This window comes from Podarcis muralis, chromosome 16 (genome assembly GCF_964188315.1).
Source record: "Podarcis muralis chromosome 16, rPodMur119.hap1.1, whole genome shotgun sequence".
Lineage (NCBI taxonomy): Eukaryota > Metazoa > Chordata > Lepidosauria > Squamata > Lacertidae > Podarcis > Podarcis muralis.
The window spans coordinates 27,999,187-28,142,150 of NC_135670.1; the positions used below are offsets into that span (position 1 = coordinate 27,999,187).

Genomic DNA, 142,964 nt, shown 5'->3' on the forward strand with positions numbered 1-142,964 from the left:
TGGTACCTCAGGTTACATATGCTTCAGGTTACATATGGTTCAGGTTACAGACTCTGCTAACCCAGAAATAGTGCTTCAGGTTAAGAACTTTGCTTCAGGATGAGAACAGAAATCGTGCTCCGGTGGCGCAGCGGCAGCGGGAGGCCCCATTAGCTAAAGTGATGCTTCAGGTTAAGCACAGTTTCAGGTTAAGAACGGACCTCCAGAATGAATTAAGTACTTAACCCGAGGTACCAATGTATATCATTGTAACAGTTTTCCAAAACAGTTTCTCATAAAATTAACTTACTCCTTAACATATTTGTCTCTTTTCATCTTAACTTTAAGCATGTTGTTTTGTAATTTCACATATTTAAATCCTTAGCCTATCTGTTATTTTGCGAGTGTTTCTATTTAATTTCTCTTAGCATATTTAGATAAATAGTTTTTGAATTTCTTCCATTCTTCCTGATGGTCCTCCTCCTTCTGGTCACAGATTCTTCCGGTCAGGTCGGCTAGCTCTGAAAAGTCCATCATCTTCATCTGCCATTCCTCCACTGTTGGTATTTCTTGTGTTTTCCAATTTTTGGCTAATAAAATTTGAGCTGCAGTAGTGGCATACAAAAACAGTCTAAAATCTTTTTTGGGCAATTCCAAACCTGTTATTCCAAGAAGAAAGGCCTCTGGTTTCTTAACAAATGTGTATTTCAACATTTTTTCCAACTCATTATACATCTTCTCCCATAAGTCTTTCACCTTGGGACAGGTCCACCACATATGATAGAAGGTACCCTCCTTTTCTTTACATTTCCAGCATAGATTGTCACTATTGTGATAAATCTTTGCTAACTTTACAGGGGTCAAGTACCATCTATACATCATTTTCATTATATTTTCCTTTAACATTGTACATGCAGTGAACTTGACCCCTTTCCTCCACAACCTTTCCCAATCTTCAAACATTATGTTATGTCCCGCATCTCTTGCCCAATCTATCATCACGGATTTAACTTGTTCATCCTTTGTATGCCACTTCAACAATAAATTATACATTTTAGACCAATTTTTAACTTTAGAATCTAACCACTCCGTTTCCAATTTAGTTTTTTCAAAACCATTTTTCTTATCTATTTTGTACAATTCGTTAATCTGGTGATAATGTAACCAATTTATTTTATCTTTGATTTGGTCAAATGGTTTTAATTTATATCCTCCTACCTTGGAGGTTTTTGAGGAGAGGTTGGATGGCCATCTGTCATGGATGCTTTAGTTGAGATTCCTGCATTGCAGGGGATTGGACCAGATGACCCCACGGGGTCCCTTCCAACAATACAGTTCAATTATCCTATCCCCAGGTAGAATCTGAAGCCCTGTAGAGATGGGGCCAGTCAGTGGAGACGTCACTGAGCTGAATGGATCAATGGTCAGACTCCATATAAAACAACTTCCTTTTAAGTGGGACGTTCTTGAGATTTCTAATTAGGAGGGCCCTGAAATTTCCTTTTGGGGCTTGCCCTTCAGTTTCAAAATTCTTTTTAAACTGAGAAATCCATTTCCCCCTTCTTTAACCTCTTAAGCAACATTGCCTTCAGGACGCCACGTTCGGGGTTGGTCCTACCATGTATCTGTCATTTGAGGAGAATCATGTTGATATCTTCTGACAGAATCGAGAAAGAATTGCCATTATTCCCCTCCCCATTTAATAAAGGTAAAGGTAAAGGTACCCCTGCCCGTACGGGCCAGTCTTGACAGACTCTAGGGTTGTGCGCCCATCTCACTTAAGAGGCCGGGGGCCAGCGCTGTCCGGAGACACTTCCGGGTCACGTGGCCAGCGTGACATCGCTGCTCTGGCGAGCCAGAGCCGCACACGGAAACGCCGTTTACCTTCCCGCTAGTAAGCGGTCCCTATTTATCTACTTGCACCCGGGGGTGCTTTCGAACTGCTAGGTTGGCAGGCGCTGGGACCGAGCAGCGGGAGCGCACCCCGCCGCGGGGATTCGAACCGCCGACCTTTCGATCGGCAAGCCCTAGGTGCTGAGGCTTTTACCCACAGCGCCACCCGTGTCCCCCCCCCCATTTAATACACACACACAAATAAGCACATATAGACACAAACATATATATGCAAATATAACCAAAAGAAATTTCAGCTCAGATTAACAACAAGAATATATCAGTCCTGATTCAAACATACACCTTCATATAAGCAGTACATCTTTCCCAACAGATATCAAAACAAGATCAATGGTTATAAGATATCCCACAGCCACAAAAGAAAGTTTGTTCCCCTGAAATTGACCGTTGGTTTTCTCCCCTCTCTTTTCGCTTCTGGTGGCCCAAATTTTGAATCACAACTTAGATAAATCCAATTCTCGGTTTAGTCACACACACATTAGGCGCACGCATTCTGAAAGCCAGGAATATAACTGATCGATCAATCCAAGATGTGAATTTTATTTCTGTTGGTTAAGGGCTTTCTCTCTGTTTTTTTTCCTGTTGATCTTGGCTTTATATAGCTTTTTGTTTTGTTTTGTTTTGTTTTTTAAGAGAAAATCAATGAGAGGTTTGTCATTCACAGGATGTGGATTGCACCTTTGGAGACGGACGAATAGCAGTGATCATGGGTGTAAGCCAGGATTTTTGTTGGGTGGGGCAGAACCGACATGATTGGTCAGCTAGTTTAGTATTTCTATTGTTTTACTTCAGGCATAGGCAAACTCCGGCCCTCCAGATGTTTGGGACTACAATTCCCATCATCCCTAGCTAACAGGACCAGTGGTGAGGGACGATGGGAATTGTAGTCCCAAAACATATGGAGGGCTGGAGTTTACCTACACCTGTTTTACTTGATCTGGGAGGGCAGCTGCCCTTTCCTGCCCCCCCCCCCCACCTTGGCTACACTTTGAAATCTGCAGCAGTCAAAATGAGACTTGAAGTCATGTGGAGCTCCAGACCCAAGCCAAATTCTCTAGCCAGGGGTCCACGCTGACATCTCCTTCTCTGCTCACCGTTAAACTGACTGGGAAATCAGAGCATCTCTCCTTTTTAAGACAACCCTGAAAAGGGAAAGAGAGAGAGAATATTTTGGCAATTTGGCAAGTCAAGACAGGCTGCCTCTAGCTCTCTTGTGCATCACAGAAATTCGGGGAGCCTGCCTGGGCTCTGCAGGGCCGGATCTTTGCAAATGAGGACATTCACTGGTTTGGCACAAAGTTTCCCATCCCTAATGTGATTGCCTTTGAAGAGGCTCCTGGCTGACGCAGCCTGAGCCGATATTAAATGCAGCATTGGCAGCGAGGTTCATGCATCTCCTTGAAGAGTGACTCAGGTACAAGACGGGGGGGGGGGACGTCTGGCCCGGAGGACACAATAATCGTGCCCAGAATTTATGTGTTTCACCTTCCTGCCCTCTTATGCCTGGAGCACACCCCTGGCTGCAATAAAAAGAGAGTTACCTGCATGATCTCAACTCTCCTTTTTTGCTCTTGCTTATATGTGCCTGTACCTCAATGGTAGATCAGTTGTTTTGCATGCAGAACATCCCAGGTTTGATCTCCAAGCAGCGCTGGAGAAATGAAATTCCTGAGAGTTGCTGCTCTTCAGTGGAGACAATACTACGCTATATGAACCAATGGTCTGACTCAGTGCAGAGGCCACTTCCCATGTCCTCAAAACCCACCAGTGGCAGACCTTGGCGTCTCAAATTTCAGTGGTGCCTTGCACAAAGCCAAAATATGGTGTCCCCTCAGCCCTGCATCTCGCCTTCCATTGTATGGCATAGTTGCGGCACCTGCTATAGCACCCAGTGGCATAACGTGGGTTGTCAGTGCCCGGGGTGGTGGGAACGAGGGAAACGGATGGAGTACGCATGCACATTCAACCGCCTCATGACGTCCACAGAGATAAGAAAAGAAGAGCCATTGCGTTTTCTGGAGAGGTAGTTTCCTGGTTTGCATGGAGAAGCCATTTTCAAGAGCCCAACAGCAGAAGCACACAGCTGTATCAAAGTAGCACCGGGTGTTTCGAGCCTCCAAACAATTTTGCACCAGGGGAAACCGCCCCGGCAGCAGCAGCATCCCCAAATGCTAAGCTCCTGGCAGCTCCATACCTGGCACGACCAAACCGGTCACACTCCCCTCGATCTGCCTTTACACTCACCTTTTGAAGAGAGTCATTCTAAAGGTAAAGGGACCCCTGACCATTAGGTCCAGTCGTGACCGACTCTGGGGTTGCGGCGCGCTCATCTCGCTTTACTGGCCGAGGGAGCCGGCGTATAGCTTCCGGGTCATGTGGCCAGCATGACTAAGCCACGTCTGGCGAACCAGAGCAGTGCATGGAAACGCTGTTTACCTTCCCACTGGAGTGGTACCTATTTATCTACTTCCACTTTGACGTGCTTTCGAACTGCTAGGTTGGCAGGAGCAGGGACCGAGCAACGGGAGCTCACCCCGTCGTGGGGATTCGAACCGCCGACCTTCTGATCGGCAAGTCCTAGGCTCTGTGGTTTAACCCACAGCGCCACCCGCGTCCCATGACCCGCATCATTCTACAGCCTTCTAAATGTGATTGTGGGGGTGGGGTTGTTCTTTTAACCGTTTCCTTGTGTTTTCACCTGGTGTTTTCATCCTGTGAACTGCCCCAAGATCTTGCGGTGAAGGGCAGTATATAAATCGAATAAAGAAAAATAACAGCATTCTGCAGCACACATTGGGTGGTGTGGGGTCAGGTTTCCTTCCCCATTAGTGAGATATTTTAAAATCTCCCATAGACTTCCGGGGCTTCTGCAAATCTCAGGGTCTCCCTGAGTCTGCGTACATTTCCCTCTTACCTATCTGTGGGGGTGACTTGTGTAACCAAAAGAGAATGGCACTCAGAACTAAACGCTGCATTTGGGGGGGGGCAGGAGGAGAGTGAGGTATTTTCTACCCACCTTGCAATTTCCAAAGCAACAATGCATGCATATATGTATGTGTGCAAAAATTAGTGCATTAAGGGAATGTTCATAAAAATGCACATCTTAGTGAAAATATATAAAGTGCATTTCCTTGCAATAATGGGGGGCACAGATTGCAATTCAAAAATATTTGGAGAAATTTGTGCTGAAAGGCTAACAAATTTTCATGAAGACTTTCTGATTTAAAAAAAAATAATCACAAAGTGATGCAGAAATGAGGAGAACTCGGCGCAAGCCTGGATTATTGGAAATTTGCAACAACAACAAAATATGCTGGTGAAATTCCACGGGGCCTTCAGATAAATAAATTGCAGGCTGATGCACAATTATGTAGATCTGAAGACTAGAAAATGAGAATTGGAGAGGGGAAAAGGGACAACTTTGTCCATCCCTACTCTGCCTAAACTGAGCCATTGGGCCATCGCTAGTCACAAGTTAGTAAATACACATAGGTATGAATATATAGTGGGACACGGGTGGCGCTGTGGGTTAAACTACAGAGCCTACGACTTGCCGATCAGAAGGTCGGTGGTTCGAATCCCTGTGACAGGTTGAGCTCCCATTGCTCGGTTCCTGCTCCTGCCAGCCTAGCAGTTCGAAAGCACGTCAAAGTGCAAGTAGATAAATAGGTACCGCTCCGGCGGGAAAGTAAACGGCGTCTCCGTGCGCTGCTCTGGTTCACCAGAAGCGGCTTAGTCATGCTGGCCACATGACCCGGAAGCTGTATGCTGGCATTGAAATTAAGTGGTTGTTTGCTGTAACCATTCTGTAAATATGGAAAGAAAGCTAAAAATTTTAATAAGAGATTATGGGAAGGATTTGTTGAAAAAAATTAACTTGAGATTGGAGTGCAGTAAGGGGAGGTATGAGGAGGTCGGGAAAGTAAGGTCTAGGAACATAAAGGGCGAAATTATACATGTGTTTTTCTTTTTTGTCTTTTTTCTGGGGGGTTTTTGTATGCTTTTTTGTTTATGTTTTTTCTTTTTTGTGAGATATTGTTTTTGTTATTTTGCTGAAATGCCAATAAATATTATTTTTTTTTTTTTAAAAAAGGAAGCTGTATGCTGGCCAATAAAGCGAGATGAGCGCCGCAACCCCAGAGTCGGCCACGACTGGACCTAATGGTCAGGGGTCCCTTTACCTTTATGAATATATAAATAAAGACCTTTCTGTCTCTGTTATGGCAGCAATGCAAAAACATCAGAATGATGTCTGGTGGTGGCGGCGGCTGTAAAGAAATGTGCCCACTTGCATCAAATCCCTAGCCTTACACACACAAGCAAATGCACGCACCTTCTTGTGAAAATGCGATTCAGTTCTGTGCTTGTGGACGCACAGCCAACTTTGTCTGAAAGGTGTTGCCTGGCCCTGGCGGAGAACACAGGTTTGGGGGGGGGGGAATCCCCCGCCAAACCCACAACAGAACAGTTGGAGTAACAGAAAGTGCCAGAAGCTCCCCCTACTATTTTTTTCTGACAAAACACACAGACGAGCTTTGAAGGCAGCAGATGATGATGGAAAAGCAGCCTGCAGGAGCTGCTTTGGCATCACTGCTGTTATTTAACTTCCTCGCCCAATGTGCGTGGCAGTTTTCAACAAATCAAAATGATGGGGGCCTCTGCCCTGAGGAGCTTACAAATTCAAACAGAATAGAGCGGAGGAAAAAGAAAGAGGGAGGGAGGTGGATGTGAACAAGGGAGGGCGGGTTCTTCAGTTTCATGTAAGCCTTGAGCAGGACCCACCTGTCATCAGTAAAATAATATTTCTAAGGCATTTTTTAAAAAGAAAAAGGATAACCACTTGAACACAAGCCAAGAAGTATTGGCATGAGATCCCTGCATATGCAAGCCAGGTGCATTGTGGGAATATCTCTGAGCCTTTCTTAAGCACAGAATTAGCCAGTCTGTTTAAGCATGTGACGGCAGACCCATCCAAGCCATCTGAGCTGTACAGAAAGGGGATTATTGGTGATGCTTAGCCAACTCCAAGCGAGACACAATTGAAGCTGAGCTCTGAGAGAAAGGAGATGAAGCACAGGTTGCTTTCCACCAGTTCAGACCACTGGACCATCTGGATGAGACTTATGAAAAGATTGCTCCATCGAGCTCAAGATGCCCTACACTGACAGGCAGCAGCTGTCTATGGTTTCAGACTTCGGTTTTTCCCTTCAGGAGGGAGGCTGCGGCTCAGAAGTGTGTGGGGAGAGCCGAGCCACATGTGTCTCCCTTGTTCATCTCCCCAAAGAATTGACAGCATGTGAGATGTGCCTATTCTGGGATGTGGAAGCAACAATTGCATTACTCTAAGCAGCCGGGATGCGGGTGGCGCTGTGGGTTAAACCACAGAGCCTAGGACTTGCCAATCAGAAGGTTGACGGTTTGAATCCCCGCGACGGGGTGAGCTCCCATTGCTCAGTCCCTGCTCCTGCCAACCTAGCAGTTCGAAAGCACGTGAAAGTGCAAGTAGATAAATAGGTACCATTCCGGCGGGAAGGTAAATGGCATTTCTGTGCGCTGCTCTGGCTCACCAGAAGCAGCTTAGTCATGCTGGCCACATGACCCGGAAGCTGTACGTCGGCTCCCTCGGCCAATAAAGTGCCGCAACCCCAGAGTTGGCCACAACTGGACCTAATGGTCAGGGGTACCTTTACCTTTAGGCAGCAGAAAACAGCAACAGAAGGAGGGGTTGGAACAAAATTAGAGCATTTCATATTTGAAAAACTTTCAAAGGAGCCAGTGTGGTGCAGTGGATAAGAGCAGTAGACTCGTAATCTGGGGAACCGGGTTCGCGTCTCCGCTCCTCCACATGAAGCTGCTGGGTGACCTTGGGCCAGTCACACTCTTTGAAGTCTCTCAGCCCCACTCACCTCACAGAGTGTTTGTTGTGGGGGAGGAAGGGAAAAAAGATTGTTAGCCGCTTTGAGACTCCTTAAAGGGAGTGAAAGGCGGGATATCAAATCCAAACTCTTCTTCTTCTTCTTCTTCAAAGCAAAGTGCCAACAGTAGGGGGCGTTTTTTTTTGGGGGGGGGAGCAGATCTCCTATGAAACTAATAAAGCTTAAGCTCCAGGGCCCCTAATCCTGAAAGGCCTCAAGAAGCAATTTCAGTACACGTTGCTTGAAAAAATTGGGTCTGGTAGACCCAATTTGAGTCCCACAACTCAAATGGATCATTTTTTTGCTGTACGTATTTCAACATTCTCAGAGTTTGAGAGTCAGTGGCTTGTACATTGTGAAGGTTGCTGTAAATTGAAGAAGATAACAAGGGTTACCCAGACCTCGTTGCTGGTTGCAAAGGGAACCCAACAGCTCAAGCTTCAGGGTCCCCAAAACGTAGATCTGCCACTGGACGGGATGCTGGCATCACAAAATCCAAACACAGAACAGCAGCCTATAAAACCAACCTTGAAAATGTTATTCTTCTGATTCAGGATGCTGGACCAGAGAGGCCATTGGCCTAATCCAGATGTTCCAGTGGGCTGTGGACCTGATCCAGCAATTGCTCCCTGGTGTTCTAATGATGTGATGCTCTTTGGGGATGTACAAAAACCCCTGGAAGAGTCCCCCCCCCCCAAGACGGAACCTAGTAAAGGTAAAGGTACCCCTGCCCGTACGGACCAGTCTTGACAGACTCTAGGGTTGTGCGCCCATCTCACTCTATAGGCCGGGGGCCAGCGCTGTCCAAAGACACTTCCGGGTCACGTGGCCAGCGTGACAAGCTGCATCTGGCGAGCCAGCGCAGCACACGGAACGCCGTTTACCTTCCTGCTAGTAAGCGGTCCCTATTTATCTACTTGCACCCGGGGGTGCTTTCGAACTGCTAGGTTGGCAGGCGCTGGGACCGAGCAACAGGAGCGCACCCCGCCGCGGGGATTCGAACCGCCGACCTTTCGATCGGCAAGTCCTAGGCGCTGAGGCTTTTACCCACAGCGCCACCCGCGTCCCAAGACAGAACCTACGCAGAGGCATTTTGGCAAACTCCCCAAAGAACCATATTCATCTGCGTCAGAATGCAAATGGTGAGCATCACACACACACAAGCCTCTGTGTTAACTGCAGAGACAGGATGGAGCTAGCAGCTGCCTTCGAACCCAGCGATTCATAGGAGCGCTTTGCTCTGCCAGCTGGCCACAATGACATCTCTGGATTCCTGCAAGACAGCGTGATGATATCAGCCAGAGCAGCTCAGAGCAGCAGCAGAAAGGCTCCTGCTGAAGGAACTGTTTTGTCCTGGGATTTTGGATTTGTTTACAGGGCCGCTCATCATCTCAATTGCAGTTGGCTTTGATTGTTCAGTTCTTTTAAAAGGGGGGGGGGGAGACGAGCAGGCTGCTTTTAATTGTTTATTTGGAAAGATTTAACAGTTCCTCCCGATCAAGGCGGATTGCGATCAAACAATAACCTCTACTGCTTTATATGCATAGTTCACCTACAGAACTCACTGCCACAGGAGGCAGTGATGCCCACCCGCTTGGATGGCTTTAAGAGAGGATGAGGCAGTCATGGAGGATAAAGCTATCACTGGCTACTAGTCCATGGTCAGAGGCAGCAATGCTTCTGGGTACCAACTGATGGAAATTAAGGAAAAGGAGTGCTGCCTAGTGCTCAAATCCTGCTTGCTGGTTTCCCACAGGCATCTGGTCGGCCACTGGGAGAACAGGATCCTGGACTAGGTGAGCCACTGGCTTGGTGCAGCAGGCTCTTACAGGAAAACCCCAAACCCACAAGACCCGGGTACCCTAAGTGCAGAGACTGATGCAAGAGGCCAGAGAGCGATTCCTTTCTGCTCCGCAGAAATTGAAGTCAGAGTAATAATAATAATAATAATAATAATAATAATAATAATAATAATAATAATAATAATAATTTATTTGTACCCCGCCCATCTGGCTGGGTCTCCCCAGCCACTCTGGGCGGCTTCCACAAATACCAAAAATACACTAATATGTCATACATTAAAAACTTCCCTGAACAGGGCTGCCTTCAGATGTCTTCTGAATGTCAGATAGTTGTTTATCTCTTTGACATCTGGTGGGAGGGTGTTCCACAGGGTGGGTGCCACCACCAAGAAGGCCCTCTGCCTGGTTCCCTGTAGCTTTGCTTCTCGCAGCGAGGGAACCACCAGAAGGCCCTCGGCGCTGGACCTCAGCATCCGGGCAGAACGATGGGGGTGGAGACGCTCCTTCAGGTATACTGGGCTGAGGCTGTTTAGGGCTTTAAAGGTCAACACCAACACTTTGAATTGTGCTCGGAAATGTACTGGGAGCCAATGTAGATCTTTCAAGACCGGTGTTATGTGGTCTCGGCGGCCGCCCCCAGTCACCAGTCTAGCTGCCGCATTCTGGATTACCGTATTTTTCCCTCTATAACACGCAGATTTTTTCTCCTAAAAAGGAAGGGGAAATGTCTGTGCGTGTTATAGAGCGAATGTGTGGTCCCTGGAGCCAAAAAATCAAGCAAAAGTCAAATCACGAGTCACGGAGAAGGGAAACCTGAAAAGAGGAAGTGGTTGCTTTCCTGCATTCTGCCTCAGGGTCTTACTGCCCACCCTTCTCTGTTTCGTTGCTGTGATTGCTGAAACGGAACAAAGAGCAGGGAAAGCCCCTCCCCTCCAGGCAAGCAGAGTGTCGTTCTTTCTAATTTCTCTCTGTGCTCCGGTGCTGCTGGGGGAGAGGGAGAGAGAGTGGGGGAGGGAGAGGGAGAGGGGGGGAGGGAGAGGGAGAGAGAGGGGAGGGAGGGAGGGAGAGAGAGAGAGAGAGAGAGAGAGAGAGAGAGAGAGAGAGAGAGATGGCTGGCTTGGGGGGAACTTTTGCCTTTCTTTCCTCCCACCCGTTAAATCCCTCTCCAGCATTCTTAGCCAGCTGCTTCTCTGCACACCCCTCTCATGTCCCTTCTTTGTTTTTCCTTCGCTCCCCACTTAAAATGTGGTTACAAAGCATAGATCAACATGGATCCTCAGGATCTTTGCATTGGGTCACCCCAAATTCACCATCAGATCACATAGCATGTCCATGGCTGCAGCCTGCACCAAAAAAAGCACGCACCCACTGTTGCCTGGGGCTGCAATGGTGCAAAAACTTGGTTAAAAAGCATGGATCCACATGGATCCTCAGGATCTTTGCATTGGGTCACCCCAAATTCACCATCAGATCACATAGCATGTCCATGGCTACAGCCTGCACCAAAAAAAGCACGCACCCACTGTTGCCTGGGGCTGCAATGGTGCAAAAATGTGGTTACAAAGCATGGATCCACAGGGATTCTCAGGATCTTTGCATTGGGTCACCCCAAATTCACCATCAGATCACATAGCATGTCCATGGCTACAGCCTGCACCCAAAAAATCACGCACCCACTGTTGCCTGGGGCTGCAATGGTGCAAAATCGTGGTTACAAAGCATGGATCCACAGGAATTCTCAGGATTTTTGCATTGGGTCACCCCAAATTCACCGTCAGATCACATGCCTGTGGCCACAGCATGAAGCACAAAAATGATACATCCACTGTTTCATTCAGAATGTTTTTTCCCTTGTTTTCCTCCAAAAAACGATGTGCGTGTTATGGTCAGGTGCGTGTTATAGAGCGAAAAATACGGTAGTTGTAGTTTCCGGGTCACCTTCAAAGGTAGCCCCTGTGTTCCCTGACACACAGACACCCAAGAAGTGAAAGCAAGCTCCCTGCTGCTGCTCCTTCTGTGGCCAATGGAATTGGGCCCAGCTGGTCTTCTCCTTGCCATGTTCTTCCAAAGGCACCGGGAGAACAGCCGCCTTAGCCTCTTAAACTGGATGGGGCCAGAGCGTGCAACACCACATGAGCTCTGCAATCCCGGAGCAATTGGAGCTGAGATTTCTCTCTTGCAAGAAAGGTGGAGAGGGAAGCGCCTTGCTGCTGTTCTTTCTCTGGCTGGTGACTGTGGCCAAGCTAACCTTCCTCCTGCTGCGATGTTCTTTCCTGGTAAATCTCTCAGCATCTTTTGCTGCAGCAGCTGATGAATGGGGACCAGAGTCTGTTTCCTTTCTGCTCTGAATATCCAGGTCAACTGATTGCATTTTTATTTACAAATACTTTCATCTTGGCCTTTTTCTGTTTCATGCAAATGTGCCTTCTCTGAACCATGTGTAAACAAAGCACTGTAACCCCCAGCTTTTGCCAGTCAGATGAACTACAGAAATCCTGAAATCCAGAACAGACGGGACAAAGATTGCATTGGCTCTACAATCTGAAGCAGATCGGGCGATTTATGCCTCCACAAACATCCAAAATAAAAACAAATGTTTGTGATGGCGTGGAGAAAACCAGCCCCGTCTGTGTGCAGAACTGCAACATGTGAACATTTGGTATGGAGTCCACAGATCATGGCAGAGTTCTGCATGAGAAAGCCTGGAGTTCAAAACATGTTTTGAACTCTGGTCCCGTTTGCTGGCTTCCCAGAGGCATCTATCTGGTGGTGGACCATAGTGAGAACAGGATACTGGACCAGATGGGCCATTGGCCTGATCCAGCCAGGCTCTCCTTATGTTTTTAGGTTGGCAAAGGTTGATTTACACGCACAAGTTATTTCTTATTAGGCCAGTGAAACCTATGAGGGTTTTGGACTGTCCACTTCACTGCAGCACAAAACCTGGAGCCTGGTAGCCGCTAAGAGATGTCGTATTTATTTAACGAAATATAGTAGGGACGCGGGTGGCGCTGAGGGTTAAACCAGAGCCTAGGACTTGGCGATCAGAAGGTTGGCGGTTCAAATCCCCACGGCGGGGTGAGCTCCCGTTGCTCGGTCCCTGCTCCTGCCAACCTAGCAGTTCAAAAGCATGAAGTGCAAGTAGATAAATAGGTACCGCTCGGGCAGGAAGGTAAACTGTGTTTCCGTGCGCTGCTCTGGTTCGCCAGAAGCGGCTTAGTCCTGCTGGCCACATGACCCAGAAGCTATACGCCGGCTCCCTCGGCCAGTAAAGCGAGATGAGCGCCGCAACCCCAGAGTCGGCCATGACTGGACCTAATGGTCAGGGGTACCTTTACCTTTACCTATATACTGCTTAACTGTACTATATCCAAAATATATTTTAAATTACCGTATTTTTCGCCCTATAGGACGCACTTTTTCCCCTCCAAAAATGAGGGGGAAATGTGTGTGCATCCTGTGCGGCGAATGCAGGCCCCTCTCGCTCTCCAGCCTTCAGGAAGCTATCCGCAAGCCTTGGGAGCCCGCGGGAGTTCCCGCCGGGTTCCCACGGCTTGCGGAGAGCTGCCTGCACTCCGAAGCCTGGGCGCGCTGAGCAGTCGCGCCCAGGCTTTGGGTAGCTCTGCGCAAGCCAGAGGGTTCCCACGGCTTACAGAGAGCAGCCTGTTCTGGGGGCTGGGGTCGGGGGAAGCCCGACCAGCCCCGCGCCTGGGGGGGGGGGGATAAATTATTTTTTCTTTATTTCGCCCCAAAAAAAACTAGGTGCGCCCTATGGGGCGAAAAATACGGTAATAAACTAAAAACCGATTCAAACATGTCAACATTCTACCTAGGTGTATCCCCCCCCCCAAAAAAAAATTCAGCAGCAGTAGCTGGAAAAGATATAGCAAAGAAACTTGTGTCAAGAAGCAGGGAGTTCCAAAGAGTACATGTGCCATCCTACTAAAATATTTTTATTATACTATGAATATTAATAAATAAAAATAAATTCATACCTGGCCCATCATGCTGGGTTTCCCCAGCCACTTTTACAGATGCAGAACAGGTATTCTGTGGCACCTGTAATAATGCCAGTTCTACATGTAACCAACTCTATTTAGTCAATAAAATGAATGGCTCCAAGTCATCTCAATGGGTCTACTCTGAATAGCTTTAAAAAGAAATACAACCCTCTGTTTTCAGTCAAAATTGTTCCCTGCCCCCACATAACCGGAATACAATTTCAGGGTTATGTGATATTACTTATCCACTAAATATCTCCAGTTTTATCTAAGATATCTTTGCCAGGCTTTTAATGGATAACGTTATTGCAACCATCTCTTATTTCATTGGGGCTTTTACTTCTGTTTTTAGCTGGCGGTGCAAAAAAAAATAAAATGTTCATCAATTTTTATGTCAATTGCTAGAGTCCACGTCTTTTGTTAAGGTGGCCACATTGAAGGCTTCATCTGAAAGGCAGTCTTTTTAAAATCTTCCTTCAAAATAAAATAAAAATTGTCCTTTAGAGAAAAGCAAGGCAGGCACTTATGTGCAACGATAAAAACCCAGAATGCAAATTATTCTGCAGCTAACTAACTAGTTCACAAGGGCTTTAAACATTGTTCAATTTAATTGCATGGCTTTTCTGCCATCTGAAAACCAGTATCATCCTAGTGGTTTAAGACATTGTGTCTGAATAGCTTTATGCTCTTAGTTGGGGATAGGAACAACTTTGCTTGCAGCTACTGCCCTCTGCAGGAGAGGAAAGGGTACTGAGGGAACTCTCCATGGTAGCAAAATTGAACCATACAATCAAATCTTTAGGAAACACAGCAGAAAGATGGAAATACCCAGCTGGTAACAATTCTGCTTCCCTCCAGACATCGTTGGTTATATGGCACAGGTTTTTTTGGCAGTTGGGATGCAGGGAATCCAAGAATGTGCCTTTTGCTTTTTCCAACGCGTCCTAAGAGTAAGAATGAATAGTTAAGGTTTTCTAATTCCCCCTTTGATCAGTTCATCATGGGCAAATCTTCAAACCCTATTAATCTTGCTGCTGCTCCTGTCTGGTGCATGTACACTTTTTTTGTGTGTCCGGTGATGCAAATGCTAAGAGCTCAGTTGGATCGGGCCCAAAGGTAAAAGGTAAAGGACCCCTGGACAGTTAAGTCCAGTGAAAGGCGACTATGGGGTCGCGGCACTCATCTCGCTTTCAGGCCGAGGGAGCCGGCATTTGTCCACAGACAGTTTTCTGGGTCACGTGGCCAGCATGACTAAACCACTTCTGGGACACCGTGATGGAAACCAGAATGCACGGAAACACCGTTTACCTTCCCGCCGCGGCAGTACCTATTTATCTACTTGCACAGGTGTGTTTTTTGGGGGGGTTTGCACTGGTGTGTTTGTTTTTTTTGTTTTTGTTTTGTTTGTTTGTTTTGCACTGGCAGGCTTCTGAACTACTAGGTTGGCAGGAGCTGGGACAGATCAACGGGAACTCACCCCGTCGTAAGGATTCGACCGTCAACCTTCTGATCGGCAAGCCCAAGAGGCTCAGTGTTTTAGACCACAGCGCCACCAAGGCTCACCTAGTCCAGCATCCCATCCCCACAGCAGCCAACCAGATGCCTGCAAGAAGCCTGCCAGGACACGAGTACAACGGCACTCTCCGCTCCTGCCGTTTCTGGCAACTGTTACTCAGAGGCACACTTCCTTTGACTGCGGAGGTTGTTGGCATCCATCTTGCCTCAAGAAATGGAGAGCGCCTCCAGGGGTAAAGTCAAACTGCTGCATTAGCTGCAGTGAAGCCACCTCCCTGGGTGCATACCTGGGCAGCGTGTCTGGAGGTCCTGAGCTGCCCAGACAAGGGAACCCCCCCCCCCCCCAGCCTTGCTGATGTGATCCAAAGCAGAGCGATACATTTGGCACCAGCTTGACTGCAGGAGTTGCTGGGATGAAGGAATACAAGGTGCCATCCATCAGTCTTAGGACTCCACTCTGGATGTGTGTAGGCTTTACTGCTTAGTCTTTTCTTCTCCAACAAGGCAGCATAGGCTGAGGATCAGTGTCCGTCCGTCCCCCGTCCCCCCACCCAAAAAACAGAGTCCTTTTCATTGGGGATAATTCAGATGGAAATTCCACGATGTTGGAAAAGGTTATTTATGTATGCCACTACTGCGGTCCATGTTTTATTAGCCCAAAAATGGAAAAAGAGCGAAGTCCAGACTAAAGAAGATTGGCAATTTAAACCGATGGAATATGCGCAGCTTGCAGACTTAACATACAGAATAAGAGAAGAAGAACGTAGGTTTAAAGAAGGATGGAAAATGTTTATTGAGTATATGGAGGAAAACTGTGCTTATTTGAAAACGTGGGCAGGGTTAAGATAAATTCAACAGCGTAATTAAGTTTTGATGGATGTAATAATGGCATACTGAATGGTTTGGTTTATATAAGATATGCAGGGGTTTATGTTGAGCAAAATGAACCATGGAAAGAGAGGAAGGGAAGTCATTGATATCTTAAGGTTGTTTAAGTGAATATTATAAACAAGCCTCATATTATTACTTGGTGTAATAATCTCACTGCTGCTTTAGCAGGCTTGGGAGAGGTCAGTGGCCTGATGGGAATGCAGGGTTCGCCATTGTGAATTTCATGATGGATGAAATGCAAGATAGATAGATAGATAGATAGATAGATAGATAGATAGATGATATAGATAGATGATAGATAGATAGATATAGATAGATAGATAGATAGATAGATAGATAGATAGATAGATATAGATGGATGATAGATAGATCACTGTTACTCAACAGCGCCCACAGCAGGGTTTGCAGCGCCTCACTAGAATCCTGGATTTCCATTTAGTCAGAGACAGGGAGAGAAGGCAGGTTTTATAACGGTGGTTTTAAAGAACAGCAATGATGGACAGAGAGCAGCTGTGAGGATGGTGGGCCTTCAAGGAACCAGGCAGGGACGGGGTGTAAAGGGATGGGGTGAGGTTAAAGCAAGCGGGAGCAGGAACCACTGGCAAATATGATCTTTAAAAATATCCCACAACCACAATGGGAAGCCCAAAAAGTTAGGGAGGTCCACTGCCTCCCTTTAGAGGAGAGAGAAGCACACACACACAAACACAGAGACAGGGCCCTCTTTACAGAACACGATTTATTTGGCATTTGGATGAAATGTCTCTCACAGCATCTTGAGAAAAATAAAAGATTAGTGTCATCCCATCCCACCCTCTTTTTCTCCTAAAAAATAAAATAATAATAATAAATCAAAACATTAAAACTTAAAAAAAATGTCACAGGGACCGAACTATTACAGTATCAAATTTCTTTTCTACATAGTATTTTCATGGAATATCAAAATCTTTTTTTTTAATTATTTAACACGCACACGCACGCACGCACAGCCACAGTGACATCCAATCACAAATCAACAACACGGGGTGGGGGGAGTCCTGCAGACACACAGCCTTGGCTAAAAGTGATTTTCCAAGAAGCTAATAAGCAAGTGTCTCATTTGTTGCCTTGTACGCATGTCCCAAGCAAACAGCAAGTCTAGCATCCAGCCGTCAGAAAAAGAAGCGTGACAATTAAGAGATTCGAACACAGAAAGCTGCCTTGTGCTGCGTCAAATCATTGGTCCTTCTGGCTCACAAATTGTCTACACTGGGGGAGGTGGAGAGGGAGAAGAGGACCTGAGGATCTCCAGATGTTCGTGGAGCCCAACTCCTGTTGAGACCACAGGATTCCCACCTGCGGTCTACACTGGCTGGCAGAAGCTCTTTGGAGTCTTCCATAAGACAACCTGGAGCTGTCAGGGGATGAGTCTTGGATCTTTCACAAGAAACCTTGGGTCTACCCAGAGTTAGAGACCTCCCCCTTGGTGTTTCCCCATCATAAAAAGATGAGAGGGGCTGGAATTCAGCCAGTGCGAACTGGCTCCTTGTGCCTACGAGGAGAAATCCCCTTAAAACTGGGGAACGGAATCCACCTCTGAACACATCTGCTGCTGCTGGCTTGCCTTCACTTTTTCACGTTAGCTGAGGTTTAATTTGGCCAGGGGCACGCAGTCTATTAAGTGCTCTTTCCTGCCTCTCTTCCCCATCTCCACAACCGCATGCCGGCCTGTTGAAATTGACACTGTGCGGCAAAGGTTTCCGGGAGGCTGCCTTCCCTGCTCGCTGAATCGGGAGCGGCATGTACAGAAAGCCAACACAATCGTCCCTTTCAAACACAAGACCCACATCTGGGGGTGGGAGGAGACATGAACTGGAAGTCAACCAAGCCTATGTCCAAACATGCAATGTTTGAAGAACGGCGTCTGGGTCCCCAGAACCGATGAGAAGTTTCTTCCCTCCAGACCAAAGTAAGACTATTGTTTTGTGTACGATGAATTGGGGGGGGGGGGGGGGAGACACACACACAAAAATACCTTCGTGCACAAACCGCACGCCCAAGAGGGTTTGCAAAGGGAAGCTTGTAAGCAGAGGGATGTGTCATTTCAATAGCAAAAAACAAAACAAAACAAAACCCCCAAATAGACTTTGTTTTAATAAACTGAAATTCATAGCAGAGGCCTATTTGTCTCAAATTAAGAGTTTGGCTTTTAAAAGGTTTGTTGTCGGTGTGTTTGTTTCTGCTCTCCATCCTGCACCACTCCCAAGCAACTGGTCAACAGGGAACCTGTGGCTACAAGATTAACCGCTAAAGACATTTATGCTCTGATATCCGAGTTAAAGATCAATAGCCTCAACCAGACATTTGTGGCAAGATATGCAGAACCTTTACTGCTGACATCGGCTTTTTTAAAAAAAATGGGGCAAAACAGTATTAAAAATAGACAAAGAAAAGAGAGGAAAAAACAATTGGGCTATTTGCAAGATGCAGAAGCCTGTAGTACCGGGGGGGGCATGTACTACTGATGAGCATTGCAGATTGGTTCTGCAGTTAACTATGGTACCTGCATTACGCCTTATAGAACTGCAGTTGGAAGGTACCCCAAGGGTCATCTAGTCCAACCCCCTGCAATGCAGGAATCACAGCTAAAGAATCCCTCCAACCTCTGCTTCATCTCCCAAGGCAGACTGTTCCACTGTCAGATCTCATCCTTAGAAAGTTCCTCCTAACGTTCCGCCGGAATCTCCTTTCCTGCCATTTGAATCCATCAGTTCGAGTCTTCCTCTACGGAGAGGCAGAAAAACAAGCTCACTCCATCTTCCATGTGCCAGCCCTTCAGATATTTGAAGGTGGCTCTCATCACACCCTCTCAGTCTTCTGCTCTCCAGGCTAGTCTTTCTGGCAATGCCCGGAGAAGCAACGCAGGAAGAAAATTAAAAGATCTCCACAGGCTAATAGAACAAATAAACACCGGCGCTTGGGAAAGGGACAGAAGCCTTCAAAGGGACACTCTTAATAGCTTTGTGTACAGTGGTACCTCTGGATGCGAACGAAATCCGTTCCGGAGCCCCATTTGCATCCTGAGTAGAATGTAACACGCGACTGCGCGTGGGTGGGTCGCGTTTCGCTGCTTCTGCGTGACGTCATTTTGAGCGTCTGCGAATGCGGCGAAACCCGGAAGTAACACATTCCATTACTTCCAGGTCACCACGGAGCATAACCTGAAAACACTCAACCTGAAGCATATTTAACCCGAGGTATGACTGTACAGCATTACCTTCCACTGACCCGCTGCAAAGCATGGGCAGTTCCGAGCAATAACACACTGAGGACTGGCTGCATGTGGCGATCAGTTCAAACGCTTGGGTTAACCGAGCTGAGCTCTGATATTGAAGGACTTCAGGGACTGGGCATCTTACTCCGCTCTTAGGCCCAGACCCACCTGCTGCAGAACGAATCCAAGGGCCAGCTCTGCAGCCTGGGGAGAACCAGTTCCTATCTCATGCTACTCTGCTCTGCTTTGCTTAAGATCGCAAGCGGCAGCACATGCAGGTATACTCAGCACCCTGAACACTCACTCTCACACACGTACAAAACTCAAGAAGCCAGTACATACAATGTATAAAACTTATGAGTGTGCTAAAAAACACACGAAACCCGCTTTTATTTCTCATACTTCAGAAACGCTCAGCACCATCCAACTCAGAACACGTACCTGTGGCCACAGCAGTCCAGCTACACCCGGACTCGCAGCTGAGAGGCAGAAGGAGCTGCAAGTCCTCTCAGTAAAGGAGGACTCCCTCTTGTCCTGCACTACATCCTGGGTATGTGGGTGCAAGAAATCCAGGAACCAGATTTTCCTCGGCTGCAACTTATGCAACCATTCGGAGGACTTCACATTTGAAGCCATGCCTTGCAGTAGCCATCGGGTCTGGCTCGGCCACCACAGGGAGGAGAGGGGGGACCCGTTCCGCCAACCTATCAATGCTTGTTACACAAAATCCTATTACAAGACGGGTTTCCTTGCAGTTTCACCCCCCGGGCAACTCCACAGAGCACTTCTGTGCTCTGAAGGAGGGTAACTGTATGAGCCTATCCTATGCCGCCAGAAGGGCTGTGTCTGCAACGCTCCTCGAGGAAAGGGGATCCTCTTATCAATGATTATCTAACATGCTTGGACAGGACGGTGATTGCCGCGCTGCAAATTGTCTTCCATCGGCTTTTGCTGATTGTTTTCAGGGGCTCTTCGCAGCTGCCCTATACAGACTCGGGCAAACGGCTTGCCGGGTGGGTACCATCGGCTCCCGACGGGCAAGCAGCTCTCCGGGGATTCAGAGAGGGCTCCTTTCCCCCAGCCCTACCCGGAGATGTCGGGGATTGGGACCTTCTGCGTAATGAAGCCTGCCCTCTTCCTTTAAACACAGCCCACGTGGTGGTTACTATCACAAATCCTCGTGTAGAAAAATAGAAAAGACCCCTGCAAAATATTGCATATGGGAATACACCAAATGCAATGCAGGCGAAATGGAAAGGCACCCTGACAAGTTGGGGCCTGAACTAGCCTGGTCAGCAAGTGGGAAAGTAGCGCTCTCTCTCTCTCTCTCTCTCTCTCTCTCTCTCTCTCACACACACACACACACACACACACACTCCATGTTCCTTTCCTGTCCCTCTAGGCTTCCTGCCTTTCATAAGGTAAGAGGAACACATCAGTGAAAAGATGGAGATTACCACCTCCTCGCCTGGCCAGCCTCTCCAAAAGGAAACCAGCTAGCGATGAGAGGCGTCCTCTCGGCTCAATTCGGAAACCTCCTCGCTATTTACAAGCTCTCTGGAACGCAACGCACCTTGCCTTTCAAACTGGAGACAAAACTTCACAGGGGAGAATAACACCCTGAGCGTCATGACCTAAACTGTACAAAACGCATCTTCCGACCCGGGTTCGTCATGAATTCCAGCAACGTTCACTGGCGGCGGCTTTTGTCAAGCGCCGGGGACCAAAGAGGACGGTGGGGAGGGGAAAAAGGAGAGAAGAAACCCAGCCACCTGCCTAGTGACTCTTTCAATCCCAATCCCACTTACGACAACAGTGGCTATTGCTCGGACGCAATATTCATTGCTGTGCTAAACTCCACCCTCACCCAAAAAGCCTGCGATCGTTCTCTAGGGTTGCCTAATTTTTAAATGATACCTTAAGGCTTCAATGATCAACCCCCCAGTGGTGTAAAATTAATATCGATCTAAGTAATTCTAATGAAAACCCAGAATTAAATAAGAGTGGAAAGGGGGGGGGGGGGCGCGAAACCTGATGACACTGGACCAATTCATTGAAGCTTTATGGAGTTACCGGCACCATTTCATCCCCCAAACCCAGAACCTTAAAAATGCACAATGCCTGTTAGAAGCCATTGCATTGCGGGTCACAGAGTTTAAAAGAGCCGCTGTACAGGACTTGCAGTTTCACAGAGAAGGAAGTGTTTGCAAACCCTCCCCTTTGCCCCCCCCCCCAAACATTTGGATCTCACTGCGCTACGTTGAGGAAATAGCCAAGTAAGTATCCATCAAACCCTTTTTTTAAACCTCGCAGTCTCTCCTCCAAGGCAGTGTTGAAAGGAACATGACAATCAAAAGCTGCACGTCCACGTCTACCTGCCTCTCTTTTCTTTGGCTCATGTTTCTATCTGCCAGGAGGGTGGTGGGGTTGTGGTTCTGCCTTCTGTTCAAAGGGACACCAAACAAGCAGCACCAAAATCCAATCTTCTGTGCTCAAGGAGGAAAGGTCTGAGTTGCGGCCGGGGAGCGTTTCAGGGCGACAAAAGAGATTCTCCAGCAGGCAGGCTCTCTGTAACCGCTTCTGAGTTTCCAAGCTCCTGTAGCCCTGTCCCCACAAAATTCAAGAAACGTCTCCATGCAACGTACAGCTCGCGGTTTCCTTTCCCGTGATTCACGAGGGAGGTGGAAAGAGGCCAGGCGACAAAAAGCTATCCGTGCTTTTTCTTCCTCCTTGCGAACAAAGAGTTGGGATGCTGTTGTTCAAGAAAGATAAAAAAGAACATCCTCTGCATTCTTCCCACCATTAGTGAGAAAGGTGCAGCTTCCATAATCCTTTTTTTTTTAAAAAACAAAAATAAAATTTAAAGAGGGCAACCCAACCAGGCTAGAAAATGACAGCAACAGCCAAGACGCATGATTTCCTAGAACGTAAAAGTAGTGTCCTAAATAAGAGAAAAAGAAAGAAAAGAGAAACAAGGAGCGGAGCTTATTTCTGAAGTTCGGTCCATTAGTGTCCGTCTGTACATCTGGTGTGCAAACAGTTGCTCAAAAATTTATTTCTGACCGGCAGTAAGATTTCCTTTTTTCCAATCCCCTCCCGCCCCCCAATTTTTCCTTTATACAATGGTATTCAGAGAACAGTGACTGTGGAGGCTGCCTGAAAGTGTCTCTGCCGGCGGGCTTTCACTTAAGGGCGTGTCGGGAGGTACGAGGAGGGTGCTGCTGTCAACAGAGTCTTCCAGCTCTGCTGGAGAAGGGCCGACCGAAGGAGGAAGAGATTCCTCTGTCAGCGGCGGAGATGCGTCGCCGTTTCCGAGGGACAGCTGGTTGCTCTGGCCTGTCTGGGAATGGATTCCACCTGGAAAATGGAAAAAGCAAGGAGGAATCGACAAGTCAGAGGCAGCACTCTTGAGTATGTTTCCGAGCACAATTCGAAGTGTCGGAGCTGACCTTTGAAGCCCCAAACGGGCTCAGCCCAGTATACCTGAAGGAGCATCTCCACCCCCAACACAGCCCGGACACTGAGGTCCAACTCAGAGGGCTTTCTGACAGTTCCCTCCCTGTGAGAAGTGCAGGTACAGGGAACCAGGCAGAGGGCCTTTTCAGTAGTGGTGCCCACCCTGTGGAACGCCCTCCCATCAGATGTCAAGGAGATAAGCAACTATATCATCTTTAAAAGACATCTGAAGTCAGCCATGAATAGGGAAGTTTTTAATGTTTTGTGTTTTATTATGTTTCTGTATATGCTAGAAACAGCCCAGAGTGGCTGGGAGATGGGAGTGATACAAATATTACTACTACTACTACAGTGGTACCTCAGGTTAAGAACTTAATTCGTTCCGGAGGTCCGTTCTTAACCTGAAACTGTTCTTAACCTGAAGCACCACTTTAGCTAATGGGGCCTCCTGCTGCTGCTGCGCCGCCAAAGCACGATTTTTGTTCTCATCCTGAAGCAAAGTTCTTAACCCGAGGTACTATTTCTGGGTTAGCGGAGTCTGTAACCTGAAGCGTATGTAACCTGAAGCGTAGGTAACCCGAGGTACCACTGTACTACTACTACTACTACTACTACTACTACTATTAGCAGCAGCAGCAGCAGCAGAAGCAGCATAATCATCAGCTACTTGGACATGGCCACCACCAATTCTTTGGAGCAGAATTCCACTGGCCATGCTACCTGAAGCTGATAGGAACTGCGGTCCACATCATTTGGAGAGTGCCATGTCCCTGGACTAAGCTGACCAACAGTGGTCCTCTAGGATTTCAGGAAATGCTCTCTCCCAGCCCTAACCTGGAGAAGCCATGAATTGAACCTGGCACCTTCCGAGTGCACAATGTGCTCTACTGGTATAGCATCCTGCAGCCCAACAATACTCAAAGGACAACATCTCAACGATGTACCTGGGGGAGAACAAAGAATGCTGTCTGGGTTAATGGAAGCTTCGTACGGCGGAGGTGGGTCATCGGGGTGCTGGATATCTGGGTATTTGTACGCCGTGTAGGGAGGAGGAGGGTCGTGGAAATGAAACGCCCCACCTTCCCCGTCATCGGAAAGGTGGAGCGGCGTGAGTCCAGTCCCAAAGCCATCGGGGCCGTAATCGAAACCGGGCATCCTGCGACCCAAGTTGAAGTGGTGCACTATTGGGGGAGAGGGGAGTTAGGAGAAAAACAAACACACACACACACACAAAACAAAATGCATTATTATTCCGCCACTACCTCTCGCCAAGTAGGTCATTCGTTCTGCAAAGGGTAAGCCTAACTTGAAACCCAAAAGCTCTGTGAACTGAAAGTGGAGACACTACTATGTGTACTTTTTTTGTTTGCTTGTTTTGAACACAAGGAAATAGTTAATAAAAACTAATTAAAGCAAGAGGCTTGGTCCTGATAAGGATGAACAAAGCATCACAGGGAGTTACCAATGATGAACTGACATGAGAGACTCTGGGCCATATACATTGCTAGCCCTGACTCAGCGTAGTAGATCCGTTGAATCTAATTGATGTAAGCCATTTCCATTAAGTTTGATGGGCCTAAGTCTAGTAAGGCTGCAAGTTCAGCAATATCTAGAGGGCCAGAAAGCTTCCACACCTGCACTGGGTCAAAGAGAGACATGTTTTCAAAAAACAGCAGCTGAAAGCTGCACATAAGTGATTTATTATTATTATTATTATTAATTCAATTTCTTACCCACCCTTCACCATAAAGTCCAAGAATGAGTGACGACATGGTCACAAAAGTAGGCTGCGTCTAGCGTGCCTTCTCTAACTTTTGTGTTTTATCTTCAGATTTCTTACGGCAATAGTGGGAACCTCTGATATTGCTGGACTACTTACTAACACTGCCACGACACCCTAAGCCTAACCGGCCAGGGTTAAAAAGACGCATATTCAGCATACTACCAAACTACCAAAGGCTTTTCACCAAGGCCAGACTAAATGTCTTTCCTTCTGCAGTGTTGGATGGCAGGTTGAGAGGAGTTCCCTACCAGGACAGACTTTGCTCGTGTGCTCAAGACATCGATTCTATAAAACATATTTTGTTGCATTGTGCAAAATATGAGCAAGCCAGGGCTGAACTGATACTACCCTTGCTGGTACCTTTCCCGGGAAAATCAGAGGCTCACTATGTCAGGTTCCTACTGGAAGACTGGACAAATGTTAGAACATTAGCAGTGGCAAAGTTTTTATCGGTGGTTGCAAGATCAAATGAGCCCTATATTCTAAACAAAATGCTTGTTTAACCCGGAGGTAGGCTGTATGAATTGTGTATTGTTTTGTAATGATTTGTTGGGTCTCTGGACCGTAATAAAGATTGATGACATTCAGCATATGACGGCAATGACTTAAGGAAGGTGCCAGGCACGCCCTTGTTGCAAAGGAGAGTTCCGCAACTCAGGGGCTTCCAGATCAAGCACAGCCGAGGGACTTACGGTTTGCTCCGATCAGAGACTCAATGCGCTCCCTGCGCCGCTGCCGTAGCCGATGGACCATGAAGAGGAGCAGGGACAAGATCAGGAAGGAGGAGATGCAGCTCACGATGAGGCGCATGCCGCTCGCCATGGAGTCGAACAAACTGTTGCCGTCTGCATGGAGGAATCAAAAGTAGAGATCCCATTACATTACGGCAAAAAATCAGTGGTGTGCGGTTCATTTCCAACCAAGCTCTTTTCCGGCCATTCAGCAGGAGGGACCAACCAAAAAAGAACTTCCTGGAAAACTGCGGAAGAGGAAGGGGAGATAAGAGCAAGAATGTGTCTAGATGTTTGGTGGTGGAGCTTCAACCTCCAAGCCAAACTTGGCCTGCCGGGCCTCGACAATCGGTCCATGCGGCTGTTTTGCTGAAACCTCACCCACCTGAGGTCGTATGTGCCATCTGATGTGGGGCAGGCAAGAGAGGGGGACGCAGAAAGCAGAACTGAGCTCCCCGCACAACTTTCTGCTGGACCATCCTCTATCCCAACAGGCAACCTCGCCATGTTGACAGGACAACCCCACCTGTCAATCGCCTGATGACACGATGATGAGTGACTGTGGGGTGGGACCTGTAAAAATTGGCCTGCTGGGATGGGGGAACATGAAGATCTGGGCCGCTGAATCAAACAAGTTCTTCACACAATTCTTGGTAGCCTGGACCTGCAGGCTGCTTCTAATGGAGACTCCTCAAAATGGCATTAATCCTCTTCCAAAAATATATTTTCAGTGCCCCCATTATGCTTTTAAAGTACCTCTCAAATTTAGGGTGCAGATGCAGTACTGAGTCCTCTCCGCGCATTAGAAATCTGGACAGGAGTGCTGTGATGCATGCTGGCTTTCCTAATGGAAGTTATGCTCTGGGGGAATCAAACCTCTTGACTTGAGAGCCAGTGGGGTGTAGTGGTTAAAGAGTGTCGGACTAGGACCTGGGAGACCAGAGTTCCAATCCCCCCTCAGCCATGAAACTCACTGGGTGACCTCGGCCCCGTCACTGCCTCTCAGCTTAACCTACCTCACAGGGTTGCTGTATGGGGATTAAATGAGGAGCGAGAGGACCACGTACACATCACGGTTGGTGGGACATAAATGCTATGCGATAAGTAAGCCAAGAATAGATGTAGCTTAAACGACTGTGATTCCTCAAAATTAATAATCCACGTGAGAAAACACTTTCCAATAACTGCATCAGCCGAGAAGCCCTCTGTTCTGAGAAATGCACTGTCAGCTAAAAACTACTTTCCTTTTCATATTGCTCCCACTGCAAAACAAAATTAGCTAGTCACTAATCTGTTTTCCAATACAAGCAAATCCACTTAGATACAAAGCATTTGGAAAGCAAAAATGCAAGAAGTGTTAAGATCCTAAGTTTGCAACAAGACAAGCGGGAACAATTGTGAAACCACCAGATGCCCATAAATTGGATTGGCATATGACCTGTTATTCTAGCATTACTGCTTCTTGTCATGAAACATACTGTAACCTGATTCAAGAGCCTCTCTTCTGAAGCTAACCAAGAAACAGGAAGAGCATGCCATGCCTCATAACAAGGGGTGATGGAAAAAATAATTGAAAAGCTTAATATAAATGTTTTTGTTTCCAAATCCAACCAATTTACTAAAAGCAAACTCATTTTGCCCAAACAGCTCCACACATGTGCAGCTGTTTTAGACGGGCCTTCACAATGTGAATTTCTCTTTTGAAACAAGCAGCACCTGATGTTTTATGTATGCTTTTAATTATGTTTTATAGATGCTTGCAGAATAGCTTTACTATATTTTCCATACTGTAAGCTGCCTCAATCTACTTTATTCAAGTGCAGATTAAAAATATTTAATTGAATAAATGACAGGGGTGATGTGCATCAGCAGTCTCCAGGGAACCACATTTGCAAAAGCACCAGGGTGGGGGGAGACTTCAGCATCCTCAGTGAGAATAGAATATTGGCCAATTGTTAACAGGAAACCAGGAGGAAGAGGGAATGAAATGGAGCACTCTGGGAAAGAGTGTGGCTGGCAGAAAAAGGAGTATAAACAGCAAACAACAGTTTCAGGTCTAGTTTCACTGGTCTAAGTCATCCCTGCTGCCCGGTTATCACCCTACTGTTCAGGCAGACAGCATCTGGGACTTTTCACAAACTGTAGGGGCAGGGGGGTTGCCCACAAAGGAAGTTTCAACTCAGGCAGGTGTGGGGGAACCTTTGGCCCTCCAGATGCTGTTGAACTACAACCTCCAGCACCCCTGGCCATTGGGCCATTCTTGCTGGGGCTGATGACAGCTGCAGTTCGACAGCATCCGGAACAGCCAAAGGCTCCCGCACACCTGAACTAAGCAATGAAAGAACCTGGCATCTGGTCCCCTCACAGACACAATAATGCAACAATACTGCTCACATTTCTGGCCACCTTGGCTGAAAAGTAACCTGCCACAAGCATTAAGCATAAGGACAGGAACTTTAGAAATAGTTGAGAACAACCTGCCACGTGCATTCCAAGAATCCAAATATATTTCACAACAGCCAAGAGTCGATTCATTTCCCAGGCAATGCCAAACTGTAGAAGTCCAAATAGGTTCATGCCACCGGGGTTTGGGAGAGGGGCCTCTCTCCAGTTTGGTCAAAAAAACTATTCCCTCTTTGGCTGAGGGAGGGGGGAAATAGGCAAGGAAATTTCAACCAACCAAGTGTTTCCGTCAATTTCAAGGTAACAAGACCAAACAGCAGCAGCACCATCTGCTGGCTACTTGCGGGACTGGCGGGCATTTCAAGTAATGATGGCATCACACATATAACAGAAAAGTGAACAGTGGGGGGGGGGGGGTTTGCAATGCATTAGAGGTACCCACACTTGGATGCCCAAGGTAAATAGGTTCCCACCACATCTCTCTGGCTTAACCCAATTCAGCAGGCTCCTTAGCACATTTGCGACTTTCCAGTGATGCAAATATCCTTCCGTTTCCTTAAAAGAAACAAGGTTGACTCAGACTGGTTCAAGTCCTTGGTTATAATGCAGCAGCTCTTAAACAAAGAGTAAGAAACTAGATCAGGGACGCGGGTGGTGCTGTGGGCAAAAGCCTCAGTGCCTAGGGCTTGCCGATCGAAAGGTCGATGGTTCGAATCCCCGCAGCGGGGTGCACTCCCGTTGCTCGGTCCCAGCGCCTGCCAACCTAGCAGTTCGAAAGCACCCCCGGGTGCAAGTAGATAAATAGGGACCGCTTACTGGCGGGAAGGTAAACGGCGTTCCGTGTACTGCGCTGGCTCGCCAGAGCAGCGATGTCACGCTGGCCACGTGACCCGGAAGTGTCTGCGGACAGCGCTGGCCCCCGGCCTCTTGAGTGAGATGGGCGCACAACCCTAGAGTCTGTCAAGACTGGCCCGTATGGGCAGGGGTACCTTTACCTTTACCTTTAGAAACTAGATCCGACTGGTGAGTGAAATCCTTAGCTTTTCATATCCCTCACTGGGCCAAGTTTGTCAGGTAAGCAAGTTTGCCTGCCTGCCAGTCAGGTCACAATCATGTCAGGTGACAGCAGTGTCTGAAATCAAAATGTGCAGCCAAAAGAATAACATTCTGCAAGCTCTGCTGATCAGCTGATTGCCAGGACTTGCAAAATGCTGTACGGTGACTTTTGCAGGTGCAGCCAATCCGCTGACTGGCGGGGCCTGCAAATGCCCTTTTGGTCCAATCACCTTTCTACCTGGCCCACACCCAGCAGAGCAGTGCAGGTGGGCATGGCTTAGCCAAAATGGCCTGGTGGGCCAAAGAGGGGAGGCTTGGAGGACCTAGTGAGGCCTGCAGCTGAAGGTTCCCCAACTTGGTCTTAAAACTACAAGGCTGATCTGCCAGGGATGGGAGGGCATCACAATGTTTGTGGGCAGACCAAGATCCTGAGGCAGCAGGAGCTTTTCATCCACCAGAACCAGGGTCAATGGAACGAAACATCTCATTGACAGGGAATCCTGGCTGATCCACTTGGATTTCATTATGCTGTTATTATGATCATCGGCTAGATGCAATTTTAAGATGAAGTCAAGTATCCCCATCACTCCCACTCTTGTAGCAACTCGCAAGAGGTGAGGTGGCAACAGGATTGCAGCCAGAACAGAGCGACCAAGAAATAAGAGGGAGGGATCAGCATGCCTGGAGACCACTGAAGCACACATGTTCACTAGCCGCAGAATGTTGGGTATCATTTGGAAGATGAAATGGGGAAGAGGTGGATTGGGAAACACGAGCTTCTTACAGCTGATGATATCCTGAAGGATTGCACAGCTGGCAGGCAGGTACCTCAAACTGGAGCACTCCTTCCCAATTGGCGAGGCTACACTGCAACATTTTGTTGCAGAACTGGCCTCTCCTCCCTGCCCACTTTCCAATACAGTGGTGCCTCGCAAGACGAAATTAATTCGTTCCGCGAGTTTTTTCGTCTTGCAGGTTTTTTCGTCTTGCGAAGCACGGTTTCGGAAAAGTTCTGGAAAAGCTTCAAAAATCACCAAAGTCTTCAAAAACCTCAAAAAAGGCTACCACACCACATGCTATGAGTTGCTCCTCGAAGTCAAGTCACAACTGTATTAACGGTTTTAAGAAAAAGGAAATAAACTTGCAAGACGTTTCCGTCTTGCGAAGCAAGCCCATAGGGAAAATCGTCTTGCGAAGCAACTCAAAAAACCAAAAACCCTTTCGTTTTGCGAGTTTTCCGTCTTGCGAGGCATTCGTCTTGCGAGGTACCACTGTATCAATGTTGGGCAGGTACCCTAATTCACAAATACATGCAAGGCAGTGCTGAATGCCCCTTATGCAAGGGGACAGCTAACGATTGTATTTCTGGTCCTGGCTCCTAGTCAGACAACAGCTTTTCAGACTTGATGCAAGGGGAAACTGCGGTTTGATAAACCGCAGAAGATTCAAGTTACAGTGGGCAAGGGAAGGGAGAAGGGGAGGAGGCATGAAGCGGCAAGGTTAAATCAAGGCTTGAAGAGCTCACTTGTTGCATTTGAACAGAGGCAATCTGAAATTTGCAGCAGAGCTGGAAGAAGCACGCATGGCTACTAACACATTAAGGGTCTTTTTCTGCCCCAATGCTTATCCATTTAGAAAAAAAGGATTCCAGGTAGGAACATAAGTAGAGCCTGCTAGAAGCCCCAAATGGAAGCATATAGGGAGGATGCGAGGGCAGCAGCCCTCTCCACTCTTGCTGTTTCCAAAAGCTGGCATTCGAACTGTCTGTGTCTGTGGAGGTAGCAACTTATCTTTGTTCCAGAAATCAAACCACAGGACGCTTGTTTCATACCTGATGCTTCTCTTTATTCCAGGTATCTGGGAGAGGCCTCTGACACGGGTGCCAGAGAGTCCTCAGAACATGGTACAAAGCGTGTATCTATAAAGGAATCGTTGGGCACAAATACAGAGGCCAACTTCCTTCAAAGATAGTGGAATATTACAAAAAGCTCAAAGCAGTATTTCAACACGTTACTGAAATAGCTGCTCAACCCTTTAGATTCAGCTTACGTAGCAGGTGTTTTGTTTTACTGACACAGTCCAAGGGTCCACAAGTTAGAACATTTTTGCACAACTTTCATTGGCACCCAGAGCCAATGATACATATGGTGGCAGCCACAATAATATAAAGTATATTTGATCCCCAATCTTCCAGCCATGACCAAAGGTTCCATTGATCCCTCTCATGCAGCTTGGCCATCTTTTTCATTATTATTATCTCTGCCTGATAAGTTATTTTATCAGTGCCATCAGGGATGTAGATACGACATTCAGCTCCTGCCAGAGCACATGCTTCTCCCTGACCGGCAAGCAAAACATCCAGACCATTCTATTTTGCAATATTGCCTGTCTTATACTAGGCAATTCCATAGCAGTGTCTTCCAGTGCTTGAACGGCACTATTTGCAAACTTTCCATCACAGCATTCATGTTTTAAAATTTGCTTTAGAAACAACTGCCACACCAAACGGAGGTACGGTTATGTCCCAAGACCTTTGGGACTCTGAAAGTTCTCTGGCGTTCCTAATTTTACCAGAAGGGGACTGGGATATACTGTATTTTTCCATGTATAAGACTATATCCCCCCCCCCCCCATTTTTTTAAATTGGAGGTCGACTTATACACAGAATGTTGCAATTATTTATTTCTTAATTTTGGGCTCAAAAAAAAACAGGGGTCATCTTATACATGGGAGCGTCTTATACACAGAAAAATACGGCAATTCTAACAGCAGGAGCAACTGTTCTTGTGTAGCAAGAACCATGTGAATTAGGTGGGAGTTTTACCAGCACATTTCCCACAGATAAAATACTGATCCATGAGAGCTAGAACAAAGTGAACATAGCAGGAGCTCTACCTTCTCCACATAATTTTTGAGAGATTCCTTAGAGACAGTCCATTCCTTATTAACTTTCTGAAAGGTATTTCCTCTAACTCTCCCTGTTAATTTAGCAATAAGCATTCAATCATTTTAGCTAGCCAGTCTGTTTTGGTGGGGACATTATTACTTTCCCAGTTCTTGGAATCTTTGTTTTTATGGTGTACGTTGGATATACGATTGTAAAACTTCAATCGGAAAAACCAAATAAAGAAACTTTTTAAAAAAGAAGCACCTCTTACCAGGATCTAAACAAGTAAACTTGCAGCACTCCTTGGGGTCCTTCCGATACTGCTGGCAGCCCTGAGGCCGCTCACATAGGGCCGCCACGCACATCTCTGGCTCGCCATTGTGGCACGTGCAACTCAGACAGGGGTCATCTCCTTTCGGGGTGAAATAGTAGCCTTCATCGACAATGTTGTCTTTTATATCTACACAGGTTTGGCCTGAAACAGGAGAGGCACACACACACGTTAGCTCCCACCTTCCCTCACTGATGGACAATAAGATGCACCTCACTTTCCTGGACAGAGCAGTGTGGGTCTGCGCAGAAGCTAGCCTACTGTATAAAGGATTATATTTGCATGCCTTCTTCAGCTAATTTTTGCCTTGGGCCCTGCCCACAACTGGAACATCCCCTCCACCAACCCTACCGGAAGGCTGCCCAGGAAGAAATACTGGGCTGAAAAAGGTTGCCCGCCCTGACAAAAATCTTTAAAAGAAGAAGATTGGAAGAAATTTAAAGACTATCTTAAGAAATATTGTAAAATTGTTGAATGTTAGGACGATGTTGATTCTGAAATTAAGGGGTTGCTAGCTGCAATTATTATGTAATATGAAAAGAAAGCTTAAAAATTTAACTAAAATTAAGGGAAGGATTTGTTGAAGAGAATTAATTAGAGAATGGAATGCTGTAAGGAGAGGTATGAGGAGGTCGGGAAAGTAATTCTCACGAATATAAGGGAATGAAGTTATACATGTGGTTTTTGTTTGTTTTCTGATTTTTTGTATGTATTTTTGATTTTCTTTTTTTGTGTGTCTTTTTTGTGTGATTTTTATGTTTTATAAAACTTGTGAAAATGCTAATAAATATCTTTTTTTAAAAAAAAATCTTTAAAAGCAAAGAAACAGGTGTGAAGCTTTTAATACCAATCAGGGTACATAAAAATCAATGGTGTTTTAAAAAAACATACAAAAAATCTTTTTTTATTTAAATCTGATTTTTATTATTTAAATTGAATTTTTATTATAAAATGCTTTTGGAGGAAAAATCTTTCTAAAGATACGTTTTCTATTTAAGTTACACTATAGGCTATTCATTAGGAAATAAGGATTTGTTTCAAGTTTTTCATGTGTGCTAAAGCTCAGTCTGGGTTTTTTTATAAAAAAAAAACCTGTTTAACCACATCAGTTAACAAACATGGATACGTGTGCCATAATGTTATTGTTTTAGTTGAATAAATTGTTCACATTGTGATTATGGAAATGTTTATTTTTCTCTTTCCAATAAAGTACAGCAGAAAAGTTGTCTAAATATAAACAGTTAACTTATTAAACCTCACAATAATTTCATAATTATCTGTCTATGTATTTCGAATAGTATAAACAAATCAGTGATTTTTGATATAACCGTAAAAACTACTCTGAAAATTTACTATTCCAAAAGTGAAACCTTCATCTTGTTGTAAATATTAGGAGTATACCAGCAAGAATGAGTCCCTCTGTAAAAAAATCAAGTCTTACTGACTAGTGATTTAAAATCAATTCGATTTAAGTAAAATCCACCCGGATACCAATTGCTTTTCCAAGCACTTCAGCCGCAGCCTTTTGTAAAGTGGGGAAAATGCAGTTCTCGCCCCTGCCGTTGCAACTACCACAACAGCTCCTACCGTGCCAAATGCCATTGCAGAGCAGTGGTAAGAAATACAGCTGTGGTCCAAAGAGCAGGGAGACCTGATCCTGGTCCGTACCACAAGACAGTTCGCTCGGTGGCCTCAGCCACTCTGTCCCCAGCTGCAGTGCAAGTGAGAATCCCTGCGGCTCTTTTGAGTATGTAACTGTTCCTGCGTGCTTATAAGAGCTTGTGTGTAACCCAGAACGGATGACTCACTTCTTTTGCAGAGGAATGAAGACTTCTCATAGCAGTTTTCAGCATACCAGCTGTGAAAACCGCGGTGCCGCAGGGTCGGGAAGTGGGAACATTGGAACTGGGCGCAAAGGATGTTTTCGTTTTCCGACACGGACGTACTGAAGGTAGGGTTAGGGGGCAAAAATACTTCCGATGAACCTGAAATGACAAAATGCATCATAACTAGAAGAAAGTTGTTGCTGCAGAGCCTGTGGACAAATTCGGCTTTGCTGCCTCTTAGAACATTTTAAAGGAGAAAGTCATTCATTCGATGTACCAATGTTTTACTCTGTATGCTTGGGTAGCTTGTTACGTTATAGGTTTTAGAGATGTCGGAAGGCTAATTTCAGGCTATTGTAGCTTTATTTCTATTCCAAAGAAATTCAGGGGGCTAATGTTAAAAAAGGTGTTGCAGACATTGACTTTATTCTCAGAAGTGTACAAAACCAGGCTCCTGCACATAGAGTCCTTGCTCTTTAAATTCAAACAGCATACACCTTTTTTAAAAAATTGCATTTCTTTCCAAAGAAGGCCAAAGCAGGTTAAGGAAAGTATAAATCCAGTGGATTAGCACACAAAGAGGGACATATACAGAGGTACCTCGGTTTAAGAACAGCCCTGTTTACGAACGATTCAGTTTACAAATGCCACAAAACCGGAAATAGTGTCCCGGTTTGCGAACTTTACCTCGGTCTAAGAATAGAATCCAAACGGTGGAAGGGCACCAGCAGCATTTTATTTCCTGTATCCATCTCTGCTGTATTTGTATCAAGCATTGTTTAAGGATGATATTGTGTTTTCAAAACTGTCAGAAGGCACCCCGAGTAACACTTAAATGGGAACGCAGAAACTCTTGCATAAATGAAATAAGCTGGCTGAATACTGTGCAACCTCCAAGACTTCGTTTACAAAGCTGGAGTACAGGAAAGGGAACCTTTAAAGAAGGATATACACTGATACAGAATATTTGGAAGTAGTTGGAAGGGACCCCAAGGGTCATCTAGTCCAACCCCCCCCCCCAAAAATGAGGGGAACCACAGCTAAAGAATCCCTGACAGATGGTTGTCTGTTTAAAAACCTCCAATGAAGGAGAGTCCTTCACCTCCCAAGGGAGTCCATCCACTGTCAAACAGCTCTTCCCATCAGAAAAGTATTCCCAACGTTTAGTGAGAATCTCCTTTCCTGTAGTTTGAATCCATTGGTTTGGATTCCTAAACACCGAAACTTCTGACCAGTAGAAGCTTTGATTTGTCATATGTTAGGACAGGTGAGCATTTTCTTTCACGCAAAATAATTTCCTCATTCAAACGTGCCACATAATTGTTGAGCAATCCCTTTTGCTTTTTGCTCCTTTTATCAATTAGCATTTAAACAACCAATCAAAAGCCAATTGCTTTCAGCAGCTCTGCCGCCAGATGGCAGTATTATTGCTAGCTCTGGGAGGAAAGCAGGATTGCCCAAAAGAACATTATGCCAGCCTTTGAGTTAAACAAAGGCATTAAACACTTGATCAGATTTCCTTATCACTGTCTTGACACTTAGACCACAACCACACTAAAATACAAAGTTGTATTAAAGGTAAATGGACCCCTGACCATTAGGTCTAGTCATGACCGACCAGAGTTGTGGCACTCATCTTGCTTTATTGGCCGAGGGAGCCAGCATCCAGCTTCCGGGTCATGTGGCCAGCATGACTAAGCCGCTTCTGGCGAACCAGAGCAGCGCACGAAAACACCGTTTACCTTCCCGCCGGAGCGGTACCTATTTATCTACTTGCACTTTGACGTGCTTTCGAACTGCTAGGTTGGCAGGAGCAGGGACCAAGCAACGGGAGCTCACCCAGTTGCAAGGATTCAAACCGCTGACCTTCTGATCGGCAAGTCCTAGGCTCTGTGGTTTAACCAAATATTAGGTCCCCATAAATCCAAAGAGACTGGCCAAAATAATAATTTCTTGAGGTTAGCTTTGGAGAGGAGGACTGGGTGGTGCAGAAAGGCACTCAATAACTGTGAAAACTTCTGTAAGATGTGCTTAGCAGCAAAAATCCACCTGGCACCTGATAACTTTACAAGACCATGTAAAGACTTAGCTGTTTCTATGGGCCTTTTGTTAGAGGGAGAGGGTGTTGTTGTGCTACTAGTGTGTTGCCCAAACTTCCTATGGCTATTATGGGGATTGTTGTTTTGGATAGTGTAATTATTTATATTAAATGTGTTCTAAGTCATTTGGAGACCTTTGGGCAACGAGCAACTAACAAGCCATCATTAATAACCTTAACAACAGCAGCAATAACAACGGCAACACAAATACATGCTTTAGATGGCATCAATTCTTAGCCAAGTGACACAAGAGATCATCTCTCATTTTTTGGGTCTTACCTTTGTAAGCAACCTCCCAGTGACCTTCCAGAGAATGATTTCGGTTTGTGATGACATACTGGTATCCGACCCAGAACCTACAATCAGAAATGCGTAAGCTTTGTAAACTCGAGGGAGGAAAAAACAAATTATGCAAAAAAGCAAAATCCTAAAAGGTAAGTTGAAAAGCTCCTAAGCATGGTTAATAAGCTCTTCTCTTTCCTGAGGTTTCCTACTTAGACAAGCTGAAAGCTAACTGTCGCTAACCTAACAATCCTTGCAAAGGCTAGGGAACACCAAAGCCATGCTAATGTTGCTGTGAATCTCAGTTAAACCTTCAAATCCAGTATTTTGCAATGCAATCTCTTCAGATAATATCCATCACATGGAAGAGTGACTAAGGCCCCATTAGTGTTATGCATTTAAAGCAGTTATCACATCACTTATAACAGTCATGGCTTCCCCCAAAGAATCCTGGCGATTGTAGTTTGTCCAGCCCCCTGCCATTCCCGCCCCCCACATTAACTCCCTAGAGCTTCCCCTTCCATGAAACTACTCAGCTCATTTTCCACCTTCCCAACCCTCCTCCTTCACAAAAATCCAGGATTGTGATTTGGTGCTACAAATCCTGCAATACAGCCTGCGTGATGACAGTCTTACATTTTTATGTATATAGGAAGATCAAATATATATTGCGCAAACACACACACACGTTTGTTTGTTTTAAAGAATGCATTTAATTTAAATGGTACACCCATCCAATCCCCCACCCCCGGTCAATGAACATCTAGATTTCTCGATACCTGCATTAAGGCATGGATTCCATACTAGTTTGGATCTTCACATAGCATAATGTAATGTAACACGTCCTATATTTATCCTGAACATATCCACCCATCACTCACCTACTCTGGTCTTTCCTCCCAAAGGCTTTATCTTGCGAGTCCCACTCCTGCTGCAAGATAAACTTGAGCTCCTGGTCAGTTGTAAAAGTGGCCAGGGATCCATTCACCCTCTGACAGGTCTGGACGGCATCCCAGTAGTTCTCGCCACTTAAGTATACTCTGTAGCAGCTAGCTGTGCCCTCGTAGTGATGCCATTCTGACGGGCATTTCCCTAGGAAACATAAAGGAGAGAAGGGAAACAATCCCCCCCCAGTTAGGATCTCAACCTGATTCATCACTTCTGAAAACATTAGCATCAGCCCAGTCCTCACTGGGTGGAAAGCCCACATGCCTAGGCAGGGCAGACTTCAGGCAGGGGCTCAGGTGATTAACAATCTCTCCATACACAAATTTTCTCATGCAACTGATGTGTCTCCTGCCTTTGCACAGAACATTGGAATCCAGCCACAAAAAAATTAGAGGCTTCAAGAAAGAAACACCCACATCTCCCCATGCAGGCAAGAAAGAAACATCGTGACAGTTCAAGAATACAACCCAGCCAGGGCATATGCCTAATTATCGTCTTCCAGAGCAACTACTCTACTCCCAACTTAAAAATGGAAAGCGTAATGTTGGTGGTCAACAAAAGAGGTCTAAAGACTCTCTCAAGGCAGATCTAATAAAATGTAGAACAAACACCAACAACTGGAAAACACTGGCCTGAGAATGCTCCAATTGGAGAGAACTTTTACCAAAGGTGTCATGGGTTTTGAAGACGCTCGAACTCAGGACAAAAGGGAGAAATGTGCTAAGAGGAAGGCATGCGTGGCAAACCCTCACTATGATTAACTCCCACCCGGAAACCAATGTCCCCACTGTGGAAGGACGTGTGGATCCAGAATTGGCCTGCACAGTCACTTACAGACTCACTGTTAAGACCATGTTCATGGAAGACAATCTTACTCGGCTACGAGTGATCGCCAAAGAGTACAGAGGTGTTGTGGACTGGGGAGAATCCCAAAAGCCAGAAAAAGCTGCCTGGCCCGAGGTTCCCCATTCCTGTGTAATACTTTATTCTAAATGTTCAGAGGATCTGATCACAAAAACAGCTCAGACTAAATCGCCAAGGGACATTAGGGAGCTTTAATAAAAGATACTTTGCGCACACAAGGAAGCACTTTTAAGAAGCATGTGCCTGGACCTGCAGCCGGCAACCTAGGGGGAATTTCAACCCTGCTTCCAAGTCTGCAACTTACTGCTGAACCGCACTGGCTGTGCCACATTGACGGTGTGGAAGCGGGTCGTGTCCCCTCCTCTTCCGCGATTGTGCCTGGAATCCGCATTATCCTTCCCGTGGTAAGTGCGCTGGTCCCCAGTAAAATCTAAAAGTGAGACATGGTCCATTCTTAGTGACACTGTATGAGAACCATTAGCTTTTTTTTTCTTCATTCAGCTGCTGAAAGGAAAATATCGTCATAAATCCTTCCCAACATTCAAACGGGCAAAGACAGCTCCAAGTGGGCACAGGCAAATAGAAGATTCTTAGGCTACAGAGAACAGACCAATATTTCCCAAAAGAAAGCAGAAAAGAGTGTTAGGGCAGGTGTGGGGAACCCGTAACCCTCTGTTGTCCTCCCAACAACCTTGCCACGACACATATTGGCTACCTCATAATTTAGGCTACTGCAATGTACTTACTATGCATGAGGATATCCTTGTGCCTGGTTCAGAAGCTGCAGCTAGTGCAAAACACAGCTTTGTGGGACACCCAGGTTTACACGTGTTGAAAGATTTGTGCTGGTTCTCTATTAGCTACCAGGCAAAATTCGAGGTTTTGTTGTCGTCATTAAAGCTCTAACAATTGGGACCTAGATACCCAGCAGGCTGCTGGTACAAATCGAATCAGTTTTAGGACCTCCCCAAAATACCCTGATGGTCATTAAATGACCAGAGAATTGTCAGTTGATGCAGTTATAGAAGCTAAGCCCCAAATGGCACCTTAAATCTTGGTTACGGTTGCCACAGCATAATGTCTATTCGCCAAAGGGTTGGGCTAGGTGACTCTTTACGTCCCTTCCAGTGCTACAATTCTACAATTCTATTATCTCAACTACACTGCTCGACCATAGCTTGCTCTTACAACAATTCACTTCTCCCAGTGTGCAAAGAGAAACATGCAGAGTGGAAATGGAAATAGTATTATTTTTTTTATTTTTTTTTAAGATAATATTTATTACGGCCATAGGCCCATACAGGTAAAAACAACACATAAGTGACAGCTTGTGCCGTGGGGAAAAGAAAAAAAACAGTCGCTAAAATACCACTATAACAATAAATACTATAAGATGGAAAGGCATGCTACGCCTTAATTAGCTTGTAGCGCTCCTTGGCGTCGCTTTTGGGAGAGGACAGCGACCAGGAACCTAGCCACTTTCAGGGTCGTGTGGGAATCCTTATCCTGCAAGATTTGGGCAAGGTGGAATTTTGGTGGGGTACCCTCTAGTTTCTGTATGATTGATCCCAACAAATTTGCCCGTGGCACATTGAACAGGGGGCAAGTGAACATAATGTGCTGGAGCGACTCCGGCGTCACCTTATCACATTCGCACGTGGCGGGGACTTGGCCCTTTGAGAATCTGTGTCTCAGGACATTGGAGGGGAAAACGTTGAACCTCGCTTTGGTGAAGGCCAGTCTATGGGCAACAGTCGAAAGGGAGGAGAGGTATGATGGAACGCAATAAGTTAAAGTGATACCAATGTTCTGGGGCGAACAAACACCTCCCCCCAGCGTATAATTTTGCTGCAAGTCGATGTCATCCAGTCTTTGACGGATCAGTCTTTGAGCAGTGATTTGATCTAGTTTTAGGGAATCTGAGGGAGAGATTCCATAGCTCAGGAGTTTGGCATGAATTTTACTAGTCCAAAGGCTGGAGAATTCATCTCGCCATAAGCATTGGACAAGGTAATGATTTGGTAATCTATGCCACAATGATAACCAGTAATTGAAGACTTGCTTCCACAGGCAAGTTTCTAAGGATGCGATCTTCAATTCTAGTCGCATGGCTGCGTTGCTTACGCACAGGGGGAGCATTAGGAGCCGGCGTAGGAATTGGCTTTGCAGAGTCTCAAGGGGAGCAAGATCTGTCATCACGGCCCAGAGCGGGGCAGCATAAGCAAGCACTGCAACCACTTTTGCCTTGAACACCTTTAGGGCCGAGGGAACATGCAGAGCTCCGTCCGAAAAGAAAAATCGGAGGAGCGCATATGACAGGGTTTTGGCCTTGTTAAGTAGGTGTTGAATTTGAGCTTTCCATCCCAAGTTGTATTGAAAAATAACTCCTAGATATTGAAATTTTAGGACTTGCTCTATTTTTGCACCACCAAGCTTCCATTTGTATAATCTCCGGCTTCTGGAGAAAATCAGAATCTTGGACTTAGCATGGTTGATGGTTAATTGGTTGAGTTGGCAATACGTGGCAAAGATCTTCAGAGCTCTGGTTAGTCCAACACGTGTATAAGATAGAATTACCGCGTCGTCCGCATATAAAAGGAGTGGGCAGCGGTAATCCGCTAGTCTAGGCGCGTGTGTACTTGGAGATGAGTTAACTAGGGGTGCTCGCATGTCGCTGATGAAAAGGTTGAATAGGCAGGGAGCCAATATACATCCTTGGCGCACTCCCTTGTTTATTGGTATCGAATTTGTGAGGTCGCCCGCAGGAGTAAGTCTCACTCTGGCAAGGGTACCTTCGTGGAGCTGACTTATGAGCCATAAGAGTCTTCTATCAATGCCCTGTTTCGCAAGTTTCTCCCAAAGAATATTTCTAGGAACGCTGTCAAAGGCTGCCTTTAGATCTAAGAAGGCAGCACAGAGGTTGCCCCGGGGAGGAGAGGAGTACTTCCGTGCCAGATGATAAAGAATTATTGCATGATCTGTTGTAGAACGTTTAGTTCTGAACCCTGCTTGTTCGTGGCCAATCTGGTTAGTCTCTTCTACCCATCGCAATAATTTAGTCAGCAAAAAGCTGGCATGAATTTTCCCTATGATCGAAAGGAGGCTGACGTTGCGGTAGTTTTCCGGCTCCGTTGGAGAACCTTTTTTATGAATTGGTACTATAATGGCCTCCTTCCATATTTTGGGGATGAGACCGGAAGCGTTGATTGCATCGAAGGTTTTGGCCAAGATGCCGGCCCACCATTTTGGGTGTAGTTTGATGGCTTCAGCAGGGATCAAGTCGGGCCCAGGGGCTTTACCCGGTTTCAGCTGAGCTATTAGCTTGGCTATTTCATCAGGATCGGTGGGAGGCCAAATAGGTAGGTGGGTAAACAGATGCATCAGATGGTCGGAGGGAGCATCTGCCTGTGAGAAGCATTTCTTCAGGAACACTTCCCATGTCGGTGCAGAGATGACTGCCCTTGGGTATTTCCTCACCCTTCTGTTAATCAAAGACCAGAATTCCCTGGATCTGTGTGGTTTTGAAGCAGTAATCGAAGCCTGCCAACGATTATGTTGCCACTCACGCTTGGCAGTTTTCTGCGTGCGTTTGTAGACTTGCTTGGCTTGGGCATAACTAGCTGGCAGAGTAGATGCATCGGAGGTCTTATATACATTATATATAGCACGGAGGCGCTGTCTTGCTTGTTTGCACTGAGAATTATACCAGGGGGCACCGTGAGTATACTCGATTCGATTTAAATTTTTGGGTGGTAACCTAAAGAAGGACGTAAGATCAGTCGTATGATGGTGGAAGCGCTTCAACACTATGCTGTGCTCGTCTGAGGCAGAGCCTATGTTGGAATGGGGCCCGAGGATTTCTTTTTGAAAGAATTCCTGGTACCTTTGAGCCTGGGTCTCCGACCATTTGATTCCTCTTACTTGGAGAGATTCGTTGGTTACCATCTGGGTCGCATGTCTATGAGCCTCCGGCTGCCAGTTCAGGGAAAGCTTAGCTACAAGGGGAAGATGGTCACTAAATTGTACATTCTCGATCTTAAAAGTGGAAATACACTTAAGTAGATCAATGGAAATAGTATTAATTAAGGCAGAGGTATTTGAGCCGTGGTTGCCAACCTGGTACCCAGTAATCTCCACTGCAACGTGCTCTCTCAAGTAGTTCATGGGGCAGAGACACTGATGACCTTTCAAACCTTCATTAATGCGGGTCATGGACCATAACAATAAAGATCTGATCTTGCTGCCATTTGCTACCAGACTCTGCCAACCTAAAAGGGGTAGCCACACCCACTTGCAAGCAAATTAGCACAGACACACGCATGATGAATTGAAAACGACGTAGGGTTGTACCCAGTTAATGATACTGACGGACGCAGGTGCAGGGACACGGGTGGTGCTGTGGTCTAAACCAACGAGACTCGGGCTTGCCAGTGGCAAGGCTGGCAGTTCGAATCCACACAACAAGGTGAGCTCTTGTTGCTCTGTCCCAGCTCCTACCAAACTAGCAGTTCGAAAGCATACCGGTGCGAGCGAATAGGTACTGCTGCAGCGGCAAGGTAAACAGTGTTTCCGTGCGCTCTGGCTTTTATCACAGTGTCCCGTTGTGCCAGAAGCAGTTTAGTCATGCTGGCCACATGACCTGGAAAAGCTGTCTGTGGACAAACACGGGTTCCCATGACCTGAAAGCAAGATGAGCATTGCACCCCAAAGTCCAATTTGACTGGACATAGCCCTCCAGAGGCCCTTTACCATACTCAAAACAGACCCACTGAAAGTAGCAGAGCTGACCAACCTAGGTCCACTTCAGTGGCTCTACTCAAATTTAGTAGGATGCAATCCCTGTTTCTTTGAGCACAAAAGCCTCCCAGGATTAACAGTTCAAAGAATCAACTGTAGTGTTGGAAGGGACAATGAGGGTCATCTAGTCAAACCCTCTGCGATAACAGAAATCTTTTGTGGAATGTCAGGCTCCAGTCCCATGCTCTACTGACTGAGCCATCCCTAACAATTATTCAGTGTGTGTGTGTCCCCAAAATGGAAAGCATTAAGAAACAGGGTGGTTAAAACATGGTTGTGCAGAGCTGTTTACATTCACTGTGTGGAATTACAACTCTGTTGTTCTCCTCTGAAAGTTCTTTGTCCAGGAGGGAAAAGGGGATCACACTTCAAAGAGTTCATGGAACAGTCAGCAAAAGCTGGAATCACAGCTCTTTGACCTCTTGCACGGACGCAAAATCTGCAAATGTTTTGTCAGCACTACAACACATTCACTCACTTGGTGCACGGCCAGCTTACTTGCCCTTTGCCCCCTACAGCAGAAAAGAAATTGATAATAGGGGCTGTCAGAAAAATGTGAAATTGCAAAAGAAGGGGTCATGGAGGGGAGCTTAAGACTGCCAGGAAAGTGAAAGACAACTCATCTATCTCTGCTTAAGTTTCCACGGAGAGACAACATCTTAAAGAGATTCACTGGAGACCCAGTTCAGTGTCCCTGCCTTCTGAAACAAAGCGAGTGGCTGCCAGGGAGAGGACTTTCTCACTAGGAAAAAGCCAAAGGGCCTTAAAACGTTTACAGTGGTACCCCGCAAGACGAATGCCTCGCAAGACGGAAAACCCGCAAGACGAAAGGGTTTTCTGTTTTGGAGGCGCTTCGCAAGACGAATTTCCCTATGGGCTTGCATCGCAAGACGAAAGCCCATAGGGAAATGCTGGCGGTCGGGAGCAAAGACTTTCGCCCACAGCCGGCCTTCAGAAGAGGACCTCTTCTGAAGGCCGGCGGGGGGCAAAAGTCTTTGCTCCCCCCCGCCTGCCTTCCCCCCGCCTGCCAGGGGCGATCTTAAAATGCTGGCGGGCGGGAGCGAAGCGTTCACTGCCGACCCCCAGCATTTTAAAATCTCCAAGGGACAGCAGAGAAGTCTCTGTCCCGGGGAGGTTTTAAAATGCTGGGGGTCGGGAGCGAAGCGCTGCCGACCCCCAGCATTTTAAAATCTCCCCGTGTCCCGGGAAGGTTTTAAAATGCTGGGGGTCGGGAGCGAAGCGCTGCCGACCCCCAGCATTTTAAAATCTCCCCGTGTCCCGGGGAGGTTTTAAAATGCTGGGGGTCGGGAGCGAAGCGCTGCCGACCCCCAGCATTTTAAAATCTCCCCGTGTCCCGGGAAGGTTTTAAAATGCTGGGGGTCGGGAGCGAAGCGCTGCCGACCCCCAGCATTTTAAAATCTCCCCGGGACACGGGGAGGTTTTAAAATGCTGGGGGTCGGGAGCGAAGCGCTGCCGACCCCCAGCATTTTAAAACCTTCCCGGGACACGGGGAGATTTTAAAATGCTGGGGGTCGGCAGCGCTTCGCTCCCGACCCCCAGCATTTTAAAACGCTGTTCCGAAGGGGGGGGTGGGGACACCTGCCCCAGCCGCCCCACTTCGGAAAGCTGTTCCGAAGCGGGGAGGGAGGGCGGGGACATCTGCCCCAGCCGCCCCACTTCGGAAAGCTGTTCCGAAGTGGGGAGGGGGGGCGGGGACATCTGCCCCAGCCGCCCCACTTCGGAAAGCTGTTCCGAAGCGGGGAGGGGGGCGGGGACACCTGCCCCAGCCGCCCCACTTCGGAAAGCTGTTCCGAAGCGGGGAGGGGGGGCGGGGACATCTGCCCCAGCCGCCCCACTTCGGAAAGCTGTTCCGAAGCGGGGAGGGGGGGCGGGGACATCTGCCCCAGCCGCCCCACTTCGGAAAGCTGTTCCGAAGCGGGGAGGGGGGGCGGGGACACCTGCCCCAGCCGCCCCACTTCGGAAAGCTGTTCCGAAGCGGGGAGGGGGGGCGGGGACACCTGCCCCAGCCGCCCCACTTCGGAAAGCTGTTCCGAAGCGGGGAGGGGGGGCGGGGACATCTGCCCCAGCCGCCCCACTTCGGAAAGCTGTTCCGAAGCGGGGAGGGGGGGCGGGGACATCTGCCCCAGCCGCCCCACTTCGGAAAGCTGTTCCGAAGCGGGGAGGGGGGGCGGGGACACCTGCCCCAGCCGCCCCACTTCGGAAAGCTGTTCCGAAGTGGGGAGGGGGGGCGGGGACATCTGCCCCAGCCGCCCCACTTCGGAAAGCTGTTCCGAAGCGGGGAGGGGGGGCGGGGACATCTGCCCCAGCCGCCCCACGGGGACATCTGCCCCAGCCGCCCCACTTCGGAAAGCTGTTCCGAAGCGGGGAGGGGGGGCGGGGACATCTGCCCCAGCCGCCCCACTTCGGAAAGCTGTTCCGAAGCGGGGAGGGGGGGCGGGGACATCTGCCCCAGCCGCCCCACTTCGGAAAGCTGTTCCGAAGCGGGGAGGGGGGGCGGGGACATCTGCCCCAGCCGCCCCACTTTGGAAAGCTGTTCCGAAGTGGGGAGGGGGGGCGGGGACACCTGCCCCAGCCGCCCCACTTCGGAAAGCTGTTCCGAAGCGGGGCGGGGGCGGGAACACCTTCTGAAGGCGGGCGGGGGGCGAAAGTCTTTGTCCCCCCTGCCTGCCTTCCCAGGGGCTTTTAAATCGCCTCGGAGAGCGGAGAAGTCCTCCGCTGTCCCGGGGTTTTTTAAAATGCTGGGGGTGGGAAGAAAAGCCCTTGTCCCCCCCCCCCCCAGCCTTCAGAAGAGGTCCGGGGACAGACTGTCCCCGGACCTGGTCTGAAGGCGGTTTCCCTAGGAACGCATTAATTGATTTTCAATGCATTCCTATGGGAAACCGTGCATCGCAAGACGAAAAAACCGCAAGACGAAGAGACTTGCGGAACGAATTAATTTCATCTTGCGAGGCACCACTGTACTGAAAACTACACAGTACACAGTAACTGCACAAGATTGTATTGTTTTTATTTGTATTAGGGCAGGGGTCGACAAATTTTTTTAGCCGCAGGCTGGTCCATTGTCCCTCAGACCTTGTGGTGAGCAGGAGAAGCGGCACCGGGGGGGGGGGGAGCTGGAAGAGGCGAAGGGAGCAAGTAGTCCTCCTCCCCAACCCCCAGCCCCTGTGCTTACCTTCCTAGGGGCTGCTACTGCTGCCGCCGTCACCGCTGCTGCTGCTTCTTGTGGGTAGGCAGAGCAAGCTCATCCAATCCGCTCTCTGGCCCACAGGTGCACCAGTGGTAGCAGCAGAGGGAAGATGAGCAGCACAAAAGGGCTGGCTTCGGAGAGGGGATGCTTAAAATGGCGCTCAGACAGCTCAGCCCAGCCCAGCCCCCTTCCTGCTCTAGGCAGGGCGGGGAGAAGCCAGGAGGAGGGAGGGAGGAGGCGTCGTCGCAATGTGTGTGAGGGAGAGGGGGGGAATGGAATGGGCAGGGGGTGGGGGATGGCGCAGCCCGAACAAACAGAATCCCCACGCCGATCCACAGACGGTCCACGGGCCAGATCCTGAAGGCAATTGGGCCTGATCCGGCCCGCGAGCCTTGGTTTGCCGACCCCTGTATTAGTGCCATAACATTTCCATCGTGGTACTACTTTTAAACAAACAAACAAACAGCAATTAAGCCTCTGCAAAGTATTCAGAGCTACCAAGACTGAATGTCTTGGGGGGGGGGGGGATTGATTTGGCACCAAGTAAATAAAGCAGGGGAGGAAGAAAGAATTGCCATTTACTGTGATCATAAAGTTGGATAAGAAACTTAAACAGCCACAGCAATGATACACAAGTGCTCTAGGTGTTGGGACACTGATACTATTGCTGCTTGAACTGGTAAAATCTGCCGGTTTTCAAACAAGACCCAGCGGGACATTATTTCATGTGACTAAGACTTAGAGCAAAAGAAAAGGAGCTGTGAATACATGCTATACAAATCCTCCCAGTAATTTCGAGCACACAGGGAAGTTAGCGGCAGCCAGTGACTTCATCCCCTTTTTGAGCAAAAGATCAAAGATACAAAACTGCTGAGCTACAGATGCTCCTAGTTATTTGGGTTTGATGTTCAGAAAAAGAAAATGTTTTGAGTGTCGGGGGCTTAAAGTTAAGCTGGATTTTAACAGAATTTGGATGTTAAAAATAAAATTCGTACAGCGAGCAAAAGGAGTCTCTTTTTTTGCCGGCGGGGGCCTGACAGTGATATAAAGCTGGCAAATAATGAGTATGCACTCAGAACGCCTTAACCGTTCTGTCTGCTGCTCACATGCCATGTGGGTTATGGAATGGAGGAAGTAATGCATGGGTAGGCAAACTAAGGCCCGGGGGCCGGATGCGGCCCAATCACCTTCTCAATCCAGCCTGCGGACAGTCCAGGAATCAGCGTATTTTTACATGAGTAGAATGTGTCCTTTTATTTAAAATACATCTCTGGGTTATTTATGGGGCATAGGAATTCGTTCATTACTTTTTTTCAAAATATAGTCCGGCCCCCCACAAGGTCTGAGGGACAGTGGACTGGCCCCCTGCTGAAAAAGTTTGCTGACCCCTGAAGTAATGACCAAGACACATTTAAGATCCCACCAAGACACCACCAAGACACATTTAAGATCCCACCCCCAATTTGTGGAAATGGAATGGGTCTAACTGTCTTGATATTTTTGATCCCTAAGGTGCAGACATTATGGCTCTACAGCCCCTTAGATTGCATACATCTAGGGTTAGAAACTCAAATATATAAGCTAGGCACCAAACTCTCAGCTTCTCTACCCAATGCAAGCTGCCTTCCTACCATCACATAACAGAATCTCCCTATTCCTGGCCTGCTGTGCTCAGATTCGCTTATGTAGGCATATACATAGCAGAGTTGTTTTAAATCAAAATGCCTAGAAACAGCTGTTATGCTACAAATTAGGACTGTCAAGACAAGCAGAGCTCTCCATCTGTACTGAACACAAATGGCGAAGACAGGAAAATAGTTGGCAACTGTCCGCAGATGATAAAAAAAAGTATGTCTCTTATGTAATCTTGCCAGGCACTTTGAGTATACTGAACTGCACGCTGCATATTCTCTCTCTTCCAAGGATTCTGAATTTCCAACTTCAGTAGAAGCCAGCTTCAAAAAATAATGATGCCTCTACACATGTTAAGGGACTTTACACTTGATATTAAACACGACTCATCCAAAGGTGTTTCTGTGTGAAATCTGAAAAGCATGCCATTCAAAAATGAGTTATGACTCCAGCTTTTTCAGAAGTGTACAGACTAACTGGATAGAAAGCCTCCATAAAAGAGCACCAATGTGTTCAGGTAGACCCTGAAATATAGCCCACAAATAGCAATAAAGGGGGAAATTAAACTACAGCCTCTGAGAAGAAATGAAGTTGCAATAGGAATTCTCAGACAAAATTTCCTAACCAGAATTTGCTTGCAAATATGTAGTAAGTGCCATAAAGCTTTCCTGATGGTGTGGTACTTTATTATTATTATTATTATTATTATTATTATTATTATTATTATTATTATTATTATCTACCCTTCACCCTAAAACACAGTACTAGATTAAAACAGCTTACAGTCACAAAGTGAGTCCTAAAAATATACGCCCAGAGTGTCAGAAGCCAGGGTAAAGAGGTGCATATTCAGCATTCACCAAAGGCTCTATAGTGAAGATGCCAGGCACACCTCTGTGGAGAGTCACAGCTCAGAGGCCGCAACAGAGAAATGGCCTCTCCTGGGCCACCACCCAATGAACCTCTGAGGACAGAGGAACTGCCAAGGGGGCCTCTTTCTGCTGAACTCAGCAGCCAAGAGGATCTGTAGCGAAGGAGGCAAGTCTTTCAGCTATTTGGGGCCTGAGTCATTTGGGGCTTTAAACACTAACGGAAGCACCCTAAATTGGCCCAGAAAAGAACTGGCAACCAGTGCAGCTGTTTTACAGCAGGGGTTATATGAGATCTAAACGAAACCCCAGCCTGTAACCTGGCTGCTGCATTTTGGAGCAACTGAAGTTCTCAGGTCATCTTTAAGGGCTGCCCCACATACAAGCAATCATTGAAAGCTGGTGAATTAGGGCAGTGTTCCCCAACCTTGGGCCTCCAGCTGTTTTTGGACTACAACTCCCATCATCCCTCGCCAGCAAGACCAGTGGGTCAAGGATGATGGGAACTGTAGTCCAAAAACAGCTGGAGGCCCAAGGTTGGGGAACACTGAATTAGGGCACTGCCCCACCAACCAGAGCCTGTCCTCAGCCATCAAGCTTCTTACTCATTCCCATCATATTTATTATGTATTCAATGTATATCCCACTATACCTGACCCTGGCTCTGGCTCCCCTTACTGTTGGGTCTCCCTACCTCCCCCACCCCCAACCAGTACTAATGATCATCAACCATCGCTGCATATAATTCGTTCCTTCTTCTTTTTTAGGTGCACTTACTTGGGCAGTCAACTTCATCACTCTCATCCTCACAGGTGGGCCATCCATCACACTGCCAGTTCAATGGGATGCACTGGATGGAGCCACTGCGACAAGCGAATTGCCCTGGGATGCAGCGCAGTTCTGCAAAACACAAGGAGAAGGAAGCTGAAGGTTTCAGGCGAAAACAACTGCTCTACTAGAACTACAATAGATCTACTAGGAAACTTCAGGCTAATAGCCCTACTGTACAAGTACAAAAAGTTTAACCCCTTACAATTGTTTATGAGTTTACTAGGGTGAAAATGGTGATCAAGACTTGATATGCAATGACCAGAAGGAAGTTTTACCAGGTGGTGGTTGTTTTTAATATAGCTGAAAAGCAGGCATGGCTTCACTGAAATAAATACATACTCTGGAGACCTAGGGCTGATGTGCACCATGGTCTGTTTTGCACACAACACTAAGCCAGGGATAATGGCTTAGTGTTATGTGTAAACCCAACAATTTATAAACTATGATAGTTCACTCATTAACCAAGGTGTACAGCTTGTTAATAAACCTTACTGTTAACCATAAGCTTAGTGGTACATATAAATCCGGACCTCCTCCTCAACTATAGCTGGGTTGTAGCTCACTTCAATAAAATATAATTTTTTAAAAAAAACAAAAAACTATAGCTCAAAAACTGCAGAGCCCTGAGTGAAGTCTTTATTTGCAACAAGGTCCTACTTATTTTCTGCAAGTGTTCCTGGAATTACAGCCCACAAAAGCTACCTTACCAGTGTGACTGAAGGCGTCTGTTCAAATTACCCATTTTGCAAGTCTCTTCTAATCAGAAGACACACCCTGTGCAGGGCATGTGGGGTGATCACAAAGCTTGCCAGCTTTTATAGTATGGATTTTTCAGGCAAGGTGACAGGAGGCAAAAAGTTTAGTCTAAACTAGATACATAGAACAAAGGCAACAAAAACATGGCAGCACAGGTAAGACAGCCTTAAAAAGCCCAGCAAGGCAAAATAGGGATGCTAATATATTAATTCAACCAATGGAGGTTGAATTAGATGAGCCTTGGGTCCCTTCGAACTATATGATTCTATGAATGTACAATTTATGTACCTGTGTATACAAATAGTTCAGCAGTACTCTCATACTGTTATTCAAATGTAAAGTTCAACAAGTGTACAGTCTATACAGTGGTACCTTGGGTTAGGAACTTAATTCGTTCTGGAGGTCTGTTCTTAACCTGAAACTGTTCTTAACCTGAAGCACCACTTTAGCTAATGGGGCCTCCTGCTGCTGCCACGCCGCAGGAACACGATTTCTGTTCCCATCCTGAAGCAAAGTTCTTAACCCGAGGTAATATTTCTGGGTTAGCAGAGTCTGTAACCTGAAGCGTATGTAACCTGAAGCATATGTAACCCGAGGTACCACTGTATATCTGGGTATATAATAGCTGAGTTATGCAAATCAAGTGCACACTCTTTCACACTAAGACAAGTGCCTGCATAGAGCTATCTTATACCTATGTTCAGTGCAGAGTGTTAACAAGTCAAATGTTAGCAGCAATCGGAGGACTGATCCTGCTTATCAGTCTGGATCAAAAGTTACGCAAGCCTAGCAGTTCATCTAGGAAAACTGTAGCTCACTGACAGGGAAATTGTTTTGTATGCCGAAGATCTCAGGGTTCAGTCCCTGGCATCTCCTGGTAGGACTCACTGGGGACAATACTGAGCTAGATGGACTAAGTTGCATAAGGCAGCTTCCTATGAACTGATCCAACCAAGTGGGTTTGTGCTGTGCACACCAGCCTCATGGAAAAGATCCACTGAACAGGTTTTTAAAACTGTGCATGCTCAGTGCACAATCTTGGGGAGCATTTGAATCTCTACAAGGTAGCATGTGCACTGCTGAACGCTGTCTCTCCCATACGTACTAAGTCTCTGCACACCTTCCAGGGCAGATCTACCTGCCAACCCCCATTCTGGAATGCAATCTTCTGGAGTGGGGAATTCTCTAAAGCAGGAGTTGGGGGAGGGAGCTGTGGTCCTCCACCCGATGTTTTGAACTACAGCTTCATCAGAGCCTATGGTCAGGAAGCTGAGGTTGCTGTTGGCAACACTGTGCGAGCCACAGGTTCCCCACCCCTGAATAAATCAAGTGAGAGAAAGGAAATGTTGGCATTGCCAAACAAATAAAGTAATTTCTATCATACTGTGTGGCTTGGGGGGGGGGGAGCTCCAGGTTTCTGGAAAGAAAGTGGCAGTCAGCACCATTTGTAAAAGATTTCAGTTACAAATATACCCTTAAAACCAATGAGTCATTCCTGGAAAAAGTTAAATAAACCTGCCCTTGGTATCAAGAGTTTCCCATATATATTAGCTATTGCTAGACTTCTCTCCTTGCCAAATATTCTGAGACAAAAGCAGGTAGAATGGCTCAATAAAAATATAAAGCAGCTATAAATTCCTGAAATTGAAAATGCTGCAAAAATATATTTAAATATGAAGAGGTTAATCAAGCTTAGAGTCCTCTTATTGAATTATCAAAAAGCTCTCAATGTCCGCTATGAACCTGAACCTGTGAGGACAGCAGAGAAAGGGATGCCGTAGCAGACAGACTTTTGTGACCATTCAATTGGCAGACAGTCATTAACCTTGACAAGATCACCTTTGCAGCACAGCAGGAAAAGTCCATCTCATTACAGTTCAAATCAGTTAAGGCTTGCAGCAAGAATCTGCCAGTACTTTGATGCTTTAAAACATTAAATGTTATTCTCCTCCGAAGTGAACTAGGTGTTTCCTAAATTGGCATTAATCAAAGGCAGAATCAGTCTGACATCCTGGAAATGTTCGTGCTTAAGGAGTCCTTGCTTTTAATGCATGCAATCCTATATTTACAAGTCAAAGCAGGATTTTTAAAAACCCCATTTTAACACACACTAGTTATTTTTACTGTGGCATAACTGTAGTTTCCTTCCAAGTTAAAAACTGATTTACAAAAGTTGCTTTGCTTCAGGGTCTCATGCAAAAAGACAGGTCAAACTCACTGAGGAGGCAACCAGAACAGAGGGTACCCACACATAAAATAGGTAATAAGAGAAATAAATAGTTTCATGATAGCGTGAAAGGCTCTCTGTTAAGGAGCAGGAAAGCAGCTCAAGTAAGAGGGTGGGAATAAAAATAGGCCTTCCTTGCCTGACACACCGCCTACTTGGGATGAACATTGAGGTCACAAAGACAGCTAAGAACTCAGACCTGCCAGACTGCTATAGACAACAATGCAAAGTTACAACACAGCCAGAACAGCTTTGACTCATTTGCGGGTGCATGCTTGTTTTGTTTTCATATTATCGTAATTATCATAGTCTAAGACGGCTGGATGGCATCTTGTACGCCTCCTTCCGGCAACTCCTGCAGCCAAGCTGGTGCCAAATGTATTGCTCTGCTTTCCTCTGGACCACACCAGCAAGGCCCAGAGGGGGAGCTTGTTGTCTGGGCAGCCCAAGACCTCCAGACACACTGCCCAGCCTTGTCCCCCGGGAAGGTCACTTCAGCAAAAACCATACAGGAGGCAACAGTTATGAGCTACAGGTCTTTGCAGCCCCAGCAGGCGCTGTGATTCTCCAGTTCCCCAAGGAGCACTCCACTGTCTCTCAAGACAGACGAATGCCAGCAACAACAGCGAAAGAAACACCGCACAATTGGGCAAAGCTAAAAGGCATACCCATCCAGAAGCAAAGGGAAGCTGGAATGCCAAACTCCGAGTGTGGGTTCTGTATAAATATCACACTTCACAAGATGAAGGAGATGGCTGCTATATAGATTATCACCAGAACTCAAGAGCGCTCAATCCATGATCAAACTCCCATCATCACCATCTTGTGGGTTAAAGGGGGGGGGATCTAAACTAGGGCATCTTACTACTTGGGTTTATAGGATCTGTGGTCACTCATCTCCATGCTTGTAACTTAGGGTGCTAACAGTACAGAAACTTGAAATTCAAACTATAAGTGCCTTGTGTCAAACAAGAATGGTGCATGCATGTTTAACCTTCTGTTTAACATCATGTGTGAACCAGGCCAGTGTCTAAAACCATCTCTGTTCTCCATAGCCTCTAACTTCTGCACCCTGCCACTCCTTCATTTGTCTGACAAATGTAAATGAAAGGGCTTGTCCTTTTTGGCGCAATTGTTGTACAATGGCTACCTACTAGTAGGCACTTTGTACATAATAACTATTATTTAAGTCATCTCTCATCTTAAAGAAATACATAGAAGTGGTCAGGGGCCCTGTTGAGTGACAGCTCTTCACTTCATCAAATCTGGCCCTCTTTGAAAGAAGTATGAACACCACTGCTCTAAATACAGGAAGGCCCCAAGTTTAATCTCCAGCATCTCCAGTTAAAAGGATCTCAGGAAGCAGGAGTACAAGGAGAGATACTCTGCTTGAGACAATGGAAAGTCACCATCAGAGTAGATGGATTACATCAGGCATCCCCAACCTTCAGCCCTCCAGATGTTTTGGACTACAATTCCCATCATCCATGACCGCCGGTCCTGTTAGCTAGGGATCATGGGAGTTGTAGGTCAAAACATCTGGAGGGCCTGAATTAGATGAACTCATTGTGTAATTCATTTTAAGCCAACCTCCTTATGTGCCATTCTCAAAATGATTTTACTGCATTTATTAACCACCCTGTGTGCTCTGGGGGTTAATTCAAGAACCAAGGGGGGAATAAAATAAAAATCCTAAAACACAAGGAACACAGCACTAAACCAGCTAAAAGGGGTCTAATAAACCTAAGCAGCAATATACAACTTTTAGTCACTTCCAAGAGTAAATTCAGAGGCTAAACTATGAGATTTTAAAGGTCTGGGAGAATAAAAATGGCTATGTTTGAGAACAAAAGGTCACTGACAAAGGCATCAGGAGAGCATCTCTGGAAAGAGCATTCAATAAACAGGGTGCCACTGCTAAGAAGGCCCTTTATAGCAACCTGCCATACCTACATTCATTGCTGCGCCCATAACCTAGGTTTAAGCTGCCATTCAGGTCCTAGCTTTCATATCTCAGTTTCTAACACTGCTCAGATAGTGAGGGTACTCAGCACAGAGCCACCATAAATTAGCTCATTGAACAGGCAGGTACATAAGGGAAGAGGCAGTCCTTCAGATACTGTGGCTCCGTATCAATGAAGAGCCTCAAAAGTCAAAAACAGCACTTCGAACTGGGCCCAGAAAGGAACAGGTAGCCGGTGAAGTTAATGGGAGTTCTAGCAAAACTTCAATGGGGCATCTACATTTTGCATTCTACATTTTGAACTAACAACCAAAATACAAAACAGTTATGATGCACCAGCACATTTGAGAATGGTACGCAAATGTTCTTTTAAAGTGCAGTTTGTCCTGGAGAAATACTTGGGAAGCAGAGCCCAGTTCCAGCTGTCAGTTTGATGCACTTCTCCAAAGAAAGCAATTTAAGCATGCATGTGCAGCCCTCCATGGAAGCACACACATGGACTCTGTACGTACTCTGGAATTCACGCCCAAGTGAAAAATATAAAGTGGAACGCGTCCCAAAGACTTGTTGCAACACCAAATAAATGCACAAAATGCTGTGTCACTTAATCATCCCAGGGCTTCACATCAAGAAGCCAGCTCACATTTTTAGGATGAAGCAGTTGCTCTCTTTTTCAGAGCTGCTGCATCTCAGGACTGGCCATATAATCTTATTCACATATTCGATCTCTCCCTTGTAGCATGTAGAGCAAAGAACAAACATTTACACGATGTAATTGCCGGCCTACCACAAACACCTCATTACATTCAGCAACTATTGGTTTTGGGTTTCTAGCACAGAAGCCAGCTAAGTATTACTTTTGTTTGAAATAAGACTACGTTTTAAAGGAACGAACAGCCACAGTCCTTTGCTAAGTATCTGACAATGCAAGCATTTTGATGCGATGGGACATTGTTAGGAGGCTAACGTTGTTGGCAACACAACCAATTGTTAAGCATTATTCCACAATGAAGTTTATACATGATGAGCATGTACGATGTGAAGACCGTTTGTCTCAAAGAAATCTTTAGTAGTTCAACATATGTTCTACATGTGACTAGGTCCTATATTCAGCCTCTCCCAACTTGGTGCCCTCCAGATGTTTGCACTGAACCTCCCATCAGTTTGAGCGGCACATCGTGCTGGCTTGGACTGGTCAGGTTGTAGTCCAAAACATCTGAAGGGTACCAGGTTGGGGGTGGTTAAATATGCATATGCACACACACACAAGTCCCGCTGAATTCAACAGGCCATGGCTGTATACAAAGACCACGGGGCAAAGGCTTGGAAGTACTGATCTTCCAAAAAAGAATTTGAAGGTCCACCCTAAGGTGACAGAACTACATGACCAGAAGGCAGCCTTTGCCAAGCCGCTTATACAGTTCCAAAAGTAAGCACTTCCGGATCATTACCCACATTATTTAAACTAGTGTAGTGTTCATCAACATCAGGTCCCCAGATGTTGGACTACAACTCCCATCAACCCCAGCTGGTTAAGTCAATGGCCAGGGACAATGGGAGCTGTAGTGTTATGGTTAATAGTGTTGGGCAATGACCTGGGAGGCTAGGGTTTGAATTCCCACTCAGCCATGAAGTTCACTGGGTCATGTCAGACGAGTTCCTGTCTCGCAGCCTAGCCAACTCACAGGGTTGTTGCGATGACAAAATAAGGAGGGAAGAATCATGTACACCACCCTGAGATCCTTGGATGAAAAAGTGGCATATTCATGTATTAAATAAGCAAAAGTACATCTGTGAATTGGCCTAGAGAATTCCATGAAAAGGACTACACACAGGGCAAGGAATATGCTTATGTTCTCAGCTGTCCTGATCCACAATTCAAGAGTAGACAACAACATTCATGTCCATCAGGAGAAAACACCTGAGGAATTCTAACCGTGAAAAACAGTCACCACCTTTCTACTCAAATGGTGAAAAAGAACTTCCCAAGCACAGCTTGTAATCCAGGAGTAACAAAACAAAACAGACCAAAGCTGTTACCATCGACAACAGAAACAAATGTAAGGTTTTACACTTAGGCAGGAAGAACCAGCTGCACAAATATGAAATGGGGGACACCATGTGAAAAGGATCTAGGGGTCTTAGTAGACCACAAGTTTAACATTAGTCAACAGTGTGGTGCAGCATGAACAGAAGTATAGTGTCTTGATCAAGGGAAGTAACAGTCCCACTCTATTCTGCCTTGGTCAGACCACACCTAGAATACTGTGTCTAGTTCTGGGTGGCACAATTCAAGGATACTGACAAGCTGGAACGTGTGCAAAGGAGGGAAACCAAGATGATCAAGGGTCTGGAAACAATAAGGTAAACCCTTATGAGGAACAGAAGAGGTAGCTGGGTATGTTCAGCCTGGAAATGAAGAGACTGAAAGGAGATATGACAGCCATCTTCAAATATCTAAAAGGCTGTCACATGGAAGATGGAGCAAGCTTGTTTTCTCCGGCTCTTGAGGATAGGACCCAAACCAATGGATTCGAGTTACAAGAAAGGAAATTCATACTAAACATCGGAAAAAACTTTCTGACAGTAAGAGATGTTCAACAGTGGAACAGACATTCTTGAAAGGTTGTGGACTCTCCTTCCTTGGAGGTTTTTAAGCAAAGGCTGGATGGCCATCTGTCATGTATGATCTAGTTGAGATTCCTACATTGCAGGAGACTGGACTAGATGATCCTTTCCAGCTCTACAATTCTATGATTCTTTGAGACATCCCTAGATCCCAACCTCTTGACCACTGTTCTCTTCAGCTTTGCACAGTAACCACTTTCAGTCTGTTCGTGCCTCTACTGCTTGAGATCAAAACATGCACTGCAATGCAGCCACTGCAGAACCAACCGGAGATTAAAAGGAAAGCAGAGAGCTGGATGCTTCAAGCAAGCCCTCCAGCGTTTCACAGATGAGAACTAGGATAAGCTTTTATCACTACACTCATCATGCCAGAAAGGACTCCTAAGACCCTGTCCCCTCGCCCCTATTGTTCACTGCCAGTGGTGTACCATACTTCCTTTATGTTCACACTGATAAAACTCTGGAATGAGTTCTACTGATTTTGAAGCTGGGCGAGTGCATGTTCTTATGCCAGAAAATGTGACTGTCCCTACAGTAGGACATTAACAGTTAGCAGCTGCAGTATGAGAAACTGCAGCAGGCTGTAGACCAGGGGTTGTCAAATTTTTTGGACCAGTGGGCACATTTCGAATTTTGAGGCAGTGCTGCAGGTTGCCGAGGTGGCATGGCAAAATACAACAGAGCTGCCTCCCATGGGGAGCGGAGGCATGGCATAACACAAAATTAGACAACACAGCCATAGTGAAGCTTTTCCCATAACTGTAAGTCCATACCATAAAAGGCTTAGCCTATTGTATTTCTGCCTGCCATGCAGCCACTAAAGGCACAAGAAACCTGTTCCCTCCCCCATGCCAACACTAGATCAAAGTCTGGGCTGCCCCACTAAAAACATATAGATTTCGAAGCAGCGTTCAAAATTAGCCAAGTGTCAAGCGCATTTTGCACCTGGCTATCAGTCACTGTCTCCACCATCTGGAGGTACATGCCTGGGGATCCTTGAATCTTGACTGTTTTAACACACTAGCAACACATGCTGTAGAATTCTACAGTGGTACCTCTGGTTATGAACTTAATTCGTTCCGGAGGTCCGTTCTTAAGCTGAAACTGTTCTTATCCTGAGGCGCACTTGCGCTAATGGGGCCTCCCGCTGCTGCAGCGCTTCCAGCGTGTGACTTCTGTCCGCATCTTGGGGCAAAGTTCGCAACCAGGAACAGCTACTTCCGGGTTAGTGGAGCTCGTAACCTGAAGCGTTTGTAACCGGAGGTACCACTGTATCAGTTATATTTTATCTGCACAATCAGAATGAATTTCAGGTCACACTGCAAAATACGACTTTTGAGGTGTCTGGTCCAAAAATGGCAACCAGGCATTCTGTTTTGGCAACAGTAACCCTGATTAAAGGAACAATTTGGCACCTAGCTTATATATCTGAGTTTGTGACACTGATAGTGCTCACGCTCATGCGCTTACTTGCATGAAGGAAACAGGGCAAGTTGAAGTGTAAGCATTAGCTGAACCACTTCAAACTTTCCAAGCAAATCCTTCAGCAGAGGAAAAGCTTCCAAATCCTAATAGCATGACTATTAAGCAACCATATTAAGTTAAAACTACTGGACAAGTCTGAGGGAGTTAGTATAACCATGAAAGCTTCTCACATCTTTGGGCTGGATTTCCAACGGCTACCATGTCATATTTGGCAACTGATGGGATGAGCCCAAGGATGAGCGTATGGATTCATAGCAGAGGCTTTTTAGCAGCCCTCACATGTCGGCAGGTTGGGGTTTTTTTATGAAAGACATCTTGACAGTATAGCAAGCTGTGTCAAGCAAAATGTCAAGCCTGCATTGTGAGATTCAAGGGCTTGCTTAAAGAGTCTGAGGCAGATTTGAGTTCTTCCAACTTAAAAAAAAACACAAAAAAGCCTAACCAAAATGGCATAAGAGAAGTTCCTCAAAGAGTTTTCTGCACCAATTTTAATTAAATGCATCAAGGCTTTCAAGATTTCCTTTAAGAAAAAGATATGATGCATGGAAATAAAATGGCTGGGGTGCAAAAACCTATGAGATGCCTTCCGTGCACTCAGCAGAATGATCAGGGGAGCCCTTTCCACAAAGTCCACTCCTCCCTGCACCACAAATGTCACTCCTGAAGTTTGGAGAATCTTTTGAAGCAGGTGTGGAGAGACCTTTGGGCCTGCAGATGCTGCTGAACTACAACTCCCATCATCCCTGGCCACTGGCTATGCTTGCTGAGGCTTATGGGAGCTGTAATTCAGCAACATCTACAGGGTCACACCTGCTTTGGATCAATTGCCTCAATAACTTAAGAGTCCTGCTTGATCACCATTTATAAAGGCACTTAAAAAAATTAAGCAGTGTGGCAGGAAGTACAACACGAAACAGTCCCTGCCCACAGGCTTGCATTGTAATAGAAAGAATACAACAGTAAGAGAAGAATAGAGAGGGAAGCAAGCAAATGCAGACCAAACTTCTCCTCCTAGTCTACCATCCTGCTGGCCACAGTAGCCAATCAGACGTATCTGAGAAGCCCACCAGCAGGGCTTCAATGCAACAGCCTCCCCACCAACTAGCATTCAGAGTTCTATTGCCCCTGAAGCTGGAGGTTTCATTTAGCTATCATGGTCAACAGCTGTAATCGGACCCACCTTCCAGGAATTTGCCTTTTTGTCTTTTAGAGCTATCTATTCTACTCTGCTAATTACATACTGCACACTTTGTCCTGAATCTACTGTACCAATTTAGTTTATTAGTGGATCCTGTGTCCTACTGCTAGAATGTAATATGCAGAACACACTGGGCATCAAAAAGAAAAGCATGGCACAAAATTGTTAAATTCAAAAGCTGTAAACACCATTTGGTTAGGTTATCTGACCCTGTCAACAATCCGTCCACATCGAACACTCACCTGAAAGAAGTCTTGCCAGAGCTAGTCTTGCACCTGCAGGTTGAAATGTAAAAGAAAACTTACAAAAGAATAGGAGACTTAAATGTACCAATATCAGAGAGGTCAACTGCCCCTTAAAAAAAATGAAATATGGATGGAGGCATGAAGCTAAGCTACTTCAACAAGGTACACATGCCTGCTAAAGCATAGAGTCAAATGTCTTTCATGAGCACAATGCAGACCTTCCAAAGGAAAGGTCATGTTGGAAAGAGGGAGTGGGCATATTCAACTAACCACCACCACACAGCTCAGCAATGCACTCTGACAATTACTTGCATTAATACATTACTAGCCTCATTCACACATCACTGTAAGCCACCTTTAATAGTTTACTACGAGCAGACCAATTTCGCTCACTTTGCTCCTTCCCACAACTGGGGAGAGATCCACAATTCCTGGCGTATTGTTATGTCTCGTCAGTTTATGCTTTGCCCAGACAAACCATGCTCAGTAAGCCAAGAGCAAACCTTGGCTACAGATCATGGTTTGTTTGGAACAACAGAACCCATGATCCCAACTCAGACAAAATGCTCAATCAGAGACTGTGATTGTTTCCCCCCACATGCTAGCGAGCAGCAGCAAAGTGGGGGAGAGCAGCATGTTCACACTAAGCCATTAACCATGGTTTACAGTGATGTGCAAACTGGGCTGGGGTTTTAGCAACATTTCAAGTCCCACATCAGTGCCGGTGTTAGAAACTCAGATGTATAAGCCAGGCGCCAGATACCACCTTAAACCTAAGTCATGGTCACCACCACGGAATGTGTGTTCGCCAGGGGGTTGGACTAGATGACCCTTGGGTCCAATGCTACAATTCCACGATTCAATGATTGTGCTATCTCAACTACATTGTTTGACATAGCTTGCTCTTACGACAATTCACTTGTCCCAGTATGCAAGAAGGAGAAACACACACAGCGGAAATGGAAATGGTATTAATTATGGACTAAGGCAGAGGTTTTTAAGCTGTGGTTGCCAACCTGGTGCCCAGCAATCTCCACATGGTCGCAATTGGACCTGTGCCAGTAGCCAAACGTGCCTGGTGAATTTTGAACACTGATCAGTGCTACATGTTGGGCACCCTTGTGTCTATATCTGTATGTACCCTTTTGCCCAACATGCCTTTGAAAATAGTATTGGATGGGCCACGTTCTCAAATAAACAAGCAAACACCTGGTTGGTTCCAGGTGAAGTGGTGGTGTAACACACCACTGGGTGAGAGCATCCTGCTTCCTCAGCAACATATGGAGGAAACCGCTTTTCCCAACTGGAATTCAGAAGTATATTGCCTTTTATGTTCCAACATGGCCAACAGCCATTGCTCTCCAGTGCAGCTTTCCCCCAACCAATAAACCCACTAAATGTAAGCTACTTTTTTTTTTAGCCCTCACATCTGCATCACAGGGATAATATTGTCCTATCTTAAATAGCTGTTGTGAGGATTGCTGAGAAACACTTGGAACATTTGGAGTCCATAATATGCACACACCTTAAATTTGCTTACATGCTAACAAGTGGCACCGAAAAAACAGATCCAAGTCTCTACATCCCGGCAGGTTGCACTTCAAGTACTTTAAATTAAAGGCAGACAATCTATGTCTTGTTGCACCCTTTTCATCTGCTCTTAAGTGTGCATGATGAAACTCCAAACGTATTATTTGAAAAATTAAGGCTATGCTGGTAATCCTTCTGACAGTATAAAGTAGTATCTTCAAAGAAATTTAAGAGGAGAACACAGAGAACATTTGTAGGAGTCCCAGACACTGGATAGCAAGACTCTTTGATCAGCTGTACTGGGACGGGGGCGGGGGGAGATGATGCTCAGATTGGGTGAAGGGGACTGTTGTACTAAGTCGATCTTGCCAAATCGTGTCCTCGGAGCAGCATTCAACCTCTGCAGCTGTGCACCGTACAAGACATTGCATAAATAAGAGTTCTAATACAGGTCAACTACAGAATGGTTGGCTAGGCTCCAACACTCATAATTTATGTTTATGGAGAAAGTTATGTTTTGTGTTCATAAAGAATAAGGAACAACACAGACAGTGTTGCAGGTACGGCACCCTCTTGTTACTGGTCGGAATACTTTGGGACCAGACAATTATGCAAGATCGTGCTTTGCTTCTGCTAGTTTCCTTACGCAATTTCACCATATTAGTTGCTTTAAAATAAACAGTGATGTTGCCACCTTAGGAAAAAAAATGTTTCTTATCATCCACAGGGTTAGAGCCAGAGAAAAATGACCTGAAAGCAGGATGATATAAGCAAAATTTTCCTCCTCCAGCACCCCCAAAGTAAGCCTCTCGTGAGGATCAGGGGCCTTGCTGAATGACTGCAATGTGGCACAAATGGTGATCGAATCATGTGGAGACAACATCGGTGGCCAGACATTGTCGGCTAAGGTCACTTCTAATAGTGCCCTTCAGCACAATTATCTCTGGATCTTCAATATTTAGCAGTTTTCCAAGCCTTTTGAGTTCACCGACCCCTTGATGAGCTTATAAAGTTATCATTGACCCCAACACAATTTTTTAGAAAAGGAAAATAAAGTCAAGAAATATCATCAATCACCATTACTAAGAATCATTAAGATACAGGGAATACTTTTGTATTGTAGAAGCATCTTATTAAACATGGAGGTTTCTCATTGGCAATAGATGTGTACTCTGTACACACCCTTTATTTCTGAGGCCCATTTGTTGTTGTTGTTGTTTAGTCGTTTAGTCGTGTCCAACTCTTCGTGACCCCATGGACCAGAGCACGCCAGGCACCTCTGTCCTCCACTACTTCCCGCAGTTTGGTCAAACTCATGCTGGTAACCTCGAAAACACTATCCAACCATCTCGTCCTCTGTCGCCCCCTTCTCCTTGTGCCCTCCATCTTTCCCAGCATCAGTGTCTTCTCCAGGGAGTCTCCTCTTCTCATGAGGTGGCCAAAGTACTGGAGCCTCAGCTTCACAATCTGTCCTTCCAGTGACCACTCAGGGCTGATTTCCTTAAGAATGGATGCGTTTGATCTTCTTGCAGTCCATGGGACTCTCAAGAGTCTTCTCCAGCACCATAATTCAAAAGCATCAATTCTTCGGCGATCAGCCTTCTTTATGGTCTAGCTCTCACTTCCATACATCACTACTGGGAAAACCATGGCTTTTAACTATACGGACCTTTGTTGGCAAGGTGACGTCTCTACTTCTCAAGATGCTGTCTAGGCCTGTCATTGCCCTTCTCCCAAGAAGGCCCATAGCCCCTCATTATATATTTTTCACTGTAGCTCACAAACTTTTTTTCACGGGTACCCTTCCCGCCTGAAAGAATTTTATTCACTCCCTGGAACAGCCCAACCACTGAGGGGAGGAGGTCGATATTGACCGCTCTGGTTGAGTAGGCAGGATTCAGAAATATTCCCAAAAATAGTGCCGTTTAGAGGAAAGGCAAGTGAAAAGCAACATGATGGAAGCATATAAAACCATGTGTTGTATGGAGAAAGTGGGGGGAAAGCACTTTTTCACACTGGAACCTGTGGACACCCCATGAAGATGCATGTTGGAAGATTTAGGAGAGGCAAAAGGAAGTACTTCTTCACACAGCTTATGGTTCGACAAGTTCGTGGAGGATAATTCTACCTCCACTGTCAGAGGTAAGCTTTTGGATACCAGATGCTGGTATCTGCAAGTGGGGAGAGTTGCTGTTGCACTTAGGTCCTGCTTTCAGGCTTCCCATAGACACCTGGCTGGCCATGGTGAGAACAGCATGCTGGGCTAGATGGGCCACTGGCCTCATCCAGCAGCCTCTTTTTAGATTTTAAACAACTGGCGCATGCATATCAGCTGGAAAAAAATCCTGAATGGGGCTTATTTCCTGAGGGCAGTTTGAGGAGCACAGCCCCAAGTAATTTGAAGAGCTGCAAATGAACTTGGGTCTGCCCCAGCATCACCTTTATCCTCGCAAGTCTCTCGTTCCCAAACTGAACATTTGCAATTTTGCCCTTTGTTCAGAAGAGGCCAGATGCTGTGCCAGTAAGATCAACACAATAAGCTAAAGAAATGTGTCATTTTGGCTGAACATCAGGATTGGCAAGGACATTTCTTAAAGTGGGTGAACCGAATCCCTGGTTCTAAATTCCTCGGGCCTCCCTCTCTGCTGAAGATGTGGTGCGTTCAAAAACAAAGAGACCTTTTTTCAAATGCTGAAAAGAGGGGTATATTTTCCAAGCACCTCATGTTCTTCCAAAATATGAAGGAAAGCAAGAAAACCCAAATGCCTAAAGAGAGCTGCAGATTACACAATGCAGAAATCTGGCTCAAATACTTCTCTTCCTTCCAAAATATTGGGGGCAGTTCAGTAAATGAACTACTTACTTTGCATTGCAGAAGAACTATTACCTCATGATGGCAAGCAAACAAGGAATAAGTCCTAAGCAAAGTGCTAGCACAAGAGAAAGTCAAATGAGCACAAACTACCAAAACTACCTATGAAGGACTCAGAATTAGTTTGGCTTCAAAGCTATTGGTTTTACACCTATGTAAAATGGATCAATCAACTAAATTAAATAGAGTGGGATTTCTCTGAGAAGCAGCCCTATTATTAAAGATATTCTAATAATATGATTGTGCTGATGTTGAGAATACGTATATATGTGCAGTACAAATTCAGACTCATGGAGGCTCCAGTGGTACATATGCCCTGCCTCAGCATAATACATTGGATGGAAGTGGTCACACCAGACAAATTAGATATTCTGTAGTATTAACTTCCACCCATTTCTGAACTGCAAGTCCAAAATCAGCTGAATGGACCTTCCTGCCTTGTCACTAATGCAGACGTGTTGCTCATAAGAAAATGAAACACATACACAGATATACTAACGCTAAGCAGGCACTGTACCTCTTATTGCTCAGATGACCAACCCTCTGCCATCCCTCCCCCTATACACCACTGTGCAAACTGACTTCTGTTTTGCTCCCCTTCCTCATCCTAACATCATGCAGATCCAGTATTGTGATGCAGTGCTACAAATCCTCCAACAGGGGCTGCATGATGACAGCCTTACATTTAGATATATATATGATTATATTTGGACTCTGTGATATTAAAGAGCATAATAGCCTGAAGTATAGAAGGCGTGTTACCCATTGGATCACATCTTTGCTTTGAATGAGCCTAGGATATTTGGTATGTTTAATGGCTTACTGGTCTACTTAAGTTTATACCTTATTTAATAAATATTCATATTGGTATTTTAAAACAGTTGTGCATACAATGCTCTCCTACATTGCTTTATCAATGAAAGTAGTAAACACCAGCATGGACCATTTATAGACACAACCACTGAGCCTAATGAACTATCCTTTGCAGATACGATAAGAACAACTTTACATGCACTGATATAAACATTGCCAAAAGAACATTCCACCACTGAAAGTCCCCTACTATTCAAAATAGACTAGCTCAGCCATCCCCAACTTGGTGCCCTCCAGATGTTTTGGACTTCAGTTCCCATCAGTCTCAGTCAGCACAGCTAGGCAGGCAGGCAGGCGATGGAAATTACAGTCCAAAGCACCAGGAGAGAACCAGGTTGAGAGCGCCTCAGCTAGATTATGCACATTTGCCGTAACGTGAATCAAACCGCGTACATTTTATAGCCTTTTTTCATTAATTAAATAAATGGAGTTGCTGACCCTTAAAAACTGTTGATGCTCAGCGGAAATCAAGGCACTTGCAGACTCAGCGCTGGGGGAATGGGGGACGACAAAAATAACATGCATGATCTCAGCCAAGTTTTCTTGCTCTTGCAGGCTATTCAAGATTGGAGAAACCCAGATTCCAATACTAAAAAAAAAGCTGCAAAATATTCACATGCTCCCCTACCCAGGCATGCTGCTACTGTTCAAGCACAGAGGAAGCTTAGGTCCGGCATTCATCATCTTCGGTTTCAGCTCAGGGGTGGGGAACCCCAAGTCCAAGGGTGGCCCTCCAGACCTATGTGGCCCTCAGAACACTCCCCAGGCTACATCCCTTGCTGCCCTGCTTTGCCACTGAATGTTTTTGCCAGGCTGGAATACCTCATTGATCTTGCCTATATGGAGGATGGAGTGGAGCATTATGCAGAAACCATCTACCGTGCAGAGATCAATGGTACATTCTTTGCTCCACCCATTTCCCCCTCTAGCCATGCCCAACACTGGCATGTGGCCCCAAGGTTGCCCAAATGGGAACGCAGATCCCAAGCTGAAAAAGTTTCCCACCTCTGCTCTACCGGATTATATCACTTCGTAGCCAAATGTGCTTGGCACTAGGAGCGAGACCAGCTCCGTTATAGACTAAAATAAGCAAAAAGGATGGTGTGTGCCTTCTTCTATCACTACTTGAGAGAATGAGGGGAAATGATGCCAAGTTAAGACGTGCCTCCTGGGCCAATCAAGATTCGCAGTGTGGGTGGTCAGGACAAAGCTGCCCAGGCAGCCGTCCAAGTCTGCTCAGCCAGGGCCCATTTCGCACTTGGAACACAACAGCCAATACACTCAGGACCACTTCACAGGGAGCAGCTCTTTGACATCTATGACGAATCATTTAATTACATTTGCACAGAACCTCTCACAATGCGGCTGAGGCTCGCTGCAATCCTTCACTGGCATTTGCTTAGGCGTTTCTTAGGAAGCGGGTTTATACTGAATCAGACCACTTGCCAGTCTAGCTCACTTGTCTTCAGCTGCGGGGCCACGGCCTGATCCAAGTTGGATTGCAACAGGAACACTATCTCCACGCAAATACACGGGGAGAGCCATATTCGAAATTCCCCAAGCACGTTTTGCGACTGGCATGGGTCCAATTGCAACCATATTTTAAAGAGCAAATCTCAAAGCAGTTTACATTAAAGCATCAAATAATGCAACCCAGAATAAAACCAATTCAAACTTCAAGGGAAGCGTTTCAGATCCTTCTCTAAGTGATCCTTCTCTTTCGTCTTTCAGAGTCATCAACCTTGCATCCAGAGATCTCCACATGGTTGCCATTGGACCCATGCCAGTTTCAAAACATGCCTGGCACCTGGCTAATTTTGAACACGGCCATGTGGAGATCTCTGGATGCTCAGCTGGCAACAGACATCTCCATCTGGCTGACATCCCCCTCCAGCTTTCTTAAGCAGGTAGCAGAAGAGCTTATCTTTTGAATTTATTTCCCATCGTTTGCTCCAAGGAATACATGGTTCAGTTAATCCCTACAACGACCCTGTGAGGTAGGTTAAGAGGCTGCAACTGGCCCAAGATCAAACAGTGAGCTTCATGACTAAGTGCGGATTTAAACACTGATCTCCCAGGTCCTAGTCCGACACTCTAACCACTACACCACCCTGCCTTCCTAGAGTACTTCTGCTATATAAATCAAGTAGGTCAATAAATATGAAGAAAGCAACGTGTCACTTAGAGAAAGAGCTGAAATATTTTCCTTGAAGCCTGAATTTGCTAAATTCTGGATTCACAAATTCACATCTTTTGCCACATGTAGAAACTGGTTGGGTACTTCTGCTACGCTGTCGCATCATATCAGGCAATGGGATAAAGTTTAATAAGATTCTAATGTACAAAAAAAAAGTGCAACAGAAGCAAAAAAAAATGCTGCCAAAAATAGTATTAAATGTTCTTTTCCTTTCAATTCAGGATTCAGCACCAGCTACTGGATCCTAAAAAGATTCTGTAATTAGCTGACACAAAATTCTTCATGTCCCTATTCGATGAGCTACTTTTAGAAGACAGCTATGTGGCTTCTCCAGAAAATAAAGACTTGAATCAGGAACTTTTCCAGTACACTAAATCTCATTTGGCATGTTGAATTATTATGTGTACTTTAACTAACTATACCATCTACCCCACTTTAGAAAGAGGCGGGGCTGCATTCATAATCAGTAATGAACAACAGCAAATCTTATATCACACGTTCCTCATCGTTGTCCACCTTCATCTGCGCACAAGCAGGTGAAATTAGCAGCTTCGGTTTCTGGTTAGTGTACAGTACACCATGTTTCGTCGATGCATCCAAATGCAGTAAACTACAACTTCCCTGCAAACAGCGACTTGGGATCTTTTGGTTCTGGGCGAACTATGGCTTGAGCAAGTCAAGGTTTACACATCTGGATGCATCACCAAACTATGGTTTGCAGCTAACCAGAACCAGGAGGAAGGAGCATGTGAGCCCAAACCTCCAAACCAGTTTAGAATAGTGTCTGTATGGAGTCAGATAATTAGTGCATATGATTCCTAGGGGAAGTCACCTGGAATTAAGATAGTTACTATTTTGAAACCGCCCAATTTGACTGATATTGCAACCATTCATTAGGTGACCATTTTTCTGAAAAAAGGGGGGGGTTCCATAAGTTCAGGAAACAATAACAGGTTAGATGATAAACAGATCAATTGGGGGGGGGGGGATTTTGCTGATGCTGAAGCCATGGTCATGTGGTCCACAGGCCCAAGATAGAATGGGGGAAGAAGATGGAATAGGAGATGAAGAAGCAGACATTCCAAAAAAAAGGCTCTTTTAGATGCTAGTATCAAGTTGCAGTAGGGACGCGGGTGGCGCTGTGGGTTAAAGCCTCAGTGCCTAGGACTTGCCGATCGAAAGGTCGGCGGTTCGAATCCCCGCGGCGGGGTGCACTCCCGTCGTTCAGTCCCAGCGCCTGCCAACCTAGCAGTTCGAAAGCACCTTCGGGTGCAAGTTATAGAGTGAGATGAGCGCACAACCCTAGAGTCTGGCAAGACTGGCCCGTACGGGCAGGGGTACCTTTACCTTTTATCAAGTTGCAGTAAAGGCCTGCTGGGAACAAGGAGCTTAACAATGGCTGATTCCTAATCTCGGGGGAAAACCAAGACCTGGCTGTTACCCAAGACTGTCTCCAGCCCCAGGCGAAACAGACTGGTTCCTTGGTAGGTGGGAAACAGGAATCAATAGATCTGAGGGAGTCCTTTATATTAGGAAGAGGGGGGATTTAATTTCAGGTGGTAGGCTAGGCAAAAAGTCAACAGAAGCCAAATTGAATTGCTTTACCTAACAGTTGGCGGGAACATCCCCACAGGGAATAAAGTCACATCTTCAGGTGATAGAAGATCCCCTTCTTCCAGTTTAGAATCCCACCGCTTCAAAGCTAAATTTGGCATTTTTCAAAGTCCCACAAAACAGGAAAGTAGGATGTTATTCTCCAAGGGAGCATTCCCTTCCATAGCTAGGCAAAGCTAGCCCAATTTGGCTTCTATTGACTTTCCTTTCCCTACATACAACAGTTAATCTGTTGGTAGAGCATGAGAAGCTCAGGTTCGTGGTGGGGTCAAGCCCCACATTGGGCGAAAGATTCCTGCATTGCAGGGGACTGAACTACTTCCAGCTCTACAATTCTATGACTATAAACATTCTTCAAATAAGTGAAAGTAGCCAGTTTTGGAAAGGCACTTTATTCAAACAGGCCAAATTCAAATAAGCAGATTAAAATAGCTCTTTTAAAATCAACAATACTGGATGGTAGAAGACAAGTTTAGATAATTTAAAAGGATGAGGGAGAAAGCCACTACTCCAAGAATCCACATATTTGCTGCCAGCTCTCCAGAAGCAAATGCCCCATAACCTCTGGCACCCCGCAGATTCTACCCCACAGGTCTCATCTGCTTTAAAAAATGTAGAAGATATAAGAAGCAATAGAAAATCATATTGATGCTTCAGCATCTAAATTTATGACACAGATGACAGACAACCCTGACCATCTCCCAATCCTTCTGGGCACCCCAGAACCTGCAGGAGGTTGGTTGCAACCACACATAAGAGATGGTCAATAAAACAAGTCAGTGTTTGTGGTGCCCCTGCATATCTCACACTGTACAACTCCATTAAACGGGAATCAGAGTATATCCTGGTTAATGAGAAAACAAGATTCAAATCAATTTTTAATTATACCAGAAGTGGTAAGCCTCGTAGCTAATGTTGATTAGCCGAGACACAAGATTTTAACAATATTAAATTTCCTCCAGGTAACCTTGATTATTCCATCTTGTGGGGAGAAGCTATTAAGAAACTTTGGTTAAGAGCCTGCTAAAAATGCCCAGTGACCCTACATAACAGTCTGCTGGTCTTGCTGACTGTTGATAAGATTAATATTCTAAAAAGCTAGCCTGTGTTAAATCCTCACTGAACAATAACAGGTTTCTGAAAAATATTAAAGCATTACAATTGCCCTGAGCTGCAATAATCTGAATCAAAGTTCTACACAATCCAACTGCATTGCAGGGGGTAGGATTAGATGACCCTCTGGATTCCTCCCTATGTTGAAATTCTATGATAAAATAGGACTTGCCGTGATCATTTCAGGCTTTCAATCAAACTTTTTAGTGTTCTCAAGCCATATTACTCTTACAACGGGAACCTTCAACAAGGAAATGGTAGGCTTCTTTCTTATTTTGTTTAGTCGTTTAGTCGTGTCCGACTCTTCGTGACCCCATGGACCAGAGCACGCCAGGCACCTCTGTCCTCCACTACTTCCCGCAGTTTGGTCAAACTCATGCTGGTAACCTCGAAAACACTATCCAACCATCTCGTCCTCTGTCGCCCCCTTCTCCTTGTGCCCTCCATCTTTCCCAGCATCAGTGTCTTCTCCAGGGAGTCTTCTCTTCTCATGAGGTGGCCAAAGTACTGGAGCCTCAGCTTCACAATCTGTCCTTCCAGTGACCACTCAGGGCTGATTTCCTTAAGAATGGATGCGTTTGATCTTCTTGCAGTCCATGGGACTCTCAAGAGTCTTCTCCAGCACCATAATTCAAAAGCATCAATTCTTCGGCGATCAGCCTTCTTTATGGTCCAGCTCTCACTTCCATACATCACTACTGGGAAAACCATGGCTTTAACTATACGGACCTTTGTTGGGAAGGTGACGTCTCTACTTCTCAAGATGCTGTCTAGGCCTGTCATTGCCCTTCTCCCAAGAAGCAGGCGTCTTTTAATTTTCTTTCTTATAGAAACTAGCTAAAGCCAATGTCAATTAAGAGTAAGAAATGGAGGTCCATCCTCAAAATACACCAATAAAATTCTTGTGGCACCTTTAAAGACTAGAATATACACTGTGGCATGTTTTCATGGACCAGAGAGATCACTGGATCAGACACAGGAAAATTGCAAAGCTCTCTTAAATAAAGAGACCACTGTTCTAGCTACTGCTCAATACTGCCTCCTCCACACTGATTGTCAACAGCTTTCCAAAGCTTCAGAAAGAAGAAGTAATGGATTGACCCTGCACCTTTCAGCAGACAGTGTATGTGCCCCACCACAGGGTTATCTTCGGCTGGCAGAGACAAATAGACACGGATAAAACCATATTCTAAACAGCAAGGCTAAAAGGCTGCAAAATACACAAGAGTCATTTGGGGCCTAGCTTAAATATATTTGAGTTTCTAACACTACACCCGATTGGCATGGACAGGACTGGTCAGTTTCTCTGCTGCTATCACACACGGAAGCAGTGATGTTTGAGTGCTTATATTTAAAACTATGTAATAAAAAGATGTCATGATGAACAATGGTTGGCCTCGATCCACACACGGAGGCAGGAGCAAGGTGTACATGCAAGCTTAGACATGCAAACACTAGACAAACACACAGCTAGTAATATTGGTTTTTATAGCATCCATCACCTGACTTAGGGGAAGGGCTGTAGATTCAGTGGTGGAGCACATGCTTTTTGTGTATAAGGTCACAGGTGCACGCCCTGGCATCTCGTAAGAACCTGAGAGGAGGCTGCCGGATCAGGCCAATGGCCCATCTAGTCCAGCATCCTGTTCTCACAATAACTAACCAGATGGCTGTGGGAAACCTGCAAACACAAGAGCACTCTCTCCTCCTGCCATTTCCAGCAACTGGTATTCAGAAGCATTACTGTCTCTGACCATGGAGGCAGAGGGCAACCAGTGTTAGAAACTTAGATATACAAGCTGGGCACCAAATGGCTCTTTAAACCAGGGTTACAGTCAGAACAGGATGTCTAGTTGCCATTTGGGGGACAGACCACTCAAAAGTAATATTTTTCAATACAATTACAGTGGTACCTCAGGTTAAGTACTTAGTTCGTTCCGGAGGTCCGTACTTAACCTGAAACTGTTCTTAACCTGAAGTATCACTTTAGCTAATGGGGCCTCCTGCTGCTGCCACGCCACTGGAGCCTGATTTCTGTTCTCATCCTGAAGCAAAATTCTTAACCTGAAGCACTATTTCTGGGTTAGCGGAGTCTGTAACCTGAAGCGTATGTAACCTGAAGCGTATGTAACCCGAGGTTCCACTGTATTTGGTTCCTGAAATTCGTTCTGATTGTGTAGATATAATGGATAGAATTCCACAGGATGCGTTGCAAATGTGTGGAAAAAAACAAGTTCCAAGGATCCGCAGGCATGCACCTCCAGATGATAGAGACATCAGGCACCATCCTGGTGCCTGGGCATCTTCACTTGGTCACAAGTGGCTGGTATAGGGAAAGGGACCCCTGACCATTAGGTCCAGTCGCAGCCAACTCTGGGGCTGCGGCACTCATCTCGCTTTATTGGACGAGGGAGCCGGTGTACAGCTTCTGGGTCATGTGGCCAGCATGACTAAGCCACTTCTGGCGAACCAGAGCAGCACACGGAAACACCGTTTACCTTCCCAGAGCGGTACCTATTAATCTACTTGCACTTTGATGTGCTTTCGAACTGCTAGGTTGGCAGGAGCAGGGACTGAGCAACAGGAGCTCACCCCGTCGCGGGGATTCAAACCGCCGACCTTCTGATCAGCAAGCCCTAGGCTCTGTGGTTTAGATCACAGCACCACCCACGTCCCAAGTGGCTGATAGCCAGGTGCAAAATGTGCATGGCAAATTTCAAGCACAGAGGGTAGTCATTGTGATTAGTAGTTTGGGGGGGGGGGTGTTGCAGGGAGATTCTGAACCACTAGTGCCAGTCCATGTATGCAATGCTGAGCTGGACAATGGCTTGCCTCAATAAAAGGCAGCTTCCTACAGGGATAAGGAGAAAAGGGAACCTGGATTAAGTCTGCAGATCCAAAGCAAGCAAGCAGCACTGTCAACACTGCCAATTCCAAGCGATGTGCAGGCAGCTCCATTTGTATAAGAGGAACTCCTACAACTAAACGGTAGCTGCTGAATGTGGGGATCCCGCATTCGTAGCCATCAAGTCAAATGGAGACCCACGCACGCGAGTCTGTTCTGTACGTCTGGTACCTTTGCATGACAGGGGAGAATAAGAAGGGCACCAATCCCAGGGGGAGTAAATGTAAGCATATAGTAATATGGGAACGAGACTAGCACAGATTTACTGAAAAGCTAAAAGGGATTACTTGACTGGCAGAAACAGAGTCACAGGATACAAGTTCAGGCCTAAGCCTCATGCTGCATAGCGATTATTACATTCAGAAAGATTTGAGAACAGTATTACACACTATAATAGGAACATAAAGCAAGACAGAAACCTTAATAATATAGTCCTTTAATTAAAAAAAATTATTCACTCTAGAAATATTATTCTCTCTAGAAAATCCCAAAAGAAATCTGAATTTAAGGGGAGGAAGTGTTCCAATTACATGGCCTTCAGTAATTGCCCCTTGGTTTTCCAAATATTTTGGAATACAGCTTACTTCTAAGCACCTTTGTAGCACTTTCCTGCATCTTCGGCCTCATTACACCAAGTGAGGGAAGTACTCCTGTTTCTCTAATTATATAGTTTTAAATGTTATCTCAAAGGCACTTCCTGAAGGAAGTACTAGGAGCAAGACAAACAGTCTTGATCTATCCCTTAGGGCTGGCAAGTTCCAAGCTGTAGGTTGCTGAAATGGAGAACCAGTCGCTGGGAACAGCTCAGCAAAGCTCAACTAACTGAGCAGAAGGTCATCATCGTCTGTTTATTAGTATGCCACTTTTCCACAATGGTGCACAAAGTGGCTCACAACATACCAAATGAACCATAATAACTGTAACGATTAAAATGCATATTAAGAAAAATTAGAAACAATCATAATGTCAGTAGGTACAGAAAATAAATCAATACGAAAATGGTACAAACAAGCCAACACAATAAAACAGCTCAAAACTGAACAGGGGAGAGAATAATCTCCAATAAAGAAATAAAATGACAGCGCACAAAATTGGGAATGGGGTTGCTATTCCCAGCAGCTCACCACAATTAACTTGCAAACATTGTGGTAGCCTTATCTCCCAGCTCTCACCTGGGTCTCCCTCTCTCAATCACTTCCCAATTTCTCACCTCCCTACTGTCATCAAATATATGAGCACAAAGGAGGGCAGTGTGAGAGAAAGTGCCCCTGGTCACAGTGTTCGAAACTCCCATTGTTCCAGGCGCATATTGCAACAGGCAATTTCATTAGCGTGAGCAGTTTCTGAGATCAGGACGCAATACTGCGCCTAAGATTTCAGATTAAAACTGCACAGTGGAAGGAAAGGGCCTTCTTCTGCATCTCCACTTCCAGCTACTCTCTGAAGACTGTAGAAGAGACCCTCTTAAGAATATTAGGTGGGTGGGCAGGAGAAGGACTAGACCATGTGAAAAATGAACATAATATTTTAGCTGAGTTTCATTCATTTTCAGCTTTGTATTCGTATAAAAAGCAGGCCTAAAGATTCTATTGCTGCACCCATAACCTAGGTTTAAGGTGCCATTTAGCTCCTAGCTATCATATCTCTGTTTCTAACACTGCCTGTTCACTATTTTAAAATCACCCTTCTAGTGATATCTTATTGCTTCTCACCTCCACACCTCAGCAGATCTGCTTCCCTTCCTTGGCTCACAGGTAAATTCCACATTTTTAAGTACACTGGTACCTCTAGTTGCAAACAGGATCCGTTCCGGAGCCCCGTTCGCAACCTGAAAGGAACGCAACCCACTTCTGCGCATGCGCAGGTCGTGATTTGCCGCTTCTGCGCATGCGTGTGACATCATTTTGCGCATCTGCGCATGCACGAGCGGCAAAACCCAGAAGTAATCCTTTCCAGTACTTCCGGGTTGCCACGGGACACAACCTGAAAAGACTTAACCTGAAACAAACGCAACAAGAGGTATGACTGTTATGCAAAGTCAAGAATCTTGTCTTAAACTATACACCATGCACACAATGTTAGAAACCGAGATATGAAAGCTAGCAGCTCAATGGCACCTTAAACCTAAGTTATAGGAGCAACAACAGAATGTCTAGGCACACTTTTTTTATAACAAGAATACAGAGTTGAAAATGAATGAACTGCAGCTAAAATATTTTCACACAGTCTAGTCCTTCTCCTGCCTACCCCCGTAATATTCTTAAGAGGGTCCCTTCTCCAGTCTTCATAGAGTAGCTGGAAGTGGGGGGGGGGGGCAAAAGAAGGTTCTCCTTTCCTTCCACGCTGCAGTTTTAATCTGAAAATGTAGGCGCAGTACTGCGCCCAGAGCTCAGAAACTGCTCACGCTAATGAAATTCCGTCGCAAAATGTGCCTAGAACAATGTGAGTTTCGAACACTGCCTGCATGAAGCCCCTACCTGTGATGAGCTGGTAAACAAACCAGGAAGGAGATAACTTCATGTTATGCCCATAAAACAGGATGGCTAGCCAGCTTTAAACAATTGTTTGTTGTTGGCTTACAAATCCTGGTTTGTCGAGGTAAAAAAAAGCCACAATCCTGGGCTTAAGCCATAACACTAAGCTATTATCTTCTTGGTTTGTTTTTCACTCACTTGAGCAAAGGCAGAAGCAAAGCAAAAACACTGGGCTGTGCATGCGGGCCGTGCACAGTATGGTTTGCTAAGTCAAGGTTCTTCACATACCATGACCTGCAACACAGCCAAAGAGTAGCTGCTGACTGCCTTCTCCCAGCCACTGAGCAACAGAACAGGAAACCAAAGTTCTTACCAAGCAGCTCCTGCTCTTCCTCAAAAGCCTGTGTTTTTGAGAGGAACTTGGCTGCATCTGTGTTTAGCAAATAAAAAGCATGGGGGGGGGGGGGAGGACCTGGAATGGACATTTTTTTGATGAAGGGAAAGAAGAGGGTACATTCTGTACCTGGGGCTGTAAATACGTATTAGGGCTCAGCTCAGGAATAGAATTCTGGATGGAATGAAAAGGGACAATTTAAGCAGGCAAGCAGGGAGAGATTTGTTTTTTTAGATGTGGAGAGAAAATGTCCTCTTGAAAGGAGCTGCTAGTAAGGGGGTGGATGTGAAATAGCAGATTTTGGGGGTGTCATTCAGGCAAAGGAGGAGTAAAGTAAAACTTAATTTCAAGGTGGGACACAGGGGGGCGCTGTGGGTTAAACCACAGAGCCTAGGACTTGCCAATCGGAAGGTCGGCGGTTCGAATCCCCGTGACAGAGTGAGCTCCCGTTGCTCGGTCCTTGCTCCTGCCAACCTAGCAGTTCGAAAGCACATCAAAGTGCAAGTAGATTAATAGGTACCGCTCCAGCGGGAAGGTAAATGGCGTTTCCGTGCACTGCTCTGGTTCGCCAGAAGCGGCTTAGTCATGCTGGCCACATGACCTGGAAGCTGTACACCGGCTCCCTTGGCCAATAAAGCGAGACGAGCGCCGCAACCCCAGAGTCAGTCACGACTGGACCTAATGGTCAAGGGTCCCTTTACCTTTACTTTAATTCCAAGGTACTGAAGCTCAGGCCTATATGGAGCATAGGAAGCTGCCTTAAGACTGAGTCAAACCACAGGTATGTCAAGCTCAGTACTGTCTACACTGACTAGCAGCAGCACTTCAGGGGTTTCAGGCAGGGTTCTCTCCCAACACTATCTGGAGATGCCACTGTGGACTGAACTTGGGACACTGGCCCTTGGCTATGCTTATGGAAATTTAAACATTGCCATGGCATTCCCGGGAGAAACTTGCTGATGTAAACCCGCAACATCATTGTTCTGGGGCTCAGGGTGAGATCCCACAAAGTGCTGCCATACTTGCTCAAGACGGCATGTTAATTATGATTACCCTACCCTTCACTCCCTTGTTAATAGTTAGTTCCTGTATGGAAGGCACTCCATGGAAGGCACTCCTGTCCTCCTCATCTCACTTTGCTCTCTGGGAAGCAGCATCCTAAAAGGTGCACATGGTTTCAAGGAAAAAAGGATGTGAGCTATCAGCTGGCGACAGATAAGAAAGTGGAGCATGGAAGACAGCACCACCTAACACAAGGACTAGAGTAATTCTGTAGTGTTAGATAACAGAATGGGGCCTCTGCACCCCAGTCCTTGTTGAGCCACTGCTAGTCAAGAGTTCTGGGCTAGAAGAATTCATGGGCTGACTCGTGTGGTTGAATCAGCTATGCTGAAAACCAAAAACTTGCAAAGCACACACAAGGGAGGCCAGCCCACCTTGTGGCACAGAACAAAACAAAAAACCTAGAATAACTGCAAACCTTGGTTTGGAGCACAATGAAAAGGGAGGCTTGCACTAGTGTGATTTGCTCGGAGCCTGACTTAAGCAAGGGCCACCAATGTGAAAAAATGGACCACAGTGTAACCCAGTAGGGAAAGCTCAATTCTTACACTACAGTGATACCTGAAAGAGCATGTCGATGCTCTTGATTCTGCAAAATGGAACACTGAAGTCATTCATAAACAAGCTAGCTGCAAATCAACAACTGGGTAACAATCAAGTGTTGAAGAGGCTGGACAATTTGTTTTTGAACAGCATGTTGTGGCAATAATACAGGAGTCCTGCCTTCAATGTGACAGCAGAGCAACACAACCCATTTTATACAGCGGCCAGATGCAGTATTTTTGCCATGCTGTGGAACTAAAGGCTTTAAATTAGGGATAGGGAATGCATGGTGCTCATTTCATCATTGGACTCCAGCAGCCCTATGTAGCACAGCCAATGGACAGCGTCTGAAGGACAATAGGTTCCCCTTCCCTGCTTTCAACAGAACCATACAGAGAACACGTACCAACCCCTCAACTTCATCATATGGAGGACCTCAGCCTTCACTTAAAATGGCAAACTAAAAAAACTATGAGCATTCACCAGTAACAAAAAAAGGTGGCACTCTTTATTTTAATAGGAAACAAGAAGCCACCAAGTTAAGATACCACTGACCAAGCAATGTAAAAAGAAATTCCTTCAGAAATTTAAAAGCCCTAGGTCTCTGTGATATGGTTATACAATAAAGCTGATGCAGTATCTACAATAAAACACCAAGAACAATTTGCAGGAACATGCTCTTGAAAGCACAAGATCCTCAGATCAGAGGAAAAGGTCTCAATTTGTACAGCTACCCAAGCTGATAACAAGTACTTTAAAGGGGGGTCAGGGAAGAGAGAACCACTTATAACAGAATCTGTTTATTAGGAAGCACCAAAGCAGCAGAGAAAATAATAAATTACAGAAAACGCATGAAAGAAGTCTTTGCTTTTGCTCCTGCTTCCTTTAGGTATTACCACGCTTAAAAGGCAACAGACTTCATTAATTCAGACCGACATATTCCATTTCACTAGTTATATTTAAATAACGATTTTATCACCATTAAAATCACTCACACATACTAATTAAGGACCCAGGCCATGATCTAACAAAGATATATGCTGCACATGGATAAACCCCTGGGAGCAGGCAAAAGTTGCTTTAGAATTTTCACCTCTCCTACCGCTGAAGAGGCAAACCAACTGCCTATTTAAAAACCAGCTTGCCTCTTCAGCAGCAAGAATGGTTCTCCCTCATATACGTGCAGTTTTGCTAGTTCAAAGTTCCACTTTCCACATGCAGATATAATCCCAAGTTGTAGGATAGAAAAGATGTAGGAGACAATTTTATGAAACTATTGCTCCAAGCAACAAAAGCTCCACTTGTCAGCTCAGTGTATTTTACAGCCAAATTTTAAACTTATTTAAAAACAAAAAGAGGGCAAAGAACACACTATGAAGAACTTGATAATATTGCGGCAACAAGCCTCTTCCAAAGCAAACCACCTAAAGACTGGTGCATGTTCTAAAGGTTATTAATGTTGTGATTAAATCTTAAATGTTATGCTCCATGCTAGAGTGCATCAGCAGTTAAGCAAACAAGCCACTACTAGGCTCTATGAGATCATCATTCAGGTTCTCAGCAATATTCTTATTTATAAGAGCAAAGGCAGAAAACCCCAGTTAAATTCTGCATGCAATGAGGTTATATAACATGGCAAAACCATTTCATGAAGAAGATTAACTTTAAAAAAAGTTCAAGTTCTGAAAAGACCATATAATCTGGAGTTCCTCCCGACCACACACATACAATGACCACTTACGTAACTCTAGTCATATTACTTTGAAAATGCTAAATCATATCCTCTGCAGATTGTTTCCTGATAAGGATTCCTTCCAAATAAATGTAACTTAGCAAGAAGCAAAGGCGCACCATTAATTTCATCCATACATTATAATTTTCTCCACAGCTAGGTGCAAATTTTTTTGGAGGGGGGGGGGAGACGGGACTTGACAGCCGCATTTTCTGAGAGCTATGTAGAATGCCAAATTGCACTACAGAAAAATGAAACAGAACAATGGGAAAAGGTCCCATCAGTCAATTAAAACTCCACCACAAGACAAAGCCCTCTGTTCTCAATGCGCTCACCACTATTCCTTTGCCAAGTAGCTTCTGTATACAGTGACAGGTAGACAAAGCAGGCCTTTTTCCTACCCAAGGGTGATTATCCAACATTCTTCTTTAGAGTAGACCCATTGAAATTAATGAACTTCAGCCTGCTAATTTCAATGGGTCTACTCCAAGTATGGCCAGAGTTTGATATCCACCTCCTGACTTACCTGCAGAACTACACTTCTAGATTTCGGCTGGCGTTGCAAACTGCAGACAAATTTTGGGGGGAACAAGTACTGAAAGGGAAAATCTGTGGAAAGCATCCTGCTTTTCCCTCAGCCCCACAACAGGTGGAAGTACTGAAAGGGGTCCTAGATACTGCCACCCCCATCAGCCAGGTCCAATAGAAGTTTCCAAAGTGGAGATCACCTTCTGTTCAGCAGGGCTTAATAAGAAAATGACACCGCAACTAGGACAGGATTATTTTGTCCTTTCATTCAGCACTACAACATCCCACTGGGAAACCATTTTTTCTTTTCCCATCTTGCACATATGCCCCAAATGCATAGGCTCAGAGGTTTTCTCACATCATTTCACCCGTTTCTTTCCCAAGTCCCTGAAACCCCATTAATTTCCATTTCCTTCCATACAGGTGACTATTTTCCTCTTCCTCTTTTTACTTTAGCCTGTGCCATCATTTCTCTCTTCCCAACCTGCTTGTTTTTTGTTTTGATTTTAATGCCAGTGTAAACCACAGGAGTCATCAAGTTCTCCCAACCCCATCATTTCTTGGTGCCATATACTAAGCTCCCTCTGACATTTTTGGACCCCTTCCTGATCTCAGTGCATCACAATTCCTGACTAGATCTGAATTCCATATCTTACAACCGACTTTGGCTATACAAATGCGCGCACACCTCATTCTAGGTAGTAACACATCTCCAGATCTTACTGCCCTTTATCCTCTCCGATCTCAATTATTGACTGCAAAGGTCTATGAGATACCCTATCACCCCAGATACATTCTTGGAGAACCACCAGGGGTTCCCTACTGTCACCACTCCAATGAGGGAGGGGGAATCCCATCCCCCTCTCCACTAAAACAAGACCTCAGAACTCAGTCTCCCATCGCACAGACAGATCCCCAAAGACAACCCACACCCTAAACATCCCCTTTACTTATAAAACCACACAGGCGCTATATAGGGAAACCACCTGGGAAGAGGTGCTCCTTTTTGAGCTCCCAAACTCCAGTGCAAGAAGGTGGAAGGCCTTGAGGTTGCATGCCAGAGCCACCACCTCCCAACTGAAGGTGGGGCCACAGCCCCCCACCCTTTGGCAGAGATCTCTCCCCACCTCCATCTCCCATTTAAAAAGCCAAACCCTCAAGACACCCTCCTTATCCCAGTATCCTAAATCCCCACCTCTCTTGTAGATTTATAAAATGTGCAGGTGCTGGTAGGGAAATCACCTGGGGGCTCCTTAGCAACCCCCAAACTCCGGCGCAAGGGGGCTTGAAATCTCTTCCTAAAGTGTCATCCCAGAGCATCCCCCACCTGCAAGTGGGACCCCTCCCCTTATTTATAAAATGCAATGATGCAGATAGGGAAGTCACCTGGGAGATCGTTAGCAACATCCAAACTCCTGCCAAGGGGGCTTGAAATCTCCCCTTAAGGTCCCATCCCAGATCCTCCCCCAGCTACAAGTGGGACCCCTCCCCTTATTTATAAAATGCATAGGTGCAGATAGGGAAACCACCTGGGGGATCCTTAGCAACATCCAAACTCCTGCGCAAGGGGGCCTGAAGTCTCTCCCTAAGGGCTCATCCTAGAGCCCCCCCCCCACCTGCAAATGGGGCCAACCACCCCTTTAACCCTTGCGTGTGCGCGCGCGCTTCCCCCCTCCAAGCCCCCTCCCCGACCCCCCCCCCCGCTTCCCCACATGTCCCTTCCCGGCCCCCGTACCTGGCCGCAACGGCTCGGTGATGCTAAGTACCAGGAGGAAGAGGAGGAGGAAGGTGCCGCTGTCTGCCTTGGGCACCATTTATCCTCCGTTCATCCTCCCCCAGCGCAGCAACGTAAACCCCCCCGCGGGAGGGGGCGGTGAGGGGAAAGGAAAAATAGAAACAAAAAAAAGGCGTCGGAGGCGGCCTCCGCTTCTCCGTCACAGCCCCGGGAGCGAAGCGGGAGGCGGGGAGGGGGAGGAATCCGGAGAGCTCGCCAAGGCGCAGGGGCCGTTCAGCCCGCCTGGCTCGGCTGACTGGCTATAGCTGCACGCACAAGATGGCGGCCGCGTCTCCCCTGCTCCTCCTGAGGCGCCGCCCCCTCTCCCTCCTTCGCCGCCGCGCGCCTCGCAGCCAATAGGGAGGCGGGGGCGGGGCCTCGGAGGCGGAGCGATCTGCATAGGCGCGTGGGGTAATGAGGGGCGCGTAGTTCTCGCTGTGAAGGAGCCTCGGGGGCGGGGGGAGAGGCGAGGGGGCTCCGTCCACACGCATGCGCGATCGAGCGAGCGCGCCTCCCTGAGTTTGCAAAGCATATGGAATGCGCAGTTGAGTCCAAGGGGGATTAATCCCTTCCAGGTACAGTATGCTGGGGTGCGGCTGTTTGGACCACTTATAAAAGCCATCTCTTCAACTCCTCGAAAGATTCCAACAATGCTATCTCCGAAAAAATTTGCACATCACTTGGGAAGACAGAAACTGTATTAAACTTTGCATTGTATTAAATTTATTCTATTGTATTGTATTGCATTGCATTGTATTAAATTTGCATTGTATTAAATTGTATTAAATTTGGTTGGATTTGTAATAATTTGGAAAATTAATAAAAATAATTGTTTGGAGTGTTTGAGGGACATTGGCAGGGAAACCAAAATGCTCGTTTACAAAGATATTGTACCACCAACCTTACTGTATGCTTGTGAAACATGGACCACTTATAAAGGCCATCTCCAGCTCCTCGAAAGTTTCTGTCAACAGTGTCTCCAAAATTTTTTACACATTACTTGTGAAGACAGGCGAACTAATGCCAGTGTACTGGAAGAAGCAAATATCACTGTCATTGTCAAAGCAATGATTCTTCAACATCAACTTCGTTGGACTGGTCATGTTGTGTGGATGCCCTATATAATGTTATATTTATTTATTTTATTTTAACTGAAAAATATTTTTTTAAAAAAGGGGGGAAGTGGTGGGTATATGGTTATCCCTCTCCTCATTTAATCCCACAACTACCCTGTGAGGTAGGTTAGGCGGAGAGAGTGATCGGTCCAAGGTCACCCAGTGAGCTTCATGGTTGTGCGGCGATTCGAACTCTAGACTCCTAGTTCTTTAGTCTTCACAATCTAAGCACTGCACCTCACTGACATCAGGCAGGTGCCTTTCACTGCACTCTTCCTAGAGCACCTGCTGTTAAGTTGTGAGTCAACATATCAGACGACACAGCGATTCTTCAAACAGCTCTTGTTTATTCACAGGCTAGAACAGAACTGAACTGAAGGGTTCACCCAGCCTGCTTATATAGAGCTCTACTAGAAGGCAACAGTAACCATTTTCTGTAACTATCCAATCACTGAACGTCACTTTCAATCCCTTATTTGCATATGTGGACCTGAGTGAAAACTATCTACAGTATCCCCCTGCTGGCCCAGGGTGAGAACTTCAGTACATAACACCTGCTTAATACCATTTTTGTGTAGACAAGCCTACCCATATATCTTGAATGTTGACGTGTGCCTTTCTAGTTTATTGTTGATTTCAATCATTCTGAAATACTTTTAGCTGGCTGTTTTTGACAGTTTTTACTGATACAATTTCATTGTTTTATTCTTTTGGTAAATGCTTTGAGGCTTTTTACAATCGAGCAGCATGAAATAAAGAAAAATGGTCTGGTACAGTGATTAGGGAAGAAATGGAGGCAGTGAGAGATTTTACTTTCTTGGGCTCCATGATCACTGCAGATGGTGACAGCAGCCACGAAATTAAAAGACGCTTGCTTCTTGGGAGAAAAGCAGTGACAAACCTAGACAGCATCTTAAAAAGCAGAGACATCACCTTGCCAACAAAGGTCCGTATAGTTCAAGCTATGGTTTTCCCAGTAGTGATGTATGGCAGCTGATCGCCGAAGAATTGATGCTTTTGAATTATGGTGCTGGAGGAGACTTGAGAATCCCATGGACTGCAAGAAGATCAAACCTATCCATTCTTAAGGAAATCAGCCCTGAGTGTGCACTGGAAGGACAGATCCTGAAGCTGAGGCTCCAATACTTTGGCCACCTCATGAGAAGAGAAGACTCCCTGGAAAAGACCCTGATGTTGGGAAAAGATGGAGGGCACAAGGAGAAGGGGACGACAGAGGACGAGATGGTTGGACAGTGTTCTCGAAGCTACTAAAATGAGTTTGACCAAACTGCGAGAGGCAGTGGAAGACAGGAGTGCCTGGCATGCTCTGGTCCAGGGGGTCACGAGTCAGACACGACTAAACGACTAAACAACAACACAGTGATTAGAGCAGGGGTGGGGGACCTTTTCCAGCCTGAGGGCCGCATTCTATTGTAGGCAACCTTCCAGGGGGCCACATAGTTAAGCTATGGAACTCAATTCCACATGATCTAGCGTCTGCCACCAATTCGGATGGCTTTAAAAGAGGGTTAGACAGATTCATGGAGGGAAAGGCTATCAGCGGCTAGAAGCCATGATGGCTATGCTCTGGCTCCATAGCTGGAAGCTGTAATGCTTCTTTAATACCAGTTGCTGGAAACTCTAGGAGAGGGAAGTGCTTTTAATCTGTGTATGAGCTGGATGGGTGATAGTTGCAAGAGGCAAAGTACCAGGGATGAGAGGTTGGGAAATTCTACAGCCAAGGGTTTCACAGAGCCCCAGGGCCCTTCCAGATGGCATGTTTTATTTGTTGGGCATTCACCCTGATTTGTTGGAGGGTGGGGGTTAGACAATGTTGCGTCAAAGCAAGTGTTACTCCACACTTTGCAGGGCATTTCCCCATTTCCTTATTGCAAAAAGTCTGATCTTTTGGGGAAGTGGGTTTTATCTCCCAGTCAACCATCTTATTGTTATTTCTTATTATGTACTGAATTTATATTGTGCCCAGCACAGCAAGCCTACTGCAAAACAAAGCAAAAACAATACAAAAAGGAATTACAATTTAAACAATTTCTAAAACACAATTGCATTTTCCAGTCTTTTTTTTCTCTCTCGTAGAAGGATTCCTTGCTCTTCCCACAGGGGGGAAAAATTCTCCATTGCTTATTTCCATATGATTGATACAAATTGAGCCAAACTTTGTAGTTTCCCATGCTTAATGCTGTGAAAACTGCTCCCAGCTCTTAAAATATATGGGTTGAATATAATGTAGTTGGATAAAACCCTATATACTGTATATATGCCCTGGGGCAGCCTGGCAAGACATAGGAAGCTGTCTCATAAAGACTCAAAGATCTAGCCTAGTATTGTCTTCACAAACCAGCAGTAGGATTTCAGCTCCAGCTGCAGCACCAGATTTAGGGCAGTGCAAAATAACAACCTATACAGTGGTACCTTGGGTTAAGAACTTAATTTGTTCTGGAGGTCCATTCTTAACCTGAAACTGTTCTTAACCTGAGGTACCACTTTAGCTAATGGGGCCTTGTGCTGCCGCCGCACGATTTCTGTTCTCATCCTGAGGTAAAGTTCTTAACCTGAGGTACTATTTCTGGGTTAGCTGTAACCTGAAGCGTCTGTAACCCGAGGTACCACTGCATTTACACAGGTACCTACTAGAAGATCCATGAAAAAGCAGCTGTACCAAAAGAATTATTGTGAAAATAAGAAATATTTAGGGGAGGGCTGCCAAATTTTGTCCTTGTTCAGGGAACCATTTTACCAAATTTATCTCCCTCCCAGACCATAAAGAAGGCTGATCGCCGAAGAATTGATGCTTTTGAATTATGGTGCTGGAGAAGACTCTTGAGAGTCCCGTGGACTGCAAGAAGATCAAACGCATCCATTCTGAAGGAAATCAGCCCTGAGTGCTCACTGGAAGGACAGATCGTGAAGCTGAGGCTCCAGTACTTTGGCCACCTCATGAGTAGAGAAGACTCCCTGGAAAAGACCCTGATGTTGGGAAAGATGGAGGGCACAAGGAGAAGGGGACGACAGAGGACGAGATGGTTGGACAGTGTTCGCGAAGCTACCAGCATGAGTTTGACCAAACTGCGGGAGGCAGTGGAAGACAGGAGTGCCTGGTGTGCTCTGGTCCATGGAGTCACGAAGCGTCGGACACGACTAAACGACTAAACAACAACAACAACAACAACCCCCATGCTACCTGTGAATTCCAGGCATTGAACCAGGGACCTTCCGCTACAAGCAGTTACTACAAATTGTGGTGATTCCACTGCTGCCAATGAAACAGCATGAGGTCCAAGAGATGTGCCCCAGAATCCTTTGCCGTGCCTAATCCAGTCACCTTCCACACATGTATAGGACGACCCCAGTTTTTTGACATGATTTTTGAGTCAGAAAACCTCGTCTAATACACGGAGAAATACGGTACCAACTTGGATGGCTTTAAATGAGACAACTCCATGGAGGACAAGGGTACCAGCGGCTCCTAGCCAGGATGTTCCAGCTTCACTGTCAGAAGCAATATGACCCGAAAACTGCCAGAGGGGAGACGGCTTTTGTGCTTGGGTACTGTGTTGGGGCTTCCCATAGGCATCGGCCCCCGTGAGAACAAGGATATTGGACGGGATGAACCACAGGCCTGATCCACCAGAGCTCCTCTTATGTTCTTGTTATGTACTGAAATTCTCACCCTGGGCCAGCAGGGGGATACTGTAGATAGTTTTCACTCAGGTCCACGTCAGTTATTTTAGGTGGGGAAACCCTGGGTTGTTGTTGCTACAATGTTGATAGCTGGCTGTCTATAAAAGCAGCCCGGCTGAGCTGTTTGAGGTTCAGTTTTCTGTTCCAGCTTACAAAATAAAGAGCTGCTTTGGAGAAATGGCTGTGTCATCTGCCATGTCTACCCACTATTCAACAGTTCTTATGAGAGTCAGAGTCAGAGAGAGAGAGAGAGAGTAGAGGCTGTGACGTTAGCATATGAGAGTGCTGGAGGTGAAATAGTTAAACAGGTTACCTGTTATGTACTGAGTTGAATAGGATCCAAAATGCAGCAGTCTGATTGGTCCTAGAACAATAGGATACAGAATGCAGCAGTCTGATTGGTCCTAGAACAATAGGATTCAGAATGCAGCAGTCTGATTGGTCCTAGAACAATGCCAGCAGTATGATTGGTCTGCAGGAGCCACCCAATCCAGCTCCAGAGGGAAGTGAATCCACAACCTGATTGGCCCACAGGAGAATTCCGGAATTAGCCAATCACGTGCAGCCCATTGTGTAAATAATGTATATAAAGCAGATACTTTGAGGGGACTTTCATTCCTCCTCACCACTATGAGCTGAATAAAGAGCATGAAATCCACTTTCGACTCTGAGTATATTTCAGTGATGGAGGTGAATTAGTTAAACAAGTTACCCAATCAGAACCCAGTGGGGTGGAGTCAGAGGGACTATAAAACCAGCTCTGAGAGGGGCAAAAGGGGAGTTCGTCAGGAGTTGGGTGGTTGGTTGGAGTGGGAGTGAATTGGGATAGAGTCTGTGGGTAGGTTGAGTTAGTGTAGCGAAATAAGTTGAATCAGGAACAGTTAGGAGCTAGGAAGACAAGTAAATATCTGAGAGGTGGTTTAGTGAGTGAGAGCAGGTAGCGGAAGTTATAGGTCTGGATAGGCACCCTATGACTGTAATTGACCGATACCATTTATGAAACCACACACTTGTTAAACTGCAATAAATAAACAGAAGTTTATGTTCCAATTTAACCCTGACTGAACTCAATATTGTACCAGGTAGGGCCTGGGTGGTGGCAGCGAGAAATCAAGTGGTGGCATTGGGATCAATAGATGGTGAAACGTCCCGGGAACCTGTGTGATCGCCACAGAGGCATCCACAGACGTTCTCCTAGTTTGCATTGCCTGCCTTTTGAATCAAACGTCTAAGTCGCAGGTGTCAGGCCCATGCCCCCAGTGCTGCCTGCCAGCGCCGAGGCAAAGATCAACAAAGTGGTTGTTTGGTTGGTTGCGGTTTGCATTTCTTAGAGATGTGGCTGAGACACCTGCTCATCCTGTGGTTTCTGCAGATCTTCCCACAATGTGATGAAGAGGGCTAATACCTGGCTATTGGCAAAAAGCCAGTAAAGCACAGGAGACCAGGTGGGGGGATGTGTTCGGAGGTGAGAATTTGTTTTAACGGTTTGCTCACATCACATAGAGAGATTTGGACAGCATTGCAATTATCAACACACATCCCCATGTGTTGCCTTTCGGCAAGCTCTCCTATTTTCTGCCTGCAAGTACGTTGCTCTGTCCCAGCTCCTGCCAACCTAGCAGTTCAAAAGCATGCCAATGCAAGTAGATAAATAGGTACCACTGTGGCGGGAAGGTAAATGGTGTTTCTGAGTGCCCTGGTATCCGTCACGGTGTTCCTTTGTGCCAGAAGCACCAGAAGCGGTTCCTTTGTGCCAGAAGCGGTTTAGTCCTGCTGGCCACATGACCCGGGAAGCTGTCTGTGGACAAACGCCGGCTCCATTGGCCTAAAAGCGAGATGGGCGCCGCAACCCCATAGTCGCCTTTGACTGGACTTAACCATCCAGATTTCTGGGACGTGGGTGGTGCTGTGGTCTACACTACTGAGTCTCTTGGGCTTGCCAATCGGAAGGTCAGCGGTTCAAATCCCAATGATGGAGTGAGTTCCCATTGCTTTGTCCCAGCTCCTGCCAACCTAGCAGTTTGAAAGCATACCAGTGCAAGTAGATAAATAGTTACTGCTGTGGTGGGAAGGTAAACAGCGTTTCCGTAAGCTCTGGTTTCCACCACAGTGTTCTGTTGCGCCAGAAGTGGTTTAGTCCTATTGGCTACATGACCCGGAAAGCTGTCTGTGGACAAACGCCAGCTCCCTTGGCCTGAAAAGCGAGATGAGCGTCGCAACCCCATCGTCACCTTTGACTGGACGTAACCATCCATAGGTCCTTTACATTTACCTTTACGTAGGCAAATGATTTTGGCATGCCCTACTATCTTCTTTGGGGACGCGGGTGGCGCTGTGGGTAAAAGCCTCAGCGCCTAGGGCTTGCCGATCGAAATGTTGGCGGTTCGAATCCCTGCGGCGGGGTGCGCTCCCGTTGTTCGGTCCCAGCGCCTGCCAACCTAGCAGTTCGAAAGCACCCCCGGGTGCAAGTAGATAAATAGGGACCGCTTACTAGCGGGAAGGTAAACGGCGTTTCTGTGTGCTGCTCTGGTGCCGGTTCGCCGGAGCAGCTTCGTCACGCTGGCCACGTGACCCGGAAGTGTCTCTGGACAGCGCTGGCTTCCGGCCTATAGAGTGAGATGGGCGCACAACCCTAGAGTCTGTCAAGACTGGCCCGTACGGGCAGGGGTACCTTTACCTTTACTTTTTACTATCTTCTTTTGGAGTGGCTTTCCTTGAAGTTCCATCGTATGTAATAGAATTTGCACAACATTCTCTTGAAATTGTTTTTTCAGTATCAACCTTGGATCATGCAGAACAACTCCTCGGCGTTCTTCCCTAGCACCTTCTCCAAAGTGGTCCTAGGAGCCAATCCTTTGTGGCTGACTCATCTCTTTTCCCTTTGCTTGGCTCCAATCAGCACAAAAGGCAAAGAAGCCTCTTCTTAGTGACTAAAAAGCTTCCCTTTCATGCTGATTGGGCAGCTCTAGGGCACTGTTCTTAGGCCTGTGCCATTTCCCTCTGACTGATGATTCCTGGTTATAAGGAACTGGAGGGGAGCTGGCCTAGCAGCAATCTGCTCTTAATAATATGCCCCTCATTGCACAGTGAGACGGAAAGAGGTCGAGGAGGTGGCTTCTACCCCCTGATGTGGTTTCCGCAGCCTTGGTAAGAAGGCAATTGTAAGAAGGAAACAAAGCATAAGTCCGTCCCCTTTGTAGAAAAGAAGAAGAGGAAGAAGAAAGCTCTCTACAGAGAAGGACAATGCATGGCCTTCAAAGAGAATTCGTATCTGTGAGAGTTACAAAGGCATCGGAGAACTTCCTGATTTCCTAAATCACGAATGAGCGTCATGCCAAGTACAGTGGTACCTCGGGTTACAGATGCTTCAGGTTTCAGATGCTTCAGGTTGCAGACTAACGCAGAAATAGTGCCTCAGGTTAAGAACTTTGCTTCAGGATGAGAACAGAAATCGTGCTCCAGCGGCGCAGCGGCAGCGGGAGGCCCCATTAGCTAAAGTGGTGCTTCAGGTTAAGAACAGTTTCAGGTTAAGTACGGACCTCCGGAACGAATTAAGTTCTTAACCAGAGGTACCACTGTATTCTGCAGTTGGGTCACGCAGGTTTGGTTTGGCTATTCTTGTTTGGTAACAGCAATCATTATTGTCCTTGAGGTATTGGCTTGGATCCAAATACTGGTCCTCTTCGGTGTAGAGCCAATCAAGGCAGTGATGGCCTCCAAGGTGGGCGGCTTTAGAAGAGGGTTCAACAGATTCATGGAGAAGAGGGCTTTCAATAGGTCATTATGGCTATGCTTGTCTCCACAGTTGGAGGCAGCAATGCTTCTGAATACCAGATCCCATAGGAGGGGAGAGGGCTCTTGTGTTTGAATCCTGCTTATGGGCTTCACATAGGCATCTGTGGTTGGCCACTGTGAGAACAGGATCCTGGATGAGATGGACCACTGGACTGACCCAACGCTCTTACATTCTTCTGAGTCCATTTCCTCCGCACCATCCCTTCAATTATAATTGGGAAAAGCAGGGATTTCTCACCTACGAGAAATGGAAACAGATAGCTTGAATTCCCAGCAAAGGTGCAGGGGTGAGGGATAAAATCCAGTTGTGTTATTTCATTTCTCACACCCACTCGCTTTGCTTCCCTATCCATAGCAAGACTAGCCCTCCCCACATATGGGGACAGGAGACACCAAAAAGGGATGCAGTGGTACCTTGGTTCTCAAACGCCTTGGTACTCAAATAACTTGAAAGCCCAACACTGAAAACCTGGAAGCAAGTGTTCCGGTTTGTGAACATTTTTTGGAAGCCAAACATGCTCCGTTTTGAGTGCCACACTTCCCTTTTGTGTGTTACCCTGAGGTCTGTCTGTTTTTGCTAGTTGTGTTTTCGTTTTTGTGGCTTTTTCGTTTTTGTGACTGTGTGGAACCCAGTTCAGCTTCTGACTGACTGATTGATTGATTGATTGATTGATTGTGTGGCTGCAGTCCATTGTTTATTGCTTTCATTTTATGAATCAATAGTCTCGTTAGATAGTGAAATTAATCTTAAATTGCTGTTTTAGGGGTTGTTTTTAAAAGTCTGGAACGGATTAATCCATTTTGCACTACTTTCTATGTGCCTTGGTTTTGGAATGCTTTGGTTTTGGAACGGACTTCCAGAATGGATTAAGTTTGAGAACCAAGGTACCACTGTGCTAAAATGTTGTTTGGTTTGCACTCTAGCCTCAAAAGGGTGGAATTGTTCTATATAAAGCCAAGGCTTTACATTAAAATCAATGTTCATAGCATCCATTATATTAAATAGCAGGTAGTGAGATGAGAAGTAGAGACGTCACCTTGCCAACAAAGGTCCGTATAGTTAAAGCCATGGTTTTCCCAGTAGTGATGTATGGAAGTGAGAGCTGGACCATAAAGAAGGCTGATCGCCGAAGAATTGATGCTTTTGAATTATGGTGCTGGAGAAGACTCTTGAGAGTCCCATGGACTGCAAGAAGATCAAACGCATCCATTCTAAAGGAAATCAGCCCTGAGTGCTCACTGGAAGGACAGATCCTGAAGCTGAGGCTCCAGTACTTTGGCCACCTCATGAGAAGAGAAGACTCCCTGGAGGAGACACTGATGCTGGGAAAGATGGAGGGCACAAGGAGAAGGGGGAGACAGAGGACGAGATGGCTGGATAGTGTTTTCGAGGTTACCAGCATGAGTTTGACCAAACTGCGGGAAGTAGTGGAGGACAGAGGTGCCTGGCGTGCTCTGGTCCATGGGGTCACGAAGAGTCGGACACGACTAAACAACAACAACAAAGTGAGATGAGACGGTGGGACGCGGGTGGCGCTGTGGGTAAAACCTCAGCGCCTAGGACTTACCGATCGCATGGTCGGCGGTTCGAATCCCTGCGGCGGGATGAGCTCCTGTCGTTCGGTCCCAGCTCCTGCCCACCTAGCAGTTCGAAAGCACCTCTAAGTGCAAGTAGATAAATAGGTACCGCTTTATAGCGGGAAGGTAAACGGCATTTCCGTGTGCTGCTCTGGTGCCGGTTCGCCAGAGCAGCTTCGTCACGCTGGCCACGTGACCCGGAAGTGTCTGCAGACAGCGCTGGCTCCCGGCTTCTAAAGTGAGATGAGCGCACAACCCTAGAGTCTGTCAAGACTGGCCCGTATGGGCAGGGGTACCTTTACCTTTACCTTTACCTTTACCTTTAGTGAGATGAGACACATAGTATTTGGTGTAAATCAAACTGCAGCAGAATGAATACAATGCTGATTGTGACGAATACAGGTCAGCATTGGAATTCTTACATGCTTATTATCCAGAGTTATGGGTAGCTGTTTCTGGGCTTCCGAAAGGCATCCGGTTGGTCACTAAGGGAGATAGGATGCTATCCTGGATGGGCCTTTGGTCTGATCTAGCAGGCACATTCTGCCCCGTGGAATTAGCTGGGATTGTTTGGGGAAGCCAATGGGCAACAATAGTGTACAATTTTCATTTAAGCCCCTGAACCACATGTTCATGCTCCTTGTGACCTCAGCTGATGACATCAGGTATTCAAAACAGTGCTGAAGAAACCAGGCAGTATGTCTAATCTCCCACCCCAATGATGACCACCACACAGCCGGAAGGAATGCACCACTAAATTACACTCAGATGGGAGGTGGGTGTTCCCACCCTTTGCGTCATGGATGATGCAGCTGTGCTTAAGAAGAAAGGTTATATTTTGGGGCATACTCTGGGTGAGAGTTCCTTTGCCAAAGTGAAATCCGCCTACTCAGAGCGCCTGAAATTCAACGTGGCCGTGAAAATCACAGACCGGAGGAAAGTCCCAAACGAGTTCCTGGAAAAATTCCTCCCCCGGGAGTTGGATATCTTGTCGATGGTGAACCACTGCTCCATCGTCAAAATCTACGAGATCTTTGAGACGTCTGGCAAGGTTTACATCGTGATGGAGCTCTGTGTGCAGGGAGACCTCTTGGAGTTCATCAAGAGCAACCATGGACTGCCAGAGGAAGTTGCCCGCCGGATGTTCCGCCAGCTGTGCTGCGCCGTCAAATATTGCCACGATTTAGACGTGGTCCACAGGGACCTGAAATGCGACAACGTCCTCCTGGACAAAGAGATGAACGTCAAGCTGTCGGATTTCGGGTTTTCCAAGCGGTGCTTCCGGGACGGGAGCGGGAAAATCATCCCCAGCCAGACTTTCTGTGGCTCGGCAGCTTATGCCGCTCCTGAGGTCATCCAAGGCATCCCTTACCACCCCAAAATTTATGACATGTGGAGCTTGGGCGTCATCCTGTATGTCATGGTCTCTGGGTACATGCCCTATGATGACTCCAACGTCAAAAGGATGCTGCGGCTGCAGAAGGAACACAGAGTGCTCTTCCCAGATTCCCTGAGCATGGAATGCAAAGACCTTATTTTCCGCATGCTGCAGCCCGACGTTTCTCACCGACTACGGATCGAAGATGTTTTGAACCACCCCTGGGTGCAAGGGAAGCGCCTGAAGTCCCGCATCTTTTAAGAGTAGCTAACTGGTAAAGGAGAAACATGAACGAGCTTGCTTTTGCAGAGTACAGTAAATGTGAATTCCTTTTCCGTAAGCTCCACTGCACTGCTCTCCTTATGAGATCAGGATATTATTTACATGGTTGTTTGTTTGTTTCGTGCATTTCTACTTAGGTTTTCATTATTTACATTTCTGCTTATACCAGCTTTCTCCTAAAGCACACCGGAAACAACAGTTGGCGTACTAAGATATAAGGCTTCAAAGGAAAGGGGAATGGGGAGGGTAGAAGAAAAATGAGCACTTTCAGCTACCAACTCTTTCATTAGCGTTACTGAAATATACTCGGAGTCAAGAGTGGATTTCATGCTCTTTATTCAGCTCACAGTGGTGAGGAGGAATGGAAGTTCCCCCAGAATGTCTGCTTTATATGCATTATTTACACAATGGGCTGCACGTGATTGGCTAATTCCGGGATTCTCCTGTAGGCCAATCAGGTTGTGGATTCACTTCCATCTGGAGCTGGATTGGGTGGCTCCTGCGGAGCAATCATACTGCTGCATTGCTCTAGGACCAATCAGACTGCTGCATTCTGAATCCTATTGTTCTAGGACCAATCAGACTGCTGCATATTGGATCCTATTCAACTCAGTACATAACAGTTACAGAATGAAGTTATGCTATTGATCGGGTAGAATGGAGGGTAAGAACTGATAGCACTGGGTTCCGGCAAAGCTAACAGAGGGGGGTTTGCTGCTTTCATATGATGCAGCTGGTTCCAGCAGAACCAATGGAAGCAGCTCTGAGAAAGGAGAGGGGACTTTCCACTTCCCCCTTCCCTCCACCAATTGCAGCCAGGTAGATGGGCTGTGGATTAAACTATTCTAGTCCTTTCAGACCATCTGGTCTGAACGGTTGTGAGCTATTATATGCACGAAGGTCATCCTTCTTTCCTTTTTAAACTTTCTACTACCATAGTTTTTAGCTGGCCCTATTCTGTTAATTTGAATGTTCCATTTCATCTTATTGCAGTCAGATTTGGGTAACAATAAAATTACTAATTTATTACCTGCCCTTCATCCTAAGATCCTGGGGCAGGATTCCACAATTTAAAATGCAACTTTAAAAACAGCTTTAAAACTTATTGTGGCAAAACAAAATGCAACCACAAAAATAGGGTGGAAAATATGCATCTTAAGTGTCAAAGGCCAGCGAATTACAATCAAGCAGTATATAAAAGTCAGCTAAATAAGTAAACCCATTTAGTGGTGGCTGGTGCCCATTGGGACATGTGGGGCAGCAGGCAGGGAGGTCGCCAGTAGGGGGCATCAAAGCCAACTCCGTCTAGTTCGGTCCCTATCTTACTCCTTGCCTTGTTATAGAAGGGCAACAGTGAGACGACAGAAGCAAAAAATGTGCATTTGTTGCTCCACCCACTTGTGCCTCTGGCCCTGCCCACCACTGGCATGATGTGGCCCTCAGGTGGTTTCGCAGAAGGGAACATGGCCCTTGGGTTAAGAAAGCTTCCCTACCTCTACTATAGACCTTGAGAGACAGCCACCTCGTGCTTAGCCAGAAAACAAGGAACAAGTATATTGGGAATAGCAGTTTCCAGGTACATAATACATAAATTAGTAGTAGTAGTAGTATTTATACCCTGCCCATCTGGCTGGGTTTCCCTAGCCACTCTGGGTGGCTTCCAACAGAATATTAAAAATACGACAAAACATCAAACATTTAAAACTTCCCAATACAGGGCTGCCTTCAGATGTCTTCTAAAATTCAGGTAGTTGTTTATTTCCTTGACATCTGATGGGAGGGCGTTCCACAGGGCAGGCACCATTACTGAGAAGGCCCTCTGCCTGGTCCCCTCTAACCTCACTTCTCGCGGTGAGGGAACTGCCAGGAGGCCCTCGGAGCTGGAACTCAGTGTGGGCTGAACAATGAGGGTGGAGACGCTCCTTCAGGTATACTGGGCCATATAGGGCTTTAAAGGTCAGCACCAACACTTTGAATTGTGCTTGGAAACGTACTGGGAGCCAATGTAGGTCTGGTGTTATGTGGTCCCAGCGGCCACTCCCAGTCACCATTCTAGCTGCCGCATTCTGGATTAGTTGCAGTTTCCGGGTCACCTTCAAAGGTAGAGCGCATTGCAGTAGTCCAAGCTACATAGCACACATAGACAGTTGCCTTATCAAAGGTCAGGTACTTTGCCTACATAGCCCTATATTGTCCACTCTGGCTGGCTTCAGCTCTTCAGAGTCTCAGCCAAAAGCAATGGAGGCATCCCCTCCCCGCCTCCCCCGTTCGTACTGTAGGCAAGTTTCTCCGCAAACCCCTCTCTGTCCCCCATCCAGCAGACCAAGGACTGTGATCAGAGTTCCAGGGCACTTTTCCAGGTGGGCAAACTCACCTGGCGGTTTTAAGCAGTGGCGATGAGGGGTTGCAGCCTGGAGAGAGGAGTGTCACCTGGGGAGAGTTCCAAGGGGCCAGGCACAGAGGCTTAGGGCTGAATCACACATTATGAAATCCTTAAACGTATCCTAAGAACACAGCATTTCCGTGCGCTGCTCTGGTTTCGCCAGAAGCGCCTTAGTCCTGCTGGCCACATGACCCAGAAAAACTGTCTGCGGACAAACGTTGGCTCCCTCAGCCAGTAAAGCGAGATGAACACCGCAACCCCAGAGTCGTTTGCGACTGGACTTAACTGTCAGGGGTCCTTTACCTTTTAAGAACATAAAACAGCAAAATGAAACAGGAGAGGTACAAAGATACAGGGGAAGAATAAATAAATATGGCCTTCGTAGAATTACAGAGATGGAAGTTGTCTGCCAAGGATCACCAAGCCCAAGCCCTGAAATGCAGAAATCACCTTGCTAGGGTGTCAAGAAACACCTGGGAACTAAAAAGCATGTTTGTTTACCGCACTCCCTTTTCTGCCGTTGGGTTCTGAGACATTGGCCATTTCAAAGTCACTTGGTCCCACGCATAGCTTTGGGTGGGGGCTTGAAAAGGGGAAGTGTGTCTCTTAACGCTCTAACCACTATTCCACACTCCTCCTCTCGTGCTACTTCTTCCTTTTTTTGACAGCCCAGGACTCATTTTATTATGCCGTGTGTGTGTGTGTGTGTGTGTGTGTGTGTGTGTAAACAGAGAACAACCTTACATTTACAGAGGAAAATGTCCTCTTAATTATATACCCAGCATATAGGTAAAGGGACTCCTGACCATTAGGTCCAGTTGTGGCCAACTCTGGGGTTGCGGCACTCATCTCGCTTTATTGGCCGAGGGAGCTGGCGTACAGCTTCTGGGTCATGGGGCCAGCATGACTAAGCCGCTTCTGGTGAACCAGAGCAGCACACAGAAACGCCGTTTACCTTCCCGCCGGAGTGGTACCTATTTATCTACTTGCACTTTGATGTCCTTTCGAACTGCTAGGTTGGCAGGAGCTGGGACAGAGCAACAGGAGCTCACCCGTTGCAGGGATTCGAACCGCCGACCTTCTGATTGGCAAGCCCTAGGCTCTGTGGTTTAACCCACAGCGCCACCCACGTCCCCTTATTAATTATTATGTCATGTGTGTGTGTGTGTGTGTGTGTGTGTGTGTGTAAACAGAGAACAAACTTACATTTACAGAGCAAAATGTCCTCTTGAATTATATACCCAGCATATAGAACCTTAGAAAAGGACAATACGAGTGGACTCTCTGTGCCCTTACCACAGCAAAAAGACTGATCCTGATGAATCGGAAAAATAAAAATGCGGCTCCCTTCTACGATTGGATTGAAGACTTATACAAGCTCACAACATATGAACAACTTGCATATAAACACAGACTTGCCATGGACAAATTCAGTGATATTTGGAATCCATTCTTACAAATACTGTAATAGGTTAAGATCTGGTGAAGTACACTAACAACCTTGTAAAGGATACAGTTTTGGGGTCCCCTCTTCCCCTCTTTATTTTCCCTTCTACACGGGTTCTGTTTCTCTTTTTCTTTCTCTTTTATTTATGTCTCACCACGTTTAGTGCACATATAATTATGTCCTTTTTGAAGGTTCAGTAAAGAGGTTTAAAATCTAAAAAAATAAAACAAGAGAGTGGGTTTCAGTACAGCTCTCAATTTGATTCAAGGTTCTTCTGAAAGATCTTCCCAAAACTTAATGGAGAAGAAATGTCACCTTTGGCGGAAAAGATCTGGCGCCATTCATCACAGGCAGAGCAGTCCTCCTCTTCAAGAAGGGTGGGTGGGTTTTTTTCTTCAAAGGAATCATCTCCCAAGAGCCTTCTGCGATGAATGGAATAGTGGCTCTTATTAATAAGAATTGCCTCCAAACTTCCTTGTTTATCAAAGCTTTGATGTTTTACCAAGGTGCAGTGACACCATTGGAGAGACACAGCACATCATCTGTAGGCAAGGCACGTTCCATTGACCGTGTTCTCCTTGATTCAAGGGTACCTGAAGACAGGGGAAGGGAGGGCTGTTCTTTCTAAGTGTGTGTCCTTTATTGTATTCCATTTCTTCAAAAGTTTTTGTGTACCGTGAGTGGGCCAGGTTGACAAGGAGGAAGTTAGTCAGCAGCATGATGTGGGGCTATCAGCCTTGACATCAGTCCCATGTTCCTTGTGACCCATAAAAGGTAAAGGGACCCCTGACCATTAGGGCCAGTCATGGCAGACTCTGGGGTTGTGGCGCTCATCTCGCTTTATTGGCCGAGGGAGCCGGCGTACAGCTTCTGGGTCATGTGGCCAGCATGACTAAGCTGCTTCTGGCGAACCAGAGCAGCGCATGGAAACGCTGTTTACCTTCCCGCTGGAGCGGTACCTATTTATCTACTTGCACTTTGACGTGCTTTTGAACTGCTAGGTTGGCAGGAGGAGGGACCGAGCAACGGGAGCTCACCCCGTTGTGGGGATTCGAACCGCCGACCTTCTGTTCGGCAAGTCCTAGGCTCTGTGGTTTAACCCACAGTGCCAATCGTGTCCCATAGCTCTGCCTTAATTAAGAACTAGCTGGGTGTGCCCAGGAATTTGTAGAAACCAAAAAAATTGTTTTTTAAAAAAATGGATAGTGTAATTTGTGTGTGTGTGGACCCATCACACCAAATAATGGGTCCGCCATCTTGAATCAAAATGGCGCCTGGAATCCAAGTGTAGGCAAACACCACGTTCCCCCTGCCCTTTGGGAACCCGCATGCCAGGTTTGGTAATGATATCCCCAGAGGCAGCCAAATCTATGCCAAAAAGGGCCAAGTCGCTTTACAGTCATATTTTGGTCCACCATCTTGATTCAAGTTGGCACCCGGCATCCAAATGCCACTGCTAACTGCCGCCACCACTTCAGGACCCCTTGTGTAGTGATGATTTCTCAAGAGGCAGATAGACAACCAACAAACAGGTCGACAGACAGACCAACCACTCTTCCAAATACTTAGTAGATCCAGAGTTAGTCCCGGGCCCCATCTGCACTATACATTTAAAGTGGTACCATACCGCTTTAAACATCCACAGTTTCCTGCAAACAATTCCGGGCCCTGCCTTTTGTTCAGGGTGCTGAGAGTTGTTAGGAGACACACACATACCATTCCCCTCCCAGGGTTACAATTCCCAGCATTCCCTTTGGAAGAAGAATGTGCCCTAAGTTTACTTGACATATCCAGACCTATAGTTTTGTAGGGAAAATGTAGCATGGAGCTTTGATCTCCCTCCTGTCTGCAATACATAGGTTGGTCTCTTTGCAAAAAGGTCAGCCCTTTTAAAGGCTCCCAGGCTACCTGAAATATCATATCTCCCTATATAAGCCTGCCTGGGTGTTGAGATCCTCAGGTAAGCACCTCAGAAGCACAGCTGCTCAGGACAAGAGACAAGAGTCTTTTCTGTAGCTGCCCCCATATTGTGGAATTCCCTGTCTGGATAAAGGACATTTTAATTGCCGGTTCTAAATGTATTCTATTTGGGGTGGATGAGTTTATTTTTATGGCTTAGGATTTTATATATTGATGTTTTCTAAAGTTGCAAGTTGCCGTGAATTTCAGTCTGGGAGAAAGGTGGGATATGAAGACATCAAATAAGGAAATAAATAAATAGTCATAAGCCCGTACTTTCAGATGACATCCGGGAATGTTACCTGAACCCTTGGCGTCCCAAATGACTTAGCTCTGACACAAGCCATTGTGACATCACAAAAGAATGTTGAGGGTTCTCCTGCAACATCCCAGGAAGGGGAGCCCCAGGCCATTTCAGATGACCATCCTGGAATGTGCGTGAATCGGAGGGGGGCAGGATACGGGATGCTCAGCCAACTTGAACATATTGCTTAGGGTCAGGACTATGGATGATGCTGAAGTTCTTAAAAAGAGAGGCTACATCATGGGGATCAACCTCGGAGAAGGGTCTTACGCCAAGGTGAAATCGGCCTACTCGGATCGGCTGAAGTGCAACGTGGCCGTCAAGATCATCGACAAGAGGAAGGCTCCTCGGGACTTCTTGGAGAGGTTCCTCCCCAGAGAGATAGAGATGCTGGCCAGGGTGAAGCACCCCTGCATCATCAAGACCTATGAGATCTTTGAGACCTCCGACGGCAAAGTCTACATCGTGACGGAACTGGGCGTGCAAGGAGACTTGCTGGAGTTCATCAAGAAGAGAGGAGCCATTCCTGAAGACGTAGCCCGCAAGATGTTCTACCAGCTCGCCAACGCCATCAAGTACTGCCACGAGCTGGACATTGTCCACCGGGACTTGAAATGTGAGAACCTTCTTCTGGACAAAGAATACAACATCAAACTGACGGACTTTGGCTTTTCCAAGAGAGTCGCCCGCGACGAAGATGGCAGGGTGGTCCTCAGCAAGACTTTCTGCGGTTCAGCAGCCTACGCGGCCCCGGAAGTGCTGCAAGGCATCCCTTACCAGCCGAAGGTTTATGACATATGGAGCTTGGGGGTGGTCCTGTTCATCATGGTGTGTGGCTCGATGCCTTACGATGATTCGAACATTAAGAAAATGCTCAAGCTACAGAAGGAGCACCGGGTACACTTCCCCCGGTCCAAAGTGCTGTCGGTCGAATGCAAAGATCTCATTTACCGCATGCTCCAACCCGACGTCTCCCGCCGACTCTGCATCGACGAGGTTTTAATGCATGTGTGGATGCAGGACCAGAGATCCGCTTCGGACACCACGCTCATGAAGTCGGGGGAATGCTCCCACCACCATAATCAGATAAGGGCCATGTTTGGGAAGGACTCGTCGGGGCCGGAGCCTTCGGACAACGAGCAAATTCTCCAGGAAGAAAGGCATGCAGACTTGGATGTCCTCTCTGACAAGATGCAAAGGACTTGTCTTTGAAAAATCCAGCAGCCCAGCGACAAGCAGAGGTGAATAGGACAGTGGGTTTCTGTAGCACCGCCAGTTCCAGAGACCTCTTTAAAGACTACGTCCTGAAAACTTTTTTTGGAAAGAGATAAAAACAATTTGGGAGGCATTTTCTTTTCTTTTCTTTTGGTCAACATCAAGTCCTTTCAGATTGTTGCTGGCCACAGGAGCCAACAACATCTGCACCTCTCGACATTTGCAAGATGCACAATGTTGGATGGAGAGGGAATAGATTTTTCTCACCCTTTTTTAATCCTCTGTAAACAACCGCACCATGCAGCTTAAAGCGCTCTTATACCACTTCAACAATCATGGAGGGTCCTGGGATCTGTCATTTGCTAAGGATGCCGGGGGGTTAGCTCCGTGAGGTCAGCACCCTTAACCAACAACAGTTCCCAGGATCCTTTGGGGTGGAGAGGAGCCATGACGGTAAAAGTGGCCTAAGAGTGTTTTCAAAATGGTTGGCGTAGATGTGACTTTTGCCATGTCCTGATGAGTCTTGGCCTGATACACCTTCCAGGTTGGTACCTGCTACTCGTGAGAGCTAAAATATAGCTTCAAAGAGACCCGCCTGCTGTAGCACCATTCAGTTTTTTCTGCAATGATGACCAGCTGCAAACCCTTTGAACTGGCTGCGTATATGATGGCAACTTCTGCCACAAAAGGGACACACACGTAAGGTATCTGTGCTGAAGTTCCACGTAAGAAATCAGTCCCAGTGAAATTAAGGTTATAGAAAATCCAGATCCAGTAAAACTATAATCTTAAACTCTCTCCCTGTGTTTTGTTTTTAAATGGATTCCTTACTTAGCACGTGCAGGAATTTCAGCTAAATCAGGGGTGATTTCGACTGGCTTCCGGCCAGTTTTCCCCAAACCATCCCCACCTGCTTCTCAGTGGATGTGGCTCGTGTGACATCATCTGATGGGCAGGAAGGCAAGATAAAATCCTGTTGCACATGCCTGCTATCTGGAGGGACCAGGGGCACACAGCCAAACAGAGCAGGGTTTAACCCCTGCTTGTCAGTCGATGAGCAGGGGTTAAATCCTGCATACATATTAACGCCCATTCCTGATTCAGCATAGTAGGTAAGGTAAAGGGACCCCTGACCATTAGATCTAGTCATGACCGATTCTGGGGTTGCGGTGCTCATCTCACTTTATTGGCAGAGAGAGCTGGCGTACAGCTTCCGGGTCATGAGGCCAGCATGACTAAGCCCACACAGAAGCAGCCCACAGCCCACAGAAACGCCGTTTGCCTTCCCGCCAGAGCAGTACCTATTTATCTACTTGCACTTTGACGTGCTTTCGAACTGCTAGGTTGGCAGGAGCTGGGATCGAGCAACGAGAGCTCACCCCGTCGCGGGGATTTGAACCGCCGACCTTCTGATCGGCAAGTCCTAGCCTCTGTGGTTTAACCCACAGCGTCACACCCTGCTAAAATAATGGGGTTCCCCCGTCTAGTTTAGCAGGAGATTTTGATGCACTCCCCTTCATGAGTCAGGAAGCGGTTGGCCTAGAACCTCCTGTTAAAACTACAGTGACCAAAATACTTCTTTTGACCACCAGCATTACGCTTTCCACTTTTAAGTTCGGAATAGAGTAGTTGCTTTGGAATATGATACTCAGGCATGCGAACAACATGACCAGTCCAACGAAGTTGATGTTGAAGAATCATTGCTTCAACACTGGCGATCTTTGCTTCTTCCAGTACACTGTCATGAGTTCGCCTGTCTTCCCAAGTGATGTGCAATTTTTTTCGGAGACACCATTGATGGTATCTTTCGAGGAGTTGGAGATGGAGTTTATTATAAGTGGTCCATGTTTCACAAGCATACAGTAAGGCTGGTAGTACAATAGCTTTGTAAACAAGCATTTTGGTTTCCCTGCAAATGTCCCAGTCCTCTTACACTCAATTATTTTTATTAATTTTCCAAACTATTGCAAATCCAACCAAATTACTTTAATTTAATACAATTTCTTAAAATCAGGTTTCCCATTCCTGTTGCAAACATATGTCAATCGTTTCCTCCCATAGCTGCATCATTTCTTATTTAGTGTTTAGTTGTCATCCGTCAGTCTTTGTTACGTCATTCTTGCAGCTGACCACATTTTTCTCCTTACAAACAGCACCTCTGTTACATCTTATAAGTATAAAATCCACTACATGTGTGTTATCCTTCATAAACATTGTTGTTTCAGACCTGGTGTCCTGGGAGAATTAATTACTATCTTCCATTGTTCAGTTCTTTGCAGTGTTTTTCTGGATGTTACAAGGTCCCATTACATCCCTTCCACTGTTCACCAACTAGTGTACAGGCTGCGGCCGTAAATAACTCACAGAGTACATGTCCTGTCTCTGTCATTAAAACTCCACTCTGGAGTTCTTCCTTGGCACACAGTTAAAAACAAAATATTTTCTCAAGTTTGGCCTCTTGCCAGATCCATTCGGCAGCCGTTCATTCTTCTCGCTCTGCATCGCTCCATCACACTCCTGGCCTGATCCAAAAAATAATTTTAAATAAAATCCATTCAACCTCAGTTGAGGGGGCAGTCTGTGGTAACAGACAGAATTATTTCATTATTCAGGGGAGGACAAGAAATAAAACCATTTGAAAACCCTTTGAGAGCACAACGCACCTTGTCCTCCCCTTTCCTTTCCCAGCTGTTGTAAGCATTATCAAGCTTAAAAATAAAATATTTGGATACCTTCAAAGAACCAAGCTCAGTTCTTTCATTAGCTGATTGATTGCAGCCCATTGGCTAATAATAATAATAATAATAATAATACAGTGGTACCTCGGGTTAAGTACTTAATTCATTCTGGAGGTCCGTTCTTAACCTGAAACTGTTCTTAACCTGAAGCGCCACTTTAGCTAATGGGGCCTCCCGCTGCTGCTGCGCCGCCGGAGCACGATTTCTGTTCTTATCCTGAAGCAAAGTTCTTAACCTGAAGCACGATTTCTGGCTTAGTGGAGTGTGCAACCTGAAGCGTATGTAACCTGAGGTACCACTATAATAATAATGATGATGATGATGATGATGATGTATTATTTGTACCCCGTCCATCTTGCTGCGTTTCCCTAGCCACTCTGTGCTGCTTCCAACAAAGATTAAAAATACATTAAAAATGTCACACATTAAAAGCTTCCCTAAACAGGGCTGCCTTCAGATGTCTTCCAAATGTCAGGTAGTTGTTTTTCTCTTTGACATCTGGTGGGAGGGTGTTCCACAGGGCGGGCGCCACTACCGAGAAGGCCCTCTGCCTGGTTCCCTGTAACTTGGCTTCTCGTAGTGAGGGAACCGCCAGAAGGACCTCGACGCTGGACCTCAGTGTCTGGGCAGAACGCTGGAGGTGGAGATGCTCCTTCAGGTATACTGGACCGAGGCCGTTTAGGGCTTTAAATGTGAGCACCAACACTTTAAAGCCCTAAGGAGTGACTGCCATTGACTTGTGATGCAAGCCGGAAACCCAAGCACTCTGCAATCGGGAGAAAGCTGCACTCGCAGAGCTCAGGCGATGCTGGATTTCGGTATCTGCATGCTAGGAACAACACTGCACTCTGTCTAGGATGGGTGTAGGGAGCAGACAAGGGACCTTGCCTCTTCAAAGCAGCTTTCTCAGCTAACATACTTATTTCATTTTTTTACAAAGAAAAAACCATATCCCATCTTCAGTGTTATCACCTGCTGGTCAGTTAAAAGCTAGGGCAAGTAGAAAGCTCTTAAGGTAAAGGTAAAGTACCCCTGACATTTAAGTCCAGTTGAGAACGACTCTGGGGTTGCAGCACTCATCTCGCTTTACTGGCCGAGGGAGCCGGCGTTTGTCCGCAGACAGTTTTTTGGGTCATGTGGCCAGCATGACTAAGCCGCTTCTGGCGAAACCAGAGCAGCGCATGGAAATGCCGTTTACCTTCCCGCCGGAGCGGTACCTATTTATCTCCTTGCACTGCGTGCTTTCAAACTGCTAGGTTGGCAGGGGCTGGGACTGAACAACAGGAGCTCACCCCGTCGCGGGGATTCGAACCGTCGACCTTCTGATCAGCAAGCCTTAGGCTCAGTGGTTTAGACCACAGCACAGCTGGGTGCAAAAGTTGCCAACATATTGGCTGTGGGCACTCACAAAGTCTCCCTCCATTCATGATTCCCTTGGTCAAGAACTGGTGAGTGTGTTTCCCAAGAAACCAGAGGCCTTCCTCCTGGGCATGGTAGACCAGAAAGTGTTAAAAAAGGATAGAACTTTGTTTATGTATGCTACTACAGCAGAAAGAATTCTCATCGCAAAGCACTGGAAGACACCAGATTTACCCACGCTGGAAGAATGGCAGACGCAGTTGATGGACTACATGGAACTGGCTGAAATGACTGGCAGAATCCGAGATTTGGGAGAGGAAGTAATGGAGGAGGACTGGAAAAAATTTAAGGACTATTTGCAAAAACAATATAAGTTGTATGAATGTTAAGAATGTGTACGATTAGGAAACTTTTGCTTCAGCAACTTGAATAGGTGAATTGGAAACTAAGTTATAAGAAAGACGAGGTGGAGAACATGAAACAACCATACTATGTTTATTTTTAAGGTACAAATAACTGAGATACAGTATTTTGAATTTAGAAACATAGTATTTGAAAGATACAGTAAGGCATGAAATAAGGTAACAAATTGCTGATGTATTAATTGCAAAGAACGCAGGATTCGGAAGATGTGGGGAAGTCCGATTGTTAAAGTATTTTGGAAAGTTGGAGTTTATGTATTCTTTCTTTTTCTTATCTTCACTTTTTACTTTTTATTCTGTAAATCTCTGACTATCTGAAAGAAAATTTAATAAAATATATTTTTTTTAAAAAAAGAACTGGTGAGTGTGGCTGCTTTTCTCTCCCTTGGGAAAGTACACAGAGCCGAAGGAGGAAGTTGGAAGAGTACCCCTCTTCCCCATTTCCTGTCTCAGCTCTATGTGCTTTTTAAGGCTCAGGTTAATATCACCAGACCTGGCTTTAACCCAATTCACTCAGAAAAGTCAAACTTCTGTGTACATGTGCATGTACCCATGCTCTCTCTTTCTCTGCAGGAGGGAGCTGATCCAGCAGAGAGGAGAGGAGAGAGCAGTTGTTATGTACTGAAGTACTGAAGTTCTCACCCTGGGCCAGCAGGGGGATACTGTAGATAGTTTTCACTCAGGTCCACATATGCAAATAAGGAATTCAAAGTGATGTTCAGTGATTGGATAGTTACAGAAGGTTGTTACTGTTGCTTTGTAGTTGAGCTCTATATAAGCAAGTTGGCTGAACCCTTCAGTTCAGTTCTGTTCTGGCCTATGAATAAACAAGAGCTGTCTGAAGAATCGCTGTGTCGTCTGATATGTTCACCCACAACTTAACAGCAGTGCCCAGAGTTCTCCCTCAAAAATCCAAATGTGCCAATGTGGACTTAAAACTGGTAGTGATCCCTGCCTGGAAGCTATCAGACTAGGGACTTAGCTATACAGCTGCAAATATAACGTTTTAAGAGTGCTTTAAGTACATTATTCAAACGTGACACTAGATGGCGATGGCGAGCTTGTGGCAAATTCAACATATTTTTCAAAACGTTTTTCAAAACATTTTCGCATTTTTTTTATATGGGTCTAGATTCTACCTAGGCTCTGGGGACACAGTGGCAATATTGGAGAGCAGCCTTTCCCACAATTTCCACCCGCCTAACTCCCAAAGTTGAGGGGCAGGGGGCAACCAAAGAAGGGCCTCCAACCATGATATTGACAAGCGAGAAGGTGCTTCTGGAAGGAGACGACCCTTTCGTCGCCTATCTGAGTCTCGGCACCAGCAAATTCACACAGCCGAACTGTTGGGTTAGGGTGCTTGCTCACCCAACTGCTTTTGTCATCGTTGGCGAGGCCATAGTCTCCAGCATTCCTCAGATGAAAATAAGAGCCGTTGTTCACTCATCTACCCCTTCCCCAACCCTTCTGGGACCTCAATTTTTGTACTCCCACCACCACTGTGGAACACTTCCAGTCAGAAGACCAGCGAGAGCAACCATCATTGCACCAATGGGACACAACCTTTCTGGCCTCCTCCAAGGGGGGGGGGTCCTGAACCAATGGATTCAAAAGGAGGTTCCCCCCCCCCCACACACACACCAGGGACTGGGGGCAATACTTTGATCTGGGAAAGGGGATGAAGTGGACTAGGGTCAGGAGGGAGAAATATGTTGGGGACACCCAGAATGCCAGCATGATGGCAGGTGTACTCCTGGAATTGTGCCTTGAAATCCTGCGTACAGCTACAGGAACATTTTTGGGACTGGGGTGGGAGTTTAGAATCCAGAATGCGGCAGCAAGACTGGTGACTGGGAGCGGCCGCCGAGACCATATAACACCGGTCTTGAAAGACCTACATTGGCTCCCAGTATGTTTCCGAGCACAATTCAAAGTGTTGGTGCTGACCTTTAAAGCCCTAAACGGCCTCAACCCAGTATACCTGAAGGAGCGTCTCCACGCCCATTGTTCAGCCCGGACACGAGGTCCAGCTCCGAGGGCCTTCTGGCGGTTCCCTCACTGCGAGAGGCCAAGTTACGGGGAACCAGGCAGAGGGCCTTCTCGGTAGTGGCGCCCGCCCTGTGGAACGCCCTCCCATCAGATGTTAAAGCGATAAACATCTACCTGACATTCAGAAGACATCTGAAGGCAGCCCTGTTCAGGGAAGTTTTTAATATGTGACATTTTAGTGTATCTTTCATCTTTGTTGGAAGCCACCCAGAGTGGCTGGGGAAACCCAGCCAGATGGGCGGGGTACAAATAATAAATTATTATTATTATTATTTATTATAACCAGAGAGGCTGAATCTGTAGGTTTGGCACAAAAATGGCTGTTTAACTTGCTTAAGCTGAGAACATTGTGAAAGTGCCACTAGGAACTCCATGTAGCCACGTGATTCACTCAAGATGAAGAACCCCGTGAAACCCCAAGGCGAAGGACCATGCAGAGTCTGTTTGGGCCTGTTTTCTGATATTTTAAATTTTTTTCTGCAGGGATCTTTCCTGAAAGTTAGCAATGATCTTGAAATGCTGTTAATTCATGCTTTTTACACGACTGGTAGTCTGAAAAACTCTGGTGCTAAATTTTAATCTACACGATGGTCATCTTAACATGTAACTTGGTTTCTGTCACCTCAAAACACGTCGTTTGACTTCTGCATGTCATACTTAACAAGATGCGGAATTTTAAAAATGATGTCACCTGATTCCTCTGCAACCCCAATGCATTGTGGGAATCTGTTCAGAAGCTGACTTAGCGAGGACATCTTACCTCATCCATTGTCTGGAAATTTCACGTTTAACCACTGTATTTGCTACAGGGAAATGAATAAAGGACCTTTCAAAGTCCAGTCAAGTTTTCTGTATCCAGTCTGGGTTTATTCCATGGATTCCTAGCTTTCATCAGCAATTTAAAACAACTTATGATAAGCTAAATCAACGTTTGAACACTCTGGAGTGGGGTGAAATTCCCCTACTCAGATTAATTTGAGGGTTGCTTGATAGTATCATGAAGGTGGAAAGGAAATAGTGCCTGTGTACTAATCTGCAAATGTCCAAACTCTTTCAATACAAGACAATTTCCTTCTTTCATTTTCAGGCTAAAAAAAAACCCCAAACTAGAACAGAGATGGGTTGTTTGTTTTTAAAGAACCTATAATGTTCCCCCTCCAAAGATCATTTGTCTCTGAGGTTGATATTGACTATTATATCACAGACTGCTAGTTGCTTAATGCTAGTTGTGACATCACATGGAGACATCACCCGATAAACAATGCTCAAAATTCTATGTCATCCAACTTCCCAGAACCAGGCAACCCTTCAATGACCAACAATGGAATACCTAGTAAGTGGCTGGAAGAGTACGCCAACAATGTGACCAAACTTATCTTTGCGTCTGCCTATAGCATGATGGACGACGCTGCCGTCCTTAAAAAAAGAGGCTACATCATGGGAGGAAATTTGGGAGAAGGCTCTTACGCCAAGGTGAAATCGGCCTTTTCGGAACGGCTGAAATTTGACGTAGCAGTAAAAATCATAGACAGGAAGAAAGCTCCGCTGGACTTTCTGGAGAGGTTCCTTCCGAGGGAAATAGACATCTTAGCCAAAGTGAACCACCGATCCATCATAAAGACCTATGAGATCTTCGAGACGTCAGATGGCAAAGTCTACATCGTGATGGAGTTGGGAGTCCAGGGGGATTTGCTGGAGTTCATTAAGAGCAAAGGGGCAATGCCTGAAGACATTGCCAGGAAGATGTTCCGCCAGCTATGCGCCGCTATAAAATACTGCCATGATTCTGACATTGTCCACCGGGACTTGAAATGTGAAAACCTGCTTCTGGACAAAGATTATCACATCAAGCTTTCGGACTTTGGCTTCTCCAAACGCTTGACCCGCGATGAAGACGGCAAAATTATCCACAGCAAGACCTTTTGCGGTTCTGCTGCTTACGCCGCCCCAGAGGTGCTGCAAGGCATCCCCTACGAACCCAAGATCTACGATATGTGGAGCCTAGGGGTCATTCTGTACATCATGGTCTGCGGCTCCATGCCTTACGACGACTCCAACATTCGGAAGATGCTGAGGCTGCAAAAGGAGCACCGGGTTCATTTCCCCAAGTCGAAAAACCTGACCATGGAATGCAAAGACCTCATCTACCGCATGCTCCAACCGGACGTCGCCCGGCGGCTCCACATCGACGACGTTTTGAGCCACGTGTGGATGCAGCCCCCCAAACCCAAGTGCATCTCGACGACTTCTGTCATGAAAAACGGAGAGAGTTCCCGGACTGAGTGCGATCACAAGCCAAATCACAAAAGCGAAGTGCAAGTAAGCAGCAAATCGGAGTCCAAACAGGCTGGACATTCCCGGCTGGAGGTAGCCGAAGGAGTGGGGAAACTGGGGGAAATCGTGAAACCAGACAACCTGGCAGACGATGTAGTGCTGCCCCAGTTTGAGAACACGGAAATCTGATACACCTGGAGCAGCAGATGCCCATTCACTCAGGCAACAGAGAATAGGTAGCCCAAATGCCCAATCAAATGGACAAGGTGGTTTCGGGGACGGGAGAAGATGAGAGATTAGTGGAGGAAGCAATCAGAAAAGCAGACTAAATGAAAAGAAAGTAAAGAGGTTTCTTTATAAGCACTTTTATACTTATATATATATATCGATACCTATAAAAGGACACAATATTATTAAATATTTTATACCTTGATAAATATTTTACTGTAATTGCCCACTGCCTATGAACCAAAAGGGGTGGTGTTTTTAATCACCTTGGAATTAAGCTGACGTGCCTTTGAAAATACAAGGTTTTACGCTCTCCAAGGCCTCACTAAAGAGAGGCAGGCAGTTGCAAAGAGAGTCTCAAGGTTCTCTTGAAACCCACTCCAGCGCTTAGGCCCTACCTGCAGCCCTGTAACAGTTTATACTGTCATGGCTTCCCCCAAAGAATTCTGGGAACTGTGGATTGTTAAGGGTGCTGAGAGTTGTTAGGAGATCCAGATTCCCAGAACTACAATTCTCAAAGTGGTTTCACTGTCAGTCCGTGAATAAATAATAAGTAAACAAAATATGGTCTGAAGCTCAACATCAAAAAAACGAAGATCATGGCCACTGGTCCCATCACCTCCTGGCAAATAGAAGGGGAAGAAATGGAGGCAGTGAGAGATTTTACTTTCTTGGGCTCCATGATCACTGCAGATGGTGACAGCAGTCACGAAATTAAAAGACGCCTGCTTCTTGGGAGAAGGGCAATGACAGGCCTAGACAGCATCTTGAGAAGTAGACACGTCACCTTGCCAACAAAGGTCCATATAGTTAAAGCCATGGTTTTCCCAGTAGTGATGTATGGAAGCGAGAGCTGGACCATAAAGAAGGCTGATCGCCGAAGAATTGATTCTTTTGAATTATGGTGCTGGAGGAGACTCTTGAGAGTCCCATGGACTGCAAGAAGATCAAACGCATCCATTCTTAAGGAAATCAGCCCTGAGTGGTCACTGGAAGGACAGATCGTAAAGCTGAGGCTCCAGTACTTTGGCCACCTCATGAGAAGAGAAGACTCCCTTTAGAAGACACTGATGCTGGGAAAGATGGAGGGCACAAGGAGAAGGGGGCGACAGAGGATGAGATGGTTGGATAGTGTTTTCGAGGTTACCAGCATGAGTTTGACCAAACTGCGGGAGGTAGTGGAGGACAGAGGTGCCTGGCGTGCTCTGGTCCATGGGGTCACGAAGAGTCGGACACGACTAAACGACTAAACAACAACAACAAACAATGACAAATAATAATTGTAGCCCTGGGAGGGAAATAGGTTTCCTAACTCCCAGCGCCCTTAACAGACCACAGTTCCCAGAATTTTTTTAAAAAACTTTTTTTTGGGGGGGGGGGGGAGTCATGGCACTTCAAAGTGAGTGTGACAGGGATTTAAACATATAGTGCGTATGGGGGCTTTGTGAGCCTGTAAAAGGGCTTGCTTGACTTAGCCCAGACCAAACAAACAAAAGGACATATATATGTACAGTATTTTACGCTCTATAAGACGCACCAGACCATAAGACGCACCTAGTTTTTGGAGGAGGAAAACAAGAAAAAAAATATTCTGAATCTCAGAAGCCAGAACAACAAGAGGGATCGCTGCGCAGCGAAAGCAGCGATCCCTCTTGCTGTTCTGGCTTCTGGGATAGCTGCGCAGCCTGCATTCGCTCCACAAGACGCACATACATTTCCCCTTTTTAGGAGGGAAAAAGTGAGTCTTATAGAGCAAAAAATATGGCAATTTGCCTGCATTTCTCCCTCTGCAAAATAAACAATGTTAGATGTCAACAGACAACTCCAAATTCTAAGAAACAATTGCTTCCTTAATACAGTGGTACCTTGGTTCTCAAACTTAATCCGTTCCGGAAGTCTGTTCCAAAACCAAAGCGTTCCAAAACCAAGGCACACTTTCCCATAGAAAGTAATGCAAAATGGATTAATCCATTCCAGACTTTTAAAAACAACCCCTAAATCAGCAATTTAACATGAATTTTACTATCTAACGAGACCATTGATCCATAAAATGAAAGCAATAAACAATGTACTGCAGTCACACAATCAATCAGTAGCTGAACTGGGTTCCACACAGTCACAAAAACAAAAAAAAGAGCCGCAAAAACAAATCGTAAAATAAATAGCAAAAACAGACAGACCTCAGTGTAACACTCAAAACGAAAGTGTGGCACTCAAATCGGAAGCGTAACACTCAAAACAGAGCACATTCAGCTTCCGGAAAAAGTTCGCAAACCAGAATACTTACTTCCAGTTTTGCAGTGTTTGGGTTCCAAGTTGTTCAAGTACCAAGGCTTTTGAGAACCAAGGTACCACTGTACAATTTCTGGTAGAGCGCCTTACACACCAGAAAAAGACTGGAATAATCATTCCCTGCTAAGCTGCCCCATTTTCATTTGGTTATTTAGATGTAGGTTTGGAGCTTAATGCGTTGCAGATTCAGCTCTCCTCTGCACCAAGCCAACTAAAGTGCCACTTTCCCCAAAGGATGCTGTGCCAAAGAGGTAGGCAATCTGGGGTCCTCCAGGTGTTGCCCAGCCACGACAATTATTCCTGATCATTGACCATGGTGGCTGCAGCTGATGGGGATGGGAGCCCAAAAACATGATCTAGAGCAGTGTTTCCCAACCTTGGGCCTCCAGCTGTTTTTGAACTACAACTCCCATCATCCCTGACTAGCAAGACCAGTGGCAAGGGATGATGGGAATTGTAGTTCAAAAACAGGTGGAGGCCCAAGGTTGGGAAACACTGATCTAGAGGACCACAGGTTCTGCATCTCTGCCCTAAAGCTCTGCAGCGAAGAGAGGAAGTCAGTTCACTAATTGATGGTTAGAACGGTTTAAGTTTGTGGTGTAGACGTGCCATAGGTTTACTCGGCACATTTGGGCCTATAGTTTTGTAGGAGAAAGAAGAGCTGTGCTTTCCCTCCTGTCTATAATACACGGTGTTTTTTGCAAACAGAACAAACCTCCCTATACAACCCGGTTCCCCTCTCAGACCTACAATTGAGTGGTTCAATAGTCAATCCATTTTCACAGGTAAACTCTGGGAATTGTGAACACAGCAATCTCCTAACAACTCTCAGCACCCTCAACAAACTACAGGTCCCATAATTCTTTGGGGGGAAACTGTGACTATTTAAAGTGGTATCATAGTGCTTAAACGTTAAGGTGTGAATATAGGCATACTAATATCTGCAACTGGACAGTGAAAACCGTGAAGTTTGCTTATTGTTTTTGTCAGGTTTTTCCAAGCACAGAGACAACTTGGTGTTTTTTTAATTCTGACGTCGAGTAATAGTTGAGGAAGTTGATTACTGAGACATACTTCCCCCACCACTGCAGTCTACATGAAGAAATACATGTGAAAAAATTGTACAGTGAAAATGCAACAGTGTGCATTTGACTCAAGAAGTCCCGACCGACTCACATATTTGTTTACGTTTCCTACAATAATTTTTCATAGGCTTATTCTCACTGGAGGAATGCCTATCAGCAAAGGATGGGGAAGCTGCGGTCCTCTAAATACTAACGGACTCCAACACCCATCAACTGCAACCAGCAGGTCCAATGATCAAGGATGATGGGAGCTGGAGTCCAAGAACGTACAGAGGACCACAGCTTCCCCCATCCATGTCATAGGCGGCTTGGTTTAAAGAAAATGGGCTCCTGGTGGCCCCCCAATATTTGTCTTTTGCCAAGATGGTATTAAGAATCATCCTGGAAATGTTATATATTCTCAAGTCTCCCCTCTTCTGGTGCTGTCTAACAAAACAAAGTCAGTGACAGATGAGAGATACCTTGACCTTGCTATTATGATTTAATGTAAGGTAAAGGTAAAGGTACCCCTGAACATTAGGTCCAGTCGTGGCCGACTCTGGGGTTGCGGCGCTCATCTCACTTTCTTGGCCGAGGGAGCTGACGTACAGCTTCTGGGTCATGTGGCCAGCATGACTAAGCTGTTTGGCAAATCAGAGCAGCACACGGAAACGCCGTTTACCTTCCCACCTGAGTGGTACCTATTTATCTACTTGCACTTAGACGTGCTTTCGAACTGCTAGGTTGGCAGGAGCAGGGACCGAGAAACGGGAGCTCACCCTGTTGCGGGGATTCGAACCGCCAACCTTCTGATTGGCAAGTCCTAGGCTCTGTGGTTTAACCCACAGTGCCACCTGCGTCCCATGATTTAATGTACAATACACTAACTAATCTCTGCCTGATTTTATTTTACAAGAGTAAAAAGCTGCTCACACAACTAGGGGAAAAATGAGATTTGAATGTTGCTGTGCTGTGCTGGTAACCCTTGCGCTATAGAGTCATGGCAACTTTCATTAAACCTCTAGATAAGTTGCAGCATTTAGGACTTTTTAGTTTAGGGAAAAGGCAAGTTAAGAGGTGACAAGACCGAAGTTTATAAAACGATGCACGGCATGGAAAAAATGGATAAAGAAGGTTTTTTTTCTCCCTCTCTCATAGCACTAGAACAAAGAAACTCAAGTTAGAAAATTCACAACATATAAAAGGAAGTTTGTCACGCAGGGCATAGTTAAACTATGGAACTCGCTCCCACAAGAGGCAGTGATGGCCATTGACGAATGACTGTAGAATAGTAGAAAAATTCATTGAGAGGGCTGTCAAGGGCGTGCCCAAGGATTAAGGCTTTCTGGGAGATGATATATAATGAAATGAAAAAGGTATTTAAATATACCTTCTTGAAGAAACCAGAGGCCTTTCTCCTTGGCATGGTCGGCCAATTGGTGTCAAAGAAGGATAGAACTTTCTTTATGTATGCCACGACAGCAGCAAGAATACTTATCGCAAAGTATTGGAAGACACAAGATCTACCCACCCTGGAAGAATGGCAGATGAAGGTGATGGACTATATGGAACTGGCGGAAATGACTGGCAGAATCCGAGACCAGGGAGAAGAGTCGGTGGAAGAAGATTGGAAAAAGTTTAAAGTCTACCTACAGAAATACTGTAAAATTAATGAATGTTAGAATGATGTTGGATAAGAAGTCAAGTGGTTTTTAGCTATAATGCTATAAGGAATATGAAAAAATGGATTATTAATAGGTTAAAATTTATGGTTAAAATATTTTAAGATTAAAGATTAGGATAAACAAAGAGGGAAAGGATTTGCTGAACTAACAAATTGAATTGGAATACAAAAAAGGGAGGTGTGAGGAGGTTCAGGAAACAAGCAAATGAAAGATAAGTAATGGAAAGATGGAATTGTTTTTAACTGTTTTTATTTTGTATTTTTATTTTTTCATTTTGTAATATTTTGAAAATCTTAATAAACATCTTTTTAAAAAAAAGAGAGAGAGGGCTGTCAAGGGCTAATTGACATGATGGCTATACTCTTCCTCCACAGTTGGAAGCAGAAATGCTTTAGAATTCCAGCTGCTAAAAACCAGAAAAGTGAGAGCTCTTGTGCTCGGGTCCTGCATCTGGGTGGCCCCTGTGAGAACAGGATGCTGACTAGACAGACCATTGGCCTGATCCAGCTAGCCCTTCTTATGTTCTTCTGATATAGACAAGTGGTGCAGAGAATTCCAAGCGCCGCCCATCTCTGCACACCTGAAGTCATGAACACACAATGACTTATTGGTTCCGAGACAGACTGACTAAATGGCTTTCTAAGACCAGAACTCCATTGCCTGGAAAGCCTTCCTCGTAGTAGAGGGATGGCCAACCTGGGGCCTTCCAGATGTTGTTAAGACTCCAACTCCCATCAGCCCCAGCCGGCATATCCAGTGGTCAAGGATGCGGGGGGCTGGACATTTGAAGGCTACAGCAATAGCCGGACTCTGGCATACTTTGCCAATCCCAAAATTAATCAGGCTCCCACTTTGTGAGATGAAAGCACATTTCTCTGAAGATTCAATATATTAACACTTCCTAATACTGCTACCAGTTTTAACTTGCAATATGTTTTACCTCTGCTGCTGTTGGCTTTTTTATTTAGGTTTTCTGTTCTTATTACTTTTACACACAGTTCTTCAGTTGTACATGTAGTTTTTTATTGATTATATACTATATGCTTTACCAAGTGTGTTGTATGCTGCTCTGGATACTGTTGGTAGTAGAGCAAAATATACAAAAATAAATTACTATTTTGAAAAATAAAGCCAACCTTTTCCAGCTTTGGGGGATATCACGCTTACACATCCCATGACCAAAGCCAGGCTTCCTGTAGGCATCTGAGAGCAAAGGCTCTGGCCCTCCCAAGGAGAAATACCAATTCTCCACATCTGCCAATTGCCACATGTCACTGAGAAGCAGCCTGAAAGTCATTCCCTGGATGAATAATGTAAAGCTGGAAAGTGGCTCTCATATATTCATCAGAATTTTTCCAACAGTGATGTTGAGAGCTGCAGGCATACCCTCAATTCAGATTTGTGCCGAGTCTTTATCCAAAGGGTTTCTTGTGTTCAATAAATAAAAACATATGCCTGTACAGACAGAACCAGAGGCACCCAAACGCAAACAAGGTCCCCTTTTGTAAAACCGCCCAAAATGCTTTAGAAAGGCTCGTGTCACATACATTGTTTCAACTACAGTCTTTCTTTCCTTGGCTCCTGGGCTCATGTAGCACAGAAGGCAACAAACCGGATGCCTGGCCCAAAAAGGCTTCTTCTACATGTGTTACTCCTTGCAGCTGACAAACGTGCAGCAGCAACACAGGTTTGGAGGGTAGACACAATCCTGAAAATCCGGGCAGCTCTTCTTGTCGCTGTTGTGTCTATTTTGTCTGCTATATCCGCATACTCTGCTATGTGGGGCCCGGCAGAGGAGAAAGAGTGATGCCGTTCCTCAGAAAAAATCCGAGGCTTTGCGTCTTTTAGGCAGCTGCAGCAGATTGTCCGTGATTGAGGTGGGGTCCTGAGTCCCTGGTGTTTGAGACGCTGTCCTGGAAGTTGGGGTGACAGTGGGTGTCTGCGGCCCACCTGCCGGGGTCTTGTAGCCAGGTGTGCTCAGGTGTGCAGGGGACGGGGTGTAGCTGGCTCGGAGGGCTTTGTCTGTGAATTTGCTGGCAGTCCTGTTTACTAAGCGTTGCATGGCTGGTGACATCGCTGGGTTTAGTCCTTTGGGAGTAAGACTAGAAGAAGAAGAAGAAAAAGAAACACATGGGTTTTTAAAATATAGTGGTGCCCCGCAAGACGAACGCCTCGCAAGACGGAAAACCCGCTAGACGAAAGGGTTTTCCGTTTTGGAGGCGCTTCGCAAAACGAATTTCCCTATGGGCTTGCTTCGCAAGACGACAGCCCATAGGGAAATCTCCAGGGCAGCGGGGAAGCGCAGCGCGTCTTCCCCACTGTCCTCGGACCTCCTCCGAAGCCTGGCGGCGGGGCGGGAACACCTTCTGAAGGCCGGCGGGGGGCAAAAGTCTTTGCTCCCCCCTGCCTGCCTTCCCGGGAGAGCGGAGAAAGGCAGCGCGTTTCTCCGCTGTCCCGGACGGCTTTTGAAGGCAGGCGGGGGGGAGCAAAGACTTTCGCCCCCCGCCCGCCTTCAGAAGAGGTCCAGGACCTCTTCTGAAGGCAGGCGGGGGGCAAAAGTCTTTGTCCCCCCTGCCTGCCTTCCCAGGGGCTTTTAAATCGCCCCGGACAGTGGAGAAGTCCTCCGCTGTCCCCGGGGCGATTTTAAAATGCCGCCCGCCAGCATTTTAATATCGCCCCGGACAGCGGAGAAGTCCTCCGCTGTCCCGGGGTTTTTTAAAATGCTGGGGGTAGGAAGAAAAGCCCTTGTCCCCCCCCCCCCCCAGCCTTCAGAAGAGGTCGGGGGACAGACTGTCCCCGGACCTGGTCTGAAGGCGGTTTCCATAGGAACGCATTAATTGATTTTCAATGCATTCCTATGGGAAACCGTGCATCGCAAGACGAAAAACTCGCAAGACGAAGAGACTTGCGGAACGAATTAATTTCGTCTTGCGAGGCACCACTGTAAAACCAATAATAATTTTAGATAAGAGATGACTTGCATTGGTTGGTTGTGACTAGGTAAGGCTCTATCTGCAATATCCATGTAAAAGTATCATGGCTTCTTCCAGAGGCTGCTGAGAGTTGTTAGGAGACCCCCTATTCCCCACACAGAACTACAATTCACACAGTACCCAGAAAAGAGGATTGTTTACCTCCCAGACATAGCCCTGGCTACCAAAAAGGTACCTGAAGAACAGATGAAGCAGAGCATTCAATATCTACCACTAAGCTAAGACATCCAATTTCTTTGCTTCTAAAAATCAACATCCAAAATTCAGGTCAGCCATTCTGGCACTCTAAAAATGCCAAGTCTTCCTGTCATCCCGTTCCCCCCCCCCCCCCAGTGTGTTTTTCCTCTTGAATGCTGCAGTTAGATTTTTGGAAAAGAGGTTTTAGCAAAGTCTCACCTGGCGAGGTTCTCCGTGACTCTTCTTAAAGCTTCCTGCTTTTTTGCTCGGTTCTTAGCAGCTGCCTCGTTGGCCATCTTAAGCCCTAGCCTCTCTCTGCGACCAGGCTCCAGGATCTGGGAAAAGACCAGGGGTTACCGGTGCTACATGAAAAACTCATCCTTCCAGCCATAGGTTCATTGCTCACTTGTGCTTTTGCTATGAAAGCAATGTAGCCAGAGGTGGGGGACCTATGGATGTTATTGGATTCCACCTCCCATCCCTGCATTGAACATTTCCAGGGCAAACACAGAAGCTCTACACCTTGTGCTCCAAACTCTTCAACAGTGCTACTCAAACTAGGGAAGTAAGAGACCTTAAGAGTCTAGGACTGGGGTAGGGGAACCTGTGGCTCTCTAGATGTTGCCTGACTACAACTCCCATCATCCTCAACTACTGAGTTATGCTGTTTAGGACTTATGGGAGTTGGAGTCCACCATCCAGAGGGCATCATGTCAGCTACCCATGGGCTAGAGTAATGGATTGGTTCAGAGAGACCCGGGTTATAATTCCAGGTATGAGAGAAAGCTCACTGGGTGATCTGAGGTTGGTCACCATCTCTCAGCCTGACCTACCTCCCAGGCAACTGGGCAAGTACGTGGTGGTGAGAGAACTTAATATGTCACCCGGAAGCGGAAACAGAAAGCTGCACACACAACCCTTCTCGCTTAACTGCAAAAATACCCAAGAGTGTAAAACTGAAACACCCTCTATCTGAGCCACCTTCTTAGAGTTGCTTCGCTTTTGCAAGAAGTATACTGGTGGGTTTTTTTACAGCAAAGACACATCAAGGGCAAAGATGAAACACTGATCTCTAAACTTGGATGTGCTGGATGGATGTGCTGAATAGCTTTAATAATAACTGCCGTCCATCAATGCCTTCCCACTGCATGCAATTTTGACTGCTAGGAGACACGCATTTCTTCTTCACCTTTTTGCTCATTTATCACAGCAAATGCAGGTGTACTGCAAAGGCAGCAGAAGAGCTCTAAAGCCTTTGGGCCCAGATGACTCTGCAGTGGGTGATGGGGTTGAACCAGGGAAAAGAAACACCAGGCATCAAGATTCCCTTACCTTCACCATAGAAAGTAGGTGAAAGGAGAAGACACGCAAGTTAATTCCCCGCTGCCTTTGTCACTTTGTTCCCGCTGGCTACTGGTGCACACACAGAGCAAGTCAGCTCGGGGCTTTAATATGCCCGAGGCTAGAACAGATGTTTCTGATGCCCAAGTGGCAATTGCTGTACCTGGCATGCCATTTCAGCCACCACCCCCCCTGCCGGAAGCCACAACCTCATTTGTGCAGCCAGGCTCCACCCAGTTTGCACAGCAGACAATGTTCTGAGAACCTCGCCCTTTAAATACCTTGAAGGCTGGTCCAGGTGTCCTGTCTACATACGGTGTGTCTGAGCCTTCTAACCTCAAAGGGGTGCTTTCAATCTCACCCCACGTCATAAGAGGGGAGTCGTTCACACCTATGGATAGAGTTTCACAAGTTAAGTCTAATGAGACGGACTGATGGCAGGCTCTTTGCTTAAATATTGCCAGTTATAGCTTGAACTGCAGTTGTGATGGCCTTCAATTAAATCCACAAGACCTACCTTTGGGGGGGGGCAAATTGTGGTTCCCCAATTGCTATGCAGCCTGACCCTAGCTAAGCGGGTCAGTAATAAAGTCTAAACCACAGAGCCTAGCTAGGGCTTGCTGATCAGAAGGTTGGCAGTTCGAATCCCTGCGATGGGGTGAGCTTCCGTTGCTCGGTCCCAGCTCCTGCCCACCTAGCAGTTCGAAAGCACGTCAAAGTGCAAGTAGATAAATAGGTACTGCTGCGGTGGGAAGATAAACAGCGTTTCTGTGCGCTGCTCTGGTTCGCCAGAAGCGGCTTAGTCATGCTGGCCACATGAACTGGAAGCTGTCTGCAGACAAACGCCGGCTCCCTCAGCCTATAGAGCAAGATGAGCGCCGCAACCCCAGAGTCGTCCGTGACTGGACCTAGCGGTCAGGGGTACCTTTACCTTTTAATAAAGAGTTAAAGGGACAGGCACCCTCTCCTCTCCATAGCTGACTGCCCACAAACACTCTCTCCACTATGTGCTCCCTATTACTAGCCAATGCCAGGAATCACAATGTAATTATTTACTCCATGAGCCATCCCCTTGCTTCAACCTGTTAGAAAGCTATGCTTTCTTCCCCATAACCCTGCAGAATTAGCTCCTGTGGCTGAAACTGCCCTTTCCCAATGAACAAGGTTTTGTGGCCTGGGGGGCTAAGCATTCAGTCACATTAGCTAATAAAATATCAGTTTTGCCTTGTCTAACTGCAAGTTAATTTATTTTTCTACAACACGATTCTTGGTATTCCCCGCCCGCCTCTTCTTACCAGGAGCTGGGGAGGGCGTGGCCACAAATCCATATCCATTGACCTTTGGCGATTCCTGGGGAATGAGCTCCTTCCCATCAGGACCTACTTTACCCTGCTTGTACTAGATTTTGCAAAGGGAAAAAAAAGAAAAGTTTGGTAACAATTGCTTACACAGATTCAAAAAGCTTGCTTAACATTTTATAATCTTTTTAAAAATTATTTCAAATATTTATACCGCTTAATCCTGCACCATCTAGTACATAGTCTTTAACTCTTCTAAGGCATCAAGCTCCCACCTTCAACAACAACAAAAATCTGCTTTTTTCTCTTAAACTGATACCTGATCAATTGATTATTTTATAATGTTTGGCCATATACTTCACTGGTCATATTTGCACCTGATGCTAAACCAAGATTTAGCATGCTGCACATAAGCAAGGAAGATCCACAACAATCCTTCGGATCACACACTCCCCCTCTCGATGGCTGGCAGAGGGACTTCAAAAGCTTTTACTCATAAGTTTTACTTAAACCTAGCTTTTTCTGTCATCCAGACAAGGAATTGTGGTTTAATGTTTCTGAGCCAGATTTGAGGTTCTTGTATTCATTTACAAGGCCCTTTAGCAACTTAGTCCAGGATATCTTAAGAACAGACTGATCCTTTTTATCCCTGTCTAATCACTAAAATCCTTGGGGGAGTCTCAGCTGGAGGTCCCCTGTGGCTGAACTGCTCGGCTCATAAGCCTTGCAACTCCCTCCAAACTGAATTAGACAGGTGCCCTCCTTGCTGAACTTAAGATGCACAACAGAGGCTTTCTTATTCAAGCAGACATTAAAAGGTAATGTTTGCGTTTCTGTTTGGTTTTACGATTTTTATTGATTTACTCTCTGCATGGTTAATTTTTATGTACATCGCTGACAAAGGCCAACAATTGAGCAGTATAGAAATGCACTAAAAATACAACAGTTGTAATCAAGTCACCTTCAACATCCACATCTGAAGCTGGCTTGTTTTGCAACTGATCATGATCCCCTGTCTGGGTGTTATGGCAAGCCGTGATTAATAGGGGAGGAGTAAAAGCTTCCAAAGTCATCCTCCCAGCTGAACAAGGAGCAAAGGTGTTTGCATCCACGGCTTGCTGTGGTTCCCTCCTGTTCATTCACCACGGTTTTGTGCAAAATGCAAATGCAGCCACTGACGGTCAATATAAACAGACGAGAGCAAATAATAATAAATAATAATAATAATAATAATAATAATAATAATAATAATAATAATAATAATTTATTATTTATACCCCGCCCATCTGGCTGGGCTTCCCCAACCACTCTGGGCGACTTCCAACCAAATATTAAAATACAGTAATGCAAAGTCTTCTGCAAGAGGCTCTCTCCACTGGACTCTCACCAGACTTCTCTTTCCTATTTAAAATTGCATTTAATCAGTTGAAGGACTTTAAAGATGCTCTGCTGAAAGCTAGTAAGGGTAGAATTTTCCCTCAGCTGCATGTATGGGGGGGTGGGCGGAATATATAATTTTAAATGTATCCACCTGTAAGTAGAGGAAACACACCGATTTCAAATAAAGAGGATGTGGGAAAGTTAAATCAGCTCTCTAACCTGAGCATTGAGGGCTGCTGCCTGTTGGAGCTGGGATTTGCTCAAGGCTTGGCTGAACGGATCCTTCAGGAAACGGGTGTTTCTGTGGACAACTTCCCGTGGCTTTTTAAACACACTCTCCTCTTCAGGAACACCTGGAAAAGGCAGAACATTAGCATCAGACCGAAGGCCTGATATCAAAGCAGCAAACAAAAGTCTTGCCATTTGCAATTTTAAAAGAAAAATGTACTCCCGTAAGTTAAGAATGAAAACTCAAATAGAAGAACAGAGGATGAGTTTTCTCACAATTACACTTCCATGCTCATCTCTCAATGGTGCAGGGAATGAATCAGTATCCCCCTCTCTCTACCCCATAATATTAGAACTCAGAAGGAGCACCTCAAAGGCAGCAATACCAATTAGGCCCAACAAAATTATTAATTCTGAAAAGGTACTGGAAGATGAGAAGACACACAGGGAAGAAGCTGCAGAGAATCCTGTCCGGCGTGTGTGTGTGTGCACACAGACAAACACACCCTTACAGCTATCGGTCCATTTGGCTGTCACCATTTGCTGGAGACTCTTGCGACATCACTGAGCTCACCTGGTGGGTAATACATGAGGGAATTCTTAGCCTTGTACTCCCATGTCTCCACCCCAGCTTTCCCATTCGCCAGGGCCTGCTGCTCTTCTGCTGACGGAAGTGCCAGCTGCTCCTGGTGCCGCTGAAACAGATTTGACAAAGACCTTCAGTGATGGGCACAAACAGTAGTACGTAAGAGTAAAAAGGTGCGAATTAAGTGGGCCTCCAATTTACTTGGGGAGTATATAATTATTATCTTACTTTTCAGTGTGGAGAATGCACGCCTTACTTTATTACTTTGTGTAACGCTTGGTGTCGGAGCAGGGCTCAACCCCATTTCCCCCCACTAGAAGTCAAGACTGTGTGTATGGCACAGTTCATCTACAGGCCCCAAGCACTTGACCATGACCAGGTTGCTTGGCTAGAGTGAGTTTGCTGCATATGCTTCAGGACCATAGGTGATCATTTCAGAAGGGAACGCAAGCTAAAAGTCTTAAGGGAGGGCTGTGTTGGTGGTCCTCTCTTACCAAGGGAAGATCAGTCTCCTACATGGAGGTATTTAAATAATGGAGATACACAAAGCTCTTTCCCGCACCTGGGCAAATTCCTCTTCTGCGTCGTAGAGCCATGAATGCCTGGCTCTTTCCTTCTCTTCTGCCACGTCCATGATCTGCTCAAAGGAAGCGTTATCCTCGCTGGTGTGTTTTGCCAAGAAGCTGTCCAGGCTGGGCAGAGCATCTTTGCTCTCTTCTTCCTCCGTTTCACCTGTAGGAAAGGAGGGAGGAAGCAAACAAACACAGATAAGACTTTGAAGTCCTGCCTCAGTCCTTCAAAGGATGGATTTCCCCATGCCTTTAAACAAGGCACCAATGAGGATACCAGAAGATACGACACAATACAATTAGAGATGACAGGGATTGAACCTGAGATAACCATGTGCAGTTATATCACCAAATTTCAGCCCGCCCCCCCCCCCCCAATTTTTAATACTAGGGATAACAGGAGGAATTGTTTCACATTCTTCTCAGCCCTGAAACCAAACAGCAACACATAGAACAACCCAAACAAGCAAAATGAGAATTTCTTACCTTCCTCTGTAGTTTTTACTGGGAGCTTGGGTTTACTCAATGTGGAGGGGTCACCGGGATGAACCTCGGGCGTTTCAAACGTGGCTGGAGTAACATCTGTTCAAAAGCGTTTTTGAAAAAGCAATGATTTAGGAATGTATTGTTCCGAGAGCCAGCATAGACAAGGCCCCAGTTCAAATATCCACTGAGCCACAAAGTACAGTGTTTGTACTTGATTAACACAATCCCCCATCACCTAATTACCTCATAGGATAAAAGGGGGATATCATATATCACGTGTAGGGAACCTTTGGCCCACCAGGTGTTGCTGAACTACAAATCCCATCACCCCTGGCCACACTTGCTGATGGGAGATGTAGATCAGGAGCACTTGTAGGGCCAAAGGTTCCATAAATGCTGCCTTTAATTCTTTTGAGAAACAGAAAAGACTGAAATGAAAAGAAAAGAAAAAGCAAAAAAACCCAAAGAGTATTCTGGCCCCGTCAGCAGCATTATATACAGGTTTCGGCGATGCGTATAAAATTGCTCTACTGGGTATTCTTTGCAAATCATAAAGACACCCCCAAAATGACAAAGGAACATGTTCAAAACTCTATGATAAACATCAACACCAATAATCCAAGGATCAGGATCCAAATAAATTCTTACATGGTGCAGGGGTGTCTTTGGAAGTTCTCCCCAAGGAAGAGCCAAATTTGATGGCTATCTGTCTCATTTTCTCCAAATCACCACTTTCTTCAGCATCTAGATAGTCCTTCTGAGCACGCAATTTCTCAACGTCAGGGAAAAAATCCCTTTGGATGATTTTCTCCAGGCTCTGCAAAACGCCAAATTAACAATGTTTCAGGGTAGGAGGAAAATAAAAAAAATTAAAGGAACATGTAATATAATTTTGTAGTCTGCGCGGCAGGAGCCTCAGAAATTTAGCTTAAGTAAAGCGGCTTGCTGGCCCAGGCCTGTCAAACCTTCAACCCATGTGCCGTGACACCTTAGCAATGTATTCCATCTTACAAGGTATCTGAGAAACCACACCAAGACCTGCAGGTATAGGGCATCATATAAATTCAATCAATCAATCAATCAATCAATCAATAAATGCCTTGTTTTGCACCCCAAGAAACAAAGGTTTTGATCCAAAACTCAGCTGGCCTAAATTAATGTAACCACCGTCACCAGTGGAGATAGAAAACAGCCATCACGACGAGCAGACTTATGACTTTATAAGGTCTGTCTGTTGGCATCACCCACATTTACTTATTTATCTTCTAAAGAAATACAGTGGTACCTCGGGTTACATATGCTTCAGGTTACATACACTTCAGGTTACAGACTCCGCTAACCCAGAAATAGTACCTCAGGTTAAGAACTTTGCTTCAGGATGAGAACAGAAATCGTGCTCCGGCGGCGCGGCAGCAGCAGGAGGCCCCATTAGTTAAAGTGGTGCTTCAGGTTAAGAACAGTTTCAGGTTAATAACGGACCTCCGGAACGAATTAAGTACTTAACCCGAGGTACCACTGTATGTGCAGGATAATGCTTCTAAAGCAAGCCAACACCTGAAGGTCCAAGTCCAACGTCTGTCAGTTGTTCTGCAATGCTCCCTTACTTACCACCCTTCTAGTGTATGCATGTATTTATTTAATTTTATTTATTTTCAATACATTGAACATCCCACCAAGGACCTACCCAACCCACCCGTGTCCAAACTGCTTTCCCACACCATTGTGTTGTTGCGAAAACAAAAAACCCACAGGGATCTTCAGTTAACGGGTGGAATATAAATACAGTAAGCATAATAACAACAACCCTGTGGTGTAGGCTTGGCAAGGGAAAAAATATAATGTATACACAGAGAGAGAGAGAGAAAAGGCCTGCAACTTACACAGCGGTTACGTGCCAGGCATCTCTCCAATGGTCAAAACTGCATACAGTGGTACCCTCACCCTGCCAGGCACCCCTACTCCGCCAGACCCCCCCCACCCCACCAGACCCCCCCACTCCCAATGAACCCCCGCTGCCACCGGACCCCCGACCCCCCCACCCGACTCCTCACCCCACCAGACCACCCCACTCCCACTGAACCCCCCCACCCCGTCAGACCCCCGCCCACCGGACCCCCCACCCCACCAGACCCCTCTCCCACCGGACCCCTCACCCCGCCAGACCCCCACACTCCCACCAGACCCCCGCTCCCATTCCCCTCGCTCGCCTGGATGTAGCTCTCCTCGTCCAGGACCCTCTTGCTGCTCTTGGGGGCCTCCTGGGCCGCCTCCTTCACCACAGCCACGGCGCCCGCCTCGGCCGGGACTGGCACCAGCGCTCTGGCCGAGGCGGCGGCGGCGGCGGGGCCCGGGTCGCTCATCTCTCCCGCCAGGCCCAGAAAATCCCAGCAACGGCACTTCGGTCGCCCTTAGCAACGCGCCCGGGGGTCCTTCGGCCGTACGCAGAGGCCCGCACGGGGCGACGCACCTCCGCTTCCGGCAACAGCGACACCGACGCCCGGAAGCGGCGCGGCTAGATCCCACCCCTTCCCCCCTCACGGAAAAGGTCGTGGGGAACCGCAAAGGCCTTCGGGATTTGTAGTCGCTGTGAGGGGGGAATGGCCTAGTCAGGAAACTACGCCTCGCTCCATCCGTCGCCATAGAGAATCATAGAATCATAGAATCATAGAATCATAGAGTTGGAAGAGACCACAAGGGCCATCGAGTCCAACCCCCTGCCAAGCAGGAAACACCACCAGAGGCACTCCTGACATATGGTTGTCAAGCCTCTGCTTAAAGACCTCCAAAGAAGGAGACTCCACCACACTCCTTGGCAGCAAATTCCACTGTCGAACAGCTCTTACTGTCAGGAAGTTCTTCCTAATGTTTAGGTGGAATCTTCTTTCTTGTAGTTTGGATCCATTGCTCCGTCTCCGCTTCTCTGGAGCAGCAGAAAACAACCTTTCTCCCTCCTCTATGTGACATCCTTTTATATATTTGTACATGGCTATCATATCACCCCTTAACCTCCTCTTCTCCAGGCTAAACATGCCCAGCTCCCTTAGCCGTTCCTCATAAGGCATCGTTTCCAGGCCTTTGACCATTTTGGTTGCCCTCCTCTGGACACGTTCGAGTTTGTCAGTGTCCTTCTTGAACTGTGGTGCCCAGAACTGGACACAGTACTCCAGGTGAGGTCTGACCAGAGCAGAATACAGTGGCACTATTACTTCCCTTGATCTAGATGCTATACTCCTATTGATGAGGCCCAGAATTGCATTGGCTTTTTTAGCTGCCGCGTCACATTGTTGGCTCATGTCAAGTTTGTGGTCAACCAAGACTCCTAGATCCTTTTCACATGTACTGCTCTCAAGCCAGGTGTCCCCCATCTTGTATTTGTGCCTCTCATTTTTTTTGCCCAAGTGCAATACTTTACATTTCTCCCTGTTAAAATTCATCTTGTTTGTTTTGGCCCAGTTCTCTAATCTGTCAAGGTCGTTTTGAAGTGTGATCCTGTCCTCTGGGGTGTTAGTCACCCCTCCCAGTTTGGTGTCATCTGCAAATTTGATCAGGATGCCCTTGAGTCCATCATCCAAGTCGTTGATAAAGATGTTGAATAAGACCGGGCCCAAGACAGAACCCTGTGGCACCCCACTAGTCACTCTTCTCCAGGATGAAGAGGAACCATTGATGAACACCCTTTGGGTTCGGTCAGTCAGCCAGTTACAAATCCACTGAGTGGTAGCATAGTCAAGACCGCATTTTACCAGCTTCTTTACAAGAATATCATGGGGCACCTTGTCAAATGCCTTGCTGAAATCAAGGTAGACTACATCCACTGCGTTCCCTTCATCTACCAGGCTTGTAATTCTGTCAAAAAACGAGATCAGGTTAGTCTGACATGACTTATTTTTCAGAAATCCATGCTGACTATTGGTGATCACAGCATTCCTTTCTAGGTGCTCACAGACTGTTTGCTTAATGATCTGCTCCAGAATCTTCCCTGGTATTGATGTCAGACTGACTGGGCGGTAATTATTTGGGTCCTCTCTTTTCCCCTTTTTGAAAATAGGGACAACATTTGCCCTCCTCCAGTCTGCGGGGACTTCGCCTGTTCTCCAGGAATTCTCAAAGATGACTGCCAGTGGTTCTGAAATCACATCTGCCAGTTCTTTTAATACTCTTGGATGCAGTTCATCTGGCCCTGGAGACTTGAATACATCTAGACTAGCCAAGTATTCTTGTACTATCTCCTTAGTTACACTCCTTAGAGGTGTAAGCGGTAGATGTTACCAAACAGCTGCAGCTTCCGGGTCTGTTTGGAGGAGGAGGTCTGGCTCGGTTTGGTTCTGCTGGTCTGCATTGCAGGGTTGGCGTAGTATCTCTTCCATTGGCGCCACTTGGGGTCCAATTGGGATCGAATGTGGCCCTCCAAGTCCAGCCCTCTAAAATCTCCCCAGGCCACACCCCTCACCCTGATTGATTGATTGATTCTATTTCTCTGCTGCTTTTTATTCCAATAAATCCCAAAGCGGAGTTTGCGCTAATAACTAATAATAATAATAGTTTCATAATAAGTGCCCCTCATTTATATAAATGCCTACCATTATTATGTGGGAATGGGGAGCTGTACTTTGGTTTTAACGACTTTGATTATGTAACACAGCTGCAGAATGACAATAAAAATGTTGCTATTAATTAATGCAATTTTTTTTTTGCATTGTACATTGTCATCACTTCCCCATCCCCATGAAGCAAAAGAAAAATATTTAATAATAAATAAATAAAAATCAAAAATAATGGAATTACACTGCACTAAACACAGTGCCTGATCACCTCATCTGTCTCTTGAGAAATATCTATGTGGGACAAGAAGCTACAGTTAGAACTGGATACGGAACAACTGATTGGTTCAAAATTGGGAAAGGAGTACGACAAGGCTATATATTGTCGCCCTGCTTATTTAACTTATATGCAGAACTTATATACAGAAGGTCCGTATAGTTAAAGTTATGGTTTTCCCAGTAGTGATGTATGGAAGTGAGAGCTGGACCATAAAGAAGGCTGACTGTTGAAGAATTGATGCTTTTGAATTATGGTACTGGAGGAGACTCTTGAGAGTCCCATGGACTGCAAGAAGATCAAACCTATCCATTCTGAAGGAAATCAGCCCTGAGTGCTCACTGGAAGGACAGATCGTGAAGCTGAGGCTCCAATACTTTGGCCACCTCATGAGAAGACTCCCTGGAAAAGACCCTGATGTTGGGAAAGATTGAGGGCACAAGAAGAAGGGGACGACAGAGGACGAGATGGTTGGACAGTGTTCTCGAAGCTACAAACATGAGTCTGACCAAACCGCGGGAGGCAGTGGAAGACAGGAGTGCCTGGCGTGCTCTGGTGCATGGGGTCACGAAGAGTCGGACACGACTAAACGACTAAACAACAACAACAACAAACACAGTGAAGGGGGGGCAACCTTATACGTTTATATGAGATGTTACTATGAAGGAATCCTGTACATCATAAACTGTACTTTATTCCTGGGGGGGCGGAGACCACAATTGCATAAGGGTGACTCCACAAGCCTTCTGATACACTACACTGATATACCTCACACATTCAGTGAAAGAAATGACACCAGGCAGGGTAACTGACAATAGTTTATTCATTAGATGCAGACACTGAGACTACTAGGAAATGTGCATCAGGAGATGAGACTGCAAGGGGCCACAAACATTCCAGCGGAAATCCATAGATGTCCTGAGTCAAGTAGCTGTTGCATTCTTTTCGCAAAGCTGTTCCTGTTGGGGGTGGGGGGGGAGAGAAGACAGATTAGCCAGCAATTATTGCGGACACACGCGCTAAACCCTGTCTATGGTGCTTACCCCTTTACCCCAAATGATGAGACAAGAGACCAGAAAAAGACAATGGGGAGGTTTCCCACTTAGACCTTGCAGAGAAATAATTGACGTCAATTTGTTCAGGACTTTTTTTCTGTGGGGTTTTCAGACGTGATTTATATATTTATGTACGTGTTTGCTTGGTACATTTATGAACATTTATTACATATCAAAGACCTTAAAATTCTTATCACACCTAACCCAAGTGCCAGACAGGTAGCCATCAAGATCACAAAGAGCTGCAGCAGCCCAGGAATGGATTCTGACTCCGGAGAACAAAAAGGATAGTGAGCAACTTAACCAGTTGGGTCAGGAAGTGTAAATAGATTTATTATCTTGTTTTTATCGGGTGTCAGGTGATGGGTAAAAGGCGGGAAGGATAGCTACCTGACACCCAGGCTCTGCCCATTTACCTCCCCTTCTGATGATGTAGAAACGATGTAGTGATGATGAAAGGTGAGAGGGCGTTCCACAGGGAGGGTGCCACTACCGAGAAGGCCCTCTGCCTGGTTCCCTGTAATTCTTTACAAGTCGTTCTTAATCTAATCCTAAACCTATTTGATACTTCCAAGTGATTTCTAATTATCTTATGTTACAATATTTGGCTAAATATTCTTTGAATTTCTTCCAGTCTTCTTGATATTCCTCTTCCTTCTGGTCACGGATTCTTCCATTCAGGTCAGCCAGCTCCAAAAAGTCCAACATCTTCATCTGCCATTCTTCTATTGCTGGTCCTGCTATAGCAGTTTTGCTTACAAATAAAGGTCAGGCTTCTTAGCCACTTTGCTTTAAGTTTTGCTTTGGTCTTGCCTGTTTTCTTAAAACCCTCTGACCGCAGGGAATCCTTTCACCTGGTGGGCTCACGGAATCCCCTAAGGACTGGATAGCAGCCGGTGAGCATTTCTGGTTCTTTTCAACTGAATGGTATAGTTTTTGTAAAAGATGCAGGGATTTATGATATATAAATTGAACCATGGAAAAAGAAGAAGGGAAGTCATTGATATCTTAAGGATGTAAAATGAGTGTTTTAATTGTAAAACAGAAAACTTAAATAGTATCTTGTGCTCAAAGCAGCCACCAAGCACATGAGCACTTTCCATCTTGTGGGGAAACAAAACATACAGAAGCAAAACATAGCCATCGTGACAAGTTGTCATGGGTAGCCTTCTTCCTGGGAGCCAGTTCCACAGTTTAACTGTGCTGCTTAATGTGCTTCTTTTATGCATGTGATGGCCGGGGATTCGGACTCGGAGGCTGAACCTGAGGAATCCCAGCCTGCACAGGAGTCCCCGCCTCCAGAACCAGCTGAGCCGGGGCTGGGGGTTGAGCCTGAAAGGTCCTCACCTGTTCTGGATCCTCAGGTGCAGGCACCAGCTGAGTCTGCTCTGGCTCCTGAGGTGATGGAGGACCCATTGCCTGCAGGTGCTCCACTCTCAGCCCCATCAGGGGAAGCTGAGGTTGCCTCTGGGTCCGGTAACCCTCCAGCCTCTCCTGAGCTGCAGAGGCTCAGGGCAGAGAGGCGGAGGGAACTAAGTTCCCGGAGGAGGAGTGCTTGCCTCCAGGCCAGGAGAGGCGAGTCACCTGAGGATCGTGGCCGCCCTATGCCTCGGGGCAGATAAAAGCCAGCCAGCCCCAGTCCCAGGTTGCAGGAGCAACATTGTTGGTATCCAGTTCCTGCCTGCACCTTGTCCTGCTCTTGACCTCAACCGACTCCCTGCCTTGGACCCAGCTTCAGCTTTGACAGACTGCCTCCATACTGCACCCTCGACCACGGACTGGACTTGGACCTTGCCTCTTGATTAACCCCCGGGACCAGCACAATGCGTCTTGAATTCTTCTTCTGCCTGCCTGAAAATTCAAGTGTATTTTCACACTTGTTTCTCCTAATAGATGCATTTTATAAACAGTTTAGCGTAGTATAGGCACGATTACAGACAGTATCCTCTTTATAAAATCTGTATTTTCCCACGAATGTTCATATTCTTTACATCTTCGCTTCAAGAACTGCATTGTTAGATTTGGAGAAGTGCAGATTTCAAAGGAGAGCAGCGTTTTGATTCATGGATTGATTTGGGACATGCAAATTTGGGATCCTCTCATTAAAATGCAAACCAAAATAAATTATCCCCCTGCCCTCGCCACCACGTCTCTACACGACATGGAAAGAAAGACAAGGAAGCCAAAGTAGATATTTTAATGTTTGTGTTCATGTGGATCATGTTTCTAAATGTGTGCTAACAGTAAATATATTTAAGATGTCTCATGCAGCCACATTTTTAAGATTTGAACTGCAGACTGAAACATTTACTTTGCAAAGCTTTCTAAGTGGTAAATCCTATTCTAGGCAATTTTGGTTGCTGGCAAATGAGCTAATTTGACACTTGGCGAAGAACCTAGCCATCCTGGGCAGTCACTACTGATAGCCTCATCCTGCCTGAATTTGTCCAGTCCTCTTTCAAAGCCATCCCTGCCTCCTGTGGGAGTGAGAGTAACTATGTGCTGCATGAACTATGTGCCGATTCATATATGTCCTGAGTCTTCCAACGTCCAGCTTCATGGGATCTCCACAACTTCTGCGTGTGCTGCCAAATACAGTTCTTTCCAAGGATATCAAGACAAAAGGAATGAGAAGGTGGAAGGGGAACCAAAACAGTTTTATTAACAAATAAACAGCAGGCATACAAAGCATAACATAAAACATACCCAGCAGGGGCTACCCAATCTCCCCTTCAGCTGCCTGGAGCCCCAGGTAGAGCAGCAGGAGAAAGACCCCGACCGTCGGTCTCCCAGCATCAGGTCCTTTGATCTGGGCAGAAGCTCACTGGGCCCTTCCCACCTATGGCTTTTATAGCCTGCCTTGATGTAATCAAGTGAACCTGGCATTAAAGGTAAAGGGACCCCTGACCATTAGGTCCAGTCGTGACCGACTCTGGGGTTGCGGCGCTCATCTCGCTTTATTGGCCGAGGGAGCCGGCGTACAGCTTTCAGGTCATGTGGCCAGCATGACTAAGCCGCTTCTGGCGAACCAGAGCAGTGCACGGAAACGCCGTTTACCTTCCTGCCGGAGTGGTACCTATTTATCTACTTGCACTTTGACGTGCTTTCAAACTGCTAGGTTGGCAGGAGCTGGGATTGAACAAAGGGAGCTCACCCCGTCGCGGGGATTCAAACCGCCGACCTTCTGATCAGCAAGTCCTAGGCTCTGTGGTTTAACCCACAGCGCCACCCGCATCCTGAACCTGGCATTACTCATGATTAATACAGAGTGGCTGAGAGTCTCCGACTACCTGCAGCCGGCATTCAGCCTTCACTTGCAACACAGAAGAACCCAATAAACTCCCGACAGGTGTGTGAAACACAAGAATGCAGCAGACCTCCAACTGGGGATGTTAAAGGGAAAGGGACATGCCATCTAACTCCTCGAAATACAATTGTCTTCTGCATTTCCACTACACTGCGTCATGGGAGAGGAAAGGATATCCACTTTCTCCAAGCAAAGCAGAATTGTATGAACTTCTATCAGGTCACCTCTTGCAGGTTTATATAATGGCCTTATAATATATGCAGCTTTTCTCTAAACTGAAAAGTCCCAAATGCTGTAACTTATCCCCATAGGGAAGTAGTTCCAACCCCTAGATGGTTTTTGGTTGCCCTTTTCTGAACGTTTTCTACCACTGCAGTAACCTTTTTTAAACGTGGCAACCAAATGGCATGCAGTATTCCAGCTGTCTGAATGGTCTGAAGCTCAACATCAAAAAACCGAAGATCATGGCCACTGGGCCCATCACCTCCTGGCAAATAGAAGGGGAAGAAATGGAGGCAGTGAGAGATTTTACTTTCTTGGGCTCCATGATCACTGCAGATGGTGACAGCAGCCATGAAATTAAGAGACGCCTGCTTCTTGGGAGAAAAGCAATGACAAACCTAGACAGCATCTTAAAAAGCAGAGACATCACCTTGCCAACAAAGGTCCGTATAGTAAAAGCTATGGTTTTCCCAGTAGTGATGTATGGAAGTGAAAGCTGGACCATAAAAAAGGCTGATCGCCGAAGAATTGATGCTTTTGAAATATGGTGCTGGAGGATCCAATACTTTGGCCACCTCACGAGACGAGAAGACTCCCTGGAAAAGACCCTGATGTTGGGAAAGATGGAGGGCACAAGGAGAAGGGGACGACAGAGGATGAGATGGTTGGACAGTGTTCTCGAAGCTACCAGCATGAGTTTGACCAAACTGCGGGAGGCAGTGGAGGACAGAAGTGCCTGGCATGCTCTGGTCCAGGGGGTCATGAAGAGTCGGACACGACTAAACGGCTAAACAACACATTCCCATTCCAGCTGTGGTTGCACCCAGGGCTTTTTCCCCCAGCCGAAACTCAGTTGCTCCAGCTCAGACCGCATGGCTTTTACAACCCCCTCTCTCCTATGCTAATCATCTAGGAACTTTTACCACTCTGCGACTAAGCTACGTTTTACTGCCTGTGCAACTTTCTGCAACTGAAACTGACCTTTGAAGAGTTTGTAAGTAAACCATTTATCAACTTACCAAATGTGTAGTCTTTTCCTATGCTAGAGGAAGAGGGAAGTTTTGGAACTCACAACGACATATTGCCTCTCATGTGGATGCCATTGCCATTATAAGAGAACAAGGGAGGGAGGCGTTTTTGGTGAGTTCCAGCACCTCTTTTTCTAGAAAAACAGGACTGGTTTATATAATGGCCTTATAATATATGCAGCTTTATTTTCAATTCCTTTCCGAACAATACCTAGCTTGAATTTTTCTTTTTTCCTACAACTGCTGCCCACAGGCCAACACCTTCACTACGATCCCAAGGTCTGAGCTTTTCATTTAGATTTGAGCTGTCTTGGAAGCTTAAATTTAATTAGCTAATATGAGAACGAGAAAGCGTACTTGATGCTTTGAAAAGTGTTTTGTCTGGCAAGCTGAGTTTAACCCTCGAGGAGTTTACCTTTGCTGCCCGTAACTTGGCTGAAGGAATTTGCAGCGGAGAAACAGACCGGAGCAAGGTGGAAACTGAGAGGTTACTTCTCAGAGGAGATAAATAATTCTTTTGCCTTATTTAATATACTTTCATCGTTTAATATCCTTTCATTTAATCTCCATCTTTTATTTATCTTTTTATTGTCTCCTAGTTCTAATGTAATTGAGTTGTGATCCATTAGTATTTTGGGTTGGATTTTAACTTTTTTAGTTTTCATTAATAACTTGTTCGTTACCCATATTGCGTCTAGTCTTCCCCCTGATTGCTGAGCTTCCAAGAAATGAGTGTATTGTCTTTCGTTTGGGTTTTTGTATCTCCATACATCCATTAGGTTTAGGTTTTCTACCATATGAAAGAAGGTAGATGGTAATCTCCTTCCCTTTGATTTTCTCTTTTTTTTGTTCTATCTTGATCAATAGATGTAACACAGTTAAAATCTCGCATAAGGATAATCTCCTCATTTATATATTTAAGTAGCTTGCACTCTACTTCCCTAAAGAAGATTGTCTTATTTCCATTACATGCATATACGCCTACAATGATTATTTGTTCATTCCCTCTAGTAACCTGAATATCCTACTGTCATGGTCTTTGAAAACTTGTTTTGATTCCAATTTTGGGTTTACATAAATTACAATTCCCCTTTTCTTTTTAATATCTAGGGAGACAAATTCTTGACCTAGTTTTTTATTTTCTAAAACTCTTCAATGCTTCTTAGCTACGTGGGTCTTTTGCAGGCAGATAACACCCCATTGTTTTTTCTTTAGTATATGCTCTATCTTATTCCTCTTATCATTTAAACCGTTAACATTCCAATATATAATCCTTAGCTTCATTAAACTTTATAACTCTTTATTTCCTGGTATAGTGTCTTTAGGAGAAGAAGTGTAAAGAAGAGATATTTTTAACAGAAAAATAATTTTGTATCTTCTTGATTCTTTGTCTGTTTTTATTGTTACTTGTCTTCACTAGCTTTCTTGAAGTTCTTGGGTTTCGTCGTCTCTTTCCAGTCCTGAGTCTCCTCATCTCCCCAAATGTCAGGGAACTGCCATCAGAGCCAAGAGTGGAGGTAGGGCTCCCCAATGATGCGGGAGAAGGGACCAGCAGAGGGAGAGAGAACACTTCCTTTGGGGAAGGAAATCAGCGTGACACCTGGGAGAAAGGGGAGCAGGGAAGGACTTCGGAGAGAGGGCTCCAGGACTCTTCCACAGAGACCAGCAGGGAGAGTCCAGGACCTCCGCTGGCCACGGCCACTCTGCGCAGGAGACTTCCGCGCAGGGAGTTTAGGCGGAGACTTGGTGTCAAGGAGTTTTTATGTTGGAGGAAGTTCAGGAAACGCCGCGGCAGAATCCGTCAGTGGGCGTTTCCTGAACTTCCTCCAACATAAAAACTCCTTGACACCAAGTCTCCGCCTAAACTCCCTGCGCGGAAGTCTCCTGCGCAGAGTGGGCGTGGCCAGCGGAGGTCCTGGACTCTCCCTGCTGGTCTCTGTGGAAGAGTCATGGAGCCCTCTCTCCGAAGTTCTTCCCTGCTCCCCTTTCTCCCAGGTGTCACGCTGATTTCCTTCCCCAAAGGAAGTGTTCTCTCTCCCTCTGCTGGTCCCTTCTCCCGCATCACTGGGGAGCCTTACCTCCACTCTTTGCTCCGATGGCAGTTCCCTGACACCAAACTCCTTTTTGTACCTTCTCCAGAATTTTCCAGCCTCCTCTGGTGTCCTAAGAGTTTTTCTTCTATCCTTGTAGGTAAACGTGATTCCCTCTGGGAACTCCCAACGAAATCTGATCGATTTTTTCTTGAGTGCATCTGTCACGACTTTATAATTTTGCCATTCCCTCAGAATTCTTTTAGGGATTTCTTTATGAATTATGATGTTCTTGTCATCAATTATTAATTTAGATTGTCCCTTTTTTGTAGTATTTTATCCTTTAGAAGTCTTGAGTTAAGGAATACTAAGCAGTCTCCTGGGCCTTTAAACATCTTTGATGTTTCAGATCTAACCCGGAAGATTTTGTCAATGTCCAGCAGCATCTCAGCTTCTTGTACCACCAGCTAGTTTGCAAGTTCTTGAATCAGCTTCTCAGCTATTCTTTCTCCTTGGGATTCCGGTACACTGCAAAAGTGGAGAATCAGCTCCTGCTGGTGTAATTTCAACATAGCAATTCCATCCTGGATTTCTTCGTATGTTCTCTTTAATTCTAATATTTCTTCATTTGTTGCTTCCTGTATTTTTTTTATTTCTTTATTTTCATTTTGCAAATTCTTAGACACTTCTTCTTGTTTATTAGCTCTACCTTTAAGATCTTGTTCAGATTTGTCCAAGTCCTTAGTTTTAGTATTTAATTCCTGTATTTGAGTTGTTAAATCTAAAATTAGCTTAGAGTTCTGTACAATTTTACCTTCCAATGATTCTTGAAGTGAGTCTAATTTATCATTTAAATTTCTGTTCATTCCCATTATCAGTTCTTTCACATCTGCATTAGGATCAATTTCTGCGGCTGATCGTCTTCTAACTTGAAGTCCCGTAGCAGATGTTAATGTGGTTTGATATTTTTGACTCAATGTTGTCTTGGATATCATTAATTATTTTTATGTAATTCAAATCAATTTCCAAGTTGATTATCTATTTTATCCACCAAGAAGCTACAATAATTGTTTTCCAGAATTAATTTTATATCCCAAAGTCTATCAATTAATTCAGGTCGTGGGATTATTTGTCAGTTGAGGTCCTGATAGGAATTACTTTTAATATTTCATTTGTATGAATTTATGAGTCTGTGAGAAGTAATCACACTTCCTTTTTCTGGTATTATCTGGACCTCCTTCAGCCTTATTTTGTCACTCCGTCTTTGTTATTTCCCCGTAAGAATTCTTCTCTCCCTTTCTATTGATTTTTGTTGTTTCGTCTTCAGAAATACGGGAGTGCGTTTGTACCCACCATCTGCCATATGGAGTAACCTGGTGTGTTTCTCCTTGGGGTCTCAGGGCATTTCACAGTCAGGCTTGCGTCCTTCCTGCGCTGAGATCCCTCTGACTTCCCCCACTTAAACTGTGCTGGAATGACAGAGGATCCCTTTCTGCGCTGTTTGGTGCCTTTTTTGATCCGAGACCTCCTCTCAGACCTTTCTAGGGGTTCACGTGACCCTTGCTCCCCCTGATTACACGCATTCACCATGACTGGAAATGCTACACTAAGGCAGAACAAATTCCCTGACCCACTACTTGAGAGCACCACAGCCGGAAGATCGCCAGGGAATTCTTCTTGTTGTGCCTCGCCTGGCCAGGGATTTTTCCTTGTTGTGCCCCCGCCAGAGATTTCGTCTTCTTGTTGTCTGGCTGGGGATTTCCTCTTGTGCCCTGCCTGGCCAGGGATTTCTTCTTATTGTGGGCTGCCAGCCACATATTTCTTCTTGTTGTGCCCGGCCGGCCTGGGATTTCTTCTTCTGCCCTGGCCAGGTATGTATTCTTGTGCCCTGGTTGATGGGTGAAGGTTCTGCCTCGGTTGTTGTTGTTCTGCCTGCCGCCCTTGCCTGCGCAGGGTGATGTTCTGCCTTTGTTGTTGTTGTTCTGCCTGCCACCCCTCCCTGCACACAATGATTTTCCGCCTTGGTTGTTCTTGTTCTGCATGCCAGTACTGCCTGCAAATCGTGATGATTCTGCATTGGTTGTTGTTGTTGTTCTCCCTGCCAGTTCTGCCTATGAATCATGGTGGTTCTGCCATGGTTGTTGTTGTTGTTGTTGTTGTGTCTGCCGACTCCTGCCTGCGAATCGTGATGGTTCTCGCTTGGTTGATGCTGTTGATGTGCCTGCCGCCGCTGCCTGCAAAGCATTATGGTTCCACGTTGGATGTTGTTGTTGTTGTGATGTTCCCCCGATGTTGATGTTGTGCCTGCCGACAAGTGCCTGCGAATCGTGAATGTTCTGCCTTGGTTGATGTTGTAGTTGTGCCTTCCGCCACAGCCTGAGAAGTGTTATGGTTACACATTGGTTGCTGTTGTGCCTGCCGACCCCTGCCTGCGCAGGATGATGTTCCCCTGATGTTGATGTTGTGCCTGCCGACAAGTGCCTGTGAATCAAGATTGTTCTGCCTTTGTTGTTGTTGCTGTTGTGCCTGCCGCTCCTGCCTCCAAATTGTGATGGCTCTGACTTGGTTGTTATTGTTGTTCTGCCTGCCGCCGATGCCTGCGAAGCATTGTGGTTCCAGCTTGAATGTTGTTGTTGTTGTTGTGCCTGCCGACCCCTGCCTCCAAATCGTGATGGTTCTGCCTTGGTTGTTGTTCTGCCTGCTGCCCCTGCCTGCGAAATGTGATGGTTCTGCCTTGGTTTTTATTGTTGTTTTGCCTGCCGCCACTGCCTGCGAAGTGTTATGGTTCCACCTTTGTTGTTATTGTTGTGCCTACCGCCCCTGCCTGTGAATAGTGATGGTTCTACCTTGGTTGTTACTGTTGTTCTGCCTGCAGCCGCTGCCTGCAAAGCGTTGTGGTTCTCCCTTGGTTGTTGTTGTTGTTGTGCCTCCTGCCCCTGCCTGCGAATCGTGATTCTTCTGCCGTTGTTGTTGTTCCTGCCGCCCCTGGCTGCGCAGGGTGATAATCCGCCTGGTTGATTTTGTAGTTGTGCCTGCCGCCCCTGCCTGCGAAATGTGATGGTTCTGCCTTGGTTTTTCTTGTTGTTTTGCCTGCCGCCACTGCCTGCGAAGTGTTATGCTTCCACCTTTGTTGTTGTTCTTCTGCCTGCTGCCCCTGACTGCGAATCGTGATGGTTCTGCCTTCGTTGTTCTTGTTGTTGTGCCTGCCGCCCCTGCCTGCAAATCGTGATTCTTCTGCCGTTGTTGTTGTTCCTGCCGCCCCAGGCTGCACAGGGTGATGTTCCGGCTTGGTGGTGGTGGTTGTTTTGCCTGCCGCCCCTGCCTGCGAATTGTGATGGTTCTGCCTTGGTTGTTATTTTTGTTCTGCCTGCTGCCGCTGCCTGCGAAGCATTATGGGTTGGCCTTTGTTGATGTTCTTGTTGTTGTGCCTGCCGCCCCTGCCTGCGAATAGTGATGGTTCTACATTGGTTATTACTGTTGTTCTGCCTGCAGCCGCTGCCTGCAAAGCGTTGTGGTTCTCCCTTGGATGTGGTTGTTGTTGTGCCTCTTGCCCCTGCGAAATGTGATGGTTCTGCCTTGGTTTTTATTGTTGTTTTGCCTGCCGCCACTGCCTGCGAAGTGTTATGCTTCCACCTTTGTTGTTGTTCTTGTGCCTGCCGCCCCTGACTGCGAATCGTGATGGTTCTGCCTTCGTTGTTCTTGTTGTTGTGCCTGCCGCCCCTGGCTGCACAGGGTGATGTTCCGCCTTGGTGGTGGTTGTTGTTTTGCCTGCCGCCCCTGCCTGCGAATTGTGATGGTTCTGCCTTGGTTGTTATTGTTGTCGTGCCTGCTGCCGCTGCCTGCGAAGCATTATAGTTTGACCTTTGTTGATGTTCTTGTTGTTGTGCCTGCCGCCCCTGCTTGCGAATTGTGATGGTTCTGCCTTGTTTGTTATTGTTGACTGCCTGCCGCTGCTGCCTGCGAATCGTTGTGGTTTTGCCTTGGTGGTGGTTGTTGTGCCTGCTGACCCCTGCCTGCGCAGAGTGATGTTCCGCCTTTGTTGTTGTTGTGCCTGCTGCTCCTGCCTGCGAATAGTGATGGTTCTACCTTGGTTATTACTGTTGTTCTGCCTGCAGCCGCTGCCTGCAAAGCGTTGTGGTTCTCCCTTGGTTGTTGTTGTGCCTCCTGCCCCTGCCTGCAAATCGTGATTCTTCTGCCGTTGTTGTTGTTCCTGCCGCCCCTGGCTGCGCAGGGTGATAATCCGCCTCGTTGATTTTCTAGTTGTGCCTGCCGCCCCTGCCTGTGAAATGTGATGGTTCTGCCTTGGTTTTTATTGTTGTTTTGCCTGCCGCCACTGCCTGCTAAGTGTTATGCTTCCACCTTTGTTGTTGTTCTTGCGCCTGCCGCCCCTGACTGCGAATCGTGATGGTTCTGCCTTCGTTGTTCTTGTTGTTGTGCTTGCCGCCCCTGGCTGCACAGGGTGATGTTCCGCCTTGGTGGTGGTTGTTGTTTTGCCTGCCGCCCCTGCCTGCGAATTGTGATGGTTCTGCCTTGGTTGTTATTGTTGTCGTGCCTGCTGCCGCTGCCTGCGAAGCATTATGGTTTGGCCTTTGTTGATGTTCTTGTTGTTGTGCCTGCCGCCCCTGCCTGCGAATTGTGATGGTTCTGCCTTGTTTGTTATTTTTGACTGCCTGCCGCCGCTGCCTGCGAATCGTTGTGGTTTTGCCTTGGTGGTGGTTGTTGTGCCTGCTGACCCCTGCCTGCGCAGAGTGATGTTCTGCCTTTGTTGCTGTTGTTGTGCGTGCTGCCCCTGCCTGCGAATAGTGATTGTTCTTCCTTGGTTGTTACTGTTGTTCTGCCTGCAGCCGCTGCCTGCAAAGCGTTGTGGTTCTCCCTTGATTGTTGTTGTTGTTGTGCCTCCTGCCCCTGCCTGCGAATCGTGATTCTTCTGCCGTTGTTGTTGTTCCTGCCGCCCCTGGCTGTGCAGGGTGATAATCCGCCTGGTTGATTTTGTAGTTGTGCCTGCCGCCCCTGCCTGCGAAATGTGATGGTTCTGCCTTGGTTTTTCTTGTTGTTTTGCTTGCCGCCACTGCCTGCGAAGTGTTATGCTTCCACCTTTGTTGTTGTTCTTGCGCCTGCCGCCCCTGACTGCGAATCGTGATGGTTCTGCCTTCGTTGTTCTTGTTGTTGTGCCTGCCGCCCCTGGCTGCACAGGGTGATGTTCCGGCTTGGTGGTGGTGGTTGTTTTGCCTGCCGCCCCTGCCTGCGAATTGTGATGGTTCTGCTTTCGTTGTTCTTGTTGTTCTGCCTGCTGCCGTTGCCTGCAAAGCATTATGGTTTGGCCTTTGTTGATGTTCTTGTTGTTGTGCCTGCCGCCCCTGCCTGCGAATTGTGATGGTTCTGCTTTCGTTGTTCTTGTTGTTCTGCCTGCTGCCGTTGCCTGCAAAGCATTATGGTTTGGCCTTTGTTGATGTTCTTGTTGTTGTGCCTGCTGCCCCTGCCTGCGAATAGTGATGGTTCTACCTTGGTTATTACTGTTGTTCTGCCTGCAGCCGCTGCCTGCAAAGCGTTGTGGTTCTCCCTTGGTTGTTTTTGTTGTTGTGCCTCCTGCCCCTGCCTGCGAATCGTGATTTTTCTGCCGTTGTTGTTGTTCCTGCCGCCCCTGGCTGCGCAGGGTGATAATCCGCCTGGTTGATTTTGTAGTTGTGCCTGCCACCCCTGCCTGCGAAATGTGATGGTTCTGCCTTGGTTTTTATTGTTGTTTTGCCTGCCGCCACTGCCTGCGAAGTGTTATGCTTCCACCTTTGTTGTTGTTCTTGTGCCTGCCGCCCCTGACTGCGAATCGTGATAGTTCTGCCTTCGTTGTTCTTGTTGTTGTGCCTGCCGCCCCAGGCTGCACAGGGTGATGTTCCGGCTTGGTGGTGGTGGTTGTTTTGCCTGCCGCCCCTGCCTGCGAATTGTGATGGTTCTGCCTTGGTTGTTATTTTTGTTCTGCCTGCTGCCGCTGCCTGCGAAGCATTATGGTTTGGCCTTTGTTGATGTTCTTGTTGTTGTGCCTGCCGCCCCTGCCTGCGAATTGTGATGGTTCTGCCTTGGTTGTTATTGTTGTCGTGCCTGCTGCCACTGCCTGCGAAGCATTATGGTTTGGCCTTTGTTGATGTTCTTGTTGTTGTGCCTGCCGCCCCTGCCTGCGAATTGTGATGGTTCTGCCTTGGTTGTTATTGTTGACTGCCTGCCGCCGCTGCCTGCGAATCATTGATGTTCCGCCTTTGTTGTTGTTGTTGTGCCTGCTGCCCCTGCCTGCGAATAGTGATGGTTCTACCTTGGTTATTACTGTTGTTCTGCCTGCAGCCGCTGCCTGCAAAGCGTTGTGGTTCTCCCTTGGTTGTTGTTGTTGTTGTGCCTCCTGCCCCTGCCTGCGAATCGTGATTTTTCTGCCGTTGCTGTTCCTGCCGCCCCTGGCTGCGCAGGGTGATAATCTGCCTGGTTGATTTTGTAGTTGTGCCTGCCGCCCCTGCCTGCGAAATGTGATGGTTCCGCCTTGGTTTTTATTGTTGTTTTGCTTGCCGCCACTGCCTGCGAAGTGTTATTTTTCCACCTTTGTTGTTGTTCTTGCGCCTGCCGCCCCTGACTGCGAATCGTGATAGTTCTGCCTTCGTTGTTCTTGTTGTTGTGCCTGCCGCCCCAGGCTGCACAGGGTGATGTTCCGGCTTGGTGGTGGTGGTTGTTTTGCCTGCCGCCCCTGCCTGCGAATTGTGATGGTTCTGCCTTGGTTGTTATTTTTGTTCTGCCTGCTGCCGCTGCCTGCGAAG

General features: G+C 46.3%; 5 protein-coding genes and 1 pseudogene across 11 annotated transcripts; 3 read left to right on the top strand and 3 right to left on the bottom strand.

Moving 5' to 3' along the window:
- Positions 1–16,737: 16,737 nt before the first annotated feature.
- On the bottom strand, positions 16,738–81,701 carry DGCR2 (DiGeorge syndrome critical region gene 2). Of its 7 annotated transcripts, none has more exons than XM_028711223.2 (11): positions 81,348–81,701; positions 59,773–59,805; positions 49,220–49,342; positions 38,241–38,366; positions 37,006–37,216; positions 36,122–36,198; positions 33,726–33,902; positions 31,858–32,061; positions 25,202–25,354; positions 23,671–23,907; positions 16,738–22,627 (listed from the first exon to the last, which is right to left on the bottom strand). In XM_028711223.2, the coding sequence occupies exons 1-11, from the start codon at positions 81,424–81,426 to the stop codon at positions 22,386–22,388; spliced, it is 1,662 nt and encodes a 553-aa protein (XP_028567056.1). In that variant the 5' UTR covers positions 81,427–81,701; the 3' UTR covers positions 16,738–22,385. The 7 variants fall into 7 exon arrangements, with proteins under 7 accessions (XP_028567056.1, XP_077776618.1, XP_028567058.1 ...); XM_077920492.1 differs by having other exon boundaries at positions 37,006–37,223; positions 38,239–38,366; XM_028711225.2 differs by lacking the exon at positions 59,773–59,805.
- Positions 81,702–92,299: 10,598 nt separating this feature from the next.
- On the top strand, positions 92,300–93,215 carry LOC114586994 (testis-specific serine/threonine-protein kinase 1-like). The gene has a single exon (XM_028710877.2). It carries the CDS (start codon positions 92,376–92,378, stop codon positions 93,213–93,215), a length of 840 nt encoding a protein of 279 aa, XP_028566710.1. The 5' UTR covers positions 92,300–92,375.
- A 6,228-nt stretch (positions 93,216–99,443) lies between these two features.
- On the top strand, positions 99,444–100,859 carry LOC114586736 (testis-specific serine/threonine-protein kinase 1-like). The gene has a single exon (XM_028710503.2). It carries the CDS (start codon positions 99,531–99,533, stop codon positions 100,539–100,541), a length of 1,011 nt encoding a protein of 336 aa, XP_028566336.1. The 5' UTR covers positions 99,444–99,530; the 3' UTR covers positions 100,542–100,859.
- A 7,648-nt stretch (positions 100,860–108,507) lies between these two features.
- LOC114586995 (testis-specific serine/threonine-protein kinase 2-like) lies at positions 108,508–109,575 on the top strand. Its single transcript, XM_028710878.2, has one exon. The coding sequence runs from the start codon at positions 108,508–108,510 to the stop codon at positions 109,573–109,575; it is 1,068 nt and encodes a 355-aa protein (XP_028566711.1).
- A 6,010-nt stretch (positions 109,576–115,585) lies between these two features.
- Positions 115,586–126,219, bottom strand: ESS2 (ess-2 spliceosome associated protein). The gene is made up of 10 exons (XM_028710274.2): positions 125,921–126,219; positions 124,362–124,530; positions 123,714–123,809; positions 123,221–123,390; positions 122,647–122,767; positions 122,064–122,197; positions 120,462–120,564; positions 119,448–119,557; positions 118,045–118,160; positions 115,586–116,757 (listed from the first exon to the last, which is right to left on the bottom strand). The coding sequence occupies exons 1-10, from the start codon at positions 126,071–126,073 to the stop codon at positions 116,472–116,474; spliced, it is 1,458 nt and encodes a 485-aa protein (XP_028566107.2). The 5' UTR covers positions 126,074–126,219; the 3' UTR covers positions 115,586–116,471.
- A 9,327-nt stretch (positions 126,220–135,546) lies between these two features.
- LOC144325883 (uncharacterized) lies at positions 135,547–138,874 on the bottom strand (annotated as a pseudogene).
- Between the last annotated feature and the right edge of the window lie 4,090 nt (positions 138,875–142,964).

What these genes read in the sequence shown, in the direction of transcription:
- DGCR2 (XM_077920492.1), bottom strand. Translation starts at nt 81,426, where the DNA reads ATGGTGCCCAAGGCAGACAGCGGCACCTTCCTCCTCCTCTTCCTCCTG. An exon ending in CACCGAGCCGTTGCGGCCAG is followed by an intron (nt 59,806 to 81,347) that starts GTACGGGGGCCG and finishes TTCAACCTGCAG; the next exon opens with GTGCAAGACTAGCTCTGGCA. An exon ending in TTCATTCCTCTGCAAAAGAA is followed by an intron (nt 32,062 to 33,725) that starts GTGAGTCATCCG and finishes CTCCTGTTTCAG; the next exon opens with GCCAAACCTGTGTAGATATA.
- LOC114586994 (XM_028710877.2), top strand. Translation starts at nt 92,376, where the DNA reads ATGGATGATGCAGCTGTGCTTAAGAAGAAAGGTTATATTTTGGGGCAT.
- LOC114586736 (XM_028710503.2), top strand. Translation starts at nt 99,531, where the DNA reads ATGGATGATGCTGAAGTTCTTAAAAAGAGAGGCTACATCATGGGGATC.
- LOC114586995 (XM_028710878.2), top strand. Translation starts at nt 108,508, where the DNA reads ATGATGGACGACGCTGCCGTCCTTAAAAAAAGAGGCTACATCATGGGA.
- ESS2 (XM_028710274.2), bottom strand. Translation starts at nt 126,073, where the DNA reads ATGAGCGACCCGGGCCCCGCCGCCGCCGCCGCCTCGGCCAGAGCGCTG. An exon ending in CAAAGACACCCCTGCACCAT is followed by an intron (nt 123,810 to 124,361) that starts GTAAGAATTTAT and finishes GCTTTTGAACAG; the next exon opens with ATGTTACTCCAGCCACGTTT. An exon ending in CCTCATGTATTACCCACCAG is followed by an intron (nt 122,198 to 122,646) that starts GTGAGCTCAGTG and finishes TGCCTTTTCCAG; the next exon opens with GTGTTCCTGAAGAGGAGAGT.